The 138,655-nt window shown below is 43.0% G+C and overlaps 2 protein-coding genes and 1 long non-coding RNA gene across 5 annotated transcripts; 1 reads left to right on the forward strand and 2 right to left on the reverse strand.

Annotated features, from left to right (window-relative positions):
- Nucleotides 1-3,578: 3,578 nt before the first annotated feature.
- Nucleotides 3,579-15,452, reverse strand: EXD2 (exonuclease 3'-5' domain containing 2). 2 transcript variants are annotated; one of them, XM_050896783.1, is made up of 9 exons: nt 15,418-15,452; nt 13,537-13,944; nt 12,329-12,585; nt 11,162-11,288; nt 10,030-10,355; nt 7,617-7,723; nt 7,248-7,383; nt 6,132-6,488; nt 3,579-4,968 (listed from the first exon to the last, which is right to left on the reverse strand). In XM_050896783.1, the coding sequence occupies exons 2-9, from the start codon at nt 13,873-13,875 to the stop codon at nt 4,752-4,754; spliced, it is 1,866 nt and encodes a 621-aa protein (XP_050752740.1). In that variant the 5' UTR covers nt 13,876-13,944; nt 15,418-15,452; the 3' UTR covers nt 3,579-4,751. The 2 variants fall into 2 exon arrangements, with proteins under 2 accessions (XP_050752740.1, XP_050752741.1); XM_050896784.1 differs by having other exon boundaries at nt 13,537-13,678; nt 15,418-15,428.
- A 1,632-nt stretch (nt 15,453-17,084) lies between these two features.
- Nucleotides 17,085-25,189, reverse strand: LOC127016359 (uncharacterized). Of its 2 annotated transcripts, XR_007766493.1 has the most exons (6): nt 24,557-25,189; nt 23,404-23,547; nt 22,552-22,724; nt 21,317-21,416; nt 17,687-17,777; nt 17,085-17,558 (listed from the first exon to the last, which is right to left on the reverse strand). It is a non-coding gene; the product is annotated as an uncharacterized LOC127016359 (long non-coding RNA). The 2 variants fall into 2 exon arrangements; XR_007766492.1 differs by lacking the exons at nt 17,085-17,558; nt 17,687-17,777; nt 21,317-21,416; nt 22,552-22,724 and having other exon boundaries at nt 23,120-23,547.
- A 628-nt stretch (nt 25,190-25,817) lies between these two features.
- Nucleotides 25,818-103,743, forward strand: DCAF5 (DDB1 and CUL4 associated factor 5). The gene is made up of 9 exons (XM_050896782.1): nt 25,818-26,031; nt 37,984-38,127; nt 42,390-42,426; nt 44,830-44,969; nt 49,352-49,481; nt 69,081-69,294; nt 83,750-83,816; nt 94,925-95,052; nt 101,663-103,743. The coding sequence occupies exons 1-9, from the start codon at nt 25,818-25,820 to the stop codon at nt 103,469-103,471; spliced, it is 2,883 nt and encodes a 960-aa protein (XP_050752739.1). The 3' UTR covers nt 103,472-103,743.
- The last annotated feature ends 34,912 nt before the right edge of the window (nt 103,744-138,655 follow it).

Genomic DNA, 138,655 nt, shown 5'->3' on the forward strand with positions numbered 1-138,655 from the left:
CACATTGGTGCTGAGATATATAAATGTCTTCTCTTTTTTGCTCCTTAACCACTGCACAATCTTTCAATTTTTTAAGCAAAGAAAGATAGAGGCCGTATTTTATATCATCTATAGCTGAAGCTGGAGTTTTTCCTGTACACGGAAATGGTTTCTTGTTATCTGAAGATGACATCTCTATTTTACAGTAAAAGCCTCCATCCTCTTTTTTTCAGTTCTCTTTACTCCCCCCATCTCAGAAACTGAACTTATCCAATAGCTTGCAAAGAAAAATAATAAAAGAAAGATGGTTTTGCTCTGTTTCCTGGCGACCCACACCACTGAGACCCCAGGTAGTATCATGCTGGCTAATTCAAGGCAGAAACAAGCACCGTGATAGTTAAGTGGGAAGAGAGGATGCAGCGCTAACCTTGGTGCAGAAAATCCTTGCCAGAGCTGCCTGCTCTTCATGGTGGAATTCAGTGTGATAGAGGAATCTGTTTTGAATATAGGAAATTATGTTGATGCATGTTTATTTGGCTTTTTGGGGTTTTTTTCCCTTACTAAGCTTAACCACGTTGGCTCTCTTGCACTACCCTCTCCACCTGTAAAAGCATTTAACAAAACTCCCTTGATACAGGGCTACTACAAGAGGGCACACCGTGGCTCCCTTAGTAACTCACAGAGAAAGCTGGATACGTCTTCTTTGCACTTACCTCAAACTGCCTCTCCCTTTCTCCAGAACAATGTATGCCCGAGGGTGGGGAAAAGCCCTCGTGCCAATAACACAGCGCTACATAGAAATGAGAAAAACGGTTCTAAAATGGCCCTTATTCCCAAAGAACATCAAGGGGATGACAGTTTGGGTCAGACTGTGGGAATGAAGAAGGCAGTATAGGTCTGCACTGCTGTGGAGGCCTGAAGGAAGGACGAGATCAAGGAGCAGCGATGGGAACTGACCTACTGGTTCAGGCTGGAGGTGCCTCTAAATCAGTACAGAACACTGCACACTGGCAAGGGCTCCTGGTGACTCCTTATTACAGAGGCTTCCCCTGCCCGTGCAAAAGGCCCAGTTCCTCAAAGGCATTTAGGCACAGGGCCAGGGCAATGAGGCACTTCTCAAGGCTAACCACGTTGCCTTCACTGAACAAAAACCACCAAACCCACGTTACAGACAGTGCAGAGTTCAGATACTCCCTAGGGAGCCAGAGCAATAGAAGTGCAACAGGAAGATAGCTTCCCATCCCTGCCATTAGTGACCACCAAACAGAGAAAAATGCAAGAAGCCTATGGGGGTATGTCTTCTTCAGTCCTGTCTGTCAGTCATGGATGTGACAGCTGGGACCTTTATAGACTGTCAAAGGAGGGAAACCAAGGCACTGCCAATGCCAAGTCTGTCAGCAGCATAATTAACATGTCATGTATGGTCTGCTCAGAAACGCAGCACTTACTGCACCTCCGACTGCCAGACTATCAAAAATGCTGCTCGGCTGGTAATTCCTGCACCTTGCAATAATGTCTAAGTTACTGCAAAGCCAAGAAAAAGGCAAACTGTAGTGTTTGGGAAGACAGAAATCAGTTTGTAGCCCATGAGGGAAGGCAAGCTAGCCTACCACAGGGGCTGTTGGTACTCCCGCTCCAGAGGAGTGTCTCTGGAAACATGTACCCAGTTGTATTCTTAGAAAAGCACATCCATTTCACGTGGGCAAAACGTCTGAAACAAAAAGGATGGAGACAAGTTCTGCAGGGAATTCATAAACCAAGACAGGTTTGGGGACCTCAGCAGCTGGAGTGTGCTCCCCACTAACCTGCAAGAACCAGTTTGAGGTAGGTGGCATCAAGCGCCAGGTAAAAGGGAAAACGTCTCTCCCCCATCTCTGGCAGCGTACCTTGGGCAAACTTACAAACGTAAAGTGACAAGCGGCGGAAAGAAAAATCCCATGTTGTGAAAGCCAGCCCACACAGAGGGGCATGGCAATTTTCTCCCTCCACAGACAAAATAGATGTGCATGGTTTAGTGCAGGAGGGTCCTAGTACAGGTAAGATACTTGGGGCAACCTAGATGAATGCTCAGGTTGAGCAAAATCTAAGTTTTTACTTAAAAAAACATAGATCTGTAGCCATCAAGACTGACCAACACAACCAGGCCAAGGACAGCACCTGAATCCACCGAGAGCCTCAGAACAACAATTCAAATATACCTGAGCAAACTTGCTATCGCATTGCTTAGAAGTACAGTATTGCTGCCAGCACGGGCTCTTCCGTGGCTGATCTCTGACAGACAGATCAGGGAAGGCACTGGAAAGGGACACTCAGAGGGTGAGGTCCAGGTGTTACTGTAAGGAACGATGGACTTGTAAGGACAGGGTGAGACACAGGGAAAGAAGCGAAAAAGCAGGCATGCGAAAAAGGAAAAAAGAGCTTCAATAGTGGCAAGTCTGGTAAAAGAGCAAATTTTTACTGAATGTAACAACTAGCGATGAAGACATATAAGAAAGTTTTATCTATAGACTGGCAGAACATTTAAAATCAATCATATAAAAATAATCTATTTCTGCACAATAAATATATCGTTTCCCCTCCTCTTTCAGGTTGACTTAAAATCATGCAAGTTAAGGATAGCTTACAAACAACAAAGAATCTTAGTTAAGAAAATACTTATGAAGTTTTCCTTGCAAAATTCTACTTCTGAACAAGTGATTTGGAAAAAACGCCACAAAACTCTTCAGTGATACCACTGACTCCTTAAATTTAGAGGACCTGTACTCCAATTCTTGTCTCAACATCATTTTCTTGTCTCAACAAACAGAAAAGACAGCAGCCCTGTGGTCAGCCCATTGGTTCCATTAAACAAGGACAGCTTTATCAGGTGTTCCTGCATCAGAACAAAGGGAGAAAAAACAAAGCAGAACAAAGAAGTGAGATGGACAGCTTGTACTCCCGATCGTTGAAAAGGAGTTTCTGAGCCATGCAAAGAGCTCTCACCACCCTGATCAGATGGCACTAAAGACAGGAGATAGATAGCACTATCTGAACACATGCTCAAAATGCTTTGGAAAGAAATAGTTATATCCAAGCTGCTGCTGTAGACAGGAGGTTCTTGCTGAGATTATAATCAGCTGTGTGAATGAGCACAGAGACAGAACACATTTGGCTAGATCAGTTTTTGTTAAGACCTGTCAGTGGTACAGGAAAGGAATAAAATTGCCCTTATAATGAAAATGGTCTCATTTGCAGCTCTGTGATAAGTAGTACTTATCATGAATCTTTGATTCCTTGTGCTCAGGCTGCTACTGCAGCTCCTCTGGGATGGCATTAATGTACCGTTTCTCCATGGCTCCTACTTATCTCAAACAGTCTCTGCTACAAACAGGTTTTTCACCCCTGGCCTGTGAATTTCTTGAATTATCTGATAAGGGAGAGTTTCAGCCACGATCACAGCAGGTCCAGGATTCTGCCCAAATGTTATAATAAAATATGGGTCAACTGCGCTATACACAGTAGTGTGAAGTATGATAAGGGTTTTACTGAAACTTCTTTACAGAGACCTATAAAAGTCGAGCACAGCTTCATCATTCAGGAGAAGCACACTCATCTCATGCAATCAAAATCATCAAAAGTGATTTCACAAAGGGGTATGTATTTTTAAAAAGTTATATTTAACTAAGGTCTAGCACCAGGCAAAAAACATGACTATTTAAGAAAGTCAGACAGCAGCACATTTTAAAAAACAACAGTAATAATTAGCACACACTAGCTTATATTTTCAAAGCATTTTACAAAAACATGAATTAATTAAGCCTCACAACACCCTTGTGAGATAGTTAAGTATTATTAGTCCCATTTTAGAGACAGGGAAACAGGCATGGAGAGAGTATGACCTGCTCACCACCACACACGTCAAATCCAGGAACAGAACACCAGATCTTCCAGTTTTGTGCCACACATGGTCTGACCTCTTAAAAGATGTTGGTCTTTAAATGACATTTGTTTCCTCTCATCCTTTTTAAGACACCTGACCTCATTTCAGTCTGATATGAAAAGGTACCCACCAAGAGCTATTCATGATAAACAAGTGGAATTAGGAAAGAATATTTTTTAATAGACTCTGTGTTGCCAGAAGCTGTTTAAGAAAAGACTTGACATGGGTCCTTCCATACTGCCAGAGTCAAAGAGTGTTGCTTCTCATCAGGCACCTCACTCACCAGGAAACTCACTGAGGCCTATCTGCAATGCTGATACAGCTCAGAATTTGCAAAAAAAGGTAAGGTTTCTTTGCCACTTCCAAACAAGGAATCTCTCTCTGGCAGGGAGTCTTCTCTGAGAAGAACTCGTATGAATACAACTGCACTGAAAGCAAAGAAAGACTTTTATCAGGAGACTCTCAAGGTGCAGCCAAAGGTGCAGTTTTATCTGTCAGAAAACCTGGAAATGTTCACATATTGTGCTCTGTGTTAAGAGAGACAGTCTGTAGGCATCAGACATCCTGGGGGGTAGAAAATAACTCTCCATAGTCACTTTGAGAAGACAAGTTCCCTTAGCATATCAGTCTTGCACTGAACTAGTCAGTGACAGACTAGGATTAAAAATTCCAAACCACCTGAAAATTCAAGTCAATGAATTTAACTCTATAAAATGCCAAATCTGGCAGATCTACTGCTGTCTGTTTGCAAACCCGGGCCCAGATGTTAGTGGAGACATAGAAATAAAAACAGTCCTTCCACCTTCGGTTACATATGTCCATTAGACACTATCTAGAGTCCAGGAAGTTAGTTTCACGACAGCTCGATCTGAAGATCCTCCCCATACTTTCGGATCAGCTTCATGTGGTTATGGTCCACTGACCATTGCTCTGGGAGGTGCTTGGGCTGCATGCTGTCCAAGAAATGCTGCCGCCAGCGTCTCTCCAACTGCATAAGGGAGCGCAGGCCTCCTTTAGCAAAACACTGCACCACCTTCAGTCCATGTGGCATGTAGCTCTCATTGCAGATCCTGCCAGGACACAAGCAGAGTTTATTTTCATACAAGCCCACTGTCAGAATCTAGACCTGTCTCCAATGAACAGCAAGACACTGAAGATACTTTCAGCTGCGGAGTTTTATTACAGACACATGGTAAGCTAACCAAGAGGGAGAGTTTTAAGCTTTGCTTCAATGCCAGACTCCCTTCTGGAACTGGGAAGCTGGTTTCTTTGAACTGAGAAAGTGTTCTTTTATAGCAATACTAAACAAAGCTCTCAAGGTCCACTACAAGCTCCTCAGGAGACAGACTGCAAATTTCTCAAGGCAAGACCCATATGACACTCTAGAGCCCTGATCCAGCCCAATTCCCTGCCTGGATAGGTTCTGAGTTATAACATTGGCACATTACAAACAACAGTGAGCATAACAAGGAGAAAATACTGACTTCATGCAGACAGAGATCAGATACTAGTTAAGAAAAGATATTTGGGGAGGCTTTGAGAAAGAGGAGGAGGGAGACTTCGGATATGACTGTCTTTCAGTCTCCCTCCCTGATCTTCCTTCAAAAGAAGTACAAAATAGTGGAGGGGAAGATGGAGAGCAAGAACAGAAGGAGATTGCTGGAAGAGAAAGGGAAAGAGGGGAATAAACAAGAGCTGCAGTTCACAGACCACTGCTGGCTTGAGGGGAGAAGGGGGTAAACAAAAACAAACACACAGTAAGAAATGCACAGTGCGCTTGTCTGCTTAGAGCCTTAGGCTACAGCACAAACAATTATCTTCTTCCTATCCTTGCTTTCTAGTTAAATGTATCAAAGTACTATAAATCCAGACTCTGCAGGCTTATACAAGTGATAAAGTTATGCTTTTAGAGGCTCATTTTTCATGCAGATCAACTCCTAGTAGTCTCAGACACTCCTTAACTTGACACCATTATTTTAGAGAAGATACATCAGTATCCCAAGGAGACCAGCAATGGGTTTTATCTTATTTTCATTAAAAAGCTTGGGGGGGGGGGGAGGCAGCAGAGGGAAGTCAGCATGTGTGATCCTCAGCTCTGCAAATCCTGCTGGATTTTCTTTTATTTTGCTGCAGTAATATTTACCCCAGGCTCTGTGTGTAGACAACTTTTTGTTGAACTTATGTGCCAATATAAATGACTAAAATGTTACATCTACTGACGGGCTTGTTATACCTCGTTTCCAGACCAGCTGCTTCCTCGAGCATCTCTGGGGTGACTGCCTCTGTGTTAAAGAAGTCCTTGATGCTTTGCAGAAGTTCTGCCCTTCGGGGGTCAGGCAGGCTGTCTGCATTCAACAGGGCTCGGGCCCCCGAGCGCACTTGCCTGCGCAGAGGGTCCTCCAGCAGACGCACGCCTTCCTCAGAGCCGATGGGGGCACCAAACTCCTCAGCCAGCTGCTGCTTGAGATGGTTGTCATAGTAATTGGAGATGGCATGGCAGGACGTGCAGAGTAGGAGCACGTCATGGGAGTTGTGGTCCTTCATCTGGATGGGGAAGTGTCTTCGGTATTCGTGAGGAACAATGTTCTTCCTAGGGAAGAGAAACCAGCCAGGTCATTACATTTGCCTGGAGCTGCTACTCCCCAGGTCCTCCTCTTCCAGGCCCACAAAGGGCCAACTAATACTAAAAGTCGAGGAAAACAAAGATCACTAGGCTCAGGACCCTTAGTGCAGCAATAGGTTCTGCAATGTCTTTTTATTTGTACTTCTCTCCACAGGTTTTCTGCATTTCTCTTTTTTTGCCCTTCCAAAAATTCATCACTTTCAATTAAAAAAAAATAAGTGATTCATACTGTTAAAAAAAAAACAAAGCAATGCACTATGAGAAGCATATCTCTCAGCTAAACAGTAGCAGCTACAAAGACAAAAATCTCACCCTTTGTGACCTCATGGGCTTCAGGCTCACCTAAACCTTTCAAAAACATAAGGATTAAGTAGTGGAAGGAATAGTACAGCTATTTTCAGAAGGGGATGCCACCAGAACAGTGTATGTTGGCATACTGCTGCCCCCTGTCATTCAAACTGCAGCACATACATGTTCCATATGCTTTGTTCTCTCCAAGGACCGATACCTCCTGCCTCTGTAAGAAGAGGAAAGGCTGGCCTATTCAGTGTCAAACTTACCCAGACACATATGACTACAAAGCACTCCAACAGTGATAGCCCATCCAGGATGTGAACAAGCATGATGTTTCAGGCCACTAACCAAGCTTCTGGATGCCAAACGAGATGCAGACCTCAGTACTGTTTTAAAAGATGCATTTTTCTCCTATCCCACTAAACAACTCACCGGATATAGGATTCTCGCTTGCCACATACAACACACAGGTTCTCTTTGACTGTCAGATAATAATCAACTTGAGATTCAGGACGTCCTGAAGGCTCAAACCGCAGCTTCACAACAAATGGGTCTGTGCTAACTAGCTCTGAAAGGGTAAAGGCAAATAGAGAATATTCAAGACAAATTTGTATTTGAAAGCTAAAATAACAATGCTAAAACATAGGAGTCATCCTAGTGAATCCCCAACAGAATTTCCAATAAGAAAGGATACAAAAAATTCATGCCCAGTTATCTAAGTAACAAGGAGGGGAGAAGGAAAAAAAAAAAAAAAAAAAAAAGCTGTATTTCAAATGCCAACAGGAAAATTGGTATGCTTACCTCCAATCCCCTTGTCCAGATACCACTGAGCCTTCTTGCGATCACAAGTGCAGAGGGGCTGTCCATCTGGTGCATGCAGGAAGCAGTTGTCATACAGCGGAGATTTTCTATGAAACAAGGGCAGTATTACAGCAACTATAACAGCATGCCAAAGAAACAGAGCTCTCTATAGCCATGTGTGGCTCTCATAGTCACTACAATTCATGCAGCCTCCTCCAAATCACAGGAGTGCCCCTAAACACACACTTAAGGCTGCTGAACACCGCACAAGCTGCTGCTAAGGGAGGCAGAACATCTGAAAACTTACCTGGGGTTCACCAACCCCAGGTAAGGTATCTTTGCTCTCCTGCTGCCAACAGAATTGCAACTCTGAAGCCCAGTTTTCAAGAGATGCCATCAATGATGACAGCATTTTCAAAAAGAAATTACATTAGAAAACAAAAGAGAATTGAAGTCAAGAAGGACGACGAGCTAAAAGTAAGCTAAAAGAGAGTGTCAACTTACAGGCAAGGCAGTTTCAAGGATCAGCTGCCTAAGGCCGTATTTTAATGTTTTATTAAGATGATGTTTCTAAAATTTAGTGTGAACAGCAATTACTTCATTCATCCAAGAGAAATGCTCCAAAAAGGCTCTTGCAGCACTCAGAATCCAAACACACGAGTCCATGGGAACAACAAAGCTGAGCTGAGGCCCTCTGAAACACAGGCACCTAACCTTAGTCAGCGGTGAAAAGTCCTGCTTGAGCGATCTCTGGTGATTTGTGGCAGTGTGTGGAAGGGCTCCGTTTTGCAGAAAACATTTCCTTACTCTGCCAACCTTCTTCAAACAAAACTGAAGAGCAGAGCAGGCTGGGCTCGGGGAGCACTTGGGAGGAACTGGCCAGGTATACAGACATGTCACAATACACTGTGGAAAAGTTTCCTTTCTGCTCGCCAGCAAGATCGTATAAATAAGTACTCAGCAGAGCTCTACCAGCTAAAAAGGTTGATTCACAGACTATGTAATCTGACAAAAGGATTTCTTCTGAGGTCCATGGGGGGAAAAAAGCCCAACAAAACAATAATGATACAGGAGGTCTCCTTCCACTGAGCATCAGCAGTTCAGCTGATTTGAGTACTTCCCAGCTCTAAATGAATAAACATCAAAACTAAACAGGCTTATAGAAAGGAAGAGTGGAAAAGGACTTCTGATATCACATCCAGTCTTATTACAGATCAGAGCCACACTGCTGGAGATACTGTAAAAAACAGTGAGTCTACGGATCTTTCATGAAGTCAAGCGCAGTTAAAAACAATAAATAAACAAACATGGGGAGATCTCAATTTAGCTTGGAATGCAATTTTGTTTAAATTTTAATCCTCCCATGAGGTGCAGTCCTTCTGTTTTGTATGACACAAGATCCAACTAAAAAAAAATAAATCTGGAAGGACTTGCTGTGTACAACACACTACCATTAATGACTGCTAATTAAATCAATATTATTGACTACATTAAAATGTCTCCATTGCCAATCCAATAAACTTGAAAAGGAGAAAACAAATACTAAAATGACTGGTTTTCTTTCCAAATGGTAATTACAATTTTAGTTCCTACATCCAGTGATACATTTTATTAGACTGTATCCAAACAAAACCAAACATACTAGCTCTCCACATCTTCCACTGCATTGAGCTTAAAGAGACTTCTCCAATTTGTTTTTAATTAAAACAACTGAACGCTCATTAGCAAAAGGCCGTAAGAATTTAGGATTTGCTCCACAAAATCGCCTGCAAGATGGGGATCCTGAATTCAGCAACAGCTGCCTCTGCAAGGCCAAAGTAGTACCATTCCCTCCTCTCTCTCCCTGGCCAACACAGAAGTGCAGTGCTTTGATGCTGCCACAGACTGTTGCTTCCTGTGCCCTCTGGCACCTCACAGTGTGTCTCACCCCTCCTAACCTTAGCTTTCAACTCTGCTCAGTACCCTGACGTCTCTGTGACCACAGCAACCTGGGGCAGCACAGTACGAACAGCAGTCCACGAGGCAGATCCCGCTGAAAGGACAAGCTCTATGCAGTTGCCACCTCTTCCCTGGAGAAAACAGTGAACAGCTGTTTGGACCCGGACAGCCAACCACCTCCTGCTGGGACTCTGCTCTCCAGCTAATGCCTCCACAGGAGAATGAAGGGCAAAAGCTGAAGACAAGCCCTCAAACCTGCTCATGACCTAGTACAGATCCAAGTGCTGCCCCTGCTTTCAATACCACCTAGAGGGAAATGAAGAAATCGGAAACAGGATCTGGCTCCCATGACTGTTAGCTCTTGTGTTTCCTTTCCTAGCTCGTATTATCCACTTTGTTTAATGAATAGAGCACGAGGCATCATTCAAAGTTTTCCATCTGCGGTGCAAAGAGTAAAATGTGCTCATAGACTTACCGTGCAGAATATCCCACTCCCAGAGGCTTTCGCTTCTGCCTCCGTGGATCTCTCACTTGCTGACCGCCAGAGGGCTGGCCATTCACCGAAGATTTCCGATTCTTTGTTTTCTGAGGGGAGCGTCCTTCTCCACTCTTTTCCTCTCCTGTGCTGCCACTCCTTCTTCCTCTAAATGGGGTATCCACCAAGCCCCGGCATTTACCCAGTGCTTTTTCCCAAGCAGTGACAGAGTTTTCACCTTCAGATGTAGCAGGGAGGCTGGCAAATCCCAGCAAATGGAGAAACAGAGCCACTGAGACCTGGGCATCCCTAGCAGCATAGAGAACCTGCAGAAAAGCGTAGACATCAAGATACTGACAAACAGCAAACACTCCCAAACATTATCAGTCTTTAACACTTCGTACAGCAAAGCCAGAAGCTTGATTTATTTCCTTTTGAAGTTCACACAAAGTTCTGGCAGTTGAGTGATACTTTCATAACATCACCACACCCCATATTTTTAGGGTCAGTCAGACTTGAAATACTCATGGGTGCCCCCAGGAACTGCAATGGACTGAAAAAAATTCAAGTCAGTCAGGCCTTAAACAACCTCCTGCCCCACAAAGCCCTCCCTAACTAATAAAAAGCTTCCTTTTGATATACTGTCTATGAATAGTCAGTGCAGTTATTTATCCTGTCACTCCCTCTACCGGTCACTGATTTTGTAGACATCTGCAGCATGACTGAAGAAAGTGAGCAATCAGGGAAACCATAATGGTCTAAAGATAGTGAACAAGGTTTCCAGGGTCTCTCTCTAATATTGCACTGACTGCTATAGATTGGAGGAAAGAAAATAATAAAAAGGTGAGGTTTTGGGTGCACAAACACTTCTTCAAGGGGTCTTTCCTTATAGGATCTTTCAGGACTAAAGGAAAACAAGGGTCAAGAATCCAGGGAGGACAGCAGAAAAGTATCTTCACCAAAAAGGAGGGAAATGCAGGCACAGAGTCTGAAATTAACTTCAGAACACCATCACACATAAGGTTTTGAGGCAGAATTCAAAGAAGGCCCAGATCTCCCTGTTGTAATGCCTCTTCTCTATTAAGAAGGATGCTTTTCCTCCCAAAACACTGAATTGAAGTGGAAGACACACCTGATCTTGTGTCAGTTCTTCTGCCTCCCAGTTGCTGCAACGCACATGAGGAGACTTGTCAAGCGGGCAGTTCAGGACTTTTTCAGCTAAAGACTTAAGGCTCAGGCAGTTGTGAAGTAGATCCTTCCTTCAGTTTAACAAAGAAAGTGAAACAAACATATTAAAAACGAAACTATAAACCCATGCAAATTCAGATGGTCTCATACACCCTGAACCTGCCAGAACACAATGCACATGAGGCATGACTCCCACTCAAATAGCACACAACTGCCTGTCAGCTTTACAGGCTCTCTTCCTCCCCTCCACTAAAATGTCCTTTCTAGATTTAGTAATTATCTAGTGCTGGCAATATGGAAAACAGGCAAGGCTAGGAGTCGGTAACTTTTAAGGCTGAAGTGTCTGGCTCTGAACTACCCACTACTGAACTAAAGAGGTCTATCATAGAGTGATGGACTGTCTGCCCCAGCGATTCATGAGGAGCATGAGAGCCAGGAATGACTCAGAGGAATCCTGGCCACTAGAGACAAGAAGTCCATCCTCAGTGCTAAGAAGTCACCATCAGGTCAGCAAATCCATGCCCCAGATCACTAACAACACACCCAGGCATACATATACTGTACGTGAAGAATATTCCCAAGTAAAACATTTTATTTCAGGAAGAAGGAAGGATGAGAAAATGGCATCATAACTGTAACCTCTCCGTGGAAGCATTGTTATTAAAAGAGAAAATTAGAGCTGGTTTATTTAGTCATTTTGCAAGAAATCCTGTAATTCAACAGTTCCACTTACATGCCCCTGGCACATTCATCCCATACTTCTAGGCAGTGTATTCAAACATCTGTTGACATGGTGATCACTCTTACTGCGTTACATCACTGTGCCTGGACTTCTTAAAAGCTGAAGCATGATACTCAGAAAAGTCCATAAGGGTATTGCATGAGAAGACTAACAGACTAAATCTTCATGAAGATTTCATTTCCATTAAGACTATAGAATAGAAGCATGACATGTTCTTGGGCTGCAGCTGTCAACACCTATCCTCTAAAACCACCCCGAGAACTCCAGACCTACCTGCCTGGTGTCATTCAGCATATGCGAACTACTTTTAAAATATTTCCAACTCAAATGATGCCTCAAACAGAGCTGCCTCTGTCTTCAGACACTCACCGCTGTCTCATGGCTAAATACCGGAGATCCACGCTCCCTTTGACTGGAAGACCATAATCATGAAGTAACTTGCAAGCATCTTCCCAGCATCCTACCCCAACTTTCAACACAGCACTGTCTGCCATGATGTCCAACAGGGTCTTTGGGATAGTCTGTCCACTGGCAACAAGCCTGGGCAACCGAACAAGAATGCAGAGGCCACTGAAAGAAGCCATCTGTAGGAGCGATACAGGATTTGCTTTTCCCTCCACAGATACCTGAAATAAAGACAAAAATCAGAGTCTGGGTTACAGTATTATTAGCAATACTGGAGCTGGAACAAATTGCAAAAGAGGCCACTGAAGACAGGAAATACCCATCAGTTTATACAGTCAAGTATTGTTACACGTCTCTCAAATTTTACTGCAAATTATGTGACCTGTTTCACAGTATTACTGTCCCCAAGCTACTTCTTGCCACACTCCTACAAGAGAAACTTTCCCCCTTTCACCCTTCTCCCTCATAGCTGAGCTATGAGAAGAAATCAGACACATTTCTTAATCCACATCAGCACAAAGCCACCCACTACATAAATGTTTATGGCAAACACATTGTTTAACTGTGGCTTATACTAATGACTGTGGGGTGAATAAATTTCCAGCCAAAATAATGGCAAAGTCAGGCTTTATAAATGACTCAAAGCCTGTTTTGAGAGTTCACACAGACAATTGTACAAGCGGAAGAGGAATTTTGCTTTCTGGTAGTCCCAGTGAGTTATATCTACGTATCAGTATTATCGTCCTTTTTGGATTTATTTTCCTTAAGAAATTGTTTCTTAAGTATGTAGCTGGATTTAAAATAGTGTAAACCCAAGCTACTTCTATTAAATCACCTTTAAAGAGATATTACATACACATAAAACATATTACATATAAAACACATAATGCTATATTTAGCCATACAATTATCACTGTGTTTAGCACAGTCGATTTATCACAGGATTTCAGTAAACAAATACAACTAGTGAATTAAAAACTTACAGTCAGCACACTTAAATGTGAGAACAATCAAAATCAGCAGCTACTTCACTGCTGTCATGACAGCTAATCACACAGGCAGTTTCAATAGTCAGTCCTGTTGTATTCATTTAAGCAAAGGAACCACTCCACCCTCAATGATTTCCCATTGCAATTTGCAATCTAAATGAGAGGCGCTTCTTGATCACTCACCCACTCACAATCAATTCCAAGCACTGGCCACTTCTCCAGCTCCTTCTTCAGCAAAGGTTCAACACGATCCCACTCCTCCTGCTCTGAAACTATCACTATGTCTGCACCAAGGGTCCTCTCTACCCAGGAAAAGGTGGGAGATCTGAAGAAGGAAAGCACCTCCTTATCCTCTGCCTTAATCAGTTTCTCATCGCCCGAGTTTATAACTGCTTCCTCTCGCTGACTACTACAGCATGCTTTTCCTTTCCGACGCTGGGTTGCTTTCCACAAAACCAGGCCCCCCACTGCAACACCCAGCAGGGTCGCCAAAGTAATCGTCACTGCTGTTTGCTTGGGCATTTTTTTAACACCCCTTTTCCCCCCTTCACTTCACCCACTCAAAACGGCATTGTAGGATTTTATCATGGCCTGCAAAGAAAAATGAGAGAGGTGGAAGTTAAAGACAACTTAGTGAAATGTGTTTAGAGGTATTAAATACACCCACTGGTATCATAACAAGGTTCTAGCCACAACTCGCAATTCTGACAGAAAAAGGACGGGGTCCCACTTTGATAGACTGGGGGTCAGGGGACAGACTGCTGCAGTGTTGTATTGGGCAGTAACAGGAGACAGTAACAAGCTGCTGTTGATCACACCACCAAAAACCTTAAAGGGAACCCATTGATTTATACTGGTGCAACTGGATGCTTCCACAAACTCTGATATTCCAAAAATAAACTAGTCAGGGCTGTTATCAACATCTTTTAGCTCAGTTTGGAACCAGATCAACCCAAACAAGGACAAGACGAAATTACTGCAGAATAAGCATGTCTATTCATGCATTAGTAAATAATAGGCATTGTCCATTACATTCACATCCATACTAACGTCAAATGGCTCTTCAGGCATTGAAAAGCCCTAAAGAAGCAGTGTCTATTTATAACATAGCTTTCCCTCTGTCATACAAAAGCTTAGCTCCCCTTCAGCAAACCGAAATCAATCCTGCCCCTGCATCCCCATCTCCCCAGCCCACCGCGTTATTTTTAAAGGTCTGCCCTTATGCGCTCTTCGACACAAGCAGAAGCTGTGGCGTCGGTGCTACCGCAGCCCTGTGCAACTGCCAACAGCATTCAGAGCGTGGGCACGGACACCTGCCTGAATGCTTGTGAAGTGACAGGTAATTTACTCTCACTTCTTAAACTGAGCGAGAAGACTGAAAGCAATGAGGGCCAGCCGCACCTGTGGCCTCCCCCCCGCCCCGGTCCAACAGCTGCCACCTCTCTGGGAACCGGGGGGATGCAGGTGCAGGCCGCGGCCCTGTGATCCCAGGCAGCCCGCTTGTGCAGATCCCCCCATCCCGCCCCGGCAGGAGAAGCCCCGACGAGACAAACCGCCCCCTGCTCAGCCCCAGCGCGGGGACGCCGGCCGGGCCGGGGAGCCCGGGCCGCCCGCCATGGGGAGGCGCGCGGCCGGCGGCGGCCCCGGGGGCAGCGGTGCGCCTCGGGCCGAGGGCGACGCGCGGGGGCAGGCCGGGGACACGGGGCCGGGGCCTGGCCGCCGCAGGCCGCCCCCGGAGAGAGCAGAGCGCGCTCCTCTGGGCCGCCCCGCAGCCCGGCGGGATGGGGACAGGTAAGGGCGGGCCGCAGCTCCCCTCAGCACCAGGGCGAAGCGGCAAGGCGCTGCCCGTTTTAGGCTTGGTCGGGGCTTTACGGGGAAGAGGCCCGAGTGCCGCCCCCGCGGGGAGCGAGCAGGCGGGAGGCGCCGAGGGCAGCCGGGGCACCTGCCGGCGCGGTCCGCCTCCGGGATGCGCGCAGCTACCTCTCCCCTCCCCTCCCGGCCCCCGCCGCGCCGCCGCCCGGCCCACGGGCGCCCCGCCGGGGCACCCACCTGCCCGCCCGCTACCTGCGTCTCCGCGGAACGGTTGTCTCTGGCGGCAGGAACCCCCCGCGGGGTAGTCGCCGCGCACACCGGGAGGCTTAGAGTGGCGGACGCTTCCTCTTTCCCGGCGGTACGCGCCGCCATGTTGTACGGCAGCTGCTGGCCGGGCGGCTGAGGCGGGGCGCGCGGCGGCTCTCGGTACAGGCCCGGCCCGCGGTACCAGGGCGCCTCCGGGGTGCCGTGCCCGGATCCTCCGCGGAAGGCGTGTGCTGCCACCTCGGTCCCTTCGGGCCCCCGGTCGTACCCGCGGAGCGCCTGTGTGGTTGTTTCGCCGCTCCCGGGGGCACAGGCTCGGGCACTGTGCTCGGGGCGGCGGCCCGAAGAGGGGCCGGTGCTCGCAGCTCCGCGCGGGAGCAGCGGGAGTTGGCGGCGTTACGGTGACCACGGCTGAGTCCCGGAACAGGCGCGAGCGTGCCTTCAGCCGGGGGATACCACCTCAAAAATAATACTGTGGTATCAAATATTAATAAAAATACTGGAAAGCGAGCTCTTCTTGGAAGATTTTTGAGGTGAAGAGGGGCTCGTGGTTCGCGGTTAGGAAGGCTTGATGAGCAAGCGGTAGCTGGGCTGCGGAAGCCCCCCGCACCCGGAGAGCACCCTGAAGCGGGCCGGCAAAATGAAGTCCTGCGGGGCAGGCAGCGGGGTTGCCTGCCGCTGGAATCCGCGCTGCCCACCTCGTCGGGCAGGAGCGGGAGCCCTGCGGGGCAGCCAGAGCCCTCGGCACTGGGGAAGTGAAGCGGGAGCCAGGGAACAGAGGCAGCAGAGAGGACAGAAGGTAAAGAACAAAGGCAGACCGGAAAATAAAAAGCAAATCGCAGCCACCTCCAAAGTGGCAAACTGGAAGAAAACAAAAAGGGGTAAATCAAGTGGAAGGGATTAAGAGTTTAACAGAGGAGTAATTATGGCAAAGCTCGTGTGTGGGGAAAAAGTATGAACATTAGAACCGTGACACCACAACACATGGACAATGAGTATACAGCCAGCTGCCATGGTCAGGGTTATCATCATCAAGTCTTGCGGCTAAGATTGTCAAAAAGCAAACAAGTTTCCAGCCCAAATTCCATTGCAACTGAAAGGGATCCGAGCACCCATTTTCTTCCAATTCCTTTGCAATTCCCAATATTTCCCAATTTTTGTGCTGTTAGAATCCCAGCTAGCTGCATCTGTTTGAAGGAGACACTGAAAGCACAGGAAATACTGCTTTAAATTGCTTTGACAATTTGGCAGTCAGCGTCAAGTTTCATTTTGTTCTAACTTTGCCACTTGTAATGTCATCATCAGGGTAGGAGGATCTCCCTAGCAGAGACTTGGCATTTAGCAGACAGATTGTCCGAGGGGTGCAACAAAGCAGCTAATGGCTGTTATCAGGGAAAATCTCTACAGAAGCAGTATTTTTTCTGTCTGTAGGTGAATACTCGCTTTTTTCCCCCTCCTTTTTTTCTTTTAACTCAGGAATGAGGTAGGGACCAATTGATAGCAAACAAGGAACACAGCTGGGTTTCCAGAAGCACGCTTCTCTGAGCGAATAAGGCCCTCTCCCTATCAGAAATAAGATGACCAGGCCATTAAAGCTTAAACAGCTGCTTGTTCTAAGGACCTGGTCTAAGCCAGGATGGTGCGATCATGTCAGGTCTCACTGGTGGTGGGGTCCCATCAGGAAATTTTGTTTTCCATTGACTTGTGTCTGCATTTTGAACATACAAATGCTTTATACCTGAGAGTTACAGCTTCTGTACAATAAGTCTTTCTGCAAAGACCCTCGATCTTGCTCAACAGTGAAGAAATTTTTATCCATTTTTATATTTATCCACTGGGGGTTACAAAGCATCGCAATCTCACACACTGCAGTAACTCACACATCTTGTTTCTGGTTCATTCTCCGCTACAGGGAAGGTCTGCATCTCCCTTACAGTCACAGCCTGTCCTTCCGTTGGCTTCTCTGTCCATCCCCATGATCCGATGCACCAGACACAGCTGACCAGTTGAAATGGAGGTCACCGAGCAGGAGCCAGCGCTACTCCGAAGCTCATCACGTGACTCACGCTCAGGAGAAAAGTGCATCACGTGCACGCTCAGGAGAAAAAGCTGGAGGGATCTGGCTATAACTGAGTTCCCACAATCAGATGGACATGTTCTCCCTCCTTCTCTCCCTCCCTCTTCCCTTCACACCCCCACCCCCACCCCCCCATGTATAATGCTTTGTTGTACATGGTCATTGTAATCTAGCACAAACCTGGATGGCCACTTGGAAGGGTAGTCCCACATTTCCTGCTCAACCTGATTGACTGCTTGCTCCCTGCTCCCTTGCTCCAGCACCAGCATTTCTGTAATGACAGGGTCAGAGAATCAGGGAACTGATCCAGCTGTAAACTAGTTGAAGGAAAAAAGTTAACATCTGGGGACACAACAGACTTATTTCGAGGCCCAAGTGACTGGAAGGAGACCGAAGAAGCCCATGTGGCTGGGCTCCAGGATCCAGCTGCCCTCTTACGGGGTAGGCAAGGCATTCTTAAGAGAACTCTATCAGAGCTCAAGATGAGCTCAGAATAGCGACCAAATCTGAACAAATCTGCAAAGTTTGCTCGTAGCTGGACCCATTTGTAATAAACTGGCATCCACCCAGAAATCTGAAATAGGCCAGTTTTTCCTTTTACATATTGTTTATTTTAGTTTCTAAGGTAATAGGAGCTTACGTGTAAAGTTACAAGAGAGAGAAAAACAATAAACTACCCCAGCATTTATTACACAGTGAAAGTCTCACAGAGAAAATGCTATATAATGGAACCCCCAAGTCTAGCTTTTCTACAATAACAGGATTATATCCTTGGCTGCATTTAAAGCCTTTATTTTTCATGGCATCACTGACATAAACAGAGTCCTGTAAACCACAAGTCTCTTTAACAGCTTGTCTTACTACCTACATAGCCATTTATTCAAGTATAAAGGTTAAATTAGAAACAAATGAAAGCAACTGATGCATGAGCGCACTCTGGCAAAAAAAAAACAAGTTCCCAAAGCCTGATGGGGACAGTGCTGAAGATGAGAAGGTAACCAAGTGAGTAAACACCAACTGCTGGCTTAGCCTTACTTAGGAGAAATCTGTTGCAGCAGGTAACTGGAAGCCTTTACATAGTAAACAGCAAGATTTACTTTTCTTTCTGTCTCTGTAGCCTGATCTGAGATCTCTGCAGAGGTCTGTCAAAAGACTTATTTTTAGCCTGATTTCCTAAGGAAAGAAGGCTTATGCAATTACACTGTCTGTTGGTGTTTCTGCCTGTGGGTCCCCTTTCTTCCCCCCCTTTCCTTGCCAAAACCCCATGTTTAAGCCATTGCCCAATTCCATCTAAATTTGTACAAAGGTAACTTCTGTGAAATGCAAAGCCAAATCGATGAAACAGATCCTAATAAAGCTGTCACTGATAAAATGGCAAGCATGTGCAGACACTGCTTAATATACATATGAGAACCCACACAGCAGTGCCATATCAGGACGAGTCCACAGGAAACCAGGCTTCACTTGTTCTGCTGATCGCAGAAAAAAAATTATTTTTATAATCACGTTAGCTCATCCTTTAACAGGGAGAAGATTAGGGTAAATGACTTGGTGTTCAAAGGAAAATCAATAATCGTGGAATATCAAAGGAAAGAGGCTCCAGTTGAGACTTAAATTGCTGTTAGCAGACAATGAGCAGAGCGCTGTGTGTAGTCCCCACTAGCTCATTAATAACACTCTATTTGGGGCCCCATCCCAAGCTACAGAAGAAAGCCAAACTCGCATTTCAACTCCTAATGTGATTTATCTTCCTTGTGTCTATGCTAGTAACCCCATGACTACATATTCAAACAAGTCATTTTGAGCAGGGTTTGTTTTAACAAGGCTGATACCAGGGAGGCAGCAGGACCGCTTCTTTCATCAAAAAGTCAGAATGAGATCAGTTTCAATCAACTGCGAAGCCACATCCTAAAGGTGGAGTTTCACAGTGCAACAAGGTAGGTAGAAGGTTTAGCTCCTGTTGAAAAGGCAATTCTGCTTCCCCCTTCTACCTGTAGGCATTCTACTGCCTCACTTCTGCAAACACTGGTGCCAGTTTGATTCAGGGAATTAAGCGAGCAGAAAGCTAGTACAGCAAAAAATAGAGTTTTCTTCTGATTTAACTCCTTGAACTAGCTCACCATAGAGCCAGATGTCAGTGAAACTACATCCTAAGTCAAAAGATGAATCAGCGGTAACTCACTGTAGGGATCTGCCAGAGTTTGCAGGTTTTGCAAAGAATCTGAAAAAACTGCTCAGAGGTGTGAGCTGCCAGATTGATCCCATGAGGATGATTTGTATTAACATTGCTCATCATCAACATATTTCTTTATTAATTGCCAACTCTTTCATTGCTTACGTAGGAATAGAGAGGAATTTCACAACTCCATTTCTTGAAGGGCTGCTTAACTTGCCCCAGTGGTTCAGTTCCAGAAGGCACACTATGGTGGCCTCACAGTTCATGGCTGCTAAGAAGGTGACATCCCCCATATCCCAAAACTCCACTCCCAGCTGGGTACTCCTGACTAGCCTGTGCTGATTTTGCCACTCATTGGGACACTTCCATGAGCCAGATGAACTCAGTGAAATGGCAGACAAGCAGGTCCAATGAGTTGCAGCATCAGCACAAAGAAAGGGACAGGACGCACAGCCACAAAAAATAAAGCCACCTTTCAGCAGCCGCAAGTCATTAGATTGGCTCAGCTGCATGTTAAAGCTACATCTTCAGCTGAACAGCCCCAAAGGGAGATGTTTGAGAGAACAATGCTTGTTCTTCCCACCTTTCTGGTCCGTGAAATTAGTAAGCAAAAGGAGAAAAGCCCAGAAGCCATCTAATTTCCACTTGTGCTGGTTTTGGCTGGGACAGAGTTAATCTTCTTCACAGTAGCTAGTATGGGCCTATGGTTTGGATTTGTGCTGGAAACAGTGTTGATAATGCAGAGATGTTTTCGTTACTGCTGAGCAGTGCTCACACAGAGTCAAGGCCTTTTCTGCTTCTCACACCACCCCACCAGCGAGTAGGCTGGAGGTGCACAAGAAGTTGGGAGGCGACACAGCTGGGACAGCTGACCCCAACTGACCAAAGGGATATTCCACACCATATGACATCACGCTCAGCATGTAAAGCTGGGGGAAGAAGAAGGAAGCGGGGGGGGACATTCGGAGTGATGGCGTTTGTCTTCCCAAGTAACTTTCATGTGTGATGGAGCCCTGCTTTCCTGGAGATGGCTGAACACCTGCCTGCCGATGGGAAGTGGTGAATGAATTCCTTGTTTTGCTTTGCTTACGTGCGTGGCTTTTGCTTTACCTATTAAACTGTCTTTATCCCAACCCACGAGTTTTCTCAGTTTTACTCTTCTGAGTCTCTCCCCTATCCCACCGGGGGGTGGGAGGGAGCAAGCGGCTGTGTGGTGCTTAGTTGCTGGCTGGGGTTAAACCACAACACCACTAGAGGGAATAAATTCCACAAGCAAAATTATTTTTAAAAAATGAAATGGCTAAAATATGACATAGTCTTCTTGGTTTACCCTCCTTTTGTTTCTATTTCCCCTCAAAAATAAAAAAATGGTATAAATAAACAAGTGAATAAAAGCCTTGACTCAGCCCCACTTTCCTCTCTAATAACTGCGTGCTCTCTCTCTCTCCCCCCCATTTCTAGACTCACTCCATAGACATCTAACTATCAGTGTCCAAACTTCTCCGTTTCCACTCTGGATTAACCAAAGCCATTCAAAGGTTCAACAGAGCTAAAAAAAAAAAAAAGTATTTAAACCTCATCCTCTCTGACCTGACACAACCAACCATGCTTCACTTAAAATCTTTTCTTTTTACCTGTTGAAGCCTTCCTTCCAAGTGTTTTTTGACGGACTCAGGGAGGTGGATCCTTGGTCTTCTCCTTTTATCCTCCCACGTTATCTCTGAGTTATCTCATCTGAAATACAAATACAACTAACATCTCTCTGCAGATGATTTACAGATCTGCTCCTTTCCCGAGAGCTATCTTCCTCTATCCAAACTCAAATCATAGGTTTTTTCTCTCTTCTATTGATGACTAGCAGGAAGTTGAAGCTCAGCAGAGCTAGAACATGGTTCTTTCTCTTCCCTGAAAGCCTTCTTATTATCTTCTTTGTGCGTATCTGTGGATAACATCACCAGTCTACCTGCCACTCAAGCTTGTATGTCAACTGTCAGCTCTGACTGAAACCTCTTTGTAGATCCTAGCACCCTGGGTACATCTAAGTTTTAGACTTCTTCTATATGGCAACTCTAAGACAAAGTCCTTTGATCCATCCACGCAACTAAGACCCTTGTTGAGGTCTCTTGCTTCCATACCTAGACTGCCCCAATACCTCTCCCTCCAGCATTAACCAACGCAGCTTGTAACACAACAGCCATCAACTGCTGTAAATGCCATGATCTGACAATAGAGTAAAGCTGACTGTAGGCCTCCTATTAATGATCAAATACACCACAGCCATCAAATGGAAACCACTAAGGCAATTTAACTCATTCTGCCAATTCAAATTTGTTCAGAAAAAATGTTGAAGGGATAATTTTGTACCGGCAGACATTAAAACCAGATCAGGTAGTGTCAAGTCCTTCCAGAGGCAGAACAAAAACTCTGTAGCATGGGCAGAAGCTAATGCGAGAGCAATGTGACACCATGGCCATACCTGATCCAGATCAATTTAGTACTACTGGGAGACTGGGCTGTGCACAGTCCTGGAATTAGCAACTCTGAAACCGGAACCCAAGATTATTTACGTAGATCATTACTCTGACCACATCACTTCTCTGAAGCATTCTGCTAGTTCCCTCTTCTGTATTTCATCAAACATCATTTACTCATCTTCATTTCCAAGAGCATTTACAGAAGTCACCACCCTGTTCATTATCTTCCATTTCCTTTCCAGTTGACTACTCCCCTCTATTGCCCACTTGCTGAAATTCCAATCAAAACATTTTTTGTGCTTTATTTCATGCTGCTTTTGAGGCATGGAGGAGACTATAAACATCCTACAGAATTAAGCTGCTCAAGCAGTGCGTACAAACAGACCCTGACTTACTCTGCCCGTTGAGTCTGGCCAGGCTCAATCCAGTTTGGTCTGTGACATTCAAACAGTCTCAGTACAGCACCCCGCATGCTAACATGTCCAACAGAACAGTAACTTGATGAAGTCCAATCTGTTTGACTAAGTACTGTCCATACCTCAATTCCATTCCAAGCTGCGGAAGGTTCCTATTAAAGTAGAAAAAGATGCTTCATTGATGCTACTTCAGCATGACTCAGGCCAATAGTGTATGTGTTTTGAAGAGATTACAGCACTGGCATTATTAACAGAGCAACATGTTATTTTCAAAGGAAAACGCTACCAGTATAGGTCATGATGATTTCCTTAGGTGTTATATTCAAAATTAATTCAAACAAAGGAATCAGAGTGAAAAGAATGGTTACCAACACTTTTTTTTTTTAACCTGTATGGTCATGTGAGAGAATATTGCATTTAGCAGAACAGACTGGCAGTCTTCTATTATTTTTCTTTCAAATTCTGACAACATGAGATCTTCTTTCTGACTGCTTACAAATGTGATTTAAAAAAACCTCAGTTAAATCTTTCCTGAAAATCTTAGCTCTGGGGGTTTAGGAAATAATTTTATTTCTATTTGTCCATGTAAGTACACAGCTTTCCTAGAAACTGGATCCAGAACATGGAGAAAAAGCACCGGAGATTTTATTGTGTTACATTTCAAATGCAGGTGTAGGAAGGCTCCTACACCTATTTATTTCAATACAGAAACCAAAGATATCCAACCTGAACAATACTTTAGGAAAGAGGAAAAAATGAACCACATGTGACAAAAGTGAAAAAGCAACAGCCGCAGTGTTCAGGGCCAGGCTGGATGAGGCTTTGAGCAACCTGATCTAGTGGAAGGTGTCCCTGCCCACGGCAGGGCAGTTGGAACTAGATGATCTTTAAGGTTCCTTCCAACCCAAACCATCCATGATTCCATGATTCCGTAATGTATTTCTGGAAGGCTCTCAGATCATATGGTGATGTGAGCTGTAAGAAAATTATAGAGGAGAGAATCGAATACAAACTGATGGAGTCAGTTTAGAGTCTATAAGTAGAAAAATGTAATGCCACTTACCTATGTTGGGAATTCAGAAGTGAGCAACAGTTTCTGACATAATTGTATGGCACAGAATTTAATGGCATGCAAGCAAAAGAGCTATAAAATATGATTTATACCAGTGCAATTTACCTGTGTCTGAAGCTAAGGTAATAAACACAAATCATGATGGACATGCCTCTCTATACTGAGGCTTGCTAGACATGTTACATAGCAATAGTTGGCCGTCAACAACTGTAGAAAAAAATCGTCATATAGCTCAGATGCAGAAGAGATTAACTGTTCTTTGTTTTCGCTTCCATATTAACATTGTTACTTATCATTCTAACAGAAAACAGTTAACTGTGTCTGTGTATTCCTCTCAATTATACCTGTAATTAAGTTCTGACACTTATACCTATTGATATCACATACAGAAAAAAGTTATATAAAAAGTTGAAATGTAAGTGTTCTATATTTTTTATACATTTTCTTACTTTTTTTTTTGTCCGATTAGAAGGAAAAGTTTGGTATTTTCTTTTGTCATACGTTAAAAGTAAGGCTATAGTGTTGTCAACTAAAAAGCATGGTTTATAGGATTTCATGTTCTTTCTGTAATCTTAACCAAGAAGAATCCCAAAGCACTTAACTGACTTTCTATAATGAAATAATTTCAATTTCTACTGAAAAGCTGTCACTGGAACATAGTAGCAGTCTAACAGTACTCAGTAATGTTGCCATACCACAGTGTACGTCAGGAAGGGTTTGTTTGTTTGTTTTAAAGTTTGGAGACTCCTAATTCCCAGCAGGTGCACTTCCACACAACGAAGGCCAGGACCGTCAGGCTAATTCCTGACATTCCAAAAACAGTATCTTCTGTAGGTACTGGTGCCAGTTCACCTGCGCCTGTGGGGAAATACAGGCCTGAAAGTTTCAAGCTGCAGGTCTGGGACTACTCACCTTGTGCGCGCGGAGTATGCAGCCAGACGCCGCAAGGTGGGACTGGGGGCTCCGCACTGCGCCTCACAGACGTTACTCTTTGAATGACACTCCTGGTGTCTTACGTGGCATCAGAGGTTACATGTGAGGGACAGGGTCCTGTGAAAGACAAAAGATTTTTTCCCGACAAACACACAGGTTAGGGTGTTGTAAAACAGTGAAGGACAACACAGAGCAGTTCCACCTGTTTAGCTGGCTACATTTTGGGGTTTTGTTGATACTGAAGGGTAAGAGAAGAAAATTAATCTGTATTTCCAACAGTCTTCTGGGGCTGCAGAGAGATCTACTTACTTAGGAAGGGGCAACCCTCCTATTTTCAGTGTTGCTTGGGCAGGAGCAGAAGAGAACAAGCAATAAAACCTCAGAGAGCCCCATAAAAGCTATCTTAAAGAAAAAAAACCAACAAAATTCTGAAGACATAATTTTTTGAAATCCTGAAATTTCCTGCAGAAATCACCCAGCATTTACGGAGGACAGACCCCTCTGCAAACCGTACGCACTTGGGGTATTTTTTTTTTTTTTTTGCTCATCCTCCCTCCGGTGCGTTGTCCGCAGGACCCCGCGGGGCACCCCTCGCACCCCGCGGCGAGCCGGCCGTGGCTCCCGAGAGGTCCCTTCCCATTCACCTCGATCGGCGGCGACGACGACGACGCCCGCTCACGGCGGCGGCGGCGGCAGCGGCGGCAGCACCTACCTACCTACCTACCTGCCTACCTACCTGCCTGCCTGCCTGCCTGCCTGCCTGCCTGCCTGCCTGCCTGCCTGCCTGCCTGCCTGCCTGCCTGCCTGCCGCCGCCGCCTCCCTAACGGCGGCGGGGCCGTTGGCGGCAGCAAGCCCTTCAGGCGGGCCGGGCCGCCCCTCAGGCAGCGCAACGCGGCCGTGAGCGGCAGCGGCGGGAAACGTCCTCCCGCAGGTCCGCCGAGTGGCGAATTTATCCGTCGTCCCCCCCTGCGCCGTTACAGGAGCGAGTTAAAAAGCGGCGGCGGCGGCGGCGGCAGCGCGACGTTAGAGCCGGGCCGGGAGGCGCGGGCTGCAGCTGAGGATCAGCTGCTGAGGGGAGCGGGGAGGAGCCAGCGGGATCAGGAAGCGGCGGAGTGTCTAACACCTCTCTGCCATGGCTGGCTAAAGAAAAATCATCATAACCATAACAAGGGGGGAAGCGGGGGAGGGGAGGCGGCGGCGGCGGGGGAAGGAGCGGCGGGGAGCGGCGCAGGCGGCAGCATGAAGAGGAGAGGCGGCCGGGGGGGCAGCATGCGGTCGGTGGTGGGGTTCCTGTCCCAGCGGGGCTTGGAGGGGGACCCCCTGCTCACCCAGGACTTCCAGCGGAGACGCCTGCGGGGCTGCAGGAACCTCTACAAGAAGGACCTCCTGGGCCACTTCGGCTGTGTCAATGCCATTGAATTCTCCAACAATGGAGGCCAGTGGCTGGTCTCAGGTAAAGCGAACGCTCCCCGTCCCTCGCCCCCTCCCGCCACCCCCTCCCCAGAAAGCATCTTCCTCCTCCTCCTCCTCCTCGGCCGCCTCCCCCGCGGCCCGGGGGGAGGGGAGCCGCGGCGGCGCTCAGAGTCGTTTCTCAAACCCACCGGTGCCCGGGAATAATGTTTCCCAAGTAGAGATCTAAAATGGTTGACAGGTTTTAAATTCTACTATTTGGGGGGCGAGGGGAGCCCTGGACAAAGTTTTTACGAGAGTGTTTCCAGGGCGCTGGCGGTGGAAGCTGGGGGTGCCCCTTTATTTGATGGCTCGCGTGTTTTGCCCCTTAAAAGGGGGGGTTATTATTTGGGGGGGGGGGGGGGGGGGACACGACGACGACGGAGGGGAAACAGCCCCGCGGCGTGCATTGTGGGCGCCGGGGGACATTTGTCAGCGCCGTGCCCCGGGCCGGCTCAGCAGGGCACGGGCGGGGGTCAGCGGTCGCTGCCAGGGGGCGGGGGGCGGGCGGCGGGCCGGAGTTTGGCCGGGGGGGGAGCGGGGAGGGCTGCAGTCCCGCTCGGTGTCGGGCGGGGAACCGGATCGGTTTAATGGAGGGACTGGTCACTTTGGGGCCACCCCCCCATCTTCTTTTGGGGGAGGGGAGTAGGGTTTTGTTTTGTTCCTCCTTCGTCCCCTTGCAGGGCGCGTTTGGGCGGGGGGGGGGCGGGGGGAGATTATTTTCGTAGCGATGTTTTTTGGGTTCACGTCCCCCTTGTTGCTTGCCCGGGGCTGAGGGAGCCACGGGGGCGGGGGGATGCTGTCAGGTAGGAGGGAGGCGAGGGCTTGACATCAGCTGCGACACCGAGGACGGGGAAAGGCTCTGCACCCCCTTCCCCCCAGCCGGGGAGGGGCTGCGGGGCTCGGCGGCCGGCTGCCCGCCTCCCCCCACCCCAGCAGCGCTTGAGCGCAGGTGCCTCTTCCTCCTTCCCCGCCTCCGGGCTCGGAGGGGCGGCGGGGGAAGGAGGCAACTTCAGGCCGGGGCCTGGCCGGGCGCTGCAGGCCGCGCTCTCCTCGGGCGGCTCTTAGCGACAGGCCGGGGAATCGAGGGCCTATCCCGCCCGCGGCAGGGCACGGCGCGGCGCCCCGAGGGCTCGGGCCCTGGGGGGGGCCGCGGCGCTCCTCTCCCGCCGAGCAGGGGGACCCCGCGCTCCGCTGCGAGGGGGCAGAGCCCTTCGGGGCGGCGGGGAGGGGGCTGCCAGCCCGGGAGGGGCCGCCCCTGCCGCGCCGCCCCGGGCACGGCCAGGCCGCTCGGCGCGGTGTCCATTGCAGGCCGCGGGCGGGGGGCGTCGTGTCCCGGCGGCCCCACGCCCTCGGGGGCTGCGGGCTGGAGGGCGCGGCCCCCCTTCCCCTGCCCTCCCGCGGGCAGGGGCTGCCGGCAGCTACCTCCCCCGGGGCTGCAGCGGGGAGGGCCCGTTCCCTGTCGTGTGGGGCAACGGCCCTCGGGAGAATTGCAAAGCTCCTTGGCATAAGGCCGTAGCAGCTTTGTTGAGAGTGGTCTCTCCGCTTGCAAGAAGGTGATGGCCTGGTTACTAGCCAAGGGGTGGAGGAGGGGCGAGAGGGTCTTGGTTTTGGCTGGCCACCCTCTGGTGGGCTGTAAATAGCGACGGGGGCTACGGAGGAAGGTGATGGGGGCATGGCTGAGCGGGCTTCTTATTGCCTTGCCGTGGTGTCTGGGCAGAGGCGGGCTCTATCACACAAAGGTATCAGTAATAACTCCAGAAATCACACAGGGATTCAATAAAAAGTTATTATGGCTGTTTGGTTATCTTTAAGCAAGGGCAGAATAAAAACACCTTATAAACATAGTGGAAGCTGATACGCTGAGACATTCCTAAATTTAACTTTCTTACCTGAAGAAACTTAAAAGCATAAGTCCAGTGATTTCTGGAATAAGCATCCATGAAGGATCTTAGTGTTACTGTCAGGGATTCTTTTATCTATATGCATATGCAGCATTTGAGATATGCATCCATTTATCTTGTGGATATACATATATATATTTATACATGCACATATATGTCTATATACACGTGTGTGTGTGTTGGAAGGGAATGCTGATTCATCTGTTCTAAAGTTCCCAGATGTGCTAGAGTTGGCATGCTGGTTTGTACTGGTCCTTTCCAGTAATAAGTAGAGCTATGTATTTCTACTTATAAAGTGCTACAGAGATATCAAGTGCATCTGTTGTTGCGTTTTTATTTTCCATAATAAGTGATGGAAACACCATCAGTATTTTCTGTTCTTGCTCGAGAAAGCCTCAGGAGACACTTCAGGTCTTGTCATGTCATCGATGCACTTACCTATGTTGACATCCATTCTTTAGGTAGAAGCATAAAAAGTTGAGGGCTGGAAGGGACTGTTAAGAACTAATTTTGTCCAAACTGCCTGAGTCAGGCTAGGTGCAGTGAGAGAATGGAGGCAGATGTCCCATCAAGTGGACCTCTAAAGAAGCGTAGGTAAAAGGAAGGCTTTCAAACTATGTCCAGTTTTCAATTTCCTAACTTCTCATAAAGCTACAGAATGTTTAAAGGGGGTAACCGTTTCCTCCGTATCTAGGAGATAAATGATACTGGAGTTCTACCCTCCTAAATTTCATGAAATGACTAGGAAGCAAGTAAAAAAAAAAAGTGGGAAGAGGATGCTTAAGTTACATGTGTTAGCAGTGCACAAATTTGTGATAATTAAGAACAGACTACCCTAAGTCTGACCTTGTATTGATGCCCTCAGAAAATGAAGAACTCTAATTATGGTAACTGTTTTTAACAAAGTTTTATGTTATCTGTGACCATAAGATCTAGAATGCTTTATGTGACATAGCAACAGCAGGCAGGTGCTTTGTTCTTCAGTCAAGAATAAGAAATTAAAAGGCGAAAGATTTATGGATACTCTTTTCATGCCATTATAAGCTCAGGCTTCATTAAGATTACACTCAAAACACTTCTTTTTTTTTTTAAGGTTATACTTAATCTTGAAACTCTGAGAAATAGCAAAAGCAGGAAAAAACAGAAGGAGAGCTCAGATGAAAGCTGAAGGAAGGGTATAAGCTGCCTCTAATCTGAAGTTTTCTAGAAGAGTTGCTTCAGAAGACTTCCAAATGCAGATAAAGCCTTAGAATAGATGGCATTTGGGTCTCTCCTCCCTCAAAATAGTCAGTGTGCTGAGGTATGGATGAGATGTTAGGTGCTTCCATTTGCACTTACGGCAGCTAAGAGAGTTAACAGGGATATTGGAGTGTGTGAAAAGGGAGAGTGCAAGCAGTCTTTTCAGTTGTTCAGTCTTAAGTAATATGTATATTCTTAACCTAGAGAAGTCTGCTTCAGCAAATTGACTTGTTAACAACTTAGACCTTGTTAGAGCTGTTTTAAGTACAGCTGATACAGTGCATTTGTAGTGGCTATACTGATGCCATTTAAATGCTAGCCTGCATCCAAATGAGTGCTGTTCTCATCAGTATTGGCTGGAATGCTTTTCTTGGGTATGTGTCCCACTTTTTTTTTTTTTTTTGATGTATCTCCCAGAAGCAAGTCTGTAAGGCTAATGATTACTGTTTCAGTAAACATTTCAAACTGCTTAAACAGGGTTTATATTACAGTTCCAGATAGTTTTCCTGTTAGGATTTTGGAGCGAACTTCAGTGTAGACAAGCCTCAGCAGGCCTTTTGAAAGCATGTTTGAAACATTTTGGTATCTTAACTTCTTTAAATCTTGTATTGGAGATTACACATTTAATAGTAATCAATTTTGTTCCTAACCATGTTTTCAAGTAAAAAAGTTGAGGTCAACAAGTTGGGTTGGGGGCCAGTCTGTAGGCTTTTGCTGTACCTGTGTGGAACTCAACAGTGTCACTTTAGAGAGGGGGAGAAAGAGACAGAGACACTAATGTTTTGGGGCAGGAGTGCTAGAAGAAGGGACAGGCATAAGGACAACAATTAAAGAAAATTGAGAGAAATGAAAGGAGGAGGTGGATACTCGGGAGAAGATGCAATGTGACAAGTAGAAAAGACCTATCTATAGAATGACACAAGGGCAGAGGAAAGCTTAAGAAATGTGTAAGTGGGCTGAAATTAGTTAAAACTAGCTGCTGGGTGGAGTTGAAAGATTTCATTGGACAAAATGTTTCTTTGCAACATTTTATATACTAGGTGGTGGTATTTTTCTGTTAACAGTTTGAGGAACACATGACTGTCCGTGCATGGAAATTAAATTCACCGTGCAATGATATGCGACTGACTTCTTCCCTCAGATATGCCAGGCATCTCCTTCTGCAATTTAATGTCTTAAAAATCATCTTTACGTAGTCTGTGTAATAGGCTTCCCTTCTCCCATCCTCAAGTTTGGTGGATATGTTTTCCTGTTTGTTTATCTGACTGTCATTTTTCATGCCTGCTATCTCTTACAAACATGAGTATCTTTATCAGAACCTCCCACTTTTTCCCTACTTTAAACTGCACTTTCAAGATAACTTCTGGGAAGTACTGTAATCTGAGTTTTACTTAATCCACGCATATGTTCTTTTTCTCTCAGCTTTTTTTTCCCTCACCAGATAATGCAAAAATTAATAGCTCTTCTGTGATCATAAACTTGTAGGGATGCAAGAAAGTACTGGAAATTCCTCTGTCATTTGGTTGCCACGTAAAGCTGAAGGAGTATGAGCCTAAAACAGGGGAATGAGATGACTTTAGCAAAGGTAGTGGAATATTACTTCTGAAGTAAGGGGATTGTGTATCAAGTATGTTTTAAAGAGGGGTGTTGTGATTTAACCCCAGCTGGCAACTAAGCACCACGCAGCCGCTCGCTCACTGCCCCCCATCCAGTGGGACGGGGGAGAGAATCAGGAAAAAACCCACCTCATGGGTTGAGATAAAGACAGTTTAATAGGAGAGAAAGGAATGAAAAAGTAATGATGATAATAATAATAATATGACAATAATAATACTAAAAGAATTAGACTATACAAAGCACGTGATGCACAATGCAATTGCTTACCACTTGCCGACTGATCCCTAGTTAGTTCCCGAGCAGCAATCCGCCCCTCCCAGCCAACTCCTCCCAGTTTATATACTGGGCATGGTGTCATATGGTATGGAATATCCCTTTGGTCAGTTTGGGTCAGCTGTCCTGGCTGTGTCCCCTCCCAGCTTCTTGTGCCCCTCCAGCCTTCTTGCTGGCTGGGCATGAGAAGCTGAAAAATCCTTGACTTAGTATAAACACTACTTAGCAACAACTAAAAACCTCAGTGTGTTATCAACATTATTTTCCTACTAAATCCAAAACACTGCACTATAGCAGCTACTAGGAAGAAAATTAACTCTATCCCAACTGAAACCAGGACAAGAGGTGGTCTTGATCTTAGTCTCTTTGTATCAAGCAGAATTCTGTGTGAGGAGGGATCTTAGGTCCTGTTACTATGTGATGTTTTCATTAATATCTGAGAAATTATAAAATTTAAAGGTGATACCAGGAAAGGCAGCAATAATTTCAGAAGACAGGAGTTGAATTTAAAGGTAATTGAGAGACTACCTGGAAAGAAATGTCATGTGGTTTGATCGGGACAAGTGCAAACTACAGCGTGTGAATAAAAATGGTCAGCTCTACAAATACACTATGGAGACTAGACCATAGTCATGTAGAAGAGGGTCCAAATGTGATGATAGATCATAACATAAATATCATCAGACATGATAAAGCATGTGAAGTAATGCTGCTTTCTTTGGTGCTGTTGGGGCCTCATATGGAGCGCTGTGCTCAATTTTGGGCACTGTACTTTGAGAAAGATGTGGCCGAACTAGAGAAAGTTCAGAAGAGGGTATGAAGAATGATCAGAGGTCTAGAAAAATAAAAGACTGAAAGAAAGGAGTCCATTTAGTCTACAGAAAGAAAAGCTGAGTAGAGATGGAAGTCTTAAGCTGCATAAAAGTGTTTATTATTATTATTATTACATAAAGTTATAAACTTTTCTTTGTCCACTGGGAATAGGACAAAGAAATGGTCTTAAATTATAGGAAGAAAGATTTTAGGATGCTGTTTAATCTTACACTTCCCCTTCATCTTGTAGTTCATTCACTTATTTCTCTTCTCCGTTGTTTGTAATGTGGCACTTTTAAAGCTTAAAGTCATAAGCTGGTGTGATGGAAGCATCTGAACAGGGGGAAGGAATAGGGGTGGAGAGGTGGTTTGTCTGACAGTTGATTTTCTGTTAGGTCAATTTCTTTAACCTGCTTGCCCTCTGGCTGTATCACCACTGAATTCAATGTGAGGGAAAATAGCAGAAGCACATGGCAAGGGGGAGTGGGATTATAGGTAACGTCAAACTGCACCCTTGGGCTAGATATTAGGATAATCTGTCTAATGGCAAGGATAATGAAGCACTGAAATAGGCTGCCTGAGGAGGGTGTGAAATCTACCTCAGTGGTGTTTTTTTTAAGAACAAACTGGACACATGTACTGGGAATAACTCTGACACAGTGTGGCCTTTTGCCCATGGCCGGGGCCAACTAAGTGATCAACTTCTTGAAATACCATCCGATCTCACTTTCTGTGATTCATGGAACTTCTTGAGTAGATATGAGCAATAAGATTAATCTTTTATGTTATGATTTAGAAGTGTTGCCCACTTGCCATGTAGGTTCTTCAGTGACTGGACCTGGTATATGGGAGACAAAGAGGAGTAGCAGTCTTGAGCTTTGTCCACAGTCAGCAAGGTTAATGCACTTTAAAACTGTAGTTTTTAAGTCCTGACTGGTATGATTTTGAAGTGCTTCTGTTAGCACACAAAAGCTCAAGTGTGTTTCATGAGCTATGCAGATACTGTTTAAACTAGTTTTACTTTTGGCAAGGGTATGTTCTGGACCCGTTCGAACCATTTTAGGACTAATGAGAACAGTCCTGGACTACAGATAGACCACTGTTACTGTGAGGTAGACTCTTCTTCCAAATTTAATTGTGTATAAATTAAGTGATTACCTATTCGGGAGGTAACCAGACCAGGAAACTTTTTTTGGGAAGAACTAGTCCAAAAGCAGGGCAAAACTAGAATGCTTTGGTTTAGGAACTGTGGAGGCAGTGAACTGTTTGTGCTGAAATATATGCCGTGCTGAGTCATTTGGGACCTGTTCAGTTATCTAGAATAGGCAGATTCTACCTATAGTGTTTGTCTGTGCTACTTTAAAAAAAGAACCAAAAAAAACCCCAAACCAAGCCAAAACAAAAGAAAGAACTTTTTTGGGGGAGCCCTTTTTTTTCCTTCCAAATCTTGGGGTATGCAGCATGCAATAACCATTCTAAAGCAGGCAGACCATGAAGAAGACAAGGCACTCTTAATTCTTTTGGGAGGTCCACTTCGGGTCCACAGGAGCTAGAAGATTGTCAAGGGTGAACACAAAGTGTTTGTCTGCTTAAGAATCTATTTCAGGATAACTGTCCCAAGATTTGAAATGCAAGCTTTCTTTTTAGGTATGTTCTGTTATGTACCTTCTGGGTAGAATTCCTTAATCCTGCCTGTGTCTCTCATCAATATTAGTCAGAAGGCCCAAAGCATTAACAAAGTATTCTAGTGACTTGGGGCAGGGAAGAAACGTGTTTATGTATTTTTCATTCATGTGTGCTTGTGGAAAAAAAAAATTGGAATACTGCTCTTCTCTACATCAAAAGTAATATGGGAAGGTGATAAAATTTCCAGCCTCTCTGACCACAAATACTTCTTTGGTCTGACTTCTCTTCCTGTCTCACTTTGATTTTGAACGTAGAAGCAGGTTTGACCCATAATGAACACTGAAGTACTTGACTAATTAAATCTATTAAAATGTGGTTCCTTTCTGAAAAGTAACTAAAATGGCATTGTATGATTCTTAGCTGGGTCATACAGACTTTTACTTTTCAAATTGTCAGTCATGTAGTCCTAAGCAGAATCAGCAAAATAAGATGGAAATGAAGCTATTTCCACTTTGTAGATGTCAAACTTCTGACGCCATGAACTGAAAAATTACAAATTCAAGACTTTATGTGGGGCTTCAGTTTCTAAAAAATCCACATATGGAGTCTTGGTGGCTAAGGTATTTTCATATGAGGCCATATATCCAGGTTTCCCAGATGTGTAGTAAACCTGTTGCTGTTGGTATATGTTCTGTATCATGTCAAGAATATACCCTTGCCATACACAGTTACTCTTTTTTGGGGAGCATTGCAGAGTTATCGCAAGTTCATGCAGTGGGTCCAGTGCTTTTCAAAAAGTGTTGAGTGGCTTCTGCTTCACATGTTGTAGAACTGGTGTACGTGCACAATAAATCCACTGTAAATTGAAAGTATCTTAATCTGCATTCACTGATCAATTGTACAGAATGAATGCTATAGGCCTGGAGTTTCCTGTAATTCTCAGACTTGTAACTTATGTTGCATAATGTGCATGCACTTTGTGTCTGATGAATCATGGTTCCTTTCTACAGAGCGTAAAAGCTCTGTATATTCACATTTTCTTTGCTCTCTCCCTGTATACCTGTCCATACATGTCTGCCTCGCTCCTTTCTTCCCTCTTATTCTAAGAGTCAGGTTTTGGTAGTAGAGATTGCATTTGCTGGTTTGCACCTCTCCTGGTTTCAGTCACATAAGACTTGCCTTTTCTTGGGTATATTTGCCTGTGACTTAACACTTCTTGTTCTCTTGTATGAGGATGTAGAGACTGGTAAAGTGTCTTTCTGCCACAAATCCTTCTCTGTGACTGGACACATTGGTAAGGCTTTTTCTTTCTGGTGGAACTGGCCTTAAGTCAGAAGTATTTCTGGAATAGCTGAACTGGAGTTAGAAGGGAACACACTTCCAACCCAGTTAACGTTATCATTTTGTTAAACTTTTTTGTCTCAGTGGGGTGTGAGAAGAATAAAACGGTGGCATGAAACAAGGGTGTAGAAGTTCTCAAAGACAAGTATGTGCAAGCCAATACATAGATGGAGAAGGGACAGAATTGCATGAGCGTGGGGAGCATTTAAAAGCTCCTGAACTGTGGAACATGTGCCACCACAAAGGGAAACGTAGTTCTCGGACTGCTGTAGTGTTGGATACTCAATAGTGAGGCCCTTTGTACCAAAGTCTCATGGAGATCTAGGTGTCTGGGATGAGAGACACATTTGGATTCAGTAGGAAGAGTTGTTTCTAACCTGGAGGCAGAGGAAACAGGCACTGAGGTATAGGAACTTATAAAAAAGAAGGTAGTGGCAACTTTTAACACTGTCAAAGGCTTTTCTGTGCAGGTTGCAATTTATCCCACTCCTACCATACTGTATGTGTGCTGGAAACCACAGTAATGTTTGTTGGCTTTGGATATCTTCATTATTTTTGTTCGTATCTGGACTAGGTGGGTAGTGGAAATGAATGTGAGTTTGCTGTTAAAGTGAGACACCTAGATGGCTGTGCTATCAGGTAGGAGGATGTGTAGACTTACTGCAGTGGGTTTGCAAATTGGCTTGCTGTGGTAACAATTAACAACAGTATGTTACTATGTTTTGCCCTGAAATGTCTTTTACAGAAGTCTTGAAAGACAGTAAATGTAGTCTGATAGAAGTGATGTTGGTGTTCACCAGCCTTAAATGTTGCTTAAATTGTTTGCCAGGTAGTGATAACATTAAGACCTGGCTGTGGGCAGCTTTGGAAAGTAACTACTTTTAAGTGTGACAATCACTTCTTGATTTTATTGTGACTAACGTGGTCATGTTTCAGCAGGCATGTATTCTATGTCTCCTTATTACTAGCTGTCCTGGTTTCGGCTGGGACAGAGTTAACTTTCTTTTTAGTAGCTGGTACAGTGCTGTGTTTTGGATTTAGTGTGAGAATGATGTTGATAACACTCTGATGTTTTAGTTGTTGCTAAGTAGCGCTTATCTTAAGCCAAGGACTTTTCAGTTTCCCATGCTCTGCCAGCAAGCAGGTGTGCAAGAAGCTGGGAGGGAGCATAGCCGGGGCAGCTGACCCGAACTAGCCAAAGGGGTATTCCATACCATGGAACGTCTTGCCCAGTATATAAACAGGGGGGAGTTGGCCGGGCGGCGTGGATCGCGGCTCGGGAACTAACTGGGCATTGGTCAGCGGGTGGTGAGCAATTGCATTGTGCATCACTGGTTCCCACCCCCCCCTTTTTTTTTGTTATATTCCTTTTCATTACTATTATATTTCATTATTACTATTGTTAGTATTTTATTTTACTTTAGTTATTAAACTGTTCTTATCTCAACCCACGAGTTTTACTTTTTTTCTTTGCTTTCCTCCTCCTCACCCCACTGGGAGGGGGAAGGGGGAAGCGGCTGCGTGGTGCTGAGTTGCTGACTGGGGTTAAACCACGACACTAGCTCATCTGCAATCACTAGAGTGCAAATACAACTTTCCTATTTCTAGACAGAAAGGAATCTAAGCTCCCATCAGTTTAGTTGACCATAAATTACTGTGAGTTTTTCTGGACCCATCACATTTGACTCTTATTCCCAGTAGTTATCAAATGCATCACAAATCTTTTTATCGTGTATTCTTGTTTGCTCTGTAAAGTACAAAAGCAGGAGGAGGAATACACAATTAATTTCATGGAGCATGGGTAAGCATAACATGCAGCTGTACTGTCTATCAAAGTGATTGTCATAAAATCTGTTAGGAGACTTAAAGGCTGAGAGACTGTTAACTTAAAGGATGTTTGACATAACTCAGTTCCATGGGAAAACTTCTTAATAGCATCATATGATGTGAAAAGTTTTAAGAAATCTGATTAGCAGTAGTCATGAATTCTATTTATGCATTTACCGCTTCTTGAAGTAAACCACAGACCAATTAATTTCGGTTTCCTTTTGTTTCTGTTTCTTGCCTTTTTCCTTCTGGATAGTAGCTCAGAAGGCACTGAGTTTATGCTTTTGATTGTGCAAAGCAGCACTAAAATGTTTTAACTGAAATCAGCATGTTTCTAGTGGCACTTTTGACTTGTGATGCCATTCTCTTTCGTTTGTTATTAAAGACAGATACCAAAAATATTTTGAGTCTGACTTGAAGAAGCTTTATTCAGATTTTTACAGGCATCCAAAATTGATGTTGAGAGTGCTATCCAATACAATAGTATCTTGAATTTTTTTCTCTTCCTAATAAACAATAGTTTAATGCAATTGAAGCATGAACACAGTCTAATTTTATATATGACTGTTTACCAGACAGAGAAGGAGGCACTTAAATATATTTATGCATAGAGTTCTGAACTGAGAACTGCACCTAGGCAAGCAATTAGAAGTACGGCAAGCTGTAAAGCAAGAGAGAGTTGAACTTCTTTTCCCCAGTTATTCTCTTTGTCAGGAGTTCACCTCAGAAATGTCTGAACCTTTACAGATGTAGAAGCGTGGCATAACTGTGCATGCTGAAGACTTCTGAATGCTTCAGTAAAATCTTTTTATGGCCACGTGTCAGTCCTGTAGCCAACCTATGCTATGAAGGCTTTGCAAAGACTGCTAGAGGAGATACAGTTGTCAGTGAAAGGGGGGAAAAAGTTCCTGTTTTATGAGTAACATAAGCGATGCTGGCAACAAGGAGTTGGTGTAGAAGCATTTTGCCAACATGCATATGTTAATTTGGCATGTAATTCATCTACAGCTTGCCACAATTCTGAGTCTCCGGGTTGCTATAGGTTGTCACTATGTGTTAGCAGAATGGCAGCTGTTTAATCCAAACTTTTCCTGCTGATTCCTCTGTTTTCGTTAATATTAATTGAATACCTGACTGCATGGCATCTGAATGTAAATGCGTGTCTAATATCCAAACACTTGCAAGGTATAAATTTTTATATGCTAATTAGGGTTTCAACAAAGCCTTTTATGAATAACTGCAGAGTTAAATAACTTGTCTGTCATCAATTTATACATGGCTCAGGCAGTAATGCACATTTCCTTTCTTTCTTCTAGGAGGGGATGACCGCCGGGTCTTACTTTGGCATATGGAAGAAGCCATACACTCAAGAGTCAAACCAGTTCAGCTGAAAGGGGAGCATCACTCTAATATCTTCTGCCTAGCTTTCAACAGTGGCAATACGAAAGTGTTCTCTGGAGGTAAGGAAGGAAGAGCACCCTGATTTCACAGGAGTTTGCATTGTGAATGCCTTAGAGTAGAAGCCATAAGCGAGATCCTGCCCCACATGAAAGGTCTTTTCCATAGTCCCCTAAGGATCTGGAAGGTGTCCTTAATCAGCAGCTGAAGGTTCTTTGGGAACAGGGAATTCTTTAGCTAGCACAACATTTTCAATTTTGTCATGCTTTTCATTTTCCCAAACCCTGGTGTAAGCGCATCGTGTCTGGAGCTATCATGAGAATCCTCGGTCCAGTCTGCCCCTACTTGTGCTACAGACTGTGGAACATGGTCTTTATTATTCCCTCTTAGCTGTACTGAGAGGAGACCCTGCATCCTCTCTGGCACTCAAGCCTGATGCTTGAAAATCTCTGCTGCTAGTAGCTGATTTTAATGCACCCTTAGATGGCTAATGAAGGGCTATTGCCATCTATTGGTGGATCACTTTTTCCTCAGATGTCATATCAGTCCTCACTAGATAAGTGTCTGCCTTTTAGAACTGTTGGCAGATTGGGCTCTAATTGGCCTTGATATTCTTAATCTTTTTCAGTATAAATCCACTTTTTAACAGAAAGTTTAATTCAGTCTTAAAACTAATATAAGGAAAGTGGACATGTACTTGTTCTGGGGTAATAATCCCTAGAATTTAGGTTCACTTTACCACTTGATTTTTTGAAGTGTTGAGGTAGGGAGGAAAATTGAATTGAGAAGGAAAAGGCACAAGACTGTCAAAATGCAGTCAGTGTCATTTTCTGCTGTACTTCATTTCCTCTATCTGGCATGATAATAGAATGGACAGGAATTTGTATCTTTCATCAGTATGTCCATTAACATACAGCTAGACTTATTTTAGGATATTATGAGACTACTTGGTCAGAGCCCTTCATTACCTTTTTGAACCAAGATTTGTGAACTGCAAATCAGTGCTATAAATTGATTCTAAGCGTGTACGAATGGTGGAAGCTTCCCATCCTTCAATGCAGTGTTAAAACTATAATATCCCTTAGTAAAAAAGGCATGACAAAACTTAAGATGGTGTCAAATGTTAAGGATGAAATGACTCAGATATACTTCTCAGGTGGAGAAAACCCCAAAAATGTCAAATAGTGATGCCTATATTCTGATTCTGGGGACTGCTGTTTCTTTTTATGAGAAAGACAGCAGTCCACACTGTCTTCAAATGAATGTATCTGCATGAGTGATTCCAATGACGTTTTGGGCTGGAGTGTGTTTTACTTTAGTTTGAATTCAGACAAATGGAACCTTACATGAATATTCAAGGAATGAAATGTGCCAAATCTTGCTGGACCAGCTGTAATGGTATTTCCTCATTTCCAACTCAACGCTCTGTCCATTGGGCCCTGCTGTCAGAGGCTACTGTTTTCACAGGAAGGGCAGCAGAGTGGTTTGACTGTACCTTGCCACTGTAGTTAACACCTTCAGTTAAAGATTTACATCATTGATTAAGGTGGATTTTTGCTAAGATGCCAGGTTAGATGAGCTGTGACAGCTGATGCACAGACAAACTGGCCGTTCTCATCTCTTTTTCCTCCTCCAGTTTGCATAAACACACTGTGCCTCTGCCAGAAATTATTTCCATTGGAGGAGTCAGGAACTCTTTCAGCTGCTCTACCAAGATTCACAGGGCTCATCTGCAAGGGCTGTGAGTCTCTTGGATCCCTTGTAAAGAGTCATTTTGCTGCATGGCCTAGATGTACCATCTGTTTTATCTCTGTCGGTAAAATGGGGCCAACTATATTTATTCACTCAACAATGTTCTGGGAGATTCTTAAAAGGTCTGAGAGAATTGTGGGTCCTAAGATCTGTTGGTCGTCATCCCCCCCCAATACTGAAGTTGGAGTTGTATTCAAATCATGGAAGTCAGAATACTTCAAAAAAACCCCTAGAAATTAGAGTATGGAAACTAGCACAAGGTGCACAGAACTCAATTCATGCTGTAAATAAAGCTGCCAACGACTAATGACTTAGCATCTGACAACCTTTCCCTAAAGCAGCTCTTGATAGCAAAGGAAAAAGGATTTTCCACTTCAGTACAAATTGGATTGCATCCAAGGAATTTCAAAGCTCTTTGGTTTGAAGGAGCGCATGTGTAGCATGCACCACATGTAGCCATTACAAAAATGGAAGGCAGGAACTGAGTGGACAGAGTTTTGCATGTAATCTCTGGAGGAAAAAACTATCTCAAGAAACCAATGAAGTTCCCATCCCTGAAGAATACTGTTGCCCTTCTCTGTCCACAGACACTGAGAGTAGAGCAGCATTTGAAATGAAAGATCCCCTCTTAGTAAACTGCATGGACTTTTTTTTTCTTTTTTTGCATTTAATGTTAGGTATATGAAAAGCTGAAATAAACCTGCAGGGAACTGAATTGGTTTCTGTAGAGGCCTGATGTGACAGATACGGTGTTTAGGCCACCTTAACTGTGCTCCTTTGTATGTACTCTGCAGTATTTCATCCTACAGGTATAATTGAAGAGAATGGCAGATACTTCTTGTCTTTCTCATGGTCGTAACTGCAGTTATCAAAACAAGAGAGATTATAAATGAGAGTGTTGTGTACAATTAGAACCCAGTTATTCTCAACGAAGAATGAACTCTCCTGTGTTAAACACTGTAAGTGGGAACCCTACTGGGCTGAACAACAGTGACATTTTCTGCAGGGATGAATCCTTACCAGAAGCAACCAAGCAGTTTGTGGTTAGATTTTTGTCACCACCTTCTCCCACACACAAAACAGAGAGAAGCAGTGGTTATTCCACACACCCCCTCCTTTCGTTCTTTCTTTCCCATTTTGGAGCTTGTGATGGAAGGGAAGGTTGATCCCATGATGACTAGAGGCGTGAAGCCAGGCATCTAGAATGATTCTTGTGTTCATATTGTATGGAGAGTGAGGAGCAGGAGTGTCTGCTGGAGGAAATTTTGTCACTGGAGAAACTAGGCTACATTTTTCACTGGTGAAATACATAGGCACTCGGGTAGTTTTACTAGGTATAAACCTTGTCTGTAATGTATAATGGACAGTTTCCATTGCAATTAATGATCAAAGGACACTTACACATATGTGACTTGTTTATTGTACCATGGAAAAGATCAGCTACTGCAGTAATCTAAGGCTGGCATGATTTAACTAGCAGCCTGTGCAAAGAGCAAGTGGATGTAGAAAAATCTCACACCTCATTAGTCAAAGAGAAACTTTCTCATATTTCTTCTGTTGGGACAGAATACAAATTGAAATGTATGGGGATAAATGAAAACTGAGTCAACTGAACACTTAAGAATCGTAACATGAAATCTTGCTCCTTCTGAACCTCTGGCTTTGGTGTACATTAGGAAAGCTTCACAACTTGATATTGCAACTACAAAGACATACTGAGCATAAAAATATGACTTTGTGGGCTTTCTGGTTTTTTCTTCTGAATTAAATATAAATGTGTGTCTCCTTAAATATTTCTAAAGAGGAGGTGCCAAATTAGATAAATTAATATTCAGTGCAGAGACGAAAAAAATACTCTGTTGCTATAGCTTGAAAAACACTGCATGAGCCAGTGGAATTACTTTGTAGCTGTGGCCCTCTTAGTCTGCATGCATGTGGTTAGTTTCCATTGTATTCAACGGATGTGATCAAAGAAAAGTGACATGATTGTCTGGTTACTTGGTTTGTTTTTTGTTAATACAAAAGAAATTACACTGGCTGTCACGTTCGTGCCTTCTCAATGGTTGCAAAACCCTGAACGCTGACAGTGTGAACTGGTGGCATGTGAGCTGGGAGCCCAGTGCGTTTTGCTTATGGCATCTCTTTTCACCTTCCATTATGTTTTTATGGAGCATCCTCTGAGCCGGAAGAAAGGTATATTCGCATGAGAGTTAAAGGTGTTCTGCCGCTTCATGTAATATTCTTCTCCTTACTGCAAATGTCCCAAAACTCAAGCTAAAACTGAACAAAGAATGATCAGTAACACAGTTAAGTAGAATTATCTGTTGAGCAGTAGCAGATGGAATGGATTGGTGCATTTGATCATGGCTGGAAATGTCACATGGAGCCTTTCACATAACTGAGCCGAGGGCTGACCACTTGGCAACTGAACTGGTCTTCTCTCTGCTTCAGTTTTGTTTTCAAAATAGAAAATTAAAAAAAAAACATTGATTGTTTGGGTTTTTTTTTTTTTCACTATAATGCTTTTTAACTACTGGAACATGATGTTAAGTGTTTATATTTCTCTTTATAGGCAATGATGAGCAAGTTATACTCCATGATGTTGAAAGGTAAATACACAGTTTGTGTTTCCACTGCTTCAAGAGTTCCCTTAATGTCAACTCACTGGAGGCACTTTTTGTTTTAAATTAATGATCTGGGAGAAGAGCACGGTGTTTTAATCCTGAAACATGCTTTTTATTTATCTAAATTCATATCTGGAATGAAGTATTCCCCATCACCCCATTTTTTTTCAGCACTTGGGTTCTGCATCGTTTTGACCTTGGGAAGGAGAATGGTTATTAAATACATATGCTTTCCTGCAGGCAGCATGGTAGGTTCTGAGTAGATTCAGAGCCAGATTATTCTGGCACATATACAAGTACTGTGGTACATACGGGCTTTTTGGTTTTTTTTTTCAAAACACTCACCTGACTTGTATTTAGGATAGCTAGTGCTTGGCCTACCTAACTACCTTTTAAAACTTTGGGTGCAGCTGCCTGATTCTCCACACTAATGTGAAGTGTATTTATTTTGATACTTTTTACCAAAACCGCAAAAGAGTTGGGAATTAGGCTTTGTTGTGCTACATCAAGATTAGGCTGTTAGTCAAAATATAATTAATACAGTAGTGGTAATGTATGAGATTGGAGTTCTCTAGATATCATGTCTTTTGAGCTTACTGCTTTTATAAAGTTAAAATTTTGCTCTGTACTAATAACTTCCACAGATTTAAGTAATGACCATTTAAATAACATGAACTCAAGAAAACCAAGTATAAAGAAAAATCAGGAAGAGATATGTGTAAGAACAGAGAAATATAAAACCTTAAATCTTTTTGAGTTGCCTGAATCCTGGTTAACATAATTTGGACATATTTCTTGCTTGGTTTGTCCAAAGCCTTTTACATTGAACTGATCAGTGTACATCTGCCTTCCATCATACCTTATATCTACTTCTTGTATAAATCTTACATGAGAGCTGGGCAAAAGTAACTTTGTCTTACTTTTCTAATGCTTTCTCAGGAATATTTTATGTTGTTTGGGGTTTTTTTTGTTTTGGTTTGACTTTTTGGGTTTTGGGAGTTTTTTGGGGGGGTGCTTTTTGTGTGTTTTTTGCTTGATTTGGGGAGGTGTTTGGTTTTGGGAGGGTTTTTTGTTTGGTGTGTTGTTTTTGTTGTTTTTTTAATTAAAAGTGGAAATGTCAAAATTTTAGATGCTGGTATTTAGTGTGTTCTGACTTCTCAAGCTTCTACAAGATCTTTGTCCTTGACAATTTTCTATAGAATGCATTTTTTCCTGCTATGTCTTGCTTAGATGGTTTAACAAGTCTTTTTGATATGTATGTATTTTTAATGTGCTTTTGTTATCAGGGGTTTTTTTAGGTACGTGAAGTCCAGTTGTAGTGCATACAAATTCATTCTTCCAAGACTATTTGTGTGATCTTCTGAAAGAAACCTTACTAGTCTGACACAGTGAATTCTGATTGATTTCTATAGAAAGTTACTCTGTCTTCTTGAATAATAACACTTGGTCTATTGACTGCTTTTTCATACTTTTAAGTGGCTTTTTCTGTTACTGCTTTTTTGACCTTTCTGTTAACGGTCCATGAGACAGGATTAGTAGATCTGTCACTAAGAACATCAACTGCCGTGTGAGCAAAACACTTATTTTACGTGGGATCTCTTTGGTGGAGTGTCCATGAGGTATAGGGATTGTATACAAAGTGTATTCTCTAAAGAAATAAAGGGGTTTTGCCAAAGAAATAAAACAACCCCAGAATCTTCTATCTTGGTATTTTAGCTTTTGGCCTCTCCATGCCACTATTTCCTCCTTTTTAAATGATCTAAAAAGTTGGGAAAAGAACAGAGAACAGGCTTTTTCTTTTTTATAGCTGCGGAATGGCTGAAATCTAGGTACTTTCGGGGGACTTACTTTTATTTTGTTCTCTTTTGCTGCTTTTTCTACATGGAAAAATATAGGTCTGGTCTATCCTGGAGAACCAAGAAAACGTACTAAAAAAGCCAGCTGGAAAGTTGCTCTTTTGTGAGCTTCAACTGAACTTTTGGATGATGCAGAAGCCTGTATTAAAGAATGAACTTCTATCTTGTTTTCCTTTTCACATTAAGTAGCAAAAATTTAGTCCACAGGTCCCAAGACCTCTTTCCCTTTCCCATTACCTCCTCCCAGGCTTAATCTAATACAACATTATTTCCATAGCATCTTGCAGTATCTGAAGTTTTTAATGTGTGGGTTTTGGTCTGAGGGGGTTTTTTTCCTCATAGGATGACATCTTGGTCACTCTACATGGGCTTTTTGTTTGTTTCTTACTCTAATTAAACACAAGGGTCTTCTTATGAAGTTACATAAACCTTGTCACCTTGTCAAGTATTACTGGGTAGAAAAAGCTGTAAATACTTTGCTTTTTAAAACAACAGCAAAAGGAAGAATGATAATATTGTGTGTCTCTTCCAGCACTGAGACCTTGGATGTGTTCGCCCATGAAGATGCCGTGTACGGCCTTTCAGTGAGCCCAGTAAATGACAACATCTTTGCCAGTTCATCAGATGATGGCCGGGTTCTTATCTGGGACATCCGAGAGTCTTCGCATGGAGGTGAGATCTTTAGATGGAAAAGATCATTGATTTAGGAAGAATTCAGGCAAGGCAGGGAAGGGAAAAGTTATGTTTATCTGGGACAATCGAGACAGGGAGTGTTGGAGAAGAGTGAAAGTGAGGCATAATTCTTGTGGCCGGTGATAGGCAAGCCCTGGTCTTTACAGTTCAGTGTTACTGTCTTAAACGACTTCATAAAGTACCAGCACATAGTGCAGGCTAGCACAGAACTTGGTATGAATAGGTTTTAACTTGAGTAAAGAAGCAGTGGAGGACATGTTTCTTCTTCAATAAAAACATCTTGCTAAACTTGAAATCAATTAGAAATGTGGATTTTTTTGTTGTTGTTTTTGTTGATAGCCTGGGATAAAAAATTTTTCAATGTTTGGAAAGCTGTTATTTTGATTTGAATAATTTTCCAAAGCTATTTATAGACTTCCCTGTGACACGGAGAATTGTTCTTATGCATAATGTTTTCTGGTTGTATGGAAACTTAGAGCCCTTATGTGATAACAGTGAAGTTGAATTATTGCTTCAGTCTTTGTTTTAGAAAACAGAACTGAATACTGTTGATCTATGTAACAAACGTGCAGCTTCTCAAAACACTGCAATCTGTGTTTTTACAGCTGCAGTTTTAAGGCTGAAGAATCTCAGTTTAGAACTGTAGTTACATGAATTTGGAGAGGAATACTTCAGTAATTGAATTTCAGTATATGAATTACTTAAGTAATACTTCAGTAAATTAAGTTGTGAGTTTACCCCATCCTGAAGAACACAAAGCTGAGAATTTAAAACTGAGTGATCTGCAGGAGTACAGAATCTGGTTCCCTTCCGTCATAGCTAAAATAAACGTTCATCTTTTTTTGTAAGCTGATTAAATGCAATTGCCTCAACTCATAGTTTCTACTGGTCTTACAGGAAAGTTGTTTATGGCACTGAAATCCAGCTTATGTATTTTGTGTCAATTTGGACACATCTGTTGTTGGGTCAAAGTTGCTGTTTAACTGAATTAGCTTTTTCCATACTTAGTGAATTTGATAACTTTTCTAGACTGTGATTCTGTCCCTTTTTGACTAGGAAATGAAAGCTGAAACAAGATATACTTTATAGTCTCATAGGAGTCTTTTAGAGCCACTAGTATCATGAGGGCTTTATTGAACGTGAGTAACCAGAATTAGGTCTTCCTTGATAAGCCCCACCAGAATACTTGGAGTAGATTGCTTATTGATGCCCTTCCTGCCCCAGGCATATTGCCTTTGTATAAATAAAAATTACATATACTAACACTGCATTCAATTTTCAGTAGCCTGATTCTTACTGTGAATTCTGATTCTCTTGTGCAATTGTGATACCCCTTATCTCTTTCCCATCTGGTAATAAAGCATTCTGAAAAACAATGCACACACTCAGTATGTGTATATCACAGACTTTAATAAAAATATCTATAATATCTCTCCTCTGTCTTTGAGGAACTCATTAATAACCTCCCTCTTGCTCAGGAGTCCCTTACTAGCACAGTGAACGGTTGTCTTCCCTTCAACCAGTTTCTTACCCCGTGCAACTCCCTTTGCTAATCCCAACTGCCTGTAGCTAAACTTGATACTATACCACGTGTGAATTTAGTCCTCATTAGATCTACCACTTTTCCCCTGTATAAAATGTCGGTTACTTTGTCAAAGAAAGATCAATTTAGCCTGATGTGACTGATTTACCTTTGGTAAATCCAAGTGTCACTTCATCCCTATTTTTCTGTTTTCATAATACCCAAGTGATGAGACCAGACACTGAATATGGCTTCCAAATTAGAAATGGTGAAATGCTCCTTTATTGCCTTCTCCTGAACTCTACACCATAAAGACCTGTCTCTGTTAGGAGAACTACCTGTTGCTGACAGTGAATGTCGACAGTCAGTGGGACTGGATGTTTAAATGCATCTGTATGAAGCTGTTCAGTATCATAAGCTAATGTCCAATCTGATCTGAGTTTCTGAAATTGTGTGAAATTAGGTTTGTCCTTTGTTGTAGTTAGACCTTGATACTGCTTTTACTGTTGCTGAGACTTGGAATGAGAAGGCTGCACCAGTGAAAATGGAGTGAAGCATTGGCTGTGGTACATTTGGGGCTTTTTTGGAGTAGTGTCGTAGGTTCTCTGAATTTTAAATAAAGGGCTTTTGCATGCTTATATAGGAGTCCTGAGTCAGTATTTATGTGAACCCTGCCAATGTTTACTACAATGTAATGCTTGTCACTGGGGTAATCCCCTTGTCTGCAATGGTATTTTCATGGGAATAGGCACTATGCCTGCTAGCGTGAGTATAGTTAGTTACCCTGAGTGGCCAGCTCATTAAAATCTTGCAAATAACCTCCTAGTTTAAAGTAGTGCATTAAAAGAAGCTGGAAAAGGAGTTTCATTCCCCTTCTGTTTCTCCCTGTCTTTCACTACTGAGTGATTTATGCAGTAATTTTTATAAACCCACTTTTAATTTTTGTTAGAGATGATGTTGAGCTTCTCCCTTGAGAAACATTTTCATACTCCAGTGTATAAGAGCTACAATTGTGAATGAGCATAAAGAACAATAAAAAAAGTAATCCCCCTACTTTTCATTAAAGTGACTTAGTGCCTCATTAGTCTAGCTCCTGTAATCTCTCTTTGACAGGCTGAAAGGCAACTTCTGATATCTTAGAAGAAAACTGTGGTGCTAGGCTATTTATAATAAAGGTGTGAAGGAAAACACCAGTAATTAGTGACAATGATTTGACTAAACAAATGTACACAAATTAAAAGTTTATTTTTAAAAAACAACTCCTTTATTTGGCAATCTGATGTTGTTTGTCTCTCCACTCAGCTAATGCAGGCCATTGCTTCTCAGTGGGGGCTGCCGTTTTAGTAACACAGCCTTTTATGTCCCAGCAGGGATCTGATTTGATGATGCAAATGTAGAAGGTCGGTTTTGGTGTTAAACCTTATTTGGAGCTGCCCGCAGACCAACAGCAATCTCTAAAGGCTTTGGGCAGGCTGGCAGAACAAAAGTTTGCTCCTGTTCTTCCCTTTACCTCTGCCTCTTATGGCAATTAATAGTACCAGGGAGCTTCAGCCGTGGTCAGAGACCTTTGTTTTGATCACTGCTAAATGAACGCTAGAAAGGAAAGTCCCTGTGTCAACAAGCTTGTAATAGAGCATAAGAGGAGGATACAGATGAGGCAGGACAAGTAAACGTTAATTCTGTCTCAGTTGCTTGATGGACAGTAGTTTCAGAAGGTATTGGGAATTTGGGAGGGTTGTCTGTTCAACCATGTTTTATAGGTCTTAATGAGGGATACGAGGAAAGAAATTGAAGTACCTTTGGAGGTGCTTGTGGGGCTAAAGGTGCCTGCACACAGTGGCTCAAATAAGGGCAGTAACAATCTCTCCCAAGCACGTGAGCAACACAGTGGTTGCATCAAAGCAAACAGTGAGTGGAAAAGTCTGGCATAATCCCTGGCTCAGAATAGGCATTGATTCTGGTTTCTTAGTTGGGTGAAAGAGTGGCAGCATGCCACAAAAGATACACAACAAAGAATTAGACTGTGCCTAAAGCCATAAAGCTAGCAGAAAGATACAGAGAGGGATGACAGTCAAGGCTTTTTCTCAGTCTTCATGGGGACAGCATTTTGACAGAATGAATAGGGCAGAGTAGCAGGCCAAACAGTCTTGTTACACTAATCAAGATGAGAGGGAGAGAGTCTGGATGAGCATGTTTTTAACTCTGTGTGTGAACTCCAAAAGCCAGCTGTTAACATTTTTTTATACAAGAGGAACACCCTTCTTGTCTACTTGTACAGCTGCTTGTGGAGCACTTAAGAGGTGGCAGGCTTCTTTTCCCCAGGGTTGGCAGCTTGCTTTGAGCTGAGTTCCACAAAAACTTATTTCACTTTTTGTAGTATTATTCTCCCATATAAGCAGTTGCTGCTACATTTACAGTTTGGGTGATCATCAATGGCTGTGGAAGCTTCCAGGCATATATTGCTAGGAAGCTTTCAGAAGCCCCTCCATGTATAGTCCTTGTTAGATGACCGTTTGGTCATGAACCTTAAGAAGATTCAAATACTTGATCTCTGACTGGCTAGTTTTAAACTCTGGTAACTTCCATAAGCAAAATGGTGTCTTGAAATCCAGTATGTGTCCTTTTCCATGTTTAGACAAAGTTAATGTACACGTGGGTGGATTTTAAAACCTCAGGTTTTATATTGCTTTGGATGTGTCAGCTTGAGAAATGGTTTGAACATGTCTCCATATCTTCAGATCTTGTTATGCTGTTTCCATATTAAGCTGCCAAACTCACTGCATCGAACAGTTGTATGCATTGTTTGTTCTTACGTCTGAAATCTCGACTTTTTCAACAGAGCCCTTCTGCTTGGCACACTACCCATCAGCCTTTCACAGTGTGATGTTTAATCCAGTAGAACCCAGATTACTGGCTACTGCCAACTCTAAGGAAGGTGTGGGACTCTGGGATATTCGTAAACCTCAGAGGTATGATCTGGCTGTCCTTGTCTTATGATGTGCTATTTCTTTCCCATGAGAGGTGATGGCATGCCACTCTTTTTTTTTTTTTTTTTTTTTCTTTTTTTTTTTAAGTCAGAACATACAATGGTAAGAAAAGATGCAGAACAAAGTTAACAGCAATGTTAGTAATCCTGAATTAAATTATTTTGCATAATTAACATTCTTCTTCATATGTACAATCTCATTTGATTTAAAATGGGGCTAGATCTTCAATGTTAAGGTAAGTGATTTTTTGGAAGCCTGCCTGGCCTTACCACTGCAGATTAACTTGGATTGTTGTGTCAAGTTCTCATCGTTATATTTAGCACTGGCTTGCCAATACTGGAAGAAGCCATGGTGGGCACTGCCTGGTTTACAGTTTGTTTTTTCTACCCAGCTCAGTTTTCAGTGGCTGACTAGAGATTGTGGTCAAGGCAGCTTTTTGCTCAGCGCTTAAGAGTTTTGTATGACTTCCTGGATAATATAGACACCTGGATAATCAGTTTGGCTGCATAATGTGCTTCCAGATTTGCATAGGATTTTAAACAAATGAAAAGAAGAAAGTATGTTTGCAGCATGAAGTGTGGTTAGACTGGGTTCTAAGGTGGACGTGTGCAATGTCTGATGCCAGAGTTTGGCATGCATGAGAGATTCAGCTTCTGTTGAAGTCTTTTTTTCAGTCTTTCAGATTTTAAAAGTAATTTCCTTTGTTTATCATAATAATCAGAAAAAAAAAATTTAGCATCTCAAGTAAATGTTTCTTCCCCGCCCCCAACTTTTATATTTACATGTTTCCAGTTACAAGTGTAAGCATAGAAAGGATAATTTCAAAAAAGTGAAAAGAGGGGAAAACAGGTAGTACTTGTTTTACAGTGCAGTAACCTCAGCTATTTAAAATCTTCCATAGCATACACTTGACTCTCCCCTTATTAGTGAATTTCTTGGCATAACAAGAAGTGCGTATCACTACAAATTCTTTTTGGGTTTCTGCTGTGCAGACAGAAAAAGCAATCTCATGAAGTTAATTATAACTGGCTTTAAAAAAAATTCTAAAATGTTTAGACATCCATTACAACAGCAACCAAATTATGGTTTCAGGAGGGTTTATTATTCTTAAATTGTAAGCATTAATGGTTTGAATTGATTTTTATTTTTAAGCTTGAATCAGAATTTGCTTGCTGATGCTGGTGGCTCTAGAGCTCACTCACGTTTGCAAAGTTTGCCAGAGCCTTTGTTGGCAGCTGTTGTACAGTCTGCTATTAAATTTGGGTTTGATAAAATTTAACTGGAAGGGAGTTAGGAAGTTGCCTAAGCTATCCCTGTCAAACTTATCCCTGTCAAACTCTTTATGTCTAGGTCTTAGTAGGTAACTTTCTAACGTCAAACTAACTTCAGCATTTACTGGATAGAGGGAGAGAAATATAAGACATTAGGGTTATTTTGCTCTTACAAAACATGTTTCTTGGTTTTTTGCCCATAAAATTTCTGTCATTTTAACTTCAGTTGATGCCTGGTTTTTCCTTGTAAACTAATATGGACAAAGTTGGCTTCCTTTTGCCAAGCCAGCTGGCCTCATATTGGTTTTGCAGGATTCTTTGTTTTTCAGCTTCTACCTCAATTTTGTGATTTAAGAACTTCTGCAGGTTGAGTTGGTCTTGTTTTCAAAAGGGAGTTACACCAAAACATTTCTCTCTTTATTCTCTTTATTCTCAGAGTGTGAATATAACAGGAATGATGTTGGTGGAGTAGTATAGCTTGTATCAATAGAAATTCTATGTGGATGCAAAATTTAGATTAAGTCTTTCACTCGGGTAGCAAAGTGAAATGGCGTAACCCCATGTAGCTGGAAAGGTTGTACAAGGCTAACAGGAATAGAGAGAGGAAGTGTCCAAAGAAGGGCAACGAAGCTGGTGGAGGGTCTAGAGAACAAGCCTTATGAGGAGCGGCTGATGGAACTGGGGTTTAGCCTGGAGAAAAGGAGGCTCGGGGGAGACCTTATTGCTCTCTAAAACTACTTGAAAGGAGGTTGTAGCGAGGTGGGCGTTGGTCTCTTCTCCCAAGTAACAAGCGATAGGACAAGAGGAAATGGCCTCAAGTTGTGCCAGGGGAGGTTTAGATTGGATATTAGGAAAAATTTCTTCACCGAAAGGGTTGTCAAGCATTGGAACAGGCTGCCCAGGGAAGTGGGTAAGTCACCATCTCTGGAGATATTTAAAAGACATGTAGACATGGTGCTTAGGGACATGGTTTAGTGGTGGACTTGGCAGTGTTAGGTTAGTGGTTGGACTCAATGATCTTAAAGGTCTTTTCCAACCTCAATGATTCTATGATTCTATTCTAAGTACTGCTAAGGATACAAGCATTGACCCTGATAAATGCAGGAGCAGATTACTTCAGTAAGAAATTCTCCTCTTACAGATTTTAACAGCTGCTTTCTAATAGCAGAAGTAGTGCCTTTTTCTTATTTTTAGCTATTCTCATTAAGACCTTGATCTCCAAAAGTTTCTCAGCTTATATATAAAAGTGTCAATGAGCTATTGCTTGGGTGTGGTAGCAGCTATCAGGTCATGGAAACTCAGAAGATCTCCAGTCTAGATGCTATCCTGGCTTCTTCCTCAGTCTTAACCAAAAGGCAAAGTGCTTGCTGTGAGCTTGTTGGGGGCTACTTTGTGAGTATGGGATAATAGTCTGTGCTAACACATTTAAGAACACACATTTTTAGCTGTATTGTGGTATTGTTCTTTCTAATGCCAAATATAAAATAGCTATAACAGAATTTAATTGGTAATACTTCTTGGCAAGTAATTCGTATTTCTCCAGATTTAGCACCAGTATGAAAGACTTAATAACCTTTTGACAAATCTGAATTCTAGTCTTTTTTTGAATGATGAAAGGGGAGGGGAAAGGGTTTCTTATGTTATAACCTCTGAGTCGTCTTGAAGGCCTTGAATAAATTAAACTAGTGGAAGCTTGTACGCTTACATCTGATGGACAAGAGCTGCCCTTTTCTGGTCCTAATCTGATCAAAGTAAATCTTTCCAATTAAAAAGCTAAATGGTGATGGTTAAACATCATACCTTGCAACTACAGTGCTGAAATTCCGAGGTGGATAGGTCACACCACTTTTTTCCTGCATAGGGGAACGTGTGCAACACCCTTATTGTACAGCTGGACATACACCGTGTATACCACACAGCTGTTCCCTTAAGCACTGAATTTAAAGCATTTGCACCTACTAGGTGTGGTGCATTGTGTAGAATAGGCACATGCTTCCTGCCTGCAGCCTGCTCCCCCCAGAGGACTCAGAAACAGGAAAGTGAATAGTAAGAGACAGGCTGCTCCTCGCAGAGTAAATGCTGTTGGCTGATATTTAGAGCCTCAGACTTGGGTGGAGCAAGCTGTAACTTAAATGAATGCGGGTGATAAGTCTGCTTTCAGCTGCCATTTTTCTGGGACAGCCATCAGCTTTCCTCCTTTGCTTGATCAGAGATGTGCCCAAAACACGGTGAGAAGGGTATGCTTGGCTGGGGGAAAGAAAACGGCCTAAAGCACTCTGCTGCCACTGCAGTTTGTTCCCAGGAAACTCTCAGGGAAGAGTACTCTTCAGAGCGAGCTGTGTCCTGCTAGTGGGCTGCCAAAGCCAGAGTCCCTCATATTTAGATAAATTAGACTGGATTTTTAGTCTTTATTAAAGTAACAGAGCATTTGCCAGAACTCCCACTAGTCTCTGCAGATCTAGTTTGCTAATCTAGAAATACGAAACTTGATTTTTAACGTATTTGGGGCCAATTCACATTGTCTTATGAGGAAACAATTTTATTAATTTGTAGATCAGCAAAGAGATAATCCTCATTCCAGTGAGGAAGTGGAAGCCAGAATTTAGGTTTTCATCTGTGGGTTTTATTTTGTTACAGTCTCTTCTGGGGAAAATACACTGTGAACTTAATTATCAGGGAAAAAAAGTTTTTTGTTAAGGATGAAGTAATTCACATAATGCTGTAAGTACTTGTGATAGACTTTACATAGAACTGAAATTGGTATGTGAGGGAGTTTGTGTATATTTTCTGTATTCTTATTAATAATAAAGGACACAAAGTGTCGTTTTAGATAAGATGTATGCCAAAAGCATTTTGGCTGATGAATTTTATAGGCAGAATGGGTTAAACAGCCCTGAAGTTCCCCATAATCTAGGGATAAACAGGAAGCTGCCTGTGTAACTTGCACGCCAGAACACTAGCACAGCAAAGAAGGGCTACTGCATCAGCTGCTTTCCTCATTGTCAAAAAAGTCTGCTGATGGTGGAAATCCTTGCTTCTCTACAGGTTTGTAGCTCTCTCTTATACTGTCATCAGTATCCAAGAGAATGTAACACTGCCTGAGGTGTAGGAAGGATGAGGGAATAGAGGCTTTTGGGGGACACGAAGTGGAAGTATTAACTCGCTGGGATTGTTGAATAGCACAATATATAACTATAGTATAAAATTGCTAGATCTGTATATTTCTTCCCTAGCCTACGTTTTTATTTCCATTGCTGCTCATGAAGTTCACTTGTGAGGGACTTCATTTTATGCCATAAACTGTCAAGGGAAATTCCTCCTTCAGTATTGATGTAATCCTTCATAATACTGTGGCCATTGTGGGAGTTTTTCAGTCCTGTCATTCCACCTGTGGCGCTAGCACTTCAGCTGTTTTGTCATGATGTGTAGTAGTGGGGTTTTGATTAGGGGTTGAATGGGTAGAAAGAAGGGGGAAGAAGCATAGATACTTTTAGATGCTTGCTGTGGATTGCCAAAATAGTAACTTCCAGTGGGTTAAGCGGGGCTGCAACATTCCTCCAATACGGGAAAGGTGAAATGGTTATATGTAGTTATTAATTTGCTGCTAGCGTAACACTTCATGTAAAACTCATTTCCCCCAACTACTGTGCTATTCTCTGTCAGTCCTGAGATGGAGGCAGAGTTAAACTGATGCAGCCACTACTTGGTTTTCTTCATAACTGGAGACTGTTCTGGGGAATCCTGCTGCTGCTCCCCTGCAAAATCCAGAAGGCGAATGAAAAGCCTGGAATTCCAAAGACTAACTGTTTGTGGCCAGTAGCAGTACTGTAGCTAGCAATACCTTCACATAACATGTATTACAGCCAACAGCACTAGTGTGGTAAGATTCTTTACAGATATAGGTGAGGTTTGATAAGCCCACAGGATTCAGCTGGCCTTCACTCGTTTGAAGGGGATCAGGCTTAATGCTGAATTTATGGTTTTAATCAGCAGATGCTCCTCAGGTGAGGTATAGCTTTTCTTTAACTTTGTTTGGTTTGATGATGCACTGTCAGAAAAGGGGTGATTTGCTGTTAACTTCTAAACTTTTATGGCAATCAGTGGAATATGGCTAATTGTGCAGTTTTAAACTAATAGCTCTAACTTTTCAAAATCTTGAATGGAGTAGTGATATCCTAGTAGGTTGGAAAATTCAGATACAGATTCCACTGCTTGTCAGAAATAAATTAGCTGCATCTACTTATTTATCCGGACAATCTGAGGATTTTTACACCAGAGTATTTCTCTCCAAAATACACGGCTCTTCTCCAGTTGGGTTATAGGAGAATTTGTCTTCTAGCTTGCTGTGACATGCCTCCAGCCAGGAGAGTTGATTTTATCTGTTTCTTTAGTCAGGCAACACTGAACACCTCTACAAATTAAAAATAAAATATTTTTAGGGTTAGAAAAAAAGTCCTGATTATGAGTAGATTTTATTCATATACTGTGAAATTGGTTAACTTTGTGATGGGAAGCTGGGAGTGCTTTATGCTTGGCTACTATAGTGAAGAAGGTAACTGAAAAGCCAGCATTTCTTGGCATGCATCGGGAAGTTTAGAGACAGTTGCACAGCTCTGAATTGTGAAAAGTTTAGCTCACTTCAGATAGTCATAATTTGATTAGTCTTGCTGACTGAGTCAGGATACAGAGGCGGATTCATTTTGTTTTTTCCCAAAGTTCATTCGCAGCTTGATATTTCTTCTGTCTCAGATTTAGTGCAGCAATTGAGATTCCCCCCTTCTCCCCCAGTATACTAATGAGATCTGAATGTGGTGAGCTGGCTCCTCAAAAATAGCATAAGAAGCACTGTTAAAATAGAACTAATATAAGTCCAGCAGGATTACAAGTTGACTAGTGATTCTGGAAATCTTATTTTTCTATTTTTAGAACGTGTGAGTATTGCAGTTCTTTCAGGTGGATGTTAAACTGAAACCAACTGTATTGTTTCTTTTTTAAAAACAGTGCGTTGAAAAGCTTAAATGTGGTCTTGATTAATGAGGCTGTTGTAAGGCACTCACACCACTAGATGGGGTCTGGAAGCTATGCCTTTTTTTAAGAAAATCAAGAAAGGCAAGTTATGCATCTTAAACTGTTTATAATAAAACATGTATTGCAAATGTGTATTGTTACAGAATTGCTGGGGGCAACTCAGCACGTCAGTTTACATAGATATTTCAAGCAATGACTACGTAACTCCAGCTATTTCTAGGTACTCATGTTCTCCCCTCTTCCCCTTTTCTACGCAGCCCCGTGCCCATCTCCTTCTTTTTACTGAAATCAAAAGGCTGCTTTTTTCCCCTAAGAAAATACAATAATTATCCCCTTAATTCTTTCTTTTCCTATGTTCCCCCCCCACTTACATCAACTAATCTGGAAGTTTTTGAGATCAAAATGATTATTGGCCTGTCCTATTAATGACCATCACATACTTTTAAACTGGTTTTCATAGTACAAAAAGGCTGTTCACAGAAGTCTTTTCTGCTTGTGATGGGAGTGTTGAGCCTGTGCTTCTTACGCAGTGGGATCCATTTGTGTGTCCAGTTCAAGGGTTAAAATGCTGAGTCTTGGGTCACTGTCAGAAATACATATCTCAGGGCATCTTTGTGAGCCTGGGAGGGCTTATCTGAAAGCTCCCAGGCCCTCATTCCTGCAATGTCCATTACACTAATTCTGTGGTTGACCTGTTTTTTGAGGTCATCATGCTCAGAAGTTAGAAAACTAACCTGGAAAAGCTTTGTAGCTTTCTTATGGCCTAGGAAGTTGAATTAGGTGCAGGGAGGGCCCAGTGAATAGCATAGATGATGAAGAGAGAGAGGAGGTCTGTAAGGCTGAGAACAGGAGATAAGAAGGAAGCAAGACCTTCCTCATTTGAGGAGCAGTGAACTATTAGATATGTTCAGTTGTTTGTGGCATTACTGTTTTATTGCTTCAGTTTCTTCTGCTACACAGCCCTTCCCCTTTTTTGTCTCATCAGCATGTTCCTTACAAGCATTCCTGGTGGCTTTTTACAAAGTAGAAGAGGTGAAACATAACCAAAGTTGGGGGTGATTTACCTTCCAAGGCTGCCTGTTTCATGAGAAGAAACTATAAGCAGACAGTGTTTCTGCTTGACACTTGACTTTTTATGTTCCTGCAGTACAACATAGTGTTCCAGGACACAGGTCTTGAGTATTGAGTTCTGGGAACACTTTTGTCCCCAGAACTCAAGTACTGGATTCAAGCTCTGAGTGAGGTAGAAATGTTTATATGCGATAAACGTTTTTAAGATTCTTCTGAAAGTTCAGGAGGCCTGTGCTGTCTGTGTAGTTACAAGTCAATGTACTCAAAAAGCCCAATGATGAGTTAAAAAAATCCCTGACCACCAGGGCAAACCTGGTATCCCTTGCTGACTGTAAACCTTATGGCATATTTTAAAAGCTAACTTGATCATACCAGTCATAATAAGCCCAAGTTAAAGGAGTGTCAATTTCAGTGTTTTCCATCAATGCTTCACAGACAAAGCCAAACGGGAACATTAATTCAGCTTTGATTTCTTTCTTTGTCTTGGCTGAGGAGTAACTGCAGTTCGGAGCCATTTTAAGCAAACTTTTTTAGCTCATATTAAATGAATATTTGTGTCTCAAAAATCACCGATCAAGAAGGCTTTCTTAATGGCCTTCAAACTAACGTCAGATTTGCCTCCTGCAGTGAGAATTCAGAGGAAGCAAACGCCCAAGCTGTGAATAAGGAATACCTGTTGTTAGAGATCAGTGAATCACCTAGTGATTAGCTCGTTAAATAGTAAGCAAAATATAGAGATGGAAATTTCTTCCCTGTAATAGACTAATGTGATTCAGGGGGATCTTGAGGGAGGACTCTTCTTAGCATGTTTATGAATGTCAGGGTATGTTCATCTTGCCAATGTGTGGAGGACTTTGAAGGATGTAGCTGTACTGTGCTGCTGGTCTCCACCTGACAGTGTGTTCTTTAAAGTCTTTGTCTTGAACACAGCTTTTTCTGCCAAGTGCTAATTACTAGGTGTTCAGCTTAATCGTTGTGCTGCAAGAAAACACAATCCAACCCTTAAAACAATATACTGAATGCATAACTTCTGGTCCAAATCTATTGGAAGTCACAGGTACTCAGTACTTCTGAAAATCCAGTTCTTGGCTCCTGATTGCTTTGCCTTATAGTTTCACTTGTTTCATTTAGTTCACAGCCTGTTAAAGACGTGATGAGTATTACCTTCTTGTTTCTGGATCAGTGGTCTCTGATGGCAAGAGGAAAACACTGTATATACTACATGACTTCTTTCTACGGAGGGGTATGGAGTATCTCTATACTCATGATAATCCAAGGATGTAGAAGTCTTGCAGGTGGTTTATGTTAGATTGACATGCTGACATGTAGTTGGGAAAGCTGGGTTTCAGGTTCACACATCCTTTGTTGGTTTTGAAATAGAAGTGGTAGCTGCCAGAACTACAGGCAATTTGAGAACAATTCTTCAGAGTTTAGTTAGATGCATGTCAAATAGACTATCTTTGCAAGAGAGGGCTAAGTATTACCTCTGAATAAAGGCATGGTTTATTTTGTTGTTTTCTGTTGATGAGTGGGAGTGCAAGGGAAGGGGAGGAAAGGGAGATGATGAGTATTTGCAGCTCTGTCTGTACCACAGGTGATATTTATAGCCTGTTGCATAGAGAGGACTTCAGAAAACCTGTGTGGTGATGCAGAAGGTATTCTAAGGTCATAAAACCAGCATCGGAACTGAGTCCAAGTCCATAGATTTATGTCTCCAATGGTTGCCAATTTTAGTTTCCAGGCTCATACCTTCAAGGTATTTGATCCTTAAAGATCATACCAGAAGAACAGAGACAACAGTTATTTTCTGAGAAATGCTCATGTGCATGCTGAGTTTTATCCTTTCTAGCTTACCTTCCTGAGCTCACTCTAAAAAGTAGCTGTTGCCTAGCTTTATCTTTGTGTTACCAAGATGTCTGGTACGTTGGCTGAAATACTGAGCTTCTGGAAGTGCAAGTGTGGGATCCAGTATTGTTGATGATTGTGTTGCAGGGGATATTAATCCAGGGGGTAACTGCAGGGTTTGCTTCTGACTGAGTTTAGTGAGATTCAGGGCTCCTTAGAGGCTAGAACTGGTGGATTAGGAATTTTCTCAAAGTAGCACCTTTGGTTGTAATTGTTTTTTCCTTACAGATTTTTAATAAGATGTTACGTGATGGCTGCAGGAGTGGGATGGCAGGAATAGTATGTGGAGATTTAAGGTTTTTCTTCAACTGTTTTGCATTTTGACCCTGCATATAAAGGAAAGGAGCTTGTGATTCTAATCACTTCTAATGCATGTGCTTTGGGATTGCCAAAGCCCCTGCAGATGGAGGAGTCCTCTACATCATTGAATCAGCAACTACCTGTTTAAATTATTTCAGTGCAATAAAAGTGTGCTGCATGTTTCTGTTTGGAGACCTTTGTGAGTCCTGCTCTGAGCAGAGCACTGTATTAATGAGTGCAGGAAAAATGTGTGTGTCTTGGCAACCACTCTTTCATTGTCAAGCTTATCGGTTCATTTCTTTCCCTTCCCAGTTGAACCATTTGTTGTGAATTTTTACTTACTTTATGCTGCTTAAAGTAGTTCGTTTAGCTAGGTTACAGTATAACAAATTTTAAGTGCTATTTAGGCACTCACCAGTATAGGTCAACCACACCACCTCAAATAGTTCAAATAACTATTTGTCTTCTCTCGCAGTTCAGGAAATACAACTCATCCCACACATGTACCATCCTCATCTGTTTTGCTTCTGTGCTACTGAGGCAGCTCAGCTGATCTGTGTCTCAACCTAGAATTTGAAGCTCTCCTAACCAGGTCCAACTTGGCATATTTGCCCCAAATAACACAGAACCTAAACTTAGATATTTTTTCCTCCTATTTGTTTTCCATTATTTCTTAAAAGTTCCTTTTAATGTCATAGAAAGTGAGCTGATTGTTGCTTAAGTTTGTGGGGATTGAATTATTCTTTTCTGGAAATCTTTGAGATATGTTGAAGGAACTGTTGAATGGTAATGGCATCTGGGGGAGTGATATTTTTGGGATGTTCTTTGGCTTTGTTTTCCTCATTGTAACCATAAATAAATCTCCAAACTGTTTGTCACAGGCTTAGCCAAAATCAAATTACTTCTTTAGTGTTAAAAACATCTAAGGTAGTCTCCTCTGCCTTTCTAGTAGGGGGCCACTGAAGAAAAAAGGGAGTACTTGCAAATAAGCCTTTTTGACTTTGGGCAAAGAGGCATGGTGACAATCATTGAGGCTTTAGTCATGCTGATGGCTTAAGTGGTATTTCTGCTGGGAAGAGCACTTTCCTGCATATGGACTCCTTTTTTGTGGTTGCCACTTTCAGCCAGTTGGTGCTTTTTTTTTTTTCTTTTATTCTTTCTTTTCTTTTTCCCTTTTAAAGACAGAAGTGCTGCACTACAGTTGCAAAAGATGTAAATCAGTGAATTTATTGCTAGATATTTTTTACTCTGAAGCAAGTGATCTTTTCTGTTGCTGGTGTGAGCACCAACTAATAGATAGTCTAGAAATACTTAAGTGTGCAAGTCTGCTGAGTACTGCCTGGTATTCAAGTGTGTGAAGCAGGTGCTGTAGTCTCTTTTTCCCACCTTTATGTCTTGTCCTTATTGCAGAATTAACTAGGATGGTACCATAGGAAGGGCCCTCTCACTTAGCTTCTGTTTTAGATGTACACATTCCTTATCTCATTTGCAGTCCTGATTTATGCCTGACCTTGTCAGCCCCTCTTGGGATAGAGGGTTTAGCTTAGCTTTTTCTATGTTTAGGCTGGTATCCTTCCTGTAGTGGAGTGTATTCAGGTTAGTCCACTGATGTGCAAACTGAAGATCTTTGAAGTTTTTTTCAATGACAGAATGAAAGATTTTTGGCTTTCCTCTAGCATCCCCAGATTTGTTGATCAGACACACAACTGAGTTTTGGAGTACTGAGGTTCAAATTGTATAATAAAAATGTGTATTGTTAGTAGTTCAGCTTTTAATTCTTTGTTGTTCTCAGATAGGGCTATGGTGACTCTTCTTCTGTTCAGCTTTTCCTGTCTTGATTTAGTAGTTCTCTTAAACCTTCATTAGTTAAAATCACACTATCCTTTGCAGATAGTTAGCCCTCCATCATATGCATGGGGATTTTCTGATTTGAAAATTAAACTTTTTCACACCTACCAGCATCCTGACACTAGCCCTGGTTTGGTTCTGGCCAGGCACTTTTAAGCCAGGTACTGTCCCTTTGCTCTGTGGGATCCAGCTTGCTCCCAGAAGCAGCGGTGGTATTCAGGTTTACAGTTTTCAAGAATATAAGTAGCTTCATGCAGTAAACAAGAAGTCAGGAAACCTGGTTTTGTTTGACAGTGTTGGGTAGGTCTGTTGATTGACCTCTCTTGCCCTCAGTTTTTCCTGTATCAAGGAATGGGAATACTGCCTACTTCAAAAGCCTCATGATGCTTAATCTTTTTGTTAGCTTTGAAATTCTCTAACACACAGGTCTTTCTAAAGCAAGAATTTAAAGTGCAAAGTATTGTCCTTGCAATGCAAATTTAAAAAGTATAAAATAGTAATCTGTTGTTCAAAAGAAGCTCTGGTTTAATGAGGTTTTGCAGCCTGCTTTCTTAAGGAAATAGGTCTGTGCCCTAATCACCTTTATGCCTCATTTCAATGAGGAGGGAATTAAAATGAGGAAAGGAATTAAGAGATACCATTTTTTGTTTAAAAAGAGAAAACAAAATTTAAAAAAAAAATTATTGGTGACTGAATACAAGGGAGAGATGCTCTTAGTGCATTTACTGGGAGAACATCTGAAATGTTAGTTCAACCCTATTGTAAGACAAGGGAATTAGTCTTTGAAACATCAGTCCATGGGGAAACTGTGGTGGAACCAACTTGATGAGACCAAAGTTGTGTGTGCAGTTGCATTCAGTTAGCTTTATGTGATAATTTCTATTCATCTTGTACCTATTAGAGGCAAAAGCTTTACTGATTAAAGACTGGACTGTGCTTCTGCAGAAGCATCTTGGATCTTGCCACTTTTCCTGTCAAAAGAAAGGCCTACTTTCTTGTTGCTGCTCTTTTGTAGCTTTGGTAAATTAAAAATTCATGCAGCTTTGCTAGAGAAAAGTGGGGTGAGTGTGTATATATATTATTGGATGAGAGAACAAATCTGTGGCTGATGTTACTCAACTTTCCTAATGCAGTGCAAGAATTGCAGCACAGAAACGTGTAGGAAAAAATGCTTCGTAGGACTGCAGTATTGATACGTGACTGCTTTTGCATAGACACTAAGGTGTGAAAATGGATTTACTCTTCAGGAGGAATTACCAACTTTTACATTCAGATTATTTTTCTGAGGTAACATTCTCTGGTATCTATGTTCTTTCTGTTATACTGACTTTGGTGTGTGCTTCGTTTTGGAAACAGCTCCTGTTCCTTCATTTGGCCTAAAAGTCATCCTCCTATGCCATGTCTGGCTGTATTTCCATCTTCTCTGTCTGGTTATCCAATGAAACCTACTCCTTTGTATTTTGCTGGATTCAGCTGAGCAGTGTTCTCTCTCACAGTCTGTACTCCATCCTACAAGGCACTGTTTCTGAACAGGCTGAATAATGGACTCCGACTGTAGAATTTAGGTATTAGAAAAGGAGGAAAATGATCAGGTGATTTAGCTAGCTTGCTTGTGGTTGTTGGACAGTGGCTCTTTACTTTGTATTCTCTACTTTCTTTTCTTTTTTTAATCTGGCTAAATGTTTTTTTTCTTTTCCTGCAAAACTATTTTACTGTCTACTAGATTTCATTTATTACTTACATTACAGTAACACCTAGATGATTCAAGTAGAGAGTGAGAATAGGACACTCTTGTGCCTGCTGACTCTCAGATCTGTAGTGAGGACAAGCCTAGGACAGTGAGAATGTTTGGGAACAGGTCTGTGATATCCAAAACAAACCTTGGATAGAGCTGGAGGAGGATGTGAAACATTCAAACAAATAGGGGTTTTTTTGTTTGTTGTTGTCATCTGCTACTGTTTATTCGCTGTAATGGCAGAGGTAAGCCTTAAGTCCTAAAAGGATAAAAGTAATACAGATGAGGGGGAGAATTTAGTATACTTTATGCCTCTGCTCTTGTCATCTTCCTCAAAATACTGAAATTCTGTAGGTTTTTTCCTGTGAATGAAGGCAGAATAAAGGAAAACATGATCCAGAAGGAGAACTGCCTGAGGTCGCTGATGAAGCAACATTAGCATTGAGTGATTCAGTTAGATCATAAGGGCCAAACCACGCAAGCCTTTGCTGTTACAAGGTCTGGCTGCTCTGGGTACGTGTATCTGGTGATGTTTGATGTTCTTCAGGCTCCAGATTCTGAAGTCAGTTATCAGATAAGAATCTCTCTTATTAAAAAAATGAATAAATTATTGCCCTCCTGGTTTGGAGGGAAAGGTGAAGCTTCTGTTCACCTTAGAGCTTGCCACACATGAAAGTTTATTAATGATGGGGGATTCCTTTTTATACTAATTTACATGTTCCTGACCCTAACAGCAAAGAGCAGAAGGAATGACACGTTCTTGACCAAGCAGAATCTTCACCCTAAATTCCCTACTTTTTCAGTCTTGGTGGATGCAGTGGATTTTACTTGTATGTCCTTTTTGAAGGAAAGCAAGTGTTTAGTTTTGCTAACAATACACAGCTTTTATTTTGTTTGGCTATTCTTTTAAAGTCCAAGCAAATACTCCTTACTTCCTTTTAAGGATTCTGGGGGATGTAGTTCTTGACAAGAGTACTTGTAAAGGTAGTGAGATAATCAGAAACAGCGATGACAGAATTTAGAAAAATGAGCGTGTTACTGAGAAATAATAAAATCCTGAGTATGGCTTGTGTACCTTTTTAATCTTAAGACACTGATGGACTTCCTTGACATTTGTTAACACTTCTGAATACATATAGAGAAACTCCATGCACTTGGACATGACTTACAGAAATCTCAAGGATAGTTTCTTTGAAAAGTAGGTGAGACTTGTAATCTACTTTAGGAAAAAAAGATGTATGCATGTTAATTGATCTTATGCTTGCTTTTCTATTATTGGTTAATTTGGCTCTAAGTGTTTGGTCCAGACTAAATAAGAATTGTGTGTGTTTTTACACACACAGAATAACTTTCTTCCAAATAAAAACCCAAACCTTTCTGTAGTTTTCCAGGACAAGACTCTGTTTGCCAAATTTCATTCCAGTTCTTCTTGCACAGTTAGAAGTTCCTCAATTTTGTGGTTACAGAAATGCTGACAAACACAGTTGTATGCAATGGTGTGTATTAGTTACGAGCATTCAATTCATTTTTTCCTTTTAAGGTCATTCTTTCATTAAGTTAGTTTCACACACTGCTGTTTATGATATGAACACTTTCTCCCTTCCTTCCTTCCTTCTCCCTCTTAAATGACACTCATTTCCCAAGGACAGTGTCTGTACTGCAGTTCATTGTCAGATTTGTAGCTTATCAAAAGAAGCTATTCAATGGTTTTATTTAATGGTTCTATTTAATGCTGTCATGCATGCTGCTTTTATTTTATTTCTACCAAGACACTGATCTTCTCTCAGTTTTAATGGCCACTGTCTGTTGCCAAGCTAACTTTTGAAGAGCCTGGATTAAGCTTATGTTACCACTCAGGCAGTCGACTTTTCAAAAAAGGATGAAACAACTTCTTTGTTTAGAAATGGGGAGAGAGGAGGAGAGGGAAACGCTTGTTTCAGGTATAGACTTTTCCTGCAAATTCTGAGTGCAGCGAGACTACTTCTTCCCTCACCCCGCTAGCTGCCAGTAGAAACGGATTTATTTACATTAGTGGTGCTACTCTTGGATTGAAAGCCTTCCATTGTTTGGCTGAGCTGGTATTTAGTTAACACTTGAGGGCTGCCTGTGTGCAGCGTATCCAACTACGGAAATGACCATATTGCACACAACCATCCATTCTCTCCCTCAGCCTCCCTCCAGCTCCAGCATCCATGTTTGGATTGTGATGTTCCATCTGTGGACTAAATATTTCTCTTAATCATACAAGATGACTTTTTTAAAAACTCAGAAGTGCATCTGTCTCTATATATTGTTTCCAGAGCTGGTAGGCAACATCAGCATTCCACGGCTGGCTGGGTGAGCCAAATTTGGAAGCAGAGTAAATCCCAGAGTAGTCTGGGTCTGAATTCATAAAGATAATGCCTCTGGCAGAAAGGGCACCCATCTTGTTCAGAGGTGCCCTTTTAGGATTGTCTTCAGATTTCTCACTAGCTGTCATGATCTGTGTCTTCAAGAGGAGAGTATTGCTTTTAGTCTGATGCATCAGTAAACTTTTTAGTAACTGCAAGAAGGTGTTGCCTCTGAAATTCCTTTGCTGGAGCATGCAGTAAGGAGCAGGCAGAAGTGGCAGTTCTAACATGAGCAACATATCCAAGCATGTCTATACTGCCCCACGTAATCATGTGTGAAGAAATCCAAAAGTAGCACTAACTAAAGGTACAGAGCAGCACCATGATGCAGCCAGGAAAGTGGTGATAGTCATTTGAACACTGAACATGCTTAAACACAACTCTCCCCTTCTTCCCTCCCCACCCCAAAAAAAGAAAAAGAGAAAAAGCTCTGGTTCTGGTTAGTTTGAAGATCTCTAGAGCTTCTTGATTCAGACATCCTCTTTAGTACTAATGAATATTAGTACTGGTTTAATACCATAAAAATAACATAACTTCCCCCAGCTTCTTTCTTGGAGATGGCTGACTGCTTTTTTCCTGCAATTTTGGTGGAGATGGAATACTCTAAAAGACATCTTGGGCAATTATTATTTTTTTCCTAAAGCCAGCATGGTTGTTCTATAATCAACTGAATTTTATAATGGAAGATACTGAAGTCTTGGGGTTCCTCAGTTCTAAATGCTGCTACCATGCGCACTGCCTGCAGTAGGAGGCAGAGGAAGAGAGATTTCTCAGATCCTTTGTCCTCTATTTGTGAGCTGGGTTCCTAGCTTCTCCACCAAGATGGAGCTGTGAGCTGCGCTCCCACCATACCCCGCCCAATCATATTTCTGACCATATCTCTCAGACATTCTCTCTAGGAGTAGAGAGAGAGCAAATATTTCTCCTCTGTTTGGGTCAGGAAATGGGTGTTTGGGGGTTTTGGTGTTAGTTTGTCTCTCCTCACCCCCACCTGACTACCTGCTGCCTCTTTTCATAGCTTGTTAAAGGAAGACACTGTGCAGTTAATTTAACAAACCCTTTCAAAGAGGTAGAGAGGAAGCAAGCAGGACACAGCAGGGTTGGGAAAACAGAAAACCACTGTCTTGTGATTAGTGCAGCAAAATGCTGCACTTGGAGCTATAAAGTCTGATTTTTGGGAACAGAATTGAGGCAAGTGGGGGAAGTCATTGGCATGTTGCTCTTATATATGAATGGCAACTGGCTATTTTAGCATTTCTTCCTCTATCAGCCAAACTTAGCCCACTACCTTTTTTTATTAGCGTGGGGTTTGGGTTTTTTGATTTTGGGGGGAGGGTTTTTTTTTTCTTTGTTCCTTTGAGCCAAATGTTCAAGGAACTGCAGCACAAACTGTATTTCCATTACACGTGTGGCCAGATTGTGTGGAGTGAGGGTATGAGGTAGGCAAAGCTATGGATCTTTTAAGGGGTCTTAACTATGCAGCTCTGTAATTCTAGACTTCTTATGTGTGTATATGATCATAATTTCTGAAGTTCTAGACTTTCTTATTTCATTTAATTTCTGAAGTAAAATATTCTTTTAGAGCTTTGTTACACTAAAATTACTGAAACACAATACAGAATTCAACTCCACGAGGTGTTTTCTTTGATAGCTTTGACTGCTATAGGAGCTTAACGAAAACATCTGTAAGCAGAATGGAAGCTAGTTTAATATTACACTACTATTACTATAAAATATAATCTCAAAATATTTCAGACAGGGCATAATAAATGTAACCATGGAAACTTTGCTTGAAGATTTGAAAGGATGGGGCATCTGGTAGGCTCACTCACTTGTAGGCAGGAAAGAATTCCAGGTTGCGGTTTAGATTGAGGAGGAGAACTGGTAATGAGGAGAGGGGCTTAGTCTTGGTGCAGCAGTGGCTGCACCTTAACATTAAGTCTGGTTGGTGCATATATGTTATGGTGTTCTTATCCATGGTGGAGAACTCGTATATTTTTATAGAAAAATTGACCTTTCTTAGCAAAAAAAAATCTGGGTTTATTTCTTCTGCGTGTTTCTTGGGTTGAGATTTTGGTTGGGTTTTGGGTTTTGGTTTTTGTTTGTTTAATTTTTGTGGTTTGTTTGGGGTGTTTTGTTTATTTTCTTTTTTAAGGAAGTGGAAACTTCCACAGAAAAAACTTTTGGCTTACACAAACCTATCAGGAGAGGGAGAGGGGAAAAAAGTCATGTGTGTTTTGGGGTTTTTTTTATTTATTTATTTTTAAATGCCTGACTGAGTATTTTGAGCTGGCTGAGTACTTTATTGATCTTGATGAACAGAAACTTGGGCTGATGAGGAGGATCCTACGTCCTTGTCTCTAAGGTTACAGTTTCTAGTATTACATTTTCTCATTTTTTTTAATTTAAAACCATAAACACTATTAAGAGAAGCTCAGCAGCTTTGCCTAGGAGGAGAACACACACACATGAGAGAGCAGGACTCTTTGTGCTGATACGGGCGTTCAGAAGTTTTGATGCCCAGCTTGAAGCTCTTACTAGTTGGCTTTGAAAATGTGAGTTCTGGTTCCTTTGTGACACCCTGGCTTTGACTGTTCAGTTCACAAAGTGCATGTGTGTGAGCGCAGTGTATTTCTAGTGCATTTATTATGTGGAGTTTCTATTTTGGTTTTGGTTTTGTTTAACTGTGGCTTAGGAACAATAGTTTTTTAACTTTACAGTATCTCATGTAATGATGCGTGCTTCAGCCTGCATGGAATGTGGCTTCCCATCCATGTGGAGTGACTCATTTTTCACAAATGTTGGGGCAGAGGGCTACATCAGAAAGTATAATGCATTAAAATCTATGAATAAACTTCCCTCTGGAATCTGCAAATTCTGTGCTGGCATGCCTTGTCTGGTCCAGAAGGTGCATAAAAGTCACAGCTCTTAACAAGATGTGATGGGGATTGCTCAACACCTGTTAACAAAAGGTTGAGCTCTGGTACTGCTTAAGGAGGTTTCAGTGATCACTGAACAAAAAAGGAATAAAATGTCTTCCTTCTTTGTCTCCCTTTCCATACACACAATCATTTCAAGTACGGGGATTGAATTAAGTCTTCAGAAAAAAACAGAAAGCCCATACAATGCAAGTTCAATTTCAGGTATGCTTTGATTATCTTTAGGTTCCTGGATGGAACAAATTCCATATTCTGTTATTGTTTTAAAGAGAGCCTGGAAACTTGTGGCCCTTTGTTTTTGTCTTGTATATGTCAATAAGAACTGATACAAATACTCCAGCTCTGATCATACAGCCTTATATGGGACAAGGAAACTAGCTAATTCAACCATGTGAGAGTTTTAGGTAATAGTGTCATGTGGTAGCATAACTGTCTTGCCTACTTGGCAATATTTTTAGATGAAGCAAGTTTGAGATCAGCTAAGTGACTTATTTTAGCATTTCTTGCAATAACTTGTTAGTAAGATGGCCTTTTATTTAAGACAGCTGGAACTGATTGTAGAGTTCAAACATCCTCTGATGCCCTGTAGAAATGTAAATAGAAGCAGAAGGGAGATAATAGTCAGAGTATCTACAGTCGGAGAAAATGCCATCTGGTGCCAGAGCAGAGGGGGAAAAAAAAAAGTTTGGGCTGGCTGGATTCAGACACCAGCTGAACAAAAAGAGCTGAGTGCTGGTAGGGTCAGTCTCAAATGTAGACATCCCAGAAGTACAAGAACAGCCTTCTTAAGGCTAAGGCTCTGAGAGACTTTGTTCCTATGCAGAAAATGTATTTGTTATTAACAAAACTACTTGCAGTCTTTAACTTTACTCTTCTGAAGACTTTATGGTCTTAGCATTTTGATAGTTTGTCATTCAGGTTTTGAATCAAGTTTGTTCAGGAATTGATGCTTTGAAGCAGAAACCAAGTAAGATTATAGTTTACTGGGCTTGTTTGTTTGAAATGAAATGTGAGGTTAAAGAGAGAATTCTGTCTTTAAGTAGTTCAGTTCATATGTGCCGCCCATGTCACTTGTTTCCTCTGTTTTTTCCCAGTTCGCTGCTCCGCTATGGTGGAAACCTCTCCCTTCAGAGTGCTATGAGTGTCCGGTTCAACAGCAATGGAACCCAGCTGCTGGCACTGCGTCGGCGCCTTCCCCCGGTCCTCTATGACATCCACTGCCGGCTGCCTGTCTTCCAGTTTGACAACCAAGGGTACTTCAACTCATGTACTATGAAGAGCTGCTGTTTTGCAGGTGATCGTGATCAGGTAATAAGCAAGCAATGCTGTCCCGAGTTTCCATGAGTGTTTGAAAACACCACTGTAAGGTTTTTTTTTTTCTGATCAGGAGATAAAACAGGAGGCAGGACACGTGTAGGCTTACCTCAGAACTGTTTTGCAATGTAGGCTCTGAAAGAAGAAAAACATACCAAAACATGTGATAAATTTTACCTCTTGTTTGATGTGATCTAATACTTACTTGGAAGGTGATATTCATAAGAAAAATATTTGCAGAGGCTTTTTAGGTACAATTAATATGATTTTAGAACCATGAGTAGACAATGTTATCTACATATGATAAGGAAGCATCTTCCTTTCATTTCAGTATTGCTATTGAGTGCAGTAGAGGCAATCCCACAAAACATAAATAGTGTGGATTTATAGAGTTATTGATTCTTATTTCAAATTATAATGTTTCTCCTTTAGTACTATACTACTGGATCAGGTTATAGGTCTTTATAGTTCAGTGTTCTGTAAGTGGTGATGGTGGGTGGTTAGGAAGGAATAGTTTGTTACTTCACCGAGGCAGGACTCTGTCCCTACTACTAATCACAAAGAAATAGGTCACACAAAGTGACTAACAGCAGTTTGTATGATTCTAGAGCTGGATATTGTCTTTGGACAGTTGTATTTAATAACCACTAACACTGCTTAAGGACAAAAAAATGTATTTTCAAGCCATGATAGTATAGAACTAAGATCTGAAAATTTCTTTGCTGTCATCAATAAAATTCCTGTAGTCAGAATTTGGTCGTTAATTCTATTACTGCTGCTGCAGGAGGCAGAGTTGAGCTTCTTTCAGATTGCAAGTAGGAAATACATTTACGTCACTGAACTTGAGCAGTGTTTCTGAGTTTTACATAGTTTTTGGCAGAAGGAGTGTGAAAATGCAATAATGAAACCATCTTAAAAAAATAGAATGGTTTACTATAAAGAATGGGCAAACACATGTATTGTTTAAGAATAAAACTGCTGATGATTTGTGGTCCATTATTTAGTCAGCTTAAAGATGATACTGTTTTCTCCTCTGGAAGTCAGAGTAGACCTGTGTACACTGATATAGTTTAGCTTCTCATCTGTTACTGAAGATCTAGATAAAAGCCTTAGTGTCTGTTCTTGTGCTTTCTAAGCCATTTTGTTATGGGTATGGTGTTATTTTAATGGGAAGAATACGGCTGTTCTGTATCAGGTTGATGCGGTACTTCAGAAGCCTGCATTTTTTAAAAACTTGATATTCTTTTGGCTTGATGGACTTTCTGTTCAGCTAAGTAGCAGGACATAATGCTACTAACCAGTTGGAAATCAGAGCAAAAGATATTTATATTCCCTTTTAAATGCTATAAGAAGCTAATAAGGAAGACGAAGTTTAATATGGAATATTAGAGATGTGGAATTTGACATTCAGATACCTGCTTGTACCCATCCTTTAACTGGAAGGAAAAAAGATAATGAATTTGCAGAAAATGCCAACATATGGTCCAACTGTATATGTCTGAAACTGTCCAGTAATGTTCAAATTCAGCTGACTAAGATTGTCAACACTATGGATAGTCCTTAGGGACTGCCTTTTACAGAGAACCCAATTCCGGGTGTATCTAGAAAAGAAGGTTAGAGTTGCAACCTACTTTAAGATACACAGGATGAATAAAAAAAAAATTTACAATGTTTTTTGAGTTTTGCCCTTCTATACAACTAGTAAGCTTTTCTTTTTTGGTGAAATTTGTGAGTATGAAATATTGTATACAAGACTCCCCCCACAAATCAGAATTCACCAAAAAAAGAAGTCTGTTTCCAATCTGGTTTCAGCCCCTATCCCATTTAATATTGCTGTCTTTTGCCTTAATAAAGAATGCCTTTCATTCGAGATCCATGCCAAGTGAGCTTCATAGAATCCTTGCTTGTATTTCCTTGTAGGATCAAAACTTTGTGTGGGCTAAGCCTCATTTGAAGGGATCTAAGGATAAGAAAGTTGTGTTCAAATTATGAGTAGCACTTGTGGTAGGAAGGCTTCTTCAGAAACATTCTCTCATTGCACCTCTGATTTTCTGTCTTAGATTTTTTTTTTTTTTTCTTTTCATCTTTATTAAACTGATGACTCAATCTTTTTTTTCTCTTTTAAGCCGTCTTAAATAGCTAGGTTTTAATACTTCATACAGAGCCTAGTAATTTAAAAATGTGACTCTCCTGTGTTCAAAAACTATTATGTGTTGTCTGCAGTTAGTTTATCTGATAAAGTTGCATTTTGATTCTATATTTTAACCCTAACAAGAAAGGGATATCCTTAACTCATCAGTGCTTAGAATGCAGTTGCATTGGGAAAAAAGTGAACTGCTGAAAGGGGGAGGCCTTTCTTATCCAGCAGAGGTGATGCAAGACGTTTCACTGATTCAACTTCCTAACCTGGCAGAAGCATTTACTTCTTTTTCTGGGTTAATGACTTATATTGACACTCAGAGGGCTCTGGTAAGCGTTTGAATGCAATATAAGGAAGGGATCAGAGGGTGGGTGAGAGAGGGAGAGATGGTCTTTCAGCACTGTGAGACTCAGCTCCTCACAGAACTACAGCCTTTGCTAATCTTTCTATGAAGTTTGTATGTGGAAAATGGTTTACTCACAGGAAGTTTTCCTGTAAATCATGACCATCAGGGTTTAAAAACCCACAACTGTTAGTATCTTAGTACTTGCCTTTGGAAGTTTGCTGTAACACAGTGGTGAAAATTTACAGAGAAGGTAAATAACACCGTGTTCTATGTGGAGCTGTTGGATTCTAGTATGGCAAAAATGAACAGATTCCAAGCTGCAAGCACACAACTTAGCAGTTCTCTTAGAGATCACCCTTATATTTTAAGAAATTAAATACTTAAGTTCCCATAATGATCAAATGTGTTATTCTTACTTTGACAAGGTATGTGTGTTAAATTAATACAATTTCTTTGCACAAATAAAACAGACTACTAGTTGGGAAATGGTTTGATTTGTCTGTTGAATGCAGTTAGGCTCTGTATACTAATCTTTTCTCAGTATTGTCTTTTTAGTGCGCACAGATTGTGACAGGTACTCAACAGGACTTGGATCCAGAACTCCTGACTTGTCACTCTAGAGGGGAGCCTGCTAAAAGCAGGTGTGCAGTGATCTGCATACTCGCTCATTTTATTGGAGCATCTGTGATGCAAGTAGATTGAAACCTCTTAACAAAGAATGAAATACCATTAATGCTTTAAGGAACAAAACTCGGAAAGATTCACCTGTTAACCCCAATGATTTTTTTTTCCCTAAGTTTAAAAGAACAGATTCTGAAGTGCTTAGATGGTTTTGAGTTGTTGGAGGTATTTTGGGTGTGTGGGTTGTAGCACAAGCTAAGTGACAGGGATCTTGGAGGATGAACAGCTTTCCTTCTTTTTGTGTCCTTGCAAACTGTTGTTTTCCTCCAAAAGAATTATTGCCCTAGTCCTTGTGAACCCGATTTGAAAATCGGTGAACAGTATATGCAAGCATTTTTCCTAGAAATGCCACAGTCAGACTTTTCTTGTTTCTTACAACTACCAGAGGCAATGTTTATCTGGTGGTTTATTTGCACCCATTTATAATTGCCTTCATTTGCTCCTCTCAGAACTGTCTTTTGTCCATGCCATGGGTGTAATGACCTCATTCACATGACGTCGATTTTTCTTTTCTTTGTAGGAGAGCTCTGATGTTGGTAGATAAATGCATTCAAAATTGTATGCCATTTGCATTATCCAAGAGCTTGCTTGAGTCTTGCAGCTGTGGAAGGGAGGAAGGGTAAGACAGGCTAGATGGGTCAATAATGACTCTCAGCTGCCCACTCCCTCTGTTGGCTATAGAGATTTTTGTGAGAGCACAGTTTATCCATCCTTCTGGTACAGGCATCCAGGCCCAGAATTTTGAAGACAGTTTGTTTATGCACCTAACTCCCACTGACTTTACCCTAGTGTGCGCAAGTGTTTGTTTACATACAAATCATAAAATGTGTGAGAATCTCAAGTTGTGTCATGGTACTGGGAGAGTTTCCATTCTTCTTGTCAACATTAGAATTTGGGAAATGTTGTTTAAATACTAAGGATTTTTAGTTGCTAGACTGGTATGGAAAGTATCTTCTTGGATCTGAGGACACAGGAAGTATTGAAGGGCTTCAGGTACCCAAATGCATTTTTAAGTGTAGGAGCCTCAGAGGCAGCAGCAAAAAAAGACCCACAAAAAATCACAAAACACAACCCTCCCTCCAAACTAAAAAAGACCAAAAGCTTTTCTTGCTTAAGAATTGTTGCCTGGGTCACAATTATGAATGCTATCAGCTCATTCCTTTTTTTCACTGTGCAGATAATGTGAGGCTCTATAACGCTTGTAGCTGTAAAATCAACTGCCTATTGCCTGCTTTAAAAAAGGCGGGGGTGGGGAGAAATAACTTGTACCCTGTGAATCAAACAAAAAGTGTCTTGACTCTGGCATGCCCTCAGACATTACATCACCACTCAGCCTTTTCTGTTGACATTACACTGGTATAGGAGAGTTTCAGGAATGCACTGCTCACGGTACTGCAGACTGCTCCAACTCCCTATAAAGTTACAGCCTTCATTATGTTGAAGTCTGTGTGCTAAATAGCCCTGGTTAGGGACAACCCAGTTTTTAGCAGGACAGAGTTATTACATGAATGTAAGCCTTCCAAGAACAGGATTAGCTGTATAGGTGCCAGGGGTCTTATATGGTTGTGCATTGTCTTTGTAAAGAAATAGAACTTTTCTTCTATGTTCTTCTTTGTGTCATCTAACTTAAAGGCCATTTATCTCAGGAAGTAGTACTTATCAATGTCTAGCTTTAAAAACTCAAAAGAAGAAAGGGAATTATTCTTCTAAAGAATATATTGTGAGTTTCCTGTGCACAGAAGACTTCTTAATGAATAGTAGCTTATTGCAGTCAGCATTTCTTAATACATGAAAAGCACTTAGTGTGCAAATATGTTGCTGTGCTTGAATAAAAAGAAAATCAATGTCTTACTCTGTCTTAAATTGGCTTCTTCCAAGAATTACTGATGAGGTTGTTTTGGGGGTTTTTTGGTTTTTTGGTTTTTGGTGTTTTTTTTTAACTTTATCTAAATGGCAGTTTAAATCCCATCTACATGCATAACATTACATTACTGAAAATGTCTCTTCAGAGCCAGGGTCTTGACAGAAGGGGCTGGGAGTTTTCTTTAACCCTTCTTATTCTGATCACCTCTTCTCCCATTCCCTGAGGCATCCTGCAAGCCCCATTTCCTGTCTCCCTTCTTTTCTGCATTCCTGTAAGCCCCTGGGGGAGGTTTTTAGACCTCTGGACAGTAACGAATTAGCCCAAAGGGACCTATACTGAAGCTAAATTCTGTTGGAGTGGAACCCTGACTCAGGAGACTTTGAGGTTTGTAGGCTTTGTGTTCCTCATAGTGCATCAGAGGAGATCTGCAGTTTAGTAGCACCCCTTGCAGGACTGGGGAAGAGGGAAGGGAAGGGAGAGTGAGCAGGAATGCACTGCTAAAAATGACACACAATAGGTGCTGCACTGACAGTGTTTCTTGTTGAGCTGTTAAAACTAGGCCTTGTCTAGATACTGAAAAAGCAACTATGAATTCTGGAGGATTTTGACTAATAGAATATTTGATTTAATGTGTATTTTAAACAGTAAAGTAACAGATGGTTGAAGAAGACAAAAGAGAGCAATTGGGGTACATGCAGTTTCAGCCATGTACAGAAGAGTGCCCTTCATACGCTCAGATAAACTTGTTGTTGCTTTCTTTGGAACGTAATAGGAATATTTTCCCTGCCATAGAAATCCACAACAAGGGTTTCTAAGTTGCTTTTGTTCATGAATAAAATTACTGTATGGCCTTTTCTGCATGGCAAAAAGGCAGCTGTAAAAATGTTGATGGATTGTTCCTGATGATGCTTCTGTAAGCATTTAAAACTGCCCCACACAGAGTTGGCTGCTTATAAGATTAGGGATTTAGGGATTGGGAATACAAATTTTTGGCTTTGAATTTTATGTACTAGAAGCAATTTGTGTTTCTCCAGTCTGCTGTGTCACAGCTTTTCTTTTTCCAGTTCATGAGATAGGCATGCTTCTTACTGAGGAACAAAGTTTCTGTTGTAAAAAGCTTTTGGACATACCTGCTTTGATTCTCAGGCTGAGATGGAAAACTTTTAAGCTCTTTTTGTGCCAGTTTCAACCTTCCCGAAAAACAGTCTCAAACAGTACAGGTTGCAAGCTGCTGTCCTGGCTAGTATGAAAAAAGACAGTTGTTTTCAAAGCAAATGTTTTTCTTAATACCACAATGCTGTGAGCCATAGTTGTAGATTACTCTTTAAATTTGTTAAATACTGCACAAAAGATAGGATTTGTGCCCCAGAATTTATTACAAAGCAGAAGGTAAAAGAATGTATAGGTATCGCTTCTTGTAGGTAAATGATTTTCTTTTCCAAAACACATTTCAGAAATAGCTTTCCCAGTTATGTCTCCTCTTACTTTAGGTTTTGTCATTCAGAGACAGCAACAAGAGGTTAATAGCCTGCACAGGTGACTGTTCTTTAGGTCTTCCCGACCCTACACCCTGGTTAACTGCCTTGGGGAGAGGAACTTCTTAGTTAGTACCAGTAAGAGCTTCTGAAAGGAGAAGAGCGCCACTCTGACTGGGGTTGTGGTCTGAGGGTACAAATAAGGCAGTACGTCACTGAGAGGGGAGGTCCTGTACTTCACTTGGGCTGTACTGGCACCCATCTGACCCCTACAGAAGCTGGTCGAAATACATAAATGAGAAGAAATGTATTGAATGACTGATTGCGATTTGTATGAGATTTTACTGTTCTAGCTACTGAACCAGACCTCTGCTGTGTCACGAGTGCTGATGTTGGCATAAGGGATGTAGGTGGGAACGTACCTACTGAGGAGGTCAGCAAATGATCATTAGAGCAGCTTTTCAAGCTGCAGTCAGTAGGAACTCTATACTAAAAGCCTAGATTCATCAGCATAAAGGTAACAGCCCGACAGAAAGATCAGGAATCACAAAGAGATGGAAATACTTGACCAGTTGACTGTTGTTTATATCTTAATTCCTTAAGGAAAGGAAAGGAGTGCTCTCCTCTGTGGGAAATCCTGGGTTTTTTCTTTTATTCGTCTGGTATTGCCCATCTCAAACAAGCTGTATTATCTTGCTGATTCCTTGTTTGTTTGCTTCTTGTTGCTTTTTGAATAGGAAAAAGTCTTTTCTTCCTCCATAGATGTGTCCTTACCTTGTTTCCCCTCTGGTCAGTGGGTACTCTAACAATATAAAGATGATTTGAAAACAAATCTGTGGGTTTTCTACCTGCAGGAAATGCAGACTTAACACTAAATTCTGATCAAATGGTAAATTAAGTATCAGTCACTTTTTTTAAATGGAGAAAATAGCAGGGGAAGTCTCATTTATAAGGAAGATGTGTAGAGCAGTCTTGGCATCACAAAAGGCCCAGAAGCTGCTATAAAAAAAAAATTTTGATTGTGTTCTGTCAAATATTTTTCATGCAAAATATGTAATGTATAGCAAGACCTGTGTTCATGGTTGCAATACTTTATATATATAAATATATATATACACACATACAGGCACACACACAAATATGTATGTGTATATGAGGTGACCTTTCTTTTTGCTTTTATTTATTTATAGCTTGCTTTCTTATCCCCTTTGAAATCGTTCCATGAGAAGCAGATTGTGGTGATATCATTGGGATTTTGTTGGGTTCAAGGAAGAGTTCCCATTTGGGTTTCCTGATGTTTAGTAGGGGGGTGTAATTATCGTACTGCTTTGCTCTCAGTGGCTACTTACAGGGTCTCTCTCTTTCCTCTGTGTGGCTACCTGTTTGTAAAAGAATATTTCTAGGCAGTCCATAATTCTGGAACCCTCAGGTCCTCTATCAAATTTGAAATTGGCCGTTAGGCTTAAAAGTTCCTGAAGACGGAGAGATGCCACAAAGAACAAAATAGCATAAGCCCTGTTTCCTTAGGAAAGCTTTCCTCCTTGGAAAAATACAGTTTTTATGTTCTTCATGTAAATGGATTCCTTCTCCAAAGTGCTGATTGCTATGAATTCCAATCTCTTTTGGACAAATAATCAATGTTTTTCAGACTTCAGTGATGCTTCGTGGCAAACTGTGGTTTCCTCAGTGCATATCCCACCACAGAGAAGATGTGCAAGGCAGCTCTTCTCATATGCTCAAGAGGAGTTAAGACTTCAGCCTAGCAGACTGCCACCAATCCAGATTCTTTATCTGTTGTCATAGGGGAAAAAAGCAAAAGCCTACACCCCACCCATGAGTTATATTATGTTACAGGCAATATATGGGCGAACTGTACATCCTGCCTCATACAGGAGCTGTGCAAAGCACCAGCAGAACTGTTTCAAATTTGGACGCCTCTGTGCTTCTTCCCCAGTGTGTGGATTTTGCATTACTTAAGAAGCTAAGGGACAGGTCACTAAAAGCCCGAGAAAAATTCTGTCTACTCTGATCTCTTCTGCCCCAAATTTCATTGGCCCCTCTGAGGAAAGGACAGACATGCTCAAGTGAGTGGGAATTGAGATTTAAGAAGTTTAGTCTCTTTCAGAGCTAACTTGTTAGTAAAGCTGTAAGCAGCAGCATGGAATTTGAGTCTCTCTAACAAGCATTTTCCTGCTAGTAACTTAGCAGCGATCACTTTTCAAATGGTTATCATCTCTGTACCGTTACCCATGGTCTCATTCATCCATTTATAATTATATGGTGATGGTGCCTTTTGGTTTGTGCTTTTAAGACAAATTCTCCTACATTCTTCTTGTTCTCCCCTACATTAGTAGGGCCATTCAAAAGACTTGCTGATACTTTTGGAAAAATGATCCATGTCTGCTGGTCCCTTGTCTAGGGCCAAAAGCTTAAAAATGTCTCTGATACAGATCATAAGTCGGAGGAAATTTTATGGAAACAGGAAATGTGGATGTTGGAAACTGTAAAATAACATTTGATTTAGATACAATTTTATTGAAATACTCCATATTCAGTAGCACCTGAGGAAATGTAGCTTGTGGGATTTTGAAAGCTTTCAAACTGGCAGTGTTAAGAACAAAAATAAATTCCCCAGGGTGGTAGTATTCTGCAAAATGCAATGCTAATGCTACTGTTATGAGACTATAGCAGCAGCAGATTAGATCTCCATTTATTTATATCAACTGCTGTAATTTCCTTGGGGAGAGAGAAAATTAGAAGTTACAGTGGAATGAGTGGGGAGCACTAGTCCGAAGTAATTCTGTCAGATTCCTGATGATAGTTCATTTTAAGCATTTTATGCGTACTTGAAGCTCAGACTGAATTTGTGTTTTCTCCAGCAGCAGACTCTAACCACGCCTGAGAGTTTTCTTCCTTCTAAGGCAAATTTCTGAATCAGCAGCTTGTAGTCATCTGGAAGCCTTTTCCTGTCATTGTTGCTAACAGCTAGACATAGAAGCTGATTCTTCCCTTCTAAAAAAACTCCAATATTAATTATTAGCAACTGTTTTTCTGTCTATCTCATGTTCATGTGAATATTGTGAATGTTGATTTCTGAAGTCCTGGTCAGATACAGCAGCAAAAATGCAGACAATGAAACAGGTGGTTTTAATATTGGTCTCTCCCCCCAGACATCTGAGCATCTGAGCTCCTCACACAGTGTCTGGTGTGATTCAGAATTCAGCACTGCTCTGGTTCTTGAGGCTATACTCTGCTTGGAGTTTGCCTTTTGTGGGGGGAGGGCGGGAGCAGGGAGAGTGCACACTGTCTTAGCCATTTACTTGTCTCTGTGAATGTGCATGTTTTTGCCTCTCACTGGCTTGCCTCTGTGATTTGATTATCTGGGCTTTTGTTCTTAAAGTGAGTAGAAGGTACTCTGCTAGGAATTACGTTTTGCACGTCCCCTCAGGACCAAAAATCCTTGGCCACAATTAAAGTGGAGTCTAAGCATATGCAGCATGGCATTCTTTCATCTACCCCACCCCAACCCCTTCTTTTTCTTTCCTTTCTGTTCCTTCCTTTTAAAAAGTCTACTCCATTCCCTCAGGATTTCAGCCTTATTAAGTTGGGCTTGGTGTACTTCATAGCAATTATTTCTTTGAATTTTCTAATAGTAGGGACTGACTTTCGTGTTTTCTCAATCCTTATTCTCCGACTTTCAACTAGTGTGGAAAACTTGGCTCATTATTATAATAATAATGAATACATCAAGGAAAAATTTTTCACCGACGATCATGTAAATGTCCTAGCAACGTCAGTCCAGCTGTGCTCTCCAGAGGCCTTGGGTTCTCATTGTCTTGTGCAGAGAGTACTAATTGGAATTGAGTTTTTTTCAAATGTCATGGAAGAGGCATGTTTCTGGCTTTAGCAGCTTGGGTGTCTGCTCTTGAAGCTTCAGCTGGCACGTCTTTCTTGTAAGAGCTGCAGTCATGAAGTTGTGCTTCTGGCGTCTTTTGGTCTCTGTCTGAAAAGCCACGTTCTACTTCTCAGACCCCTATCACCTTGGTCTTACAGAAAAGGACAAAAAGAATACATTTGGGGATTTAATTCTATATTGTGAGAACAGTAGGAAAACATGTACCCCAGAGGTATCCTAACAGGGAAAGAGAGCGGAAAACAATGCTGGTGGCTACAGTGGTGGCAGTGGAATGGCAGAGATACTGAATAGTTGGATATTTTGTGGAATATGATCTATTTCTGATAATTATTGGCAGAGCTAACTATTGAAATAAAATTTAAATTTATATAAAAAGTTTGCAACTCGCAGCCCATTGCTTACAACATCAAACTTGTGTAGATGAATTTATCAATTAGTGCTTTTGGCACTTACTGATGGGTGTCTCAGTTGCAAGATTAAACCCGTAAGTACTTCTTCAGAACAGCTCAGATCCTGAGCTGAGCTTTGTTCTGTGACTAGACATAAGTTGCAAGGCAGATGCTTTATTCACTCCTATTTATTTTCTCTTAATTCACTCCAGAATACTTTGGCCAAGTGTATTTGATTGGTGGAAATGTCATTAGGCTAGAAAACATTAATGAAGCGAAGGACTTCATGGTGCTTTTAAGTAGGTAGGAACTATCTCCATTGGAGATAGTTGGATTGAAAATCTCCTCCATTGGAGATACTCAGAAGCCATCTGGACATGGTCCTGGGCAGTCGGCTCTAGGTGACCGAGCAGGGTGCTTGGACCAGATGACCTCTGGAGGTCCCTTCCAGCCTCAGCCATTCTATGATTCTGTGAACTACTTTAAGATACCTTGCCAATTTCTTTCTTTTTTTTCTTTTCTCTTCCCTTTTGGAGTTTTCATGAAGCTGTGATGTGTGACAGAGTGTAAAGGTTTCAGGTGGGCGTTTTCCGGACACTGCCCACCTCTTCCCCCCTCCCCCCTTTCCTACCCCCCACCCAAAAACCAACTCCAGTCCACCAAGACAATTATTTCCCTTTTTAGTTTGGTAGTCTTTGAAAAAATTGAATCAGAAGAGAGCTCTGGAGGTCATCTGACTTAAGCTGCTTCTCAGAGCAGAGCATCTTTGAAGTCAGATCAGGTTGCTCAGGGGTCCAGGTAAATTTCGGATTTGCAAGGGTGGAGATTCCACTGCCTTTCTGGGGCTGAGTTGCAGTGTTTGTTATGCTCCTCCTGAACATGCTGTTCCTTTGTACTCAGCTGGAATTTCTCTTGCTGTGACTTGTGACTGTTGCTTCCTGAGCATCCACTGCGTGCCTCTGAGAAGAGTCTGTCTCTGGCTGCTCTGTATTCCTTCAGACAGTGGGAGACTGTTGAGGTTCGCTCTGTCCCTTCACTTTCTCCTCTTCTGGCTAAATAAGGCCGGTTCCCTTAGATTTTCCTTGCAGGTCACATGCCTTCAGCCCCAGTGGCACTCCTCCACTCTCCATCCAATTCATGAGTGTCACTCTTGTATCGGGGGACCCAAACCAGACACAATACTCCAGGTGTGGCCTGGAGTGCCAGGTAAGGGGAATAATCACTTGTCTTGACCTCCTGGTTACACTCTTGATAGTGCAGTCACATTACCATTAGTCCACATCACTGCAAGGGCACTCTAAATTTTGCTTCTCCAAAGTAAGACAGAGTATACTCGGATCAGTGGTCTTTGCAGGTAGTATGTTCTTGTTCGGTGGGCAGTGATACGCCAGATTTCCTAGACAACTGGCCATTGAGTCTTACAGGATACACAGTGTGTTCCTCTGCAAATCAGTTTGGAAGCTGATTTGAAGAGTCTCACAGACACTTCATTCCTGCACGTACCTAACATGTTTTTTCTATGTTGTGTGCCTGGTGCAGGACATCTGAAACCTGTCACTTTAGGGCCTGTCATTGTTGGTAGGTTTTTTGATTTATGACGTAAAGTGCTAAAGGACTCTCATATTGAGGAGTTGTTAGAACTTGTTTGGTTTAAAAAAAAAAAAAAAAAAGTGTTATGGTCATAAATTCAAGATACTGAGCTTTCTAGCTGTTTTAGAAGTCTCCATTTTTCCCCACATGTCCTAGGCAAACCAGTTGCTGCTTCAACCACACAATTTGGTAATAAATACTAACAATTGGCAACATCTTTATAACTTTAAACAAGACTTTTTTTTCCATGTAGCATTTCTCGTGTAACAAAACATATTAGAGGTGCTTTCTTTCTGATTGCTGGGAGATTGCCTATATGAGCCCTAATCTGTGTAGTTTTGGCACAGTGGCTCAGCCTGCTGTGGGCTAACATTTGCGAGCAGTCAAATGAAAGGGAAGCACATATTCCTGGCACCGTCAGGTCAGTTTGGCAGAGGTAAGCTGCCTAAGTGCTTGAACATGTTGGCTTGCAGAAATAACTTTCTGGCTTGGAAAGGATGGGTCTATGAGTGATGCAGAACTAGTGTGCACAAGTTCTTAAAGGAACTTTTGTTTCATCAGTGCTTCTTATCTGTCAGAAAATGAGCAGAATTGCATTCATAAGTGCTTACTCACATCCTACATCCTTAAAAATAAGGGAAAAAAGAATGGTTGGATTGTGATAGTAGGAAACCAGAGAAGGGATTTTAGTGGTTGGTTATTGCATTTTTGTGGCTGGAAACATCCAAACACTGCACGAACGTAATTAGCATTGCAAACAGAATATATGCGAATTTATAGTTTTCTCCATGTTAGTGTATATTTTTTGTTTATTTGCTTCTCAGTCCTGTGTTATTCCAGGACTTGCCTCCTAACTGCTTGATATTACTTTGCCTGATGAGTTTATGTATCCCTGGAGAATGAAAGACAGAAACCAGTTATATTTGAGCCAAACAAAACAGAATTTTTCTCCTATCAAAGGTTAGAAAAGGGACAAACTTGCTCCATTTCTTCCTTTTTCTCCCTTCCCTCTACCCTAATAATAACAATAAAATGAAAAACCCAACTTCTTGATTGTATTAATTAAGCAGAAGCCGTAAGTCAGTTGAGGGCTAGAGATTTACACTGTCTACACCAGTATAACTGGAATTGGAATCTGCCCTTGGTTCCACTACGTGTCGTCTCATCTCTAATTTGGGAGAGAAATAAATGACAGGGAGTACAGTTTATTGGAGAAGAGATATTTGGAGACAAGGCACGTTTTGTAGCCTCTCATAACTGAGAGGCGTAAGCTTTTTACCATGTCAAATGTCACCTGTCATTCCAGTGCATGTTTGTAGTATATTAAGCTACTTCAAATTGCATATTGCCTAAACTTCTGTACAATAAAGAGATTGCTTATCATTCATGCACTGTTGAAAAAGGGCAGCCTTCCATCTCTTCAGGATAACTATAACCAGGAAAAAAAATGAACAGTATGATAAATGTGGTTTTTTAAACCGCTTGAGACTTGCTGACAGTGAATGTTTAGCTTTGGTTTTGTTCAGTCTTCAAGATTATCCTCAGTGACTGACTTTTGGTGGTCTTAGTAGACAGATGAGCCAGACATGTTGTGCTTGTGTGTAGTGAACATGCTAGCTCTCTTCTTAGGTATGTGTTTGTTGGAGTTTTCCTCGGTAGTTCAGGAGATGAGAAAAAAGCATTAAAGACTTTGACATTAAAAAAAGACTAGAGTTTCAGGCTGCAAGGTATGAGAGTTTGATCTAGACACGCTTGTATTAAAGCCAACCAAAATCCATAGCCTTATTTAGCAAAGAAAACATACACTTTGGGCAGTAGGCATTAGATACATAAAGCATGCTTTTGAATTTTGGTCTGTTTATATGCATGCAACATTTTTGTGCTGGTACCTCACCCCCATTTAAGGGTAAGTTGATCAGCGAGGTGCAACGAATGATACAAATTATCTTTTTTTCTCATTTTTGATTTGGAGAAACTAGATCAACAATAAAATAACGTAATTCAGGTGATACTTTGTGGTAAACTGCTTTTATTTTTATTCCTAACAGTACATCCTTTCGGGCTCTGATGACTTCAATTTGTATATGTGGAGGATTCCTCCAGATCCAGAAGCAGGTAAGTTTTGTTGTTTTGGAATTTGGAGGGGAGGGGGGCAGATGTCTGACAATACTGGTTTGGTTTTTTGAAAAATTGCTGTTCTCACTCAGCCTCTGAATCTAGAGTAATTCTGATGAAAGCTGGATGGGGAGAGTTTACAAATGCCTAATCCAGTCTCTGGATAACAATGGCCAATGCCATTTGAATCTTTTATCGTACTGATTTTATTTCTCTTCTCATATAATGATCATTTAAATCTTCTAGATGAGCTGATGAAGAGAAGGAGCTGTGGCTGGAGCAGGGTGTGTCTTTCCTCCCTCTTGTCTACCAACTCTGCTGCTTCTAAGCTGATCTGAGTTCACTGAAGAACTCAGGATCTGTTACTAAGAAATTTCATCTCATAATGAAGCTTGCAGCATAAAATGGTGCTGGGTTCACAGGCTGCTCCTTACAGCTCCAGTGCATTGGCACCTCTTCCCCTCTTTCTTTCCTCTTACACCAAAACCCTCCCACTGATTTCTAATACAGAGCAGTGATGCTTTTTTACTTTCTGGGTGGAAGAGCACTATCAGCTGGTGGCAGTGACCACTTTTGACTCATTTCTGACCCTTTCCCATGCTGGGACAGACATGCTAAGCAAATAGCACTAGCTCAACTCTGTGTGAAAGTATAGGAGAGGGGTGTTAGAGTAAAGAAAAGCAGCAATGTGTGTGGGATGTAACAGTAGTGTTGTAGATGCCACAGCTGGTCAGTGCCTAATTTGATATCATCTAGTATTGTGTAGGGTTTGGCAATACGACACTCTAAGCCATACAATGTCAGCATATCTATTCTGTTGAAACAAATCACTGTGCTCTTTTAGAAGGGTGTTGAATCTTGATTGAAAGACTCAAGACTTCAGGAAATGTACTACTGTTTCTATTTTTAATGGCTCTGACGGTTTAAACTGTATATTTTAGTGGTATTAAATACAACTGAGTGCTATCCTGTGGTCTCAGGTGCTTTAGCAATAGCAAGAGCAAATTACGAACTGTGTTAGAGGTAAAATAAAAATATTTTGTTTCATTTTCAAAGGCTGTTAATCACAGCTGTGTAATCCACAGCTGAGAGGATGACTAGCCTCTGAAAGGTTTGGTTAACGGCAGGGTTTGGAGGAAAATGCCATTCTAATTTTGGATTGCTTATTTAACATTTGATGTTGCAGTCCAGAAGTCCTGAAGATGGTCCTGCTAAATATACCAGTACCTTGGCCTTCTATCTTTCTGTAGGGTTTATAGAGACTTCTCCCTGCTTTCCTTTTAATTTGTATGATTTCCTTTTCCTTACCTTTGTAAGTTTTTATGTGCAGACTGTAGAATTACATTTTATGCATGTTGCTATACTTGTCCTGACTCCATGTGTAAATTCTGGATTTGAGATTTTGTGTTTATCTGGCTGTGATGCTCTTGAAAACTTTTCCCAGGCAGCTGCAGATGACAAACTTTTTATCTGGGACCTTTGCACGAAAAGTGATAGCTAGAATTACCACACAACAATGTTGTATGTGTTTTGGTCAGCTTTCTTGTTTCTGGTTCTTGTAACTTGAGGAAGGGTGACAGTAAACTTGCAACATTTCAGTTACAAAATTAATTACTTAATGTCAATTGCCCTCAGTGGTTGCTTAATGGGATCAGAAGATCCTGTAGTAGGAAGGTGTGTGTCTTAGTCTCTTGTAACTTGAGCAGTTCTCTTATTGAAACATTTTAGCGAAACTCATGAGCTTTGTTTTGTGAGACCTAAAGATTTGGCTTCTGTAGCAAATAACTCATTGGCCACCCAGATCACCTGTGACAGGCTTATTGAAGCTCTTCTTTTCTTCATTCAGCCCTTCTTGAAGGGTTGTGCCTGTTTTGAATGTGATGAAACATCCTTTCTTAAATCTCATCCTGTGGTTCAGAATAATTGTTCAGCTAGAGAGGTTGCTGTGCTTCCTTCTTGGAGAAAGAGTCTTGCTGTAGGGATGTGGAGACCTTGGAAAGCTTCTGCTGCAATGGAAAACTCCTTGTTCTCATGTTCTAGCTTAAAATAGGAGTGTCTTTGGGTCTGTGATCTGAGGGGGTGGAATGTGGTCTTTCATTTAAAATATTGCACAAACTAGACAGGATGATGTAATGTCCTGTACTGTTGGTTGGTATTTTAAATAAAAATATCTCTCTAGCTGATTTCTGCCTTCCGGTTGAATTCAGACATTGTGTTGCTATAAATATTTATGATACAACTCCTTTAAATTCTATCGGCTATTTGTAAATAGCAACTTTTTTGTAAGCATAAATCTTTTTACAGAGCTGCATCCTTAACTCTGAAATAGATTATTTTGCTTAAGTACAGGTGCAGCAAGTACTAGCTATCTAATGGTTAGCAACATTACTACACAAAAGGTGAAGAAAAGTGGGAAGGAACACACCAGTCAGACAATTGCAATCATATTTCAAGTTGGAGGAATGTGGTTACCTGTGTTGGTATTGTGCCAGGAAAATGGAACAAATTCTGCTGGTTTTTTTGCAAATAATCATAATTTAGAGGTGTCCTCCCAGTAGGTTGCATTGAGTCATTCCCCCTCAGCTGGAAACTGCCAGTGGTTTTGTTCGGTCCAGTTATTAGGCAGGATTTACTTCAAGGCAGGAAGGTCTGTGAAAAAAGGTATTTCCTAAATTGCTTAGGAAGCTATTCTGTTGAAGAGTTTTATTGGCTGTCTCCCTCCACAATCTTAGATTATTGTGAATAGGCCAGGATTTCCTATGCCAGAACGTTGGTTGCTTTTTTACCACCTTTTGTCCTTTCTTGAAGATGGAATAGTTTGCTCATTTTTCCACTTTCTTCTCCATCCAAGTACTACCCAGCTTTCCACTGTGCTTCAGAAGTAATTGCCAAGTGTTTGGTGAATTTGTTAGCCAGTTTCCTCTTTAAAGTATATATCCCAGTTTTCTTCAGAGGCAGAGTTTCTAGCAAAATTAATACGTTAGTCTGGCAGAAGAAAAGCAGTCCTGAGTTTCCACAGATTTTACTTGACTCCAAGGCAAGCTAGAAGTGAGAAAAGACATTGGCCCTACATGACCTGCCCAGCAAGACTGTTAACATATAAGCACTTCAGGCAGTATTTAAACCTAACTCCTATAAACATGGTCTCTTAGCTGGTTAAGAATCCCTGTTCAAGACAGAACCTGACATGTCTTGTGGGATAATAGAGGGCTTAGTAGACCAAATGTTTTGCAAAATGGAATTTACATTCCTCACCCACTACTCTGAATCATCTTTGCAACTCAGAGCTTGTCTCTTGCTTTTGAAATATTGCTCAGAGATGCTATGTGAGGGATATGATATTTATTTGCGATTGAGAAGACAGTTGCGGATCCTTCAGTTTACGTGAGCAGGCTGTCACCAGACTTCTGAAAAACTTCACTAAATCAGAACAGCAAACTGCATTTCAAAACCTCTTTTTAATTCTGTCTTTGACTGTAACTGCTAGCAGGAAAGGGCCTGTCATTGTGGTCCAGTTACTAAACTAATTGCACCAATTTTCAGCAGAACTGATGCAATTTTTCTTCCCGTTTTTTCTCCTCGTTGGTCATTGTAAATGCAGACACCTCTTTAGGCTTGAAGAATTCAGCAACAGATCTTTTCAAAACGTTTGAACAGGGTTATCTCATTGGAGCTTGTGGTTTAAGTTCTCAAAGTTCCAGGCTGATAAGTGAAGATTAATAATAGATGATTAAGTGTTTCTTAATGTCTCTAGCTATTTTTGAGATTTTTATATATGGGCACACATGCATATATACATGCCAGTTGAGTTGGGACAGGGGGAAGCCATCTGGCCCAATGGGGAGCATGCTCTGGAAGGTTTGTATTTTTTTAAAAATGGATTTTTCTGAAGCGTGGTCTTGGGATCTAAACTGTTTGACTTTTAGGACTGTAGTTTGTCTCTTCCTTCAGATCACTGTTGACCATAGTGTGCTATGGAACAGTTGTTTGATTATCACAGCAAGTAAGTGGTGGGGCAGTGTAGAAGAGGTTCTTGTATTCAGTGGAATTTAGACTGGTTTCCGTGTCATGTGGATTGTGATACCAGAAACCTGTGGAAATGTCCTGCCTAGATGGAATCTATCAGAAAACAAGGCAGTGTTGGGTGCTTTGTAGTGCTGTGGCCAAGTGGAAGAAGATTCAGCATCCATGAGCATTTCTCTCACCGGCCTTAGCATGTTTAATATCTGATTTAGCACTAGAAAGCTGAAGATAACACTGAGCACTGGGAGAGGCTGGAGAAGCCTCAATCCCCACCATCTAGCCATCTGATTGTACCAAAGCTCCTTCCTCTTTATTGTATTGAATGTATTTGCAGCTACCGGTACAAAATAAATGCACAGGTAAGCAGTTTTCACACCTCCATTTAAAAAAAAAAAAAAAACAGCTAGCGGTTGTGTGATAGTTTTGCTTATTTTATTCTCTTCTATGTTCAGAAAGCATAGTTGTTGGTGGTAATTTGCGTGGTTCCAGTAACGTTGTAAAAACCATTCCGACTTACGCAGTTAAACACACTGAAAGAGCAATCTCTCTCAGACCAGGAGAGGGGACAGAGTGGAAAGGGTGTGCCAAAGTTTATTTCTATAGTGATTTTGTCTTAGCTTTCATATTGTTGTTCAGCTCTACTGGTGATAACAATGGTGGGAGGGTTGGTGTAGATAGATATGGCAGATATTTAGCAGCAACAAAAGAAGGGAGAAAATATACATCCAAAAATAGCCACTACCACTACAGCTTTCTGCATGTTCTTTAGATATTTAAATATGAATTTTTTTCTTTGGCTTTTGGAACCTCTGCAGAGGTACAAGACCACCATGGGACTGGTTCTAGGTGTAGGCTAGGTAAAGTGGGTGATTGCATGGAAGAGGAGGTTGCCTGAGGCAGGTGCTGACGCCAGCCCACTGCTCCCTGCGCTTATGCTAATCTGTGCAAGGCCATGCTGATCCTTTCACCTGGCCTGGGAGGTGGAGGGTGGGTTTGAAGGTGACAAAGGAAGCAGTCTGCAGATGGAGTTGGAGCTGCTTTCTTATGGGGAGACACTCCCTTTTGCTTTCTCCTGGAGTAGCAGAAGTACTAAGCCAGAGTCCCCTGGTGCCTCCTCCAAACTGTCTCCTCTTACCATGCTGGGAGGAGAAAGGATCTTGGCCAGCCCTTGCTGTTCTCACGCCATATTTGATGTGACCAAAGTCAGTTTTGCCTGTGCTGCTGAGAAAGCTGGGGTCAGATTCCTGATCCCACTGGAAGGGATGCTGCAGGGCCCTGTGCTCTCAGGGCAAGAGTGCTTGTGTTTAAAACTAGCTTCTCTACAGACGGATGTCTGAGGAGCAAAGCCATCTGCTGGCATGCATTGTACGAAACAACTACAGGTGTGTGAGTGACCAGAGAGACTTTTTAAGGAGTCTAAGCGTAATCTGCTGCACTGAAGGCAGAGGCCCTATATGCTATGCATATTTGCTTGCATTGTGCTGTGCATTTGCTTTCCAGACTATGGTGTCTCTCTTCTGTTAGCGCATCATGACCTCATAGGATTCAAATGCAGGGCAGTAGCCTATGGTCTAAATGTGTCCTGGATTATTATTAATGAAAACTAAATTAATTTTAAATGAGCTTTCTACTGCAGTGCCAAGTACTACAGTGGAATGGTATGCTACGGCACACTGGCAGCAGCTGCAAATATCTGGTTCTTCTCAGGAGTTTTCAGCACTTTGAGTAATTCACCAGGCTTGTATGAAGTTATGCTTTAGTCTGTGGAATGTCTTTCTACCTTATATGAACAACCAGTGGAACTTCTTTTTCAGTGTCCTAGATAGAAAGGACTTCTTAGTGAGGTCACTTAATTCCTCCAGTGGAGGATTGTTCCTTATCCCAGCAAGTTCTCCAGCGCTTTGACAGGTTTTTTTAAATGTTTGTAACAACACAGCTTCCATTAGTTTAGAGACTGTTCTACATTCTTACAGGATTTCTGCACGAGGGCACTTTTCCTAATAATCTATCACTTCCCTTTTTTCCTTATCCTTCAACTAATTATTTCTTCTGTTTTGTGTTTGTTTTTTTTTTAAACACTGCTACGTGTTGTGGAACTTGTGCATAGGAAGTCAGATTGCTGTCCAAATATCTCACTCTCCTTCATTATGATTTACTAGTGTTTTTTAAAATGTGTTGGTATGTACCATCCAGCACGTTCTCAATATGTGAAATGTCAACTCATTTGTGTAAATATTTACAAAACTGCATAATTAACAAGGATTTCATTAGCATAATATTTAAAACATAAAATAATAAAGCAAACCAAGAAGTAATCACTTTGGCAACTTAGTAGACATCTCCTACTTCAAAGCATTGTATTATTCCTTCTTTCTGTCTGTATTGAAGCCTGTAGATAGGCCGTGTGTTGCTATGGTATTCTTGTGAAATGTGTGTAGGGGAAATCTGTTTTAAAATGTACACTTCAGATTTAGCCTTTTATGAGTTACTTCTTCCAGCTACTCAGATATCATAGTAGGGTATTATTTAAAGAATTTTTTGAGACTTTGTATTGCTCCTCTTTGGAGCACTTATTTGCAGGGTGTAGAGGAAGAGGGGTTTTCTTGACATTTCACTTTGTCTATCAAATAAAAGCAGACCAAAAAAATATTGACCAGCACAGGTAGAACACTAAACCACTACTCAGAACTGTCTTTAAGCATAGCAGTTTTTGGGAAGTATTGCAAAACCAGCTAGTATATCTCCATCCCTTCCCTCCAGTAGTTAGAGGTTAGAAAATTAGAAACCTTCTAAAATCAGCATAATCAGCCTCTGAAGACTTTAAGACTTTTTAATATTATTAATAACATATATGTAAGCTAGTGGCTTCTGTATAAACACTGCTTTTACACATGGTAACTATCTTAAGAATATAAAAGCTGCCATGCTAAAACAGTTGCAGGACCTGTGCATGCCACTAAATTCAAAAGCAAACAAACAACACCCCCATCCCCTAAAAAAACCCCCCAGACCTCAAAAGCAAAATTTGAGTGTTGTTTGGATAGCAGAGGTCAATTCTGCTGAAACAATACAAATAAAAGTACTAGTTCAAGTGAAGACAGCAAAAAGAAATAGAAACTATTACATGCAAAAAAGGAAGATGGGCTCAGGAATTTGAGCAGTTTATGGCCAGCCTCCACTTAATGTACAGATGCACTTTTTTTTTTTGCCAGCAGACATGAGCAAACTTAACTCACACTGTGAGATGGCTAGAAGTTGTATGGCTGCAGCTAAGCCTCTGTGGAGAGACCAGGGGGATTCCAGACAAGTCTGGACACAGGCATATGTCTGCCACGCAGATACTCATGTAATATGATACCAAGTTTGCTGGGCTACTATAAAATGAAGGGACCGCTGTCAGGATAAGGATGTAGAAGGCTCTGCATTAAACACTTACTTAGAGATGTCGATTAAGCACATAGCAGTTGGTAGACTAAAATTGCATCAGACAAGGGGTGTTCCAAAAATGAGGTTCTGGGGCAGTCTATTATATTTGACACAAAGATTATCAGAGTAGTGCTGGAGTCAATACTTTTTGGTTTAAATGATTAAAACCGCTCATACTACTGGAAAAAGCTGACTGCTAAGATTTGTGATTGCCATAATCCGCTCCTAGGGGACTTTTCCTGTAATTGGTCAGTTAGTTGTTTTACTGGGCTTTGTAGGGAAGTTCACCTTCACTCTAAGAGGAGTGAAGTATGTTCTAGTACTATGCTTCCTCTGATTTTACTGTTAACAGCTTAAAAGGAATTTAGGGAACTTCAATATGAAAGCAGAAAGCTTTGGAGTTCCTTCATAGAATCACAGAATGGTTTGGGTTGGAAGGGACCTTTAAAGATCACCTAGTCCAACCCCCCAGCCAAGGGCAGGGACATCTTTCACTAATCAGGTTGCTCAAAGCTTCATCCAACCTGACCTTGAACACTTCCAAAGGTGGGGCATCCACAACTTCTCTGGGCAACCTGTTCCAGTGTCTCACCACCCTCATTGTAAGAAATTTCTTCCTTATATCAAATAGAAGTCTACGCTCTTTCAGCTTAAAACTGTTGCCCTTTCTCCTGTCACTACAGGCCTTGGTAAAAAGTCTCTGTCTTTCTTATAAGCCCCCTTTATTGAAAAGCTGCAATAAGGTCTCCCCGGAGCTGCCTTTGCTCCAGGCTGAACAACCCCAACTTCCTCAGCCTTCCTTCATAGGAGAGGTGTTCCATTCCTCTGATAATTTTTGTGGCCCTCCTCTGGACCTGCTCTAGCATGTCCATGTCTTTCTTGTGCTGGGGACCCCAGAGCTGGACACAGTACTCCAGGCGAGGTCTCACAAGAGTGGAGTAGAGAGGGAGAATCACCTCCTGCAGCCTGCTGGCCACACTGCTTTTTATGTGATTGGCTTTCTGGGCTTCAGACACTGCCTGAATTTGACTACAGTTTAGGGAGAGCTGTGTTCTAGACATGGCATGCTGTGTACTTTTCATCCAGTGCTCTTAGCGTATTGATAAACATTTAAAGTTTAATGCCAGAAGACAGTACTGGCATGAAATAACTGTTTTCACTGTTTTACTAGGAAAATAACCGTGGGTTAATTCACACTGATGACAGTACCACAAAAGGCCAATGACTGACTTGGAAATGTAGCCCAAGATAATTGGTGCCCTAAATTTGTATTTCATCTCCCATTATAATTCTTTCTTTGCTCATTGTCTCTCTAATTTCTGACTTTTTTAAGTGTTTCATAGAGCATATTTCTTGTCTTGTACTGAAGTCGGGCAGCTACAGTCCGTGGATAGTTAAAACTTGTTTTAGGCATTACTTAAAGACTTGGAAACATTTCCTAAGCAAATTGTCTCTTCATTACCGAGGCCCTCTTTGCTGGAACATTTGTCTGCTAGGTCAAGATAAATGTGTTGAGAACTGGACTTGATGTAACCATGTACCGTTGGCTTGATAGATGCAATTGGATTGACAACTGTGATTTGGCTGGAAGGAATGCTGTGGGAGTAGGGCAACTCGCCATCAGGCATAAATGTGGTCATGAATGTCTAGCAGGGTGAGCAGATTGAAAGGACATGAGGAATCTCATAAAATGTAAAAGAAAATCGAAAGAGCCCAATTTGGTATTTAATGAACTTGCTCTCCAGTCAAGTTACTTCTCAGTCAACTTTGCTTACACTGGTGAAATCTTGCTCCAATGGCTGAAGGCAGAACTTATCTCTGAACCTTTACAGAAAATACAAGTGTACCCAAAGAAGAGAACTGTTCCAGGTAGCTCAGTCTCAGTGCAGTTTCAATGAACATACTTAGAAGTTAACTGGAGTGATAGCCTCCCTTTCAAGTTCTCATAATTTTAAATGAGCCTTCATTCTATATGCAAAGTCTTTAAAATGGCCATGTGTTTTGGTCCTTGGAGTTACTCGCCATCTCTTTTCCCTTCTTCAGGCATGTTATCTTTCTGTCCCAAAGTGCCATGAGACTGCAGTTTGGTCTGCAAAAATTGATTTGTGCAAACAGAATACTTTCCAGAAGCAGTAAAAACATCTGTCTGTGGATTTTTAGGAGTTGGATGACTCCTCATTTCTAAATCCTTATCATGGTTTGTACACCATGTACACATCAGTCTGGTCTTCAGAGTGAAGTTATAATGAGTGGAAGGGATAGAGTACTTTTTTCTAAAAGGAGAGGGGCTGAACACAAGCTCACTAGCTGCAGGTCTTTATCATTTATGTAACATAACAAATGGAAGGTGATATAGGAATGCCTTTTCCTTGACCCTTCTATCTTGCTACTCTTCAGTGTTAATGCAAGTTTTTCTTTAGGAAATGTGCATTGCAGGAGAACTCTGACTCTCTGTTTTAGAAGACAAGTTGTTCAACATTGGGCTTAGGGCTTAAACCAGCAGCTATTTCAGCTGAAAGAGCTTCTGTTGAGGACAAAGGAGGATAGCAAACATCTTCAGCAAGAAGAACATAAAGCTTACTTGTTTAGTGTTAAGATGACTTTAAGTAGCAGAGAAGCTAATGAAATTATTTTCAGTTTCTGTAAGGTGTGCTTACAACCTTTGAAGTTGTAAATAGCAAGATTGTTTTCCTCCAAAGTGGTTTTCAGTTTTTACTTCCCCTCTTTTAAAACTTTTGGTTTCTTTCACTGAAGATGTTAATCATAGCATGTTGATTGACACTTGTTTATTCAGATACACAGGTGTGCTTTCTAACAAATTTATGCTTTTAATTGTGTGAATCTATGAATATAAAAAAATTAGTGTGACAGTTTCTTGCTTTGGTGTATAGATCTAGTAAGAGTCAATGACCAAGCAGAACAGTTGTCTGGCTTCTGTTTTGAGTTTTACCATTAGCACAAAAGCATTCCAACTCAGCTAATTCCCTGCCTTGTGACAAAGAATGATATAACCCACTGGTCAGATGTGTTGTTTCAGGTCCCTCTCTAAGCTTGATTCACAGAAATACGAGTTGGTATAGATCCTGGTCTAGGGAAGGCTATACTAAGTCCAGCTGTAATGTAGTAACTCAGATTAGTAGCCTTGAAGATTGCCTCCTTTAGATTCCTACCCATCAGACTAGAGTCAACTATGACAGTAGTGAATTGCTGATTTAAAAAATAAATTTAAAAAAAAAAAGTATAGCTATTTAAAAAGTCAACCTCTTTATTTGTCTCTGCTTCAAATTTACAAACTGTGAGTAGTGTCATGCCTTAGGCACTATGGTTTCACTGGTTTCATATTTTCATTAAATATGTATGTTGTTCTTATTCACATACTTGTCATATTAGGTCAAAAACTTTCATTGTTTGTGTAGATAGTTGAACTAAAGCTAGCCTCCAAGTCCTAATTTGCAGGAAGGATGCTTTTCATCAAACTTGCAGCTTTTCCTAGGGGCATTGCTCATAAAATTGGAATTCTGCAGCCAACACAGGCCTTAAAATATTGCAAAATAAAGCTGAAGTGCATTGTCAAATATAATACAACTTTAAATGATTATGAATGAAAGCAATATGAAGATTTAATTATTCATTTCAGTCTGTGCTTGTTTTTCCCCTAGGTGGCATTGGCAGGGTTGTCAATGGTGCTTTTATGGTATTGAAAGGTCATCGGTCAATTGTAAACCAAGTCCGGTTTAATCCTCACACTTACATGATCTGTTCTTCTGGTGTTGAAAAGATTATAAAGGTAAGATTAATTATCAGAAAATGTGTTCTTTCAATATTTCAGGAAGAAATGCTTTGTTTTGCTCAGCATCGTTCTTTTCCGCACCCATCCTGTCTTCTCATCTTATTCTTTTGTAAAGTGGTATGTCTCATTTGCTGGCTAAACTGATGCAAATTTTTAATTGGGCATTTCAACTTCAAACTCTGTTTCAATTTTAAAGGTTTTAGAGATAAGGAATAAGATCAGAATTCCTGGATTTGTACCTTGAAAAAGGAATTTTTGTCCAGTTTCATTCTGTATATAACTGAAGGATCATGCAAACAGTTCTCGGGAGAGTTTGCTCACAGCTGTAATGTGATCTCCTAAGACTTCTGATACTTTGGGCTAAAATTTAATAAAAAACTCTCCAAAGAGTATCATTGAGCCTTAGCCTAGCCTGACCTAGCTGAATTTGGTCCAAATACTGCCTCAGGAGCCCTTCTATAATTTTTGTACACACTTCTGCATTGAATCAATGCAAGGTACCTTTCTGTGGTTTCCAGAGGAAACAGGACTCTTAATACCTTCCACAATATGTCTTTTCTGAATCCTCTAGCAATGTACAGTATTTTTAGAAAGTTTGTGCCTTTTTATGTGGAATGTAAAGAGATAACAAACTTTGTTAGGTTCTGAAACTTTCTTTCCTTAAGGAAAGACAGCCAATATTGTGGGAGCAAGGCAGAAACTTTTTTGTCATTTCTAATAGCAGTGGTTGAGGGTGGGGAGGCAGAGGATTATGCTACACTAATACACTTTGCGTTCTGCTGCCATAGAAATTTTGCTATAATTTAGGTCTATCAACAAGATGAAAGAAACCAGAACAATTTAATTTTTAAGTAGGATAATGAGAACTGGTGCTGCTTCTAACTATTTGTTGAATGACTTCATAAAAGTCTTACCTGCATGTGGCTATAAATGAGGTCGTTTGAGTATTAGTAAATGCTTTACTCAGCTACAAGTTGACTGAATGAACTTGTCTTGCAAAGGAATGTTTTTAGTGATCTGCAACTTATGGACCAGAACTGGCCCAAAACCCTGGGACCATGGCCCAATGCCCAGCTGCATCACTTGCATTACAGCTACTATCAGCATTTGGGTTCTGATTGTAGTTCAGCTTTCCTTCTCTTCTATCATCCACTGGTACTTTAGTTTGCTTTTCTGCTTTTCTCTTGATCTGTGTCCCTCTGACAGGTTTGATCACAAATCTGTCAAATACAGGCTTTGAATAAAAGTGCATTGAACAGTCTTAGCAGCTCACCGATTTTTTTCAATTTCCAAGCAGTCAAACTGCCACTGTTTAACAACAGTTTTGCTAGAGGCATTTTTTTTTTTTTTTTTTGCTTTGGGAACTTGATTCACATAGCCTGAATTCTCCCTTTTGGATTTTAGATCTGCTGACCCTTCACCCTATGAATCCTTCCTGCATGAGTGTGCTTAGACTGTTGGATTAGCATTGGTATAAACATCCCCTGTGTTGCTTTTGTGTACTTCTGCTAGGGTTTTGGCAGGGGGGTTTTTTGCCTGGTGATTAAAAGGTTAGTTCGATTAAGGCTCCAGTCACAGGTTGTGTAACTCTTTCAAAGACACCTCAGCTTGAATGCTTCCTTAGAAGAGAATGTCTGTATGTGCAGTGGAACTCATGTAGCTGCTTTGAAGGAACTGAATTCCCCAAACGTTGCAAGCTAGAAACAAATTAAGGGAAAGGTGTTTAATGTATTAAGTTTCTTAACGAGCCAGAACTTCTTACCCTTTTGTTGTATGTCATTTTGTCTCAGCTTGTAATGTGCCTTGTTTGGGGATCAGGTTGTTTTAAGGCTCATATCTTGTCTGATCTGCATGACTTCACTCTTTAAAGGTACTGTCTTAGTGAACAGCAGTTTGAACGTGACTATATAATGGTGGTTTCTTCTTCATTCCAGCTACTTCTGCAGGTAGGCTGGAGGCTAGTAACTGCCACTAGCAGAAGGGCAAAACAGGAAAAACAACACCAGCAGTTCTGAGGGACTGTTTGCTGCATTAAAAACAGCTGGGAACAGAAGTCCTTCCCTTGCATGGCTATCTTTCTTTCCTCCATATAAATGCTTGATGTGCTTGCTCGGAGAAGTTGAGATGACAAGAGGAAGAGCCATAAATAAAAATTGTAGTTAGGTTTTTTATGTTTTCTTGTTTTGTTGTTTTTTGTTTGTTTGTTTTAATCAGTTCCTTAAGAAGTGTCCTTGCTTTTACTGTCCTTCAAGTGTCTTCTAAAAATCTTTCTGGAATGAAATCACAGAAGATGACTTCACTGTAGTTGACTGGTATTCCATTCCCTCAATTGTAGAAACTCTGTGATGAATTAAAAATGTGGATGCAAGTAGTTGTTTGTCTGAGCACTTAATTTTTAGACTAGCTGGCCTAAATTTAGTACTTCTAGAAGTGAGGAACTGATAGCACCACCGTCAAGGCGTGATACAGACAAGCCATTCAATAATTCCACGTGCTTCTGCCAACACACTTGCTATTTTAATGCTGATTGCAAATGAGATACAAATTCATCTCAGGCCCAGCCCTGCTGAAATGAATAGTATTTGCAAGAATGATTTTGACCTTTGTGGTTATGGGTTTTTTTGCTTTAGTTTTATTTTGTTGTAAAGCACCTGCAAGAATATAGTTCAGTAACTCAGTGGTTTAGGGTTTGATTTCTGCTAGGACTGAGACTACAATGAATAAGATGGTGGGGGGGGGTTGTGAATATTCAAGTGAGGAGGTTTTCGAAACCTAAAGTAAGACTCAGCAAGCTCATTAATAAAGGATACTAGAAGCCTTGACTCCAGACAGTGTGTTCTGGACACATCAACCCAGATGAATTGCTCATTGCCCTCCATTTCAGAAACCTGAACCTCAGTAAAATTGTATGGAAAAGCACAGCTGTGAACTAAAATTATCATTTGCAGCATGCATTTGCCACAAGGGCTAAAGCAATATAAAATAGAAAAATACCACTTTCCCCTCAGTAAAGTGTGTGAGACATTGGGATGTGCTGACAGGAAAACTAATTGCATTGCAGGAGAAATAAATGAGGCTTAGAGGAGGGCCACAGAGAATTATGCAGTTAGAAGACAGTTCCAGAAAAGATAAAATAGATAAAGTGTGTAAGGATTTTCAGAAAGAAATACTGTTTTGTATTGGAAATGGAATACTGTGTAACTGAGTACAACTGTTGTAGGTCCCATTTGTTTAAAAATCATCAGTATATCAAAGATAGCAAAGTCTATTTGCCCATGTTGCTATGGTGACAGATTCATGTCATTGTGGCTAGCTGCCTCTGCCTAATCAGATAATCTAATATAGCTGGTTTTAATTATTCTCACACTATGGGCATAACTCCTTTTTTTCTTTTTTTTTTTTTTTTTTAAATTTGGGGGTTTGCCACCATGGAATACAAGCAATTCAGAGATGCTCTCTGAAGCGTCTCTGCTGAAGTAGAGAACCAGTTTTGTACTCCCCTTTTCTGTTATTGTTTCTATTTTTATATTCGTACTTGGGGCATCAGTGAGTAATATTCAGTTCCTTAATCCTCTGACAGAGAAAGAACTTCGTGATAGATTGTTGCTTCAGTGGGATGATTTACCAACTTATTTTCTCCAATTTGCTCACATTATTCCTTGACATGGCATCAGTCAGAGGATGAGAAAAAGGCAAAAGCATTCAATTTACAAAGAAGCCCCTTTGAGATGCCACAGAGAGCACTGGACCAGTTGCTGCCAGTTTAAAGACTTCCCGGTTCTGCCAAGGATAGATTCTTAGTCTGATTTCTTTCTGGGTCTCTGGCAGGCCCTCGCACTCCCTCATAGCAAAATGTCAAAAAAGTAGGAATATCAATCTCCAGAGACATCTGATCCGGTACAAACAGGTATTCATCCTGAATTCCCTTGTCTTCTCTTTATTATTTACTCCTCCTCTGTGAACAAATCTATCTCGGAAGGGAAAAGCCTCACTATGGACTCTTTGTAGCTATCTTTTCAATATTTAACACTGCTGTATTTTCTCTGATGCTTGCGGAGTAAGCAGAAAGATCTGGTAGCACTAACAAGGACGTGGAATCTCTGTGCACACTTTATGTACCTTTTTAGATGACTTTTCATTATAAAACAGACCTTTCCCAGAGGGACTTCAGAGCAGGCTACCTCTCCTCCATTTATATTGGTTCATGCAGAATCTCAAAGTTTTCTTATTCTCTTGCTTAAAAAAAAGTTTTATAAAACCTAGTGATCAATCTAACACTGCTAAGACTATTTGAGGAAGGGGCATGCCAGCCTACTTGTCCAGGCATACAGTATGAAGCATTTGCAAGAAGGTATATGCTTCTTAAATACAAAAAGATCTGATCTCCTTGCTGAAATGCTCAGTAGTGGGACGAAGAGGGGAAAAGATCTGACAAATTGTGAGAGAAGGTACTGAGCACGTGCTAGTTAAATCATCAAGAAGGCAGCAACTCAGAATAGTCCTTTGAGCAAGTAGAGTTCTATTTTTCTATTAAAAAACTTGGTGTCTCCCCAAATCAACAATCTCTCTCATGCATCCGCTGAGAGAAGACTCTCTCCTATGTTGTCTTTAGGAAGTGGAGCGTGGGAAATAATTGGAGGATGAAGAGAGTTTCTTTCTGTTCTCTTGAATAATTCAAACAGGTTAAGTATGGTTGATGGACGTCTGCACATAGTGGGCTTAGGTTGGGTTTTATTATCTTTGTCCAAACCTGATGCTTGTCCCTTGAGCTAGGTGTCTAGTAAGTGCAGTGCTTGAACCAAGTAATGGAGACTGTCTTCATTCTGGTTTCAAGTATTATATTAATGAACTGTACTGGAAGAGAATTTGCTTAAGTACTGCAAATAATAAAAAGAGCAATTAAGTACAAATAGCAAATACACCTTGATATTGAGGCATGTTCCTAGGAACAGGCTAATGTAATGCAATGTAAAATTCCTATGCCTTTGCTCTGAAAGGCAGCTTGATGGTTGCCATACAGAAAAAGGTATATCTGCAGCCCACTTTAGTTTTGGAATAGTGTCTCTTTTATCTACATAGTCAGATCATATGTGGAAGCTCTGTTAACCATAAATTGCAGAGGATGCAAAGTAAAGGCATTCAAGTTTGGAAGAATTCCAGAATAAAGGTTACCTGTACATCTTAAATTTGACTGTGCTGAACAAGTAGCTGCAAGATAATTTATTTCGTTTTACTTCCAATATTAAAGGTGTAAGGTTTTACTGTACACTGTTGAAAATCTCTGTGAATACAGAATTACTGGCATTCTCATGGGCTTTTTTTATAGTGCTTGTCATGGTAGTATCAGATTATGTTGCATGTGTTAACTACGCATCTGTGAGATGAGGGCTGATTATCCCATTTACACAGGCAAAACACTCTTTTTGTTAGCAGTTTTGTCTACTTGGAACAAAACTTGACTAATTTCTGTTGGGAAAAGAGTTAGATGTTTTTGCCAAAGCCTATCCCAAAAGGCCAACCTGGTATAGACAGCTGGCATGGAATTTTTTCCTTGAGCTTGTTAGCGTGGTAAAATCAAAGCATGACTGAAATCAGATATTTTATAGGCAGAATGTTAAGGCAGTATTGTGGATAAGCTACATACTAGCTCTGCTTTACAGTAAGTGTTGTGCATCATGTTAACCATCAATCTAGAATAAAGTGATAGTGGTTGTCCAGTGGGTGCCTTAATCATATTGCCCCCGAATCTGTGACTAAAACAGAAAGGTGAGGAGATCCAACTATTATGTTTGCTATGGATTACCAGTTTCTTAGGGATATTGGTGGATCTTCTTTGGGGCTTTTTTTTTTCCTTTTCCCCTCCACACCAGGAAAACTGAGGGAAGGCTGGATGGACAGCACAGTCAAGGCTGTTGCTATTGGTGAAATCATTACATTTTGCAATGTTACTACTTCTCTCCACTTCAGAAGTAGCTTTCAGTAAAACTCTTCTCCTTTACCTTTCCCCACTAACTAAAACTGCTGCAGTGTCTTGAGAGGATGTTGGATACTTTCTTTCCTTCATGACTGTTCCCTCAAGGGAGTAGTGCAGCTCTGCTTTTCACCTCCATACATTCAGCTCCGTGCCTGCTGATCAGGTGTGACTGACTATGCAGCTGGATGAAATGTTACTCTACATCACTGGCACAAGCAACTCTAGTTTCCTGGGAAACAAGTGCCTTCATTAGTGCTAAGACTGTATTGTAGGCAACAAACTATTCTTACCGTTAGTGAGTAAGCATCCCTTATTACATAAAAATAGAGCCCTGCAATTTGGGAGAAATTATTACACAATGAAATATTGAAATGATGGATAATCTGCAGTGTGAGAACTTCTGAGTTCTGGATGGGTGAAGTAGATGCAGGAAAAACGCATTTGTAAAGGAGGAGAAAAAACCCCTGCATCTCTGGAATACTTGTAAGTATGGGTCTGAGGGGTAAAACTTAATAAAAACAATCGCCAACCTGCAATTTTTCTGGGTATTTGCACTACTGTTCTATTTCAAATGCTTATAATAGTTTATGAATTCAAAGACACATGTTTGGGTTTTTTTGTTTTCTGTTACAGATCTGGAGTCCTTACAAGCAGCCTGACTGCACAGGGGATCTGGATGGTAGAATTGAAGATGATTCGCGTTGCCTCTACACTCATGAAGAGTACATCAGTCTTGTGTTGAACAGTGGTAGTGGTTTGTCCCATGATTATGCCAACCAGTCAGTCCAGGAAGATCCACGGATGATGGCCTTTTTTGACTCCTTGGTGCGCCGGGAGATCGAGGGCTGGAGTTCTGACTCGGACAGCGACCTCAGTGAGAGCACAATCCTGCAGCTCCATGCAGGAGTAAGTGAACGCTCCGCTTACAGCGAGTCAGAGTCCTCCACCTCTTTGCATCACTCCCCACCACATGTGGCTGAAGAGTCTGATGAAACTGCCTATAATTTAAGGGCCTTAAGATCAACTGAATCCCCCTCAGCCAGAGAAGATGTGGCTTCCCGTCAGCAGAGGCTCTCTGCATTGAGAAAGTATCAGGATAAACGTCTCCTGGCCCTTTCCAATGAGTCTGACTCTGATGACAATACCTGTGAGGCAGAACTAGATACAGACCTTTTCCCACGGCCACGGTCCCCAAGTCCTGAGGAGAACGAATCCAGCAGTTCCAGCAGCAGCAGCAGTACAGAAGATGAAGAGGAACTGAATGAACGACGCACATCTATGAGGCAACGCAATGCGCTGAGGCGCCGACAGAAGGTGCAAAAGGAGGAAAGGACTAGCACTAACACGGAGAATGTGACCCCCTACATAGGTGAGGACATCTATGATTACCCTCAGATCAAAGTAGATGATCTTTCTTCTTCTCCAGCTTCTTCGCCGGAAAGGAGTTCAGCCAACAAAGAAGTTCTCAAAGAAAGGACATCTCCTTGTTCAGACAGTGAATCAGTGGAGAGAAAGATTTACAAAGCTTACAAATGGCTTCATTATTCTTACATATCATATTCAGCTAGCAAAGATGGTGAATCCTCCAGAGGAGATGGAGAGAATGATGAAGGGAAACCAGGAACTAGTGGAAGGCACAGTACAGCACACTCACTAAATAAGGAAGATGCTAGGAACTTGAATTCAGTAGTTCCTCAAGGTTCCCCAGCTCTTTCTACTGAAAGCCACAACAAAGAAACTTTAAAAGAATGTGGCTTGATAGAAAATTCTAGTAATGGTCAAGCTCATGAATGTGACAATCAGCGGCGGATGGAGGGTCAAGAAAACACATCTGAAGACACTAGCAGTGGAGCTATAGAGCATTCTTTTGAGACTAAAAAGCTCAATGGAAAAGCTAACTGCAAAGGGCTAAATAGTTGTACTGAAGAACCTTGCATTCAGACTGCAGGACTTGTGGAACAGAAAAATAGTCAGAACTGTCAGCCACCATCAAGCCATCACTCACTGGTCCCTCCATTCTCCACTGTTGCCATCTGTAGCATGTCGGGTCACTGCTCCAGAAACCAGACTGATGACAGTGAGGAGAGGAGCCTCGACACCACCTGTGTTAACCACAATAACGGCCACTTGCATCTTCGCCCTTCATGCTTCAACAATGGACAGAGTTTTGGAGAGCAGGAGACTGTGACACAAGGACTACAGGTGTACTCAAACGCTGATAATGGCAACCTTGTACAGATGGGTGTGACCTTGCACAAAGACTGCTGCCTGTCTGAAATGGACTCCAACAGCTACAATGTGAGCACAAAAGAGGATACTGCTGACTTGCATCCTGCGGGCAGTGAGAGCACTCAATCTCTCGGAGGACTGAAAAGACACAGAGCGGAGTTGGAAGATGCAGATTCAGAGAGTTCATCCTTAGAAAAGAAGTTAAAAACATGATAAATGCAAATGTCTGTCGTAGTGTGCACTCTCTCAAAAAAAGAAAAGGAAAAAGAAAGTATTAAAGGCACATAGAGCTTGGGTCTGAAACATTGCGTTTGATTCTCCATTCCATTCTTCAGTGGGTCTGTTTTAGATTGCCAATGGTTCATGCTGTATAAAAATCCAACTTACTCCTTAATGAGACTGAGTCTAGTGTACCCATACAAGGTTCTGTTTAAAGTAAATCCTTATTAAGACGGTTGACTGAATTAGTCTTGTGTGAACATGTGTCGTTTGTTCAGCCAGCCAACCAGGATGACTGCTTTAAGTTTTATTTGTTCTTCTAAGAAGGAATTTTTCCATACTGACACTTACTACACATTACAGGCTGAAGAATGATTGAATTAGATCACACTGGTGGTAGCTTGGGGTGTGTTTCTTGTTGAGAAAAACAGGGATGAAACCTTTCTGGGTCCTTTATTCTGGTTCAGAAACTAAAGAAATGCAACCATTAGGGGTGGATATTTTCAGAACTGACTGGTATCTTTAGAGATACTTCATAAAGCACTTCTGATACAGTTCAGTGACATTTTTATGCCAAGAGAAAAGCTATAGGAAATGAGCCTCTTTCCAAAATCAACTTTAGATTGTTCCCATGGTGACATTCAATTTTGTGGGTTTTTTTAAAGAAAAGAACTGAATAACACAGTGTCATCACTATACTAAAATGTGATTGTCTGGCAAGAGGAAGGTATTATGCTGTAGGCCTCACTCTAACCAAGGGCTATTAAATATCAGGCATTGAAACATGCCTTTCTGTGAGCTTAACACATAGAGATTCATTATTATTATTAAGAATATGGCTCTGAGCGTTGGGATGTATCTTGACTGTGCCCCCCCCGCCTTTCCCCATGTGCGTGCTTTTAGGAGGCAGTAGGCCAAAGAGAAAATAGCGGAAGGATGGATAACGTAACTGATGCATGTTAACAGCAACACTTGGTAAAGTCTGAAAACTTTTTCTTAGCAGTTTTCTTAGCCCAAAGCTCAAAATAGGTTGGCATTGGAGATCAGGGTTGGTTATCCACCACTGTGCTGCAAATACTTAAAACTGCAGATGGATAGATGGATTCAACAGAGTTGTGTGTGGAAGGGAGAGCTTCTGAGAAACATCCGCACATGTGAGGACACCAGGACTCCAAGTCTAGCAATCAGAACTTGAGCAAGAGCATAGCTCTGGCTGCCAGCTGCCATGAACTGGCATACTGCTCAGGTGGATGGAGTCCTTTGTTGCCTGGGGTCTGTTTTTAATGGAGTATCTGGTGAGTCCTCTCAGTTCCGGCATGCTGGAATTGGTAGAATTGCACTTGCTTCCCTAGTAACAAGGTAAGAGGAGTCAGTGTGTGAAGGTAAAAGAAACCACCTATAAAGGACACGAAAACCATGTGTTTGTGCCTTGCAGTGCTGACAACAGAAAAAGAGGCTTCTTCTGCCCAAGTAATTGTCACAGGCTTTCAAGCCCAGTACTGAGGAAGGGCTAGATTATTTTAAGGAATAGGAGATTTTTGCTTTCAATACGACTCTAGCAGTACACTGCTGTAGAGCACTGGTCTCAGAATAATTATTTCATATGCATAGCTGCCTGGTACCTGGGGAAAGAAGGAAGATGCCCTGTTAAAACATGATGAAAGTAAAGGAGCGCTTCAGAAGGGGTGCTGGGAGGGAAAGGTATGGGAGGGAGAGTGAAGAACACAAGCTGAAAAATTTTCTTGGAACTACTGTGTGCCGTAGGCTGTTTGCCCACGCTTGGTCAGCTTTGCTAAGTGAGAACTTGGTATAAGATATGATGTAGTATTTAAGAAGCATGTAAGATGGCTGAAAGGGAAGGTGATGTTTTCAAACACAAGTGAAAGTGGCAATAAGAACAAGCTGATACGTTGTTGCCTTACTGAAAAAATTGTTCTGTACTGATTATATTTTAGATCACTGCAATCAAGATCACTGTAGGAGGGTTCTCCTTGGTTGTATAAACACCTTATTGTAAATGCTGGGTTTTAGTCAAAATCTTGAGGTTGCTGAGTCAAAACTTTTTTTATTATTATTTTTTAAAAGTTCTTTACATTAGAAACATTTTCTCAGCTGTCACTTCTTCTGCCCTCCTCTGAAGAATGCCCAGATTGCTGGTGAATGAGCATCTCCACTCTCCTTTGATGACATGGTCATCTTTTCTCAGTGTTTTCTCAAATGCCTTGTGGTCTCACTTTCTGGTTCTTTTGTTTGTTTTCAAAAGCAGAATAAAAGCTCCGGGGTTTGGTGTTAACGCTCCTCTACAGGCTCTGGGCATAAAGGTTTGCTGTGGTTTCCCAAAGACAGCCTCCCATGCTGTCTGCATGCTTGTTATTTCTAGTTTCTGTCAAGCAGGAGGAAGAAGGTGGGCTGTGATCTTAACCTTTTGTTCACAGGAAATTTCACTGCACACAAGAACTGTAGCTGCTGAATCAGTGGGTTCACCTTCTCACATAAATAAATGTTATCAGCACTAGGCAGCTGCATTATCTGGAAAAGACCAAAAAAAAAAGCAAGCAAGCAGCAGCATGTCTGCTGCAGGTGGCCAGCAATGAAAAGAGCTGCTCTTTGTAGGTTGCTTTGCTTTGTCGTTGATCCTGTGCATCTGCTCTCTCCCCCCTGCGCTGAGTGGCTAACCGTGCTGTGTGCCGGCAGTTTCCTGGGCTGCTAGATGTGAGTGCGGCCGTATGCTTGGGATTGTCACTCCCCGTTTCTGGGGAAAGAGAATAAGCTGTTCAGTGGAAAATCTTACAAGTTTATCTATCTGAAGAGATTTCACCTTTGCTAGTAATCTGTGCCATGTACTTAGAAACCATAAGGTTGTGTAAATATTGAACTACCTTGTTAGTTAGCCACTGTTTACTTACCATGCAACTTGTTATGGCAGGAAATTTGCTAGGCCAGGCTGTACAGTTCATCTCCAGAAAGCCTTATCAGTGGGAACGAAAAACTCTCCCTTACATCTCTTCATAACACTTTGGACAGAGAAAGATTGATCTTTAAAGAAAATCTTTTTGATATTCCTACAAGCTTACAAGCTATGTATTTGCTTATTTCAGCTTTCTCTGTTTAAAGCATTAATGTCAAACCAACCTGTTCATGAGAGTCAAAGCTGACTCCTTCTCTGAAGCAGGCAAGCACGAGGCTTCTCTGGGCTGGGGTATTAACTGCTTTCAAAGCTGCAGGAGGTTATGAGATCTATCAACCAAAGTTCTCCTGGGGTCTTTCCAGCTCTCAAGTGATCCTCTTAACAAAGCTGGCGAGTCTTCTCCAAGGTGAGTGCCTCAATGGAGATCACGCTTTGCTGTTGAGGAGCAGCTCTCTCTCGCAGAGGAAGCACATGCAGAAAGATACAGCTGCCTTGAGCAGCGAAGAGCACAGGGTTTTGACCATCGCGTACCAGTTGATTGCAGCATGTTCTGAAATCCAGCCTGTCTCAGTTGGAGTAGTAATTGGGAAGGGCACCTTACTTCGGAACCTTTTCTTCTCCCAAAATTGCAGTGGATTTTTTTCCCCTAAGTTTTGTAATAGAATAAGTGATTGAAACCTGGTCTTAATCTCTGTTTATAAGCCGTGTCACTTGGTAGCTAGAAAATCACTCTTCCTCAAATATTTGAAGAAGATAAATGCAGTTAGGTCTACTTCTGAGGTCTTGTACTTTCCTGCATTGTCACATCCTACTGAACAGATGAAGGTCTCTTGCTCACTGTGGCCTTCAGAAGCTGATGTGGCTTGATACTAGTAAGGTCTTGGGATGCTTTCATTTGCAGTTATAATTTATTTTGCTGTTTGTGGACAAGAGCAAGACAGGATTTTTGTTATTACTTCATTGAGTTAAAATGCTCCCATGTTAGTGAGTTTTCATCTCTTTTTACAGGCAGTACTATTGAGAGAGGTACCTTTTACACCTGATGCTTTCTCTCATTTTCACCCATTTGGATTCTCCGAATGCCTTTGCCAAACCTAGGAAGCTCAGTGCTCTGCTGCAGGGTCCGCAGAGTACCAGAGAGTAACACAAATAGCTGCAACAACTGAATTACTATGTGCATATGCACATAGTTCTTCAGGAATTCTTTAATAAGTTAATTCTAGCACATAATTTATAAAACACATCAGCGCACTCCTGCAGCTGTGTCAGGGTTCACTAATCAGCCCAGCTAATGCTATACCAGTATGAACAAGAACTCTGTTTCAAACACCTACTGAGAAAATGGCAATTCTTTAGGGGAAAAGAAAAAAAAAACCACCAAAAACCTCAACAAAAAAACCCACTGGTTATGGCAGGTGCTAGGTTTGCCAAAGTTTTCTTCAGTGATTGTGCAGGTCAAAAGCAGTGAAATCTCAAAAGAGATTGCGGTGTGTTGTGGTGGTGTAGGAAATGAGCAATCTGAATTTGATGTTTGTACTCTGCTTGATTCAAGTCGAGGACTTTGAACTTGGATCTCCTGCCTTTCACTTGACTGTCCTAAGCATCAGCCTATTGCATTATTGAGGAGTGGGCTTTGTTATTCTTTTGTCTGAAATGCAAAGGGGAAAGGAAATGGAAACAGTTCCACAAATACTAGAGCAGGACCTTGAGCCCAGCTCTGTCAGTTTATAGTTTGCTGAGGAAATGCTAGAGGAGTCTTTCTCCCTTCTCCACTTTGTGTGATCTTTTGGTCCAGAGAGCAAGACGGAGATGCTGACCCAGCCTTGTATGCATCCCGTTTGTCTTGAACATTGGAGAACTGTCCTTTCCAAATTGGGCAGAGTCTGTATGATTTTTTTTAATTATTTTCCTGTGGACACATAATACCTACCTCCTGAATGAGTGCCCAATCCAGTGAGCTGTTTGTTCTGGGATATGGCTGGCAGGCTCAGCTTTTCTGTCTCATGAATATTTTTCTGTTCATTTCTAGTCTCGAGTATCGGCCAGCACCTCTGGAGTTGCTGCACAGATGTAGGTTGGCATTGTCGCTACTTTTAGAGCTGATCGGAGTTGCCCCTTTGCTGAAGCTGCCATTTGCACGCTGGCTGTTTGGAAGTAGGTGGTGTGAATGAGTGAAAACATTTTGTATGTTCCTATAAATAGGCAAAAACTGCCTGAATTTGAACTTTTGATGGGAGACCAGGTCCTTCACAGCCAGACGATGCCTCTGGCTGTACGCCTAGCACTTTCATGATCGGATGGTACAGGAGTTGCTCATTTCTACGTACAATCTACCCCTGGGACCACATTACTGTGAGCCAGTGGTCTGCAGCATTTTACTTCACAAACCACGGCTGCTTATAGCAGCATTAACAGGTGAAACCACCAGCTCCTACATACTTACAGGGTTTGCATTCTAGTCACTTCAGAATGGTCAAACCATATGCTCTTTGGGAAAGTCTTGTGTCTAAGTGTCCTGCTTCCAGAACAAAGACTATAAAAGGGTCAAGTCCTGCTTTTCTGAAACAAAACTTGCTTCAAGGAAATCCTGATGCATCTTTTTAAAGTGCTTTGGCTTTAGCTCAGCATTTAAGGTTAAATAATCATGAGATGATACATTTTAAAGAGTTCAAAATGTGGATGTACAGCAGAAAGAGAAACAGCATGAGCTTCAGAACTGAATTCTGTCAGGGAACAGGAAAGGAGTTGAAATGTATTTAAAAACAAACAAACCCCCCCATACCCTAAAGACCAATTAGGTTCTGAATAAAAGTTCATCACCTGCTTCCAAATCTGGCTCCTGAAAGCCTAAGCAGTATGTTAACAGAAGTGACTCACCACACTTGAGCTTGGACAGCTGAAGATCACTGATGTGTAGAAGCCGAGAAGCCACAGCCGTGCCTCGCAGCACACTATGAATGGGCCGACCACGAGTGCGTTACCCAGCAGGGATCACTTCTTCGGTCCACAGACTGCAGGGAATGAAACAAATGGTTGTTAGCAGCAAGGTTGCCCCTGACTCTGACCGGCTGATTCTGTCTCTCTTTTTTTGTACGGCCGCCTGGTTTAGCTTCATATTGCCTGAGACGTGCTGAAGAAAGATCCCTAGAGGAAAGCACTTTGGGTTTAGTTCATGTTTGCCTTTGGACCTTGGAGGGACGTTTTGGGGCTATGTTTCAGAGTGATCTTTATGCAGCCTATTAAAATGAGGAAAGAAAATTAATGCATCCTTGCAGGAGGAACAGAGAAGTCCAAGGCAGGAGCCTCCTCTAACTCACTCTTCCCCTTCCTGAGGTTTCTACGTCTCCTCGAGAAGCCCTGTACATTTTTCTTCTCTCTAGGATCTAGAGACACTTGCAGTGTTGGGTGGCTAGAAAGCAAAACTGAAACTGTCCCTAGCTTAGGATGTCGCAATGCTCTTTGCTTCAGTGACATTTCCAGTATATTACGGCCAGATCTGGCATTTCCTGGCTTGGATTATATCCTCAAATACAATTTTCTCCAAAGCATGAGAAAAGTCTGCTTCCCACCTATCTAAGCTTTGGAGGGAGAGAAGGGAGAGATGATCTAGGCTTCAACAGTCTTGGAACGAAAGGAAGTACATGCTTTGAGCTGTTTATAAGCCCTCTTTAAACTCTCAGTATTCCCAAGGTTTGCCTTTCACACACGCCAACTCTACCGTGTGATGCACTTACCTGCACGCAGGGATGACAACAGCAGCAGTCCTCTATTTCCTTTAATTCAGGGTGAGAAATGAGAGTTGATTCAGTATGTCTGATGGGGCTGACCTCTAGTCTTTCCATAAAGAAGCTTTTTTTAGCTCATACATGTTTCTGATGATGTGGAAGACTTATTTTTAAGCTGGGAAAGTCTGTAGCAATGTTTTGAATTCCTAAATGGCTGACCGACTAGGATAATCTATCTGAGGAACACTGGAAGCAATTTACAGCCTTAGATGGAGATTTTTATTTAGTTACACATACTTTTAAAGTCAAAACTTTTGCAGTTTGTCACCCAACACAAGGGCTCGTCACCTTTCATCTCCCGTGTATTTGGCCAGGAAGGGCGTACTTTCTCATTCCCTCCACTAACACAGATGGAAAAGATACAGATCTTTTGTGGCCCAGCTTCCCAGCAGTTAATGAACATGTTGGGACAGTAGATCACCTTGCTAGAGACGCACAAATTGCAGCAGACGGCAGGAGTAATGGCTCGTTAATCACTTTGCTATGCTCTTAAGTTGAGAGTCTGCACAAACATCGGAAGGTTTCCGTCTGAGTGACACATCTTGAGGTCTCCTGCTGCCGGGCCTGAAATACCTTTGATGTTTCTACAATTTTATGCTGTAGTTTCCAAAGTCAGTGTTTATTTCCAGCCCAAGGGCAAGTCTACTTTAGTCTTACTCTTGCCAGATGAAAATTATTACAGAACTTAAAAGTCAGTGTATTGCTTAGCTGATTACATTTGTAATCAAGTTTAAACCAAATGAAATCCTCAGCCGATCATACTTTATGACAATTATGCTGCCTAAAAGGAAGGATTTCATCTGTGTACAGCTGGAAAAAAAGAAAACATTTTAAACTGCAAACTCTGAGTAAGAAGGAGGCTGATGGTTTCATGAGCAGCTGAGATCTGCTAGCATGAAGCTGCTGCAGAGGGAAACCTCCAGGACGGAGGCAGACAGACCTGCGCTGCTGGGCTTCCCGTGGGAACCGGTTCAACTTCCAAAGCTGGTGGAAAGCCGACAGGTTTTTCCTGGGTTAGCGTGCTTGTTCACTTGCAAGGAAAGCCCCAGAAGGAGCAGCAGGAGTGTTTGGTGGAAGCCAGGCTGGAAGGGGGGTGCTCTGCCTCCTGTCATCCGTGGGAAGTGGGGAGGCTCTTCCACAAAACCGTTGCCCTATGGAGGAGTGATTCACTGGGGAGGAAAGGGAGAGGAGTCACTAGGACCCCAATTTCCCTCACTCACTGGTAACCACTTGGTATGGCACCCTTGCTTTTGGTTTCAGGGTGTGAAAACCCCATTTCACTGCTGCTGGTAGCAGCATATAATGCAGCTACCAGGGTAGCTGTGGCTTCTTTCCCTCCAGCCCTGACTTAAAATGGTTTTGGGATGTTTTCCTAGAAAGTCCAAAAGCCACACCAAGAGAGCTGGGTACTGGTGGTTTGCAAATGAGCTTGGGTTCAGGGGCAGTAAATGCAGTAATAAAATATATTTTTATAATTAGCAAACAGTGAAAAGGGGAAGTTCACCGCAATAAATATGAACTAGAAATGAGGAAATGTGGGTAAGTAATGAGGGAAACAAAGGTTCTAAGGAAAAAAAATGCAATAAAGGGCAAGAAGGAGTGTTCAGTTAAATCCAGATCAGAAGGAACCTGTTGTTTGCCCAGGATTAGCTGAAAGTACAGTTTGTCTGCAGTAACACAGGGTGGGCAGCAGTGTGTAGTGGGTGTGCAGGATCCCTCGGTGAGATGCCCCCGCTGCAGGAAAGCCGGTAAGCAGCTGCTGCTCTTGCTGGGTATCTTCAAACCACCAGGAGCCGATAATTTGCACTTGGGAGTTTTCAGCTAACCACACGGAGAGATCTCTGAACTGCTAATATAGTGGGGGGTTTTATTAATAAACCTTGGAGCTCTGGGGGACTGGGAGGCAGCCGTGGAAACGGGATGACCTAATTCCAGTCCCGTTGGCTTGCTTTCAGCGCCAGTGGAATGATGAAAGGCTTGATATGGGACAAGAGCTAAAAAAGAAGCAAGAAAATATCATCATGGCTAATTAATAGTGCAAACTGATAGGGAATGGACTGTGTTGAGCTAAGCATATTTTATGAGATTTCAAGTTCAGCTGATAAATGTAGAAGTTGCAATAATGCTTGGGCTCCTGGAGAGGTGTTTTCAGTGTTGAAAGGTCCAAGCATTTTCTATTAAACCGGAGCAACATACGTTCAGTGCGTTCCACGTTAACCAATGTTAACCCCAAGCAGGGAATCATTAGAGATACTTTTAGCAGACAGCAGAGCCTGAAATGGGTACTGATGTATCTATTAATATCTTCATTAATAGTTGGGCAACACACACAAGTGTAACTGTCCTCTGCAGCCTGTATTACAAGCAGGAAAGTTACACGGTGAGAAGGATGGGGCTCTGCAGCCCGTCGTGCCGAGCAGCCCGCCCTGGATCAGGGTCTGTTGCCTGGGGCACCCCAGACCGTCTCAGCATCCGTGGGTCCGTACAAGAACTGAGCGAAACACTTGGGCATTTCTATGTACCATTTAGATATGGATGTTTAACAGCCCAAGAGCATCACCCGAGAAAACAGCAGCGAGGTGGTGAACCAGTGCTGAACGCCCAGAGGTACCATCAGCAGCCAGGCTCAGCCTTGCAAAGGTTTGGTCTCATTAGTCCTGACCCTCACGTGACAGCTACCACCGCACCTAGATCCCATGGTATCTCACAAGGCTGCTGGGGTGGCTCCTCCGGCCATCGCCCTCCCGGCCAGGCTGGGTTTCAGGTCACTGCCAGGGCGCGGGGCTGGATGCTGAGAGCAGGGTGGAGGGACTGACCATCTTTGAGGCATTGTGCCAGGGGTTGCGTCCTTGCTGAAGCCCCCCCAGGACCGTGCCTAATTTGAGGGAACTGAATGCAGCACAGGCTTCAGCCCTCCAGAGAGCAGGCAAAAGTGGAAAAAATGTTTTATGTATTCAGTTGGCTCAGGTTGTTTTCATTTGTCTGTATATGTTTATATTCTATGAAAACGCATAGCTATATGTTTACGCATGCACATGCCACTCCGTTTAAACACACTCGTTGTGGCAGCATCAGTTAAACCCCAAAGCCGCTGCCTGCTTACAGCGATGAGAGCAGAGCCGTCCTCATGCACTAAACCAAAGCGTATGGAAAAGCTTTACTACTGCGCTTACAGACTATCTCGCAGGGTGCAGGAACCCCTATCTTTTACATCCTAGATGTGATAAAAGGATCTGGTATTTGGAAGGCTTGGCCTGTCAAAGATTAAATAGCTGATTTATACAACACAGCAGTGACTCTCAAGGCAGCACAAATGGGAGCAGCCTCTCAGTGGGTTGGGCAGGACCGATGAAGGGAAAACAGGGCTGATGCTGGCAAAGGAAAGCATCTTTGATGCCGAAGAACCTGGATATTGCTTGTTACCAGGGTCCAAATAAGTGCTCATTTAGGCCAAACCTGTGCCTATTTCTTGAGAAAAAGAATAGCTGTTAGAAGATAAATCACAAGGCTTTATCTCTTTGTGCTCACCTACCGCTTGTGCTGGCTTCTTAACAGGCTTCTGCGAGAGGAAAGGTGCGAGTCCTGAGATGGCCCTCGCTGCTGGGAGCTGGTTATGGGAATGCTACGCCTCGCTTCACACCATCTTCCGACTTTTGGGGGAAAGGTGTGCCCGCCTCTCTGTGCAGTCAGGCCACAGGGATCTCCTCCCGTTAGCGAAGCGGTGCGGGGAGGCACAGGCAGCATGGGGCTGGGGATGAGCTGGTGCAGTAAGAGGAGACATAAACCATGGATCTCATCTCATGGCTGGAATAAGCATGGGAAGGGGAAACATAGACCTGGGGGACTTGGGTATGGGAAGGAAACAGCCAGAAAAGCAGGAATTTGTATGGTTGAGGGGTATAAAACAGGCAACTCGATGTTACCTTTTCCTAACGTCTTTTTGGATAATTGAATGAAACCAGACTCCAAGCAGTTTCAACGATTTGTGTGTTTAATTGCTGTGCTGTTGATCGCCTTGGCCGCTGCAGCACAAGTCAAACCTGGGGGTTTCTCACAAAGAGAAAAGTTTGTTTGCAGTGCTGTGGCTGGGTGGCTGCGTGATGCTGACTCTTCTGTGGCTGTACCATGGAGACGTTAGCAGTGCAGATGTTTGTCCCTGTAAATCTTGTATTAAATAGCCCAATTTCCTGCTGGAAGTTAATGGTGCAATGCATGATGCTCTGCAGAGGTGAACCTGCACCTGCCTGATGTACTGGAGAGGCAAGCAGAGAGAGGAACTCCTGAAAAAGCATTTCAAATGTCATTTCAGGTAACGAGGCTGTGTGCATCCATCAGAAGCTACGTTAAGCCCACACGTGCCATTCCTAAGGTACGGCAGCTGGCTGGTGCAGTTGCCTGCTTTTTAGATTAATGTGAAAGCCGTATTTGCCTTGTGTACAAAGACAAAAGCCCCTTCAGCCCCTTTTCTTGCTAAGGCGGGTTGTGATTCTTCTCTTTTGCAGTTTCTTTCCACTGTTCCCCCATCCCTTGTGCTGCTCAGCCTGTGCTCTGCCAAGCGGGCAGCTGGAGCCAGCCATGCTGGCAGCACCCTGCCAGACAGCAACAGGAGTTTCACCAGTGCTAAATGATGACCAGACAAGGAGATGGGAAAGAGACCGATAATAGTGCAAATTTGATCGTAACATCATTGAATCCTGTCTCCGAGGGGCCACTTGGAGCACCGCACTGAGACCAGGCCATTTCTTGTTAGTCCAATCTTTAATTGATGTTTTCATATCTATGAACACAGACAGCTCTCTGGAGAATAACCCATGGGGGCGTCTGGTTCTGTATGGCGACAGACTGAGGAAGGATGGGATATACAGATATTTTGACTGCAGAACCTGTTCCATGTTATACTTCCATGGTAGCATTCAAACTCTTTGAGAAATAGTAAACTAATTCACTAAACAGTCGTGGTGATGTTCGCTAAGTTTATTATACACTTTGTTATTGGTTCATCTCTGAAAAGTAGAAGCTTGAGGATTTTTCTCTAAAAACTTGGATATTGTTTAAGGTGGTACTTGACTACCTTCAACAAACCGAACTGATTTAAGTTCCCTTCTCATGAAAAGTATGATGGGGAAGCTGATTTAATCAGCCAGAGAACTCATTGCATAAACAGAGGAAGAGGCTGAATTAGCGTTAGTGAGAGATCTATGAATGTTCCTGGAGAAATTTTGTTACTTTAACTCAAAGAGCTGACTCTGGGGCTTGGCTTTTTCTCCTTTGCTCTGTAACATTTCCCGGTGGAGCGCTCTGTGATGAAGAATATCATCTCAGTTGATCTTCTTTTCTTAAATAAATCTAATTATTTTTTTTTTCCATGCAGGAAATGGAATCAAATTATAGGTATCACTCATTCATCCTTTTATAACTCGTGTAATATTAACAAGACAATGTCCTGCTGGTGAAGAAAGCACTGTGCTTGGCCCTGGGCAGTTGGTAGAAGATGGAAGTATCTGATCGAATTACTGAGCTTCCCAAAGAAATAATTTTTAGATTATGATGATAATTACCTCTCCTTGCCTTGTTCTGTCCAGGTTGTTCCTAGCCATGGAAAATCACAGTGGCGGAGGAGTGATGCCGGACGAGGGGATATGGCTGGTGCTGAGCAGGAGGATGCCACCGAGGCAGTGGGCTGGGATAACCCATCAAAGTAAGTACTTGGTAATCTCATACGTATCTTGGATTCTTCTATAGGGCTTAAAGCATGTCACCACATACATATCACAATTATATATGAATAGCTGATTGGACATAGCATATCTGTGTAACCACAGTGTTATCCATCTGCCTAAGAGCTGTCGGCTCCGCCAGATGGGAAATGTCTGCTTCCACACAGCCCATCTGCAGTCTGTGTCTTCCTCCTGTGTCAGAGATCCCGGCTGCTGCCAAACTGGGGTGGCCTACATCCCAGCAGAGGAGCTGGCCCTGCTGTAGGCGGAGGAAAAGCCCAGGTATGAGCATCCCATGGGGGAGAAAGGCCTCCCATCCCTTCCTCCTGCCCTGGCCAGCCTCCCCTGGTGTTTAGTAACATGCTGGCCTTGGGGGGGCAGGCAGCACCCCCAGAGCAGCAGGGAGCTGTGGCACGGTGGGTCTTGGACCACTGCGGTCACAGGTAGCTAGGGAGGATGGCTCCTGGCTCCTGGCTCCCCCCGCCACAGGGGCCTGGCTGGGGCCTGCCGAGAGGCGGCTGCTTGCGCTTTTACGCAGCTCCAGTAGTTAAAGGGAGGAGAGATGCAGACCACCGGCACGGTGGATCAGTAGCAGGCTGGGTGCACCAACACCAGCCTGTGCGCAATGCTGGATGAGCAGTGACGGTCCTCTCCTTCCCTCGGGCAGGCAGGATGGGGGCTCCTGCCCCCAACACCTGCGTTGGCAGACGGGCAGGTGCTGACCCATGTGCAGGCAGCCCCTTTCACCCCAGGCACTTTGCAGCCTGCATGCCACGGTGCCGTCTGCTGCAGCCAACTGGGAGGTAGAGGGCTCCGCAATCAGGTTGGAGCACACGGACTCTCTTGGGAAATAAAACATCACTGGCCAAGGGCTGAGCCTGGGGACTTTAAAAGTGGGTTTGTGGTGAAGCAAGGCAGGGGTGGTCCTTGTCTCACGGAGGTGGACTCTGGGTAACAAACATGGGCACAGTCCAAGCCCCTCTCCTCACCTGCCTGCAGTGGACACAGTCAAAAAACACCAAATAGACATCTCCCCTACCTTTATTCCTTGTGAAAAGCTGCTAGCAGGTCCGTAAAGTGTACATGCAGGACTAGGGCTGCCCGACTTACCTGCGGGGCTGGTGCCCTCAGCCGTGCAGACCAACCCCAGCTCCACGCAGGGTCAGGCAGAGCATGTTGCCAGCAGACGGGCTCAGCACCCCCTTCCCAAGCAGGGGACTCTTCTTTCTGAGTCCCCAGCCCTGGGGAACTGACCCACTCTGACCCCAGCTCTCTGTTTATTTCAAGTTTTATAGCTTTAGAAAGATTCCTATCTGATGATCTAGACCTACTTACACCCTGCTGCTGTGTAGTAACATTCCACCAGCATAAGCAATATTTCATACAGGGACCAAACTTGCTGTCTGAGTTCAGAAGCTCTTCACCGCTGTGGGAGCAGATCTCTCAAAACCTCTCTCAAATATTTGTCTTTTGCATCGCGTCCAGAAAATTACATGATCTGGACTTTTTTGGACTAGAGAAGTGTGAAAGCCACTGCCTGTTTCCCTGGCCCTCTTCTCCACATGGGGCTAAACCCTCTACCCCTGTCCCTGGCAGCTCTGGAAAGGCTGGATGATGGTGATGATGGCAAAGCGTTGAGGCTTTGTGAGTAAGGACATGCAGCGAAACCAGTTAAAGGTAGCTCTAGATCCGCTAAAAAAAGGGAGGGAATGGGGCCCTGGGGCTTTCCAGAGCCAGCTCCTGTGGTTGTTCCCATCTCTGACTGTGTATGCAGGTACTTTGGTGTCTCACCTCAGCCTCTGCTGGACAAATGTCTACAGTGCTGGGTTAAGAAGGATCTTGCCTTCAATACGAGGGGAAAGAATGAAAATTCTGGGACTGGTAACCTTGGCAAGAATACTGAACACAACCTAGGTCGTGGTAGCTTGAGCTTCAGTATTTATGAGATTCAGGAAACCTCACAAAAGGCCAAGACTGACTTAAGGTACGTGACAGTCTCATGTCTGCCTGACCACACGGTTCTCCACTTCCCTCTGAACCGCCTCGCTGGGGCTGCTGCCAGATGAGGTAGATCTCAGGCTTCAATCAGCCTGGCAATTCCCTTGTCCCTTCTGCTAACTGTTTCCCACAACCCTCCTACCTCCCTGGCTGTCAGCCTTATCAAAGAGGACAGGCTGGATAGGCTGCAAGGGCAGAGCACCCGTTCCCCAGCTGCTGGTCCTCCCCCAGCTCTGCCATCGCGGCTCCTTGGTGAGCTGACGTGAATGAAGGCTGAACTTGGGCGGTTTCCTAGCAAAAGGGAAAATGTCTTTCTCCACAACCAGCTCTGACATCTCTTGTCAGCAGCAATTTCAAGTTCACCAGATAACAACAACAAAAAAAACCCCATGCCTGAACCTGTTTCATATGGTCTGATGCAGGGGTGAGTCCCTGGGGATGGACCTGCGGCTGGAGGAGGGCAGCGTGTGCCCCCGTGGCGTGGGTGCATGGCTGCTGCTCCCGCAGCCTCCCTGCAGGAGGGCAGGCAGCCACATTCCCCTGTGCTGCCCATGGGCTGGCTGCGGGCGAGCTGCCAGCCGGTTCCTCAGTCTCCCTCTGTGGAAAGGGAGCGAGGAAACCACAGAGGCATTCTGTGACCTGCGCCTGAAAGCTTTTTCCCTATCTGCTGTTGCCTCCTAATAGGATTTGGCTGGTCGATAGCAGCTAGTGTGCATGGGGTGAGAGCATTTTTAAATGGGTGTTGAAAACTCTTTTGTGGAGAATTTCCAGCCTGCTTATTGCTCCAGGTGGGAGAAGCCTGGAAGAAAGCCACATGCATGCAACAGTCTAGACATGGTTGATTTCTTTTTGGAATTAAAGAACAGAAGTCCCATAATACCCTTTTTTTTTCAGCATTCTTACAAGTAGCCAATATAAACAATTCTCTCACTGCCCTGAAATTTGGAGCTGCTCACAGGATGAAGCAGTGACCTACTGAACCTCTGGGAAGAGTAATATTAGCCTCCGTCTGGTCTGCTGCCTTCTTGGCTTGGGTCTGGCGACTGCAGCCCAGCTGCCCCGAGGACCAACACAGGCGCTCTGGTGCGGTGTGTCTCCAGGGTGCTTGTGGGACTGCTGCTCCCATGAAAGGAGAGGAGATGCACAATGAGATCGCTGAAGCCGAGGACCCCCCCCTGCGTTTAGGCACCTAACAAACGAGCTGCTTCTCAGATGCAGCAGGTTCCCCAGCTCCGCTTCAATCCACCTGGAGGACTAATCTACCGAGGACTAATCCTGGGATCTGTGACTGGCATTAGATCCCATGAAAGTGTTGACCACAGAGAACATTTTTCCGTCATACCTAAGAGCTGCTGCTGAAGATGGATTTCAAAGTGCCTACAGACACATGTTCATGACAGCAAGCTTCCAGGCTGACTCGCAGGCAGATGACCGCTACTTAAACCGAGGTCACTTCTGAGGTCGCCAGCGCCCTCAGACTGGCTTTCATGCAGGAGTGATGGAGTTTCTTGTCACACAATGAAATATTAGGATAAGTGTCAAGGAGGCCAGATAAGTAATGCACTTGCTCTCAAGTGAGGACGGGGGCTGCTGGTTCCTCTCACGTTGGTGGTGCTGCTCCTTCAGGCTTCCCTAAGCCTTCTTGCCACCAGATTTTTGCCTGGAGTGCTGCTGCTGTCACTTCTCCAGCTTGTTTTATACAATTGGATTTTTCTTTTCTGGGTTTTCTATGCCTTCAACTTTGGTTCTGCCTGCACATTCAATCACGGTTGGAATTGCATTGAAGAGGCACCCAACAAAGAACAACATGGAGCAGCTGCCCATATATGCCGCTTGCCTTCAAGTGCAGTGGAGGAGATGACAGCTGCCCAGGTTGGACTCCTGAGCACAGAAATGGCTCAAAAAAGACCAAAAACATATTGAATGAAAAGATCTACTCAGGAGTAAGCCTCCCTGACAGCACAGGGAGGAAGGCTAGATGCCAATAGGTTTGTGTAAGCTGTATAAGCCACCCTATGCAATTAGGAGACTTATTTTTGATGAGCAATTGCAACAGCCAAGAATGGGGTGTCTGTATCTTCCCTGTAGTGCTAGGATGAGTGTGGGGGATGTAAGAAACTCCTAAATGGGGTGAAGGGACTGTTGCCTTTCAGCTAAGCTCTTGTCCTTGCCTCTCAGGACTTCAAGATGAAGAACAGGCCTTTGGAATTCTCTCTAATCGGGACTTAGAGAAGCAGACAGGCTGATAACACGTTTCAAGGCTTTCAAGCCCTCTAGATTCATTTTGGTCTAATCCCTGCGTAGTTAATTTTACTTCCCAAAGCCCTTTCGCAGGCTCTGTCACAGGCTCTGTTCTTCCTCGCGTCCCACCTCAGCCATACGTGGTGCTGGTGGGTAACCTTGCAGAGGTGCTGCATCCCACCACAAGCACCTGGGTTGATCGAATCCCCCGTGCTCCGTGGGCTCAGGAAGGCAACTTGGGGTCCCCTGGCCCGAAGATGCAACCCCAAAATGAGCAGTTACTGCTATTATCATGGCTGAAAATTCCTCGGGTATCTCTCAGTGAACTTCATTTCCTGCCTCGCTCTGGCAAAGCTCCCCGTTTCCATGGCGATGATTTATTCCTTTAAATAGTTCCCATTCAAGAACAATATCATGGGTCCTTCTCTGTTGTTGGTTTAATTAAAAATAACCTACTCTTCTCCTGGCATCGGTCTTGGCCGAAGCAGTTGGAGTGGGACACTACCCTCCAACCTCTCCGATCCGCCCTCGCTCCCACCCAGAGACGACCCTCCTACCTCCCCACCGCTTGGTGTAACCCCCGAGGTCTGTCCTTGGCCCTTCCTGACCTGCCCTACTGAGAAACCTCACAGAGGCGGATCTGCAAGGAAAACACAGAGAGGAGGAAAGAAGGGACTGGCTGAGCTCTCGCAGGACAGCACCGTGCAGCCCGACGTCCATCCAGCAGTGGAAGAGAAGCCTGACGCCCTCCGCGGCTCTGCCCTTCAGCTTTCCTTGCCATGAGCAGGGAGGCTTGTGAGAAGTAGGAAGCCTTGTGGGAACAGCATGGCCCATGATGAAACAGTCTATGGCGCATCACTCATCGTTGCAGCCCGGGTGTTCAAATAAACTGCGAAAAAGGGAACCTTTCCCCTCCTCCCCAGTCCTTGGTTTCCAAAACAGATGTTTTTTTCTATGAGTGGAGCAAGGACTGCTAACCTGAAAACCAGAAACAAAACAAAAAAGAAAGAAAATTAAAATATACCAAATATGCAGTTCAGACTTTTAAAGTGTCCACTTTATTGCATAAAAGTCTGAAGAGGCAGCCTGGTCTCCATACAACAGGAACCGTTTGGTGTTTCTTGGGACACTTACTTCTTGCTTTGCATAAAGAGGGAGACAGAGCATCTGGTTTCTCTGCTTCATTTTAAATGCCAGTGCTTATTTTGTTAATACATTTACATTCCAATTTTCTTCACATATAGTGAAAAAGGAACGCTTTGGGGTTCTTCTAGATAGAAGCACATTAGCATGCTTTTTTTTCAGGCACCCGTAGCAGACCTGCGCTCAGAACCTGGAGTTCAACCATCAGTGAGGAGAGCGGACTTTGGGGAAAGTGAATTATCCATCTACGAAACAAATGCCTGATTCACTACAGAAATTTTCTGACTTGCTGCATTAACTGCAGCCAGCACTGGCTGAGGCTGGGAGAGGGACAAAAATCTATCTACAAAAAATAAAAGTATGTAATATAGCCTTCCAAATGCTTTTTGCTCAGGCGCACAAAACAGCATCCCAGGAACGCCAGGTTGCCGGCTAATCCAGAAGGGCAGGTACCAGGTATGTTTCCTTCTGCAATAGTCGGGCTGTGAAATCTTTTAAAGTGGTTGCAGCACTTTTCGAATGAGCCGTGAAACTCATCCTTATAAGGTGGGAAAGCTCCATGTTCTGCTGTTAGAAGACTGGAATGTGAGCACAGCAAGGATTGCTTCACGTGAGCCCCTTATCTGAGAGATTGGCGATAAAACTGAAGAAGTTCACGTGACACAAGAAGAATTTCTCCCTTATCTAAAGGAAGCCGGAGATGTGCAAGTCAGAGGTACAACACGCAGGATGAGTTATGAGGAGGAAATGATGTAAAGGGGCCAGACGGTTTGGAAATCTGCCTGCTTGCTTGAGTGTGTCCTATTTTGTGCTTTGGAGGATTGTATTGACATCAATACAACATCAATTTTAGAAACACTTGACTAGAAGCTTGAATCTGCCGACTGTACGGCAAAGCGACAAAATCCAAAGTTCTTAGGACCCTCAAAGTGTGCCAGCCCTGTTTTTGACCTCTATTTGACATTGAATTGGGAGAAAGCGAGGAAGGATTTTGACATAAGCCTTTCAATCTATCAGTTATTTGTCATTTCCCTCAGGCAATTTTTCCTGAAAGTAGCAGCGTCTATGCCTCTTAAAACACAGTGGGGGGAAGACGCTGTGCTATCAAAATGGTTCATTTGCCTCTTACCAGACACCCACAAAGTTTGCCCAGAAGAGATTTTTCAATCATTTAAACCTTTGTTTTAAGATGGCTTGTTTCCTTTACAAGCAAAGGGGAAAATGCTACTTCTTGGTACAGAATATAGGCACGCCAAGTGTTTAATTCCAGCTATTTCCTCTGTACCCTTTTCAAAGCCTGGCTAGAAACGTCTTGCACAGTTGCAAGAAGCCTGTGTGGTCCTCAGCTTCTCTCAAAACGTCACTTTAGACAGTGTCTCTCTGCATGCTCTCTGGTTAATCTTCCCCTCAAAACCCTCCTGCTTCCATCCCTCGTGCCACTGCTTCTGCGTATTTCCCATTTTACCTCTTTACCATGGTGCGGGGCAAGGGCAGTGGGCAGCCCCGTCTGCCACCAGCCCTTTTTCCCTGCCCAATCCACCAGCAGGACACACGGCCACCAGTCTTGCACTGGTGGGAGATGTAGCACTGTACCAGCTACTAAGAGAGTTAACTCTGTCCCAGCCGAAACCAGGACAGTCGTCCACCTTTTGGGTGTTCAGGGAAGAGACCCAGGTCTTATGACAATGAGGGCAAGAAACTTCCTTTCAAAGAGAGCAGGTGTTTTCCACATAGTCCTGAGTTCCCACGGAGGAGGCAGGACTTGATTCCTAAAACCAGACAGACCCAAACACCGCTAAGTTTCGCATTGGGAGCACATGACCTGATGGCCCCAACGTGTTCTTCCTCCTTCCCTTTCTCTGGTTCTTTACAGCCTCTCCTCCACATTTCCTTTTGCCTGGTCTCAGTGCTTGGCCGAAACGCTGCTTACCCCACCCAGCACTGCATGATGGAGAGCCAGACATCACATCTTCCCTTGCCTGGTCCAGGGACTCCAGCAAAAGCAGTTACAAGGCAGAGGACTCCTGGTGAAACCAGAGGGCTGCGAGGGAAGGACCACAAGCTCACCTGGTCCCGGGACAGCGCAGACCCAGCACACCTTGGCCAGGAGATCTCCAAGGCAAAACCCAGGTACCACGAGAAGAGGTCACCAGCAGTGTTTTAGTTGTGGTGCTATGAGGCCATGCTATGGCAGATACTATCTTTCAGACATGTTTTTTTATCAAAAGACCTTGTCCTTCATGAGGAGCTCAGAGCATGTTTTTTAAAGAATAGCCCTGGGGTTATTTTTATCAAAGAAAATGTGGCCACTAGAAGTAGCATAATGGGGCTCAGCGTGACTTGCTTTTTTTCCAGAACAATGGCCATTGTTCTGGTGGAGCTGAGGACAGTTTGGGCTCTTACCAATTGCCATTTTTATATAAACCAGGGGAAAAAATAAAACGGAACCTGACTCCTTAGCTGGGCAGAGCTGCAGTAGTTTCTGCATTGCTAGTGTGACTAAAATGTGGTAAAAACACAATCCAGTCTCTCAAGCCAGCAGATAGGATGAATAAGAAATTGTTAGTGGAATCATGCTTCTTTGGCCTGAGTTACCTGATCAAAACTGGCCCTGCTATGAGCCGGCGGTTAGACCAGATGTCCTCCGGGAGTCCCTTCCAACCTGAATTACCGGATGATACTCAAGAATGACAGACTCCCACTGGTCTGCAGAAAAATTTGTCCTGAACTTTCACAGACATTAAGCCAGAATGAGATTCAAGCTCCTAATGCCTTTTTACATTATAAGCCCAGGACTTGATGTGGTTTTCTGGTTTTGTTTTTAAGCAAACCACGTGGAAGCACCCAGGGCCTCCCCTGGTGCAGAGCTCCCCACCAGCCAACCCTCCCGGCCTTGCGGCTCAGCCGGTTCCTCCCACCCGGCGGCCCATGCATGTGCACATCCTCCCTGAGAGCAACACCCTGCAGTGGTAGCTCTTTCCAAGCCTCCCCGTTGGAGCTGGAAGGAGCGAGAGATGTGTCTGTAGCTAGAGATTAAAATGCAAGACCTGAATTTTTCTCAGGAGGACCGAGTGTAGAGCGAATGCTGCTTCTGCTCTTCCAGGGGAGGTGGAAGGCAGATACTGGCCCTGTTCTTTCTTCAGGGCATCCATCCCAGGCTGATCTGAAAAGAGAGACCTACGCTGGGACCAGGCTGGTCTGAATGCCATCTTGTGCCTAATAAAAGGTGCAAATGTGAGAGGGTGCTAGCACACGCAACACGGGGCTGTGCTCAGGGGACACCACAGTCCTTGCTTTGAAACATCCGCATCAACGGTGGCCATGGAGGGCTGGGGGTCTCTGGGCTGCTTGTGTGGGCAGAGACCAGAGGGAAACAGATCTGCTCTCAGGAGGGACGAGTTTGCTGCAAGGAGGTTGGCACTTCTGCTGAACCAGGCTGGAGAACAGTGGCAGGACTTTTTCAGCTGTTTGCACCCGTGTCTAATTTCTCCCACCAACGCTCTGGCAGAGCTGAAGTCTGTTGATGTTTAAGAAGCTCTTGGAGCTGGTTTCTTCTCTCAGGGTGTTCTAGATGTATGCAATACGCTGTGACTATGCTCCCAGAAACCTGTTGGATGGGCTGAATTTTGTAAATATAAATGCTAAGTCACAGATAAATGAACAAAGCAGATAAGCAGGCACAAGAGAAAATGTTACTGTAAATCCAAGGCGTGCCTCTTCTGTAGCTTTATTTGGGAATCAGGAAGACGCCAGCGCTCAGTCCTGTTCAAGGTAATGGTAGTTTTGCTATTGGGCATACACAGTTTGGACTGGACCCAGATCCTCTTTCTCCCTCTCTCTTTTTTTAATTGCTCTTTCCATAATTACTGCTATTGTTGTGTGTAGTTTTTTTTCCCTTGTGAAAGTTTTCATTACTTGAGTGCAAAAGCTATGATGCAAATGGGAGTCACTCCCAGAGACTGCCCAAGGGCTGGGGTGCAACTGCCCTGAGACGGGTCGTGCTGCAAAATAAGAAGGGTCAGGGGACTCGTTCCAGACCAGCTGGCATCAGCGAAGGTGTTGTGCCATCGCTGCGCTGCAAAAGAAGTGCAAGCGCCGTCAGCCTTGGTTGTGCCCCAGAAGAACCTGCATAGTTGGGCTGGGACTCACCTCTCCTCTGTGGTGGTCATACAGGAGGGGCTGGGCTTTCTCTCCCTACAGCTATTTGAAAGGTCTGGGCAAACAAGGAAACTGGCCCTGGAGAGGAAACTCAGCAATTGCACAGTGCTGACAAATGTCCAGAGACAACAAACCACAAAAGCATGGAGAAAATGGGGAGCCTTGTGCCCTCTGCTTTGTTTTTCAGTTGTAGGGATCTCGGGTGTCAGGCACAGAGAGACCAGACGTCTGCAGACAGCCCTGTGATACTTACATTTTATTTTTCACTAAAGCAATGTAACTGGTGGCTAATTTGCTGGTTTAAGAAAACAGAATCAGAGAGGAGTGAGGTTATTCATGTGTTTCAATGAGACCCACACAGCCTGTTCCCAGCAACTCTACAGCCCCAGCCTAAGCCCCTGGGCGGAGGGGATGTGCATGTAGATGCCACCACGCTGGGAGCTGTGCTCACCTCTACTATTAGCAGACGCTATTTGAGCATGTTATAAAGTGATATTCCAATAAGCTTAAGCTCATATATTCTGTGCTTTCCTCTCACTCAAGTCAAGCAATGGTGCTAAACTGAACTCAGCACAAGGGAGACCAGGGTACCTTTCAATATCCAAAATGGAGCCTTGCTTGAGTCAAATGATAGAGAAGTATTTATATTTATTTTCTACCATGTCAATTGTGTACTTTTTGCATTGCCTGTCATTCAAAGAATGGTGACTCAGGAATCCAGGGGGATGGAGGGGGATGTTTGGTTACTTTTTTGCCTTAGCAGAAAATCATCCTTGAATAAAGAGCCTGGAAACATGATTAATCCCTAAGCTGTATGTTTCAGAAATTATGAGTATGTGGAACAGAGTCTATGCACAGACCAATGACGGAAATTGTTTCCCGGTTTTTGTCTGCTGAGAATCACAGGGTGCCCCAACGAGGTGCTGTCAGGACAGAACTTAATCAGAACTTCCCAGCAAAAACCCTTCATCAACCAAGTTTGTATTTGTGTAGTGTTAGGGCTGAATTTGGCACTGCCTTGGCAGCCGTTTGCAAATGGGTAATTTGCATGTAAGTTCCCTTAGGTTCTTAGTCAAATATTCACACTTTTTTGTTTTCCATTTCCATTATTCTTCAGAGTACCAGATACTCGAGGTACTTGAGGTACACTTAGGTACACTTGGATCTGAAAGAAACAGAGAAAGGGGTTAAAATATGCTTCATCGGCTGTGGGTGGAGGTCCATCAGCGGAGAACTAGAATTGTTTCTCTGAGAGCATATTTCTGGCTCTGTACCTGACATGGCCATGAGCATTAGGAAACACAGAACTGTGCGTATTAGTAGTTGCAATGATTTGCAGTAGAAAAGAATATATTTCACTGTATTTCGCAAACAAATATTGTCAATTCATTTTACACAATTGGCAACCCTCTTAATTTTTTCACATTTTCCCCTTCAGAAACTACTTACCATTCAAAAAGGAACGAACTGCCTTTATAAACAGACAGGCAGACTATGCCACAAGGGTTTTTCTTTTATGTGGGTGTTGCCATAGAGAAAGACAGATTATAATCTAGGGCTGTTGCCCGAGGGGTATCTTGAGAACCATCTAAGTTCATCTATGACAGGAGAGGACCTGGAATGGGACCTCATAGGAAATAATCAGAATATTTCACAAAATCTCAGTATCTTGGCATTTCCAATTCCTCTCTGCCAGACTGCAGCACTGTGAACAGTGTGCCCCAGAGACGTCGGGTGTCAGAGGGGTGTTCAGAAGAACAGGATAGTGCCACAAAATCAGCCCCAGAGTCTTACAGTAAGACCAGGTCACTTTCTTTTTCTTCCCATGCTTCTATTTTCATCACTACTTTTCACAATCCTGGCTGATGCAGTACCTGAAAGATGCTCTTTTTAGCTCAACCTTACGAGGAAGGGTAGAGAGCGCCTGTGGCTCTTTACCGCAACAGTACAAGGAGCCTTTCCGAGGCTCATGCTTCATTAGCTCAGCTTCTCCAGCCATAACCATTCAGGTACAATGTAGATAACCTGCACGATGATTACTACAAGAGAAAAATCCTTGATGCCTTTTTCTGCCCCAGGGTCTGTGCACTGCCATCAACCATGGGAGACTTTCTGCTGGCCCTGACTATAGCTCTGTTTCCAAACACCTGCAAGCTCAGTTATCACAGAAATTACTGCAGTAAAAATACCCTGTGAGATGAGGTCATTTTTTTTTAAAAAAAAGCTAGAGATGAGTGATTAGGAGAAAGAGGCCAGCACACCGACTTTGTGGCTCATTCTTGTCATCTCTCTTTTCCCCGGATGGGGATGTCCTCACTTCTTGTCCAACGACTTTGAGGCAGTGGTGCCTGCTTGGGGCCAGCTTCTCAGAGCTGTGGGTATAAGCAAGACATACCAGGCTGCATATGGCCAAAATGCTAAGATGGAGGAGGAGACCATGGTAGTAAGCATCTTGGCTGCAGAACTGACCTCGACTGAGTGGAAAAATGCTGTGGTCAGGCATCAGGATACACAACAGCCACAGGGCCACCTCTGCAGGTGAGGCTGGCTCTCTTCTTCCAAATGACAGGCAGCTGCCACCTCTCTGTCTTTGTAAGGTTCATTCATCTGGAAGATATGACACTCATGACGTAGCACATAGCCACTTGGCGACTGGGAGACAACACTTCAGCCTTTAGCCTTTAGCCTTTCTCCAACAATTTTCATGGAAATGGATTCCAGCTCTTCTCTGCAGACTGAAGAAAAGCGGGTGTTTGCCATCCAGTGTGTTTTGAGCCAAGGCTTGTGTAGGACAGATGAGATGGGGCCAGTGATTCAGTGACAGAGGTGTGCTAGGCATGTGCCAAGGCTGCAACTACCTCTTCCCAAGGCCCTCCCTTGCCCAGGGTGAGGGGGGAGTGGGTCCCACTGCGTCAGCCCCAAGGCCAGAACCCTTCTGCCTATGATGGGGCTCCCACTGCACCCCCAAAGCTTCCAAGCGCTCCTACAGCACTGCTCTCACTAAATATATAGGGTCAGAGACCTGCTGCATTGGGCCTCCGGTGCACAGGCGATAGAAACCCAGGGTGCAGCAGTTCTTATGCTAAAAACCTCCATTTCATAGCTATAGCAGCATGAATGGCTATGAGTCTGATGATGGCCCTGGCAGGGTTGTTCTCCCTCTCGAATGCCTATGCGTTTTGTCCTTCCCAGAGCTGGGCTTCTGTTACCCCAACAGGCTGCCTCCCGGTCAGCTGAAAGTGCAAGTGCTGAAACCCGGTCCACTTCTGCCCTGTGAAGAGGATGGGGTAGGAATGTTCAGGGTATTTTTGGCCAGGAATAGTGATGGTGAGTTTGCTGTCGGCCATAACACAAGAGAAAACCACATCTTCCTTTATATTAACAAGTAGCTTTCCTTCTTCAGCAGGGAAAGACCCAGGGGAGCTGTAAGGGCAGCTTTCGCTTTCCAGAGAGGAAAGCACCACCGCTTTCTGCCTGTGTACTGGAGGGCAATATAAAGCAGCGCATCTTTACCCAGACAGTTATTGAAGCAGCGCAGATGTCTGGAGCAGTCAGCCCACCCCCAAACTGCTGACCCAGTATTTCTTCCTCTTGCCCCTGGTTTAAGTTTGGCCCTCCATTTCTCAGCTTCAGTCCTAACGGCCTCCTGCTCCGGCTCAAGAGAGAGCCCGGCAGGGCTGCAGACAAGCCGGGCACTGCAGGAGGGAGGGCAAGAGGAGCCGCCCCAAGGAGCCAGCGCCAAGCAGGCGGTGCAGGCCTGGGACCCCCAGCCAGCGGGACGGCATCACCCCCGCTGCCGCTCGGCCGCCGCCACGTTCCATAAAAGGCTGGAAGGTTTCCACCTTTCCTTCCCTGCGGCCGTGCTGCGGGGGGTGAGCTGGCCCGCGGGAGCCAGCCTTACCGTAGATGGTTGTGAAAACCTTCAGGCTCCTGGCCAGGCGCCCTGGGGCCAGGCACAGCCGAGGGTGGGGGAAACCTGGGGTGGGGGGTTAGCATGGCCCACCAGGATAACCAGGGGCAGTGGGCTCTTGTCCCCATACCAAGTGCCGGCCGCTGCTGGAGCTGGGGAGAGACAGAGTGGGTAACGCTGTGTCCAGTCCACAAGTGCTGCGGTGATCCGGCTTCTGTGCATCACTTACCCAGGGGGACCTGGTCAGGTCACTGAGTGCTGGGCTGGACAGCAATTGCACTAAACCTCTGTTTAAAGCTTCAAATGATGTCATGTAAAAGCCTACAGTTTGATTCCCAGGCATCCCTTATGGGAGCGCATCTGTCCTTCCCATGACAGGAGCACAACTGCAGGGAAGGCCTCTGCTTGATGCCTGCCCTGCCAAAAGAAAAAAGCTAAAGCAGCATTTTCTAGATTTTTTGCGGATCTCCTAAAGGTCAGGAAAGAAACATGTACCCACAGGGGTTAATTGGTTGGTCGAACAAAAGACATGAGAGAGTGATGTCTTGACAGGTGGACTTCAGGCTTAATGTGAGGTCTGCTCCACCACTTCATATTATTTATTATTCCTCAGCCCCTTCATCTCCCTCTCTGCTACTGAGGAAATAGCTGCGGCTTTCTCAGGGGGGAAAAAAAAATATTAAAAAGCAGAATATATAAATGGAGAGCAGGATGCCCTGGGAGGAGCTCTTAGGGATGGGGGAGGACCTGCTTATGGGACAAACTCTCTAAACAGTGAAGATGACTTCTGAGCCCTGGCCCTGACTGCTGGGCTACAGCCACAGAGAGCACAGGTGGGGCACACATACAGTCAGCAGCCCAGCCTGAATGTGGTGGTGGCAGCTGGGCTGCCCCGAGAGCCTCCTTCCCTTGGTCTGAAAGGGCCACTGTCTGCATTTTCATATCCCTCTTTACTTGCTGTGTTTCAAAGCTAGTTTTATGGTAGGCTTGGAGGGAAGGCACAAGCAGGTAGTCATGGCTCAGAAAAGCCAACAGAGACAAAGCACCACAGGGAAGCCCAGGGCTTGCACTGATGGTTTGGAGCCTCCTTTTATGAGCAAAATCACAGGTGTATGTTATGTCAGAAGATGGGGAGGAGGGGGAAATCCTACTAGAGAAGAGATTAAAGGAAGCTGAGGAGAGCAGCTTACCTAGTTTGCTTGCTGAGTGGCTGCCCCTGCTGTGTGCTGTTGGTGCTGCCCAGCAGCATCTTCCTTGCTTGTTGTGTGTCTTCTCCAAACTCCATTTTCCAGCACTGGATGTATTGCTCCACAAGTGTCACCTTCCTGACAGTGGAGCTACTGCAAATACAAGGGTATGAGGTTTGTTGCTGCTTCCCAAATAAGAAGCTTTCTGATGTAGGAAGTAACTTTGCACTGCACAGTTTGATCTGAGGTAGCTGTGCACAGTTGCTCCCACTGTACAGAGAAGAAACAGCAAGGAGAATGAGCCAGTTAAGAGAAAAGCATAATGAACACAAGACGATTTTTTGTGCAAAAGCATGCATAACTCATAGCCGCTGCTATGCAGCAGTTTTTGCTTGCGGAGCACAAGAGCTTAACCTGCTCTGCAGAGGCAGGCAGGCTGCTGACCACCCAGGTGCTCCCTGCACCCTCCAGAGAAGTGGGATGAAGGGGCTTCTTCAAGCAACGCCCTTAGCCATCCCTTCTTGTACGATGGACAGCTTTAGGCTCCAGCCAGTGTACTTTGGGAAGGCAAGTTAATGGAGTGGTGGTTTTAGGCTCAGCACGTGGATCCTGATCCACTTCCAAGACAAGTCTGAATCTGGATCCCAGTCTCACTGACTCAGCATCGTGTTCCTCACTCACTGCTGGGCCACTGTGCTGAGAAAAAGCTGGCATGCCTGGAAGCCTGTTGGTGTGTATTTCAGCTGTACCAACTACTTTTCTGAAAAGAGTGAGCTCTTCCTCCACACCACGCTGTGCTAAGCTGTGCCACCTCTGCTGCTGGTGGAGGTGGGTGGCTTGGCATGGTACCGAAGACACCAAAAACCTGCAGCTCAGCTGTTTCTCCCTGATCTCCCAGGGCAGCCTTTGGAGCACTAGATGATATTACACTAGCCTCGATTAGCATCCTGAAGACCACAGCTAACAGGTAAGAATTAACCCACCCCCTTCCCCCTAATTTTAAGAGCGCTCATGTCCTGCTGGTGCACTAATGATGAGGGTGGGCCTCCCTTCAGTCATATGGATCTGCATTTTCTTAGCCCTTTATGGACTATCTGTTGTCATGGCCTTACACCCAAGCATGGATTGCGAATCTAGTTTGCAGTCCGATGTCACTGTGACCCGTCTCACTGCTGAAATAAACAATTGATGCTAAAAGCATGAGGTGATGGAGAGGCCATGAGAGGTGCATTTGAAAGCCAAAACTAGGAGTGAAGCATCTCCTCTCAGCATTTGGAGTACTGATGGTGAATTTTGCTTGTAGCTGTAACACAAAAGAGAACTGCCACTTCCTTTATGAGAGCTGCAAGCGGATTTAAAGCAGGTTTTGTCCATGTAAGTGTACATAAATGTGTGGTGGTATTTTTTTCCCACGGCCCCTTTCACCTTAGTCACCTCTCTCAGCTGATTCAAGTTCCTTCTGCAGTCATGCTGCAATGTGCTTTACACATGTGCATCTGATGGGACTGTCTAGGTCAGGTTCCGTATGTCTCATTTTACATTGTTACATCCCTGCAGCTATAAATGCTTTTCTTCCATCATTAGTCTCTTTACAACCATGCCATGTTGCTTCGTGGTACTGTCTTACCCTCTGAAGCTGACTGTGTTGCAGGGCTATGAAATAGAGCTAGAGGGGATCCGAAAAGATGACACAGGGTTCATCCTCCAGACTCGTGGTGGGATCAGTTGTCCCTGAAGTTTAGCCTTCCTTATAGCTGTCCTACTTGTTTTTTAAAGCCTCCAGCAGTGGACAGTCAGCAGCTTCCTTTGGTGGCCTACTCAAGTGCTTTGCTATCCTGACTGTTCGCAGATTCTCTGGCAGCTACAGCAAATGGTGTACAGTCTTCTGCTTTGCAGTAAACTTTCACGTATTTGAGGTCTGCTACTGTGTCTCACTTCAGTTTTTTCTTCCCTAGACTAAGCAAGCCTTCTTCTTTCAGTCTCCCCTCAAAGGTCAGGTTTTCTAGACCTCTGAGCCTTCTTGTTACTTCTCCTTTGGACGCTCTCCAACTGATGTGTATCTTTCTTAAAAACTGGCACCCGGAGCCAGACACAGCACTCCATTCATGGCCTTACAAATGCCGAGGGGAACAGAAGGTTTCGTTCTCATGTCCTACAAATGACACTGCTGTGTATGTGCACATCTGGGCATGGATTTCCTGGGGAAGGCCTGAGAGAGCTGCAGCTCTGGCATTACGTTGGCCTGCATAGCACACATACCTTGCCATGCTGCTGCAATTGCACAGCGTTCCCTGGCTGCTCACAGTACAGCCTGCTCCAGATCTGTTGATATCTGTTCTTCTGTGTTTGCTCTGCATATATAACTAACATAGCCTCAAAAGCAATTAAATGCAAAGTTACACCATCTCACACCATGAACTCCTCCACCTAGAATCAAAGACTGCAGTAGCCACCTGGCCTGCTTGTATCTCATTTTGCATTGTATCAGATTTCTACCATCCATCACCCTCCATGGTTTCCCCTGTGGGATCATCCTGGGCCTGCATCATGCAGGGAGCAAAAATTGTGATCAAATGAACTTCATGCATGATCAGGTCTTACACCAGCTCTCTGCAGCCGCTGCATAAGCAGCCTGTCAGGGTTGGAGGGGCCGCGTGACCAGAGCACTGAGCTCTCTGGTAATCCATTTCTGAGGCATTATCCTTTGCATGCCCAGTGTACACTGGAGCAGACCCATGGCTGCTTCACGTATCCTGCAGATCTCCCCCCAGGGATGTTTCTCTTGTGCAAAACTGCACCATGGACGGATGGATGGAGCCTGGGGTCTCCAGCCAGCTACAGACCACTGAGACAGCATGTGAAAGCTTGAGCAAGCATCCCCAAAGCACCTTGCTCTAAACATACCTGAGCATAGTGGTGGTTTTGGTCGGGCAGGGATTGCTGACACACTATTGCAACAGCTGTAACCTACTGTTGCATGCCCTAACTGTACTAGCTATAACTGTAACAGACCCAGTGCGTCCCAGAGCAGTGATAGATGGCATAGCAATGACTATTGCTGCTCTGGTCAACGTTAGACTTGCAGGTTAGCAGCAGAGCCACGAGGGAAGGAAGCTGGTGCGGCGTGCTGTTGCTGAAATATGACAAGGAAGCTGCCCTGCTCAGAAGTGAAATGTTTGTTGGCTCTCTCTCCGGAAAGTCATTCCAAGCCATGGCCAGAAAGGGGTTCTGCTTGAAAACAGCCTGAGGATACCACTGTACAAGTGATGTACTTGGAGATGTAGGAAGGCTGTTTTTTTCAAAAGTTGTGCTAGAAAATCACAGACTTGCAATTATGGAGAACATCGAAGGGAAGGGATTTTAACTGAAGTTTTTAAGCTGGGGCTAAATAATGACAGGTCTGAGAGTTCCGTGACTCTCATAAGAAAAGATTTTCTGTGAGGACAAGGGTGGAGCTGGAAAGAGACTAATCCCTGTGCTTGCCTTCCCGCTACCATCTTGCCGCTGTTCCCTTTCCAGAAAGACTTCACAACACTTGCCTCCAAAGCTTGTCACACTTGCTCCATGGCCAGTTTTCGTGCCTGGGAAGTGAGCGAAGCAACAAATTCTGCCTCTTGCATCTGCAAGCCATAGGCACATCATCTGACAAGCTCTGCTCAGCTAGAGAGTGACGAGAGACTCAAACTTGAGTCTCCCCCTTGGTGGCACCAGGAATGAGCCAGCCTGGATTTCATCTGTAGTCTCCAGAAGTAACCAGGCTCTCCTGCTTTCTTGCTACCTTGGCCATGTGGAAGGTTGGTTGGCTCTGCCTTTCAGAGCCACAGGTTGGCTCTGCCTTTCAGAGCTCTGCTCATGGACATGGGTATCTGCTGCAGCCGCTGCTGCACCATGGCTTCCCCTGTGCCTCAGGGCAGCCTCTTCCCCTTCAGCTGCCTCTGCCAGAAGAGACTGCACTGAGTATGGCCTGGATCATGGTTAGTACATGGATATAGCAGTTGTCAGGGATTTGTGTGCTTATGGTCTCCAATTTGACGTGCATTCTCTTCTACACTTTAATCCATTCCCTGTCTCTTGTAGGAACATGGAAAATGCTGTTGTCTTTAGGATCTCTGGTCCCTGAGCCTCCTTATTGTTTGGGCCAGACAGAGGTACTGTGCCAGGGCTGTGAAATGGGATGTCCTTTAAAGACTGACACAGAAAACCAAAAGGGCTGAGCAAACAAGCCCACAAAGACCTGCCCCTCAGTACAGGGCAACTAGCAGGTAAAACATGAAAATGAGAAGCCCTAACCATGGGTGACTGAAGGTCTCTGTGCCCATACCAGAGAATAGGGATGCTAACCCCACTGAGGTGGTCATTTTGCTGTACAGTCTGTTTCATGGGCATCTAACGTGACTCTGTAGGTGAGGTACCACTGGATGATTTTGCCCTCCACGTCCCTCTGCAGAACCAGCTCAGCAGCTGCCCGAGTTGAGGCTTCTTCGCTTGCACATGATGCTCCTGTGTACTTCTGAGCAGCAAACACCTTCCCCTGCAGGGGTGAAAGGAGGAAGCAAAGGGAAGTATATGGGCAATGTTGGTCAAGTACTCAATTTGCCTTGCAGGATGAAAGTAGATGCAATGGGTATGTGATAACAGGAATATGGGACTGGAGGTATAATCCCTGATGCTATTGTTGTTCAAGTGACACTGTGAAAGCAAAGAGAGCAATCTAGGGTGTATTCTGCTAGAAAAGTAAAATCAAGGTTTTTACGGGAGGAAAAAAAAAAAATCATCATTTTCACAAAATGACACACTTCAAACAGTATTAGCAAATGCTTACTGTGTGAGAACAGCTCTGTAAGTCACTTTGGCCTTAAAGCTCGTGCTCTGAACAAGCACGGCTGACCCCCAGACAGCAGAAAGAGGAGATAACACGTTCTTCAGGTACTTGTGCAGTCCCAGAAGTCACATTACTTCCAGGGTGCAGGGCTGGGGAGCTAATTTTGGAAGTTCAGGTAAATGCAAAGGGAAGTAAAGGGGAAGAGGACTTAGGATGGCGAGGGCAAGGTAGAAGAGGAATACAACTCAGGTGAAGAGGCCCTGAAGGAGAAAGATGTTTTGTATTTGGGAGCTTCATTCAGGCCCCTATTTCCTCTCCTCCAAACACACCATCCCTACCTTGGTTGTTCCTTTTTTTGCCTCGCTTCCAGCTACCCCCGGATGACCATGGCACTTATTCCATGGCACTTCTTAAAAGCACAAGTTTTACCCAATCTCTGGGCATGAGCCACCCCCCTGCCCCAGTCTCCCATGAAGCATGGTATACCTCACTGAACTCCACCAAATTAACGTTTGCATTTCAGAGGTGCTGAGTTTTTATTGGTAATGTGTCCTGGACTGGGGAAGTGGAAATGATGAAAAAGTGTAACTTGTTGAATTCTTTACCATAAGAGCCCAACATGAAGTTCAAATTTAAGTGCTAAATCCCAGAGCTACAAAGTTTTTGTGTATCTGGAGAATATAAGTGCTGAAATTTGGCTGTAAGACTTCCCAAAACAAAAGTCAAGGGCCACTTCTACACAGCCTTGTTCATTGTTGTACAGTGACCAAGCTCACCTGCCGGGCCTCATTACAGAAGCTTATGGATGTTCTTGGCAAGAAAACAGATATCTCCCCAGGGAAGCTCGTGACCTGTAGCTAATATGCTAAGCACAAAGAGAAAGAGCAGCAAACAGTAACCAGAAATACCCCAATGCCCTTGGGCTCCTTCCTCTTTTCATCTGTTGCAGGCTGAAGAAATAGGATGTACGTCCAACTGTTCCCACGGTGGCTCTGCCCGCTGCCCTACAAAAAAGCCACTCTCCCTTCATTGAATCGGAAGGACCGTATTGGAGACCCACTTGGTCCGGCAAGGTTTGAATAATGCCCAAGGAAATCAGCAGCAATCTTGTACGGAGAAGAAGAGAACTCTGGGAGACTAAATAGGGAAAACCAGAGTACTGCTGTGGTTACAGGCATCTTTCCCATCAGCAGCGCCGGCTTCTGTAGCTCCTGTTGTTGCTGTGCCCCCCTCTCCCATTGCGAGCTTGTCTCTTCCCCTTTGTGGTGCTGGTACAATTCTTTGCAAGGGCAAGGGTCAAGTGGATTCGGGAGCTATCCCAAGTTTAGAAACAATCTTTCCCCCCCCTCCCCCACTATTGCCCGTAAGTTCACGAAACTCTGGCCAAGAACACTCTCTTGCTTTTGTTAAAGAGTCCATGAAAAGCTAAGAGTTGGAATGGGGTTAGGAGTGAAAAATTAAGATATTTCCCAGAAATCCAGGGAAGAATTTTGAGAAGTAAGGATCATAAAGTTAGAAATACAAATGGCAGGGACAATTAGGAGAGAGGCTCTAATATGCTAGAAACCTCACAGTTGTTCTTGATTTTATTATGTTTTATTGCACTGATGTTGTACATTAAATCATCTAATCCGTCCTCTGCCCTGTGCAGGAAGAAATAGATAAATGAATGGGATATTGGCAATTAATAACATTTTTCTATTTATAGTACCACCAACCTCTGTAAGAGCGATCACTAGGTGTATTTTACACAGCTAAGAATAATAACAGTATGACTGTGGGCATAGTTACTTTGTAACTCAACTCCAAGGAACCACAGAGGCAGCATCCAGAAGATTCAGCCTCACAGAAACCCACCGCATGTCTTAGGGCTTGGATCTCCATGGTGCTGAGCATCTCCTGGAAAATGCTGAAAATCCTCACTCACTGAATGGCAGCTGAGACCTCTCATACCACATTTGGGGAGGTGTGAAAAGTGGCTTTCGGTAATGGGCTCTTAAAGTACAAGGGGTGGGGAAGCAATACAATAGGACCCCCTGCCTTAAAATACAAAGCCCAGGACTTCTCTCAAGGAGTGTGTTTGCTTCGCTCCTCCCTTTGTTTCCCCAGAACTTGCCAATTCCCATATTCTTCCAGATTCCTCAGGTTGGAAGTGTCTTGATAAATAAGAAAAGCCGGAAGGTAGGAAAACTTTCAGACATGTTTGTTGTCTCTATACTATCAAGTGATCAGGCTGTAGCTGCTGGTTCATAATTTCTGTTACTGGGTGTTCATCAAATGGTTTTAAGAAATAAAAATTGGCCTTTTCTCTTCAAACCCTGATGATTTACATATTTCCCCAATGTAAATTCCTCCACTCTGCTTCTCAAAAAACAGCCATCATCATCTGCACCTCTCTGCAGTGCCGAACGGTGGGGGAAGTTTCTTTCAAGTCCATTACCATCTCTCCAGAGTGACAGGACTATTTTGCATTCCCCAACACTTCATCATGAAGCGCATCCAGGGGGATTTCCAAAGTGCCTGGTAGTCCTGGATTCCTCAGATCTGGCTCCCCTGAGCTGGCATGCCTTGAGTGGCCTGGTTTCCCAAATGGTCTCAAAATGGAGACATCTTGCACTGCTTTTGAAAATTATGGATATTACTGTACTTACGTATTTAAATAATCCTTCTACCCCAAGTGATGCATGGCAGGGTAAATACGAGTCTCTGAACGGTGCAGAACAACTCTGATAAATATATTTGTGTTTATGATGTCTGAAAGTGTACACAAGGAGCGTCATACAACACATGAAGACAGAGTATTATGCACATTATGGTCTGCGCAGTTATTTATGCCAAGAAGCGAAAGAATATATCCCGTTTCACCTCCAATGTTTGTAAGCAGCAGAAAACAAATTCCCCTCTTTTGGAAGAGGAGATTACTGGTGTAATTTGGGACTAAATCCTGCCTGATGTTGAGCATTTCTGCTGAATTCATCCTGATGCTTTGCAGCATCCTTCCAGTCCATTCTCAGCATCCCTCTCTCCCACATTCATGGGCCGCAAACTCTCCATTTCCTCTGAATCCGGATGCATTGGGACACGAGCTCACTCTGCCCTGGATGGTGGTGTGGAGCCGCCTTTCTTTGGGCTTCCTCTCACTTTTGTGAGAGATACTATCCTGCTTCTCAGTGAGACTACCAAGGGTAACTAATACTGCTGTTGTCATTTTTTCCCCTCTAGTTGTTTAACTGACAGAAACCCATGTCAAGCATTTGTGTATCAGTACACTCCTTAACGGTTTGTGTTTCTCTCCTGCGAAGCTGCTAG

The sequence above is a fragment of the Gymnogyps californianus genome, chromosome 5, assembly GCF_018139145.2.
Source record: "Gymnogyps californianus isolate 813 chromosome 5, ASM1813914v2, whole genome shotgun sequence".
Classification (NCBI taxonomy): Eukaryota; Metazoa; Chordata; class Aves; order Accipitriformes; family Cathartidae; genus Gymnogyps; species Gymnogyps californianus.

Bases quoted from the DNA above. Each gene is read 5' to 3' on its own strand.
- EXD2 (XM_050896783.1), bottom strand. From the start codon at position 13,875: ATGCCCAAGCAAACAGCAGTGACGATTACTTTGGCGACCCTGCTGGGT. The intron at 7,384-7,616 runs GTAAGCATACCA...TTACCCTTTCAG, and splicing joins TCTGGACAAGGGGATTGGAG to AGCTAGTTAGCACAGACCCA. The intron at 4,969-6,131 runs GTATAACAAGCC...GTGTCCTGGCAG, and splicing joins GCAGCTGGTCTGGAAACGAG to GATCTGCAATGAGAGCTACA.
- DCAF5 (XM_050896782.1), top strand. From the start codon at position 25,818: ATGAAGAGGAGAGGCGGCCGGGGGGGCAGCATGCGGTCGGTGGTGGGG. The intron at 38,128-42,389 runs GTAAGGAAGGAA...TTCTCTTTATAG, and splicing joins TACGAAAGTGTTCTCTGGAG to GCAATGATGAGCAAGTTATA. The intron at 44,970-49,351 runs GTGAGATCTTTA...CTTTTTCAACAG, and splicing joins CCGAGAGTCTTCGCATGGAG to AGCCCTTCTGCTTGGCACAC.